Genomic DNA, 144,179 nt, shown 5'->3' on the forward strand with positions numbered 1-144,179 from the left:
CATCTTTCCCAAAAAGACTCATGGCTGTATTAGATCAAAAGGCTGCTTCTACCAAATACTGAGCAAATGGTCTGAATACTGAAGACCATGTGTATATATATAGTCTTTTACATTTTTACAATTTTCGTTAGTTTAAGTATGGTAGCAACACCACCAAAACAAAAGGCTACTGCTTTCAATACATGACCAAAAAAAAAAAAAATGCTTATTCGGTCTCTCCTGCTGAGAATTCAATAAATGGCCCTGAAAAGTATGTGTACTGACTAAAAGAGGAAAAAACATATTTATGGAATATAAAAAAATTAAAAGAAGGAAATTGCACTCAAAATTAATAGCCTACTTCTTAATTGTCATATTCCTCCAGAATAAATAATAATAAATTAAAGTTTTGTAAAAAGTTTTATTCCCGTACTCAAAAAGACAAGGCACACTTTGCAAATGCAAGTCAAACTTTATTTTGGTTAGAGGGGAATGTTTGTGCAACACGTTCCTGAAAAAATGTGTATCTGGAATGACAGTTTTCGGTTACACATAACAGGTGCGCACTGCTACCATTCAAGTGACATTTTGTTCTTTGGTGGAGCAAGATGAGACACACTCAACTCCTCCTAACATACACTCCTGTAGTCCAAAACTGCCATTGTGTTGTTTTGGGAAAGGGGGGGGTGGTGACGGGGGCAGGAGTGCATGTGCTCCAAAAGACAAAGAACTTTCCAGAGCATTCCTTTGAATGTTTCAAGGACACTAGGGAGTTCAGCAGCGTAGCTCTCGCCACCTAAACTAGTGATTCAGCAGCAACTATTCACATCCGAACAGATCTTGCACCTGCAGCAGCACACAATGTTCATTTCTTTCTGAACGATATCAGTAGTTTTTAAAGTAGCTCGGTCCCCCATTCGTGAGCAGTGCACTACGTCTATAGAATGTGCACTAGCGCTGGTCCATTTTCCATCCCAACGGTCACATACACACAGTCCACATCAGCCCAGAGGAGGCACTTCACATAGAGATAACTATTAAAAGAGTAACCTGACATTGTACTCTTGAGCTGTAACAAGGCATGAAATGAGGATTGAAAGAAATACAGGATGCTTTACAGGCATATGTAATAACTTATTATGTCTGCCGATACTCAACCTATTAACAATATTGCATTGCAAAAAAAGGCATAATATAAATTAGATCTTAACTCTATCCTCACAACATTTATAAGAAATATTTTTTTTGTGGGCAGAATAAAATAGCAGCTTCATGGGCAACATATTCTAACATGAAAGATTAAACTAGACCTGCGGTTATCGAAAAACATTGGCCTGGACGCAAAGCGTTTCCAGCGTCTGCGTTCGCCCATGACAGGAAACAGATTTCGGACTCAAACAGGTTTTGCTGCAATGGTAAACAGAGTGAAGTTTAGGAAACATAACGTTACATGACATGGTGTGAATGCAACAACTGTTACAGCCCAATACTACACATACATAGCTAAATACAAAAACAAACAAAAAACCTCTTCCTTTCGGGAGTTAGCTCCCCCGATTTAAGGTTTTGCAAAAAGAAAATTTAGCTAAATATCATTAATTTATATTCTACGCCATGCCTATTGTCAAGGACAGTTCAAGGATCAAATATTTAAGGCTTTTGAGGGGCAAACAGGGAGGTTATGATACTGGGTGTCACGGCTCCACCCATTCACTCATCTGCAGTTGCTCCACTCGTTACACCAAAGTCTGACAATACCCATGCTCCACTGCCAGATGGCCTGCCCTGATAAAGGTGGAGAGACTTGGACATAAAAGTCAAGGGAGAATATGAGAAGAGGCACAGGTAGACCTGAGAAAGAGAGGAACTCTCCATGGGAGTGAAACCGTGGAGCATCGAATGGATCAATTATCAGATTCACAGAACAACTCAACTTAAAACGCGTCTTTTACTTGGGTTGTTTCCCAGCAAATAGACCTAGACTGTCACCGGCGGTGCATTTCAGCTATTTCAGATAAGACCGACATGACACATCAAGTGCCTAAGGTGGGTGGAAAATGCAGTGGCAGGCTTCAGCTGACACAACAGCGTGTGACGGAGATGGAAATGATCCCGCCAGGGAAGAGCGGTATGGTGTTAATGATGGAGCAAAAGCAGGGAGCCAATCCGCCCCGACACACAGCATTCACACCGGCTAATCACACCTCTCAGTTACAGTAGCACAGCAGTGAAGCCACAGGCTAGCCTGCGGTGCTCATTTATATTGCGCTTACATCAACACACTTCCGTCACCCAATTACAGTCAAGGACGTCTTTCCTTTAAAGATGAACTAACGCACAAGCGGGTGATGAAACTCTTCCCAAAGGAAGCTTTGGGTCGGCTGCTAAACGTCGAAGTGTAGCGAGTCAAAGCCTGCTGTCACCATCTCTTTCCAATGAAATTCAAGTAGTAACAATTAAGTCGAGAGACAAAATAAAACCCTAAGCTTTGCAATTAGGGCACAGCACAAGTCCCGAAGCAATTTCAGTCTACAGCAGTCTCCATTTAAACTGAAATCTAATAAGATACTCAGGAAATAATTGAGGATAAAAAGGGTAGCGCATTAGCTGACACTTCAAGGGAAGGATTAACATTGTACACAATGTGGCTTGACTCAGCCCTAGTGTAGCATTTCCATCTAAGACTTTAACCTGATTCATGTTCAACAGTCTGAAAAAGAAACAGTCTTGTCATGTGTGCATATCCCAGTATCAGTTTGCACTTTCATATCGATTTAGGATTAGTTACAAAAGCACAATATGTAAACATTGAGAGGAACAAAAATAAAATCAACCTCTAAACATTGTACAAGCTGTTAGCTTAGATGGAACAGCCTCATGGCACCCCTTGAACGTCTTCAGTGAGTTAGTACTTCAAATCTCAAGTAGGCCTATACTACATACAAATGGCATTTGCTGAGAATTCCTTCTCAGCTTTTTAAATAATGGACATTTGCTAATCAAAAAGAAAGAGTGAATTAATACATGTATATTGTGTGGTACATTTTTCCATTTACATTACACAGACCAGATAGGAATGGGGAAAAAACAGTGCTGATGTCATAAAATGAAGCTAGGGCTGTTTTCTGGAAAGAAAAATATATATAATTAAAGTAAAATAAATAAATGCCTACATTTTTTCCCCCCAAAGGCTAATTATTTAAGAAATCTAAACTACTAAAATTAAAGAAACCAAAGTGGCACATGGGGGTTCAGATTTGTGATAGCCATGTACATAATCATACAGGAAACATTCAGTAGATCACTTGCGACAAAGAAATGGGAAGAGGGGGGATTTTTTCCTTGCGCCCCGACTAACACTAGCGTGAATGGGTCGCAGCTCATCTGTACCCTGGGTGGTGGATGTGCACATTTCTACTATCACCTGAATCTGTGGCCCTGCTGACTGAGGCTCTGTGCATCTTTGACATTGTGCCAGGATTCTGCGCTCGGAAGCAGGGTGCCTGGAAGTCGCCCCCCATGTACTCCATGGTCTGCATCAGGTTCGTCTGGCTCGAAATGGACGGCCCGGTCCTGTACTGTGCTCCAGGGGTGCAGTCTATGGAGGCCCCTGAGAGGCCTCCGTGGAACGGACCCACCAGGTCTTGAGACCCTGAGCTGTCACTGTTTGGTGTGGGCAGGATGCTGTTCCAGGGAGGCTGCATGTAGTGGCCGTTGCTGTAACCCATGGGCATCCCGTTGACCGGAGGAGATGGAGTTGGTTTATCGGTGGGGGGCTTTAAGTTGAAAGGTTGAGCCATGCACACCTCCTGCGGCGGGTAGGCCATGCTCTTGGTGAGGAACCCCGGCCCCATTAGGCCCTCTCTAGGGAGATTCTTGACCTGGTGAGCCGCTCCCTCCGGAAGGTGCTGAAGGTGTGCCAACTGGTGCTGGCCCCAAGGGCCCTGCTGACGTTGTTGCTGGGACTGCTGCTTCATGTCATTGTGGTAAAGGGGCATCCTGTTCATGGCAGCGATGTCGGGCAGTGACAGAGCAGGACCACCTTTGTCAGAGTTACCAAGGATGCAAGAAGGCGGAGGACCCACGACAGGATGGGTGCACACCCGAGAGCTTGCGTTAATGAGCTGGTTGCGGCTGATGGGACTGGGGTTGGCGATCTGCCCTTCACACACGGAGGTAGAGCCCATGCCAGCCCGAGCCTGGCAGAACTGGTTGATCTGATTGACGATGCTGCTCAAGTCGCTGGGCCGGTTCTGGTGCAGGCTGGCAGCCATGGACAGCGGGATGGTTGAGGTAGACACAGTCACATTGGGAGGGGCGTCAGCGTCAGGTAGCTTGCGTGCCATCTGCAAGCCAGCCAGGGGTGGCTGTAAGACCCCCGGGGCTGGTGGTCCGGCACAAGAGGCCTGTGGCATGGATTGGGATTGAGAGAAGCCCTGGGAGTGCTGCAGGTTTACCGACTGCGCCATATCAGGCAGATGCCGTAGTCCTTGCGGACCGGGCAACTGTGTCTGCTGCTGCATGAGAGTCTGTTGGTGGTTTAGGGCGTGGTGCGGTACTGGCGGTTGGTGAGCCTGGCTCTGATGTAAAGCCTCCTGATGAGCCAGGCTCTGCTGTGGTTGTAAACTAGTCTTCTGCTGCAGGGATTGTGAATGGGCCTGCAAGGCCTGAGAGTGAGCGAGACTCTTCTGGCCTAAAGGAGTCTGAACGTGTGGAACAGTGTGAGGAACATTTAAAGTGCTGGGACTGGCGTAAAGCCCACTGTGCGGGTTCATGATGAGCTTGGGGAGAAAACGGGCTCGGCCGCCTTCAATGTCCTTGAGGATCCCTTTGACGGGGACTTTGACGATGGCCAAGAGGCCCGTCCGGGTGTTGACCTGAGGTGGGTAGGGGCTGTAGCGCTGGCTGGAGGTGTCGAGACCGTTAACTGTGCGGCGAATATGCTTCCTCTGAGGTACTTTCACACTATTGGGGAAGATTTTTATAGTCAGTGGGTTATTGGCAACTTTCTTAGCATAGGCATCCAATTCCGCTGGGGTAGGATAGTGTGCTGATCTCATCCTCTGTGTAGTGTCCCCTGCAAGCAAGAGAAGGCCAAACACGAAGGTTAATGCAAGGAATTTGGCACTCGTTTGATAGCATATGACTGCTTAACAGGGCTTTGACGGAGCAGGGTCAAAGAGGCAGAGCATCTGTTTCACTAACAAAGGGACAAACTAGGTCAAACATGCATGCAGTCTAATCAGAACAAAGCTCATTTCAGTTAACGGCAGCTTACATTTCTGAAGTCCAGTGTTCATCTGCGTGTGCGAGAGAAGCTGGAGGGAGGGGTTTGATACTGGCAGACAGGCCAGCATGTCACAATGAGACTAATGCAACATTGGACTCTCACTCCACATCACACTGCAAAGGAAACAATCATGTCAGGAACAAAAAACGGATTCACATCAATTGTCTCTTAAAATATATGGAGTAAAAAAAGAAACATTGGCTATTTTCTCCTCCGAGGGCATTATTAAAGAGATCCAATTTTATGTGCCGATGTAGGTTTAATGGAACACGCTGTGCGATGGGACTTAATGAGAGTAATAAATTATAACAGTGGAAATTTTAATTAGTGGTGGTTTGGTGCAACACAGCAGAAGCAATAATCAAAAAGTCTTAAGATTAAAAGAGTCACAGAATGAAAATCAGCACACCGTGAATATCCCGGCACGCTAAGTGAGTAATATTGAGTAGTGTGTCAACAAATGACATGATTTACAGCCAGCCGCAAAAAAACGGCTATCACAGAAGTGTACAAAGGCCCTACCCTTGCTAATTCACCTGCACATCCATCAAACGCTGTAGCTATAGATCTCTGTAATTGCCTCATTGTAGCCATTTATTTAAATATCATGCATTCAAGCATGACCTTTTTAAATAGCTCTCTGAAACAGCTGGTGTCAGGGCCCACGGTGCACACCCTGCAGTTTGAGTGTCAGGAGTGCGATGCAAACGCATTTTCCCGTCTGCCTGGCAGGTGCCCAGGGGCACGGCAGGGGATGCGGCAACACGACCACAGGCCACATGCTCCCAGCTGATTCATCCAATCTGAGATGTGCAGGTGTCAAAAAGTGCAGTCGAGACAGAGCCTGACATGTTCCGAGCACCCAACCCCCAGCTAGTTTCATCAGGGAGCTGCTTTTAATTTTACAGTAAAGACTAACAATGCCTGAAGCAACCTGGATCTGTGAAGAATCAGAGATGCCCATGTACGTTCTATCATCCCCAATTTGTACTAATGGATGGGGGGAGTTGTTTATTTAGGTGGTGCTCTTCCAAAAAAAGGGGAAAAACACACACACACACACACACACACACACACACACACACACACAACAACCTTTGAACTCAGTTCAATATCTAGACAAACTCACAGTTCAGAGCACTAACAAGCAAATGCTGTATAGCCAAGCAGTATTTTTGGAGGACATTTAAGCTGACGCACATTTACAGTCTTAATTAAAAACAACAGACGCTCTGGATAAGCTGAGCTCCATTGTGAAACACCAATCACAGCTAGCCAAGCATAAAACCAAAGCACTTTCATATTAAAGTATAATTTGTGGATGTTATATCATTCCACTCTATAATAAACGAGAGAGACACCAAACTTTGCTTAGCTACAAGCTACATTCATTACAATCACCTCAGATCAACACAGACACACTTACACAATTTAGGGTCATTACAGCACACATCTGTCCTGTAGATAAGATGTATCCGGTTGATTTAAGGTTTGTCGTGGTCATCTAATGCCCAGCTAACTAGCAACCAATCTGAAGGGTGATCAGAGTGAGGTCTGAGCCTGTCTTCGTACCTCTGCCTCTACACTTGCTACTGCCACTAGCATATAGCCTGTGTCTTCTTTGTGCGAGCCACTGCCCGGCTTTCATCTCACAGCTTCTTAAAACCACATTAAAATGATCAGATGGGAGGTGTCGAAAAGCAAAACTTACTCTCTGGCTTCGGGATGAGACGTGCGATTGTTTAAAAGAGCATTTTGCTGGGTTATTCGGCACCTGTGCTCTTGCTTGTGTCGATAAAGCGCTTGTCTAGTCACTGCTGCTGCCCAGTGCCCACTGCAGCCTATATCCGCGCCTGCGCACTAAGCTTTTCCCACGTGTCTTCCTCGCTGGGTTCGAGAAAACGCGACGGTAACTTGGACTCAACGCGCCACCTACTGAATGGGAATTATTTATATTATATTATATTATATTATATTATATTATATTATATTATATTATATTATATTATATTATATTATATTATATTATATTATATTATATTATATTATATTATATTATATTATATTATATTATATTGTATTGTATATATTATATTATATTAATTATATTATATTATATTATATTATATTATATTATATTATATTATATTATATTATATTATATTATATTATATTATATTATATCACAGTCCTTCTGTAAATGTCAATCACTTGCCAAGTCTTCTTTCTGTCTTAATCGTACAATTCAGAAAGGCAAGTATGACTCTAAAATAAAAATGAATGGAGACAAGATTGGACTAAACATTTAGGAGCTAATAAAACATTATATGTCATATCTGCAATTCATAGAATGTATCCAGGTACTAGCTCCATATATAAAGCACGTAGGGCGTAGACACGAATACAAGTCAGCATTTACAGTAATCATGACAACATGGAGCCTGTGTGCCAAAACCCAGTGAGTTTTCTACCTAGAGCGCATTTTTGACCTCATAGGCGTATTCGTACGCTCAAAAGTGTCGTCTATATAGGGAGCTTGCTAGGTTTCGCACACAACCCCATTCAGTATCACGTCCCTCTCCTTTCCTTCCCTCCTTCCTTCCAGTGGTGGGCAGGGTCGCTTGTGTTGACAAACATTTATTCCTTCACTAGGGTGGGGATCTCTTAATTTTACGAGTCAAAGAGCTGCTTAAAAACGCCATTAAACATTTAGGAATACATACGAAAGGATTATTGATCGCTATTAAATGCAAGTATGGGTTGCTGCCTGACTGTTGGACCAAATGAAGCACTCGTTGTGTCAGGTATCGTGATAATATATGTTTACAATATCTTGTCATATTAAGACCTGATTATTTCCAGTTATTTAATTCATACTTGAACGAAGTGTTTATTATTTCAGTGTTTGCTTTCGCATGTATTATGAATTGTGTGGTAAATAATATAATCCAGTCGTGTATTAGCTAACTTAGCTGCAGCTACGTTAGCAGAGCTCTTCCGCATTTACACTAGTCATTCATTACTGTTTTAAACTATTTTTTTCGTTTTTGACTTCTCATATTTCCGAAACATAAATTTAAATGTATCCATTTATGAAAATCAGTGTTTACAAATAACGTTAAGTCCCCTTAGCATATTACAAGGTTTGCTAGGTGGATCCCGTTACACTCTTAATAGTGATTTAATATTTAACTCTGACATTCATTGATACTAATCATACCATGATCTCAATTTTCATAGAAACTGCACTTTAGTGCTTAATATTGAAATGTTTAATTAAATTTAATTAAAAACGACTATGTTGAATAATGGCAACTGTGTGATTTACACTAATGGTATCAGATGATAATACCACATGGTATTCACATGGCACTTCCAAGAATACAATGACCACCGTCCACTGTACTGTCCAATTCAAAGTATTAACGCTACCACAATAAGTTTTTGTATGTGAATATTTCGCCTTAAAGGGTTAGTTCACCCAAAAATTAATATTCTGTAATCATTTACTCGTCTTCATTTTTTACGTTCATCCTCGGAACACAAATGAAGAGGCTTCTAATGAAACCTGAGAGATTTCTGTCCCTCCATTGACAGAGCTACGCAACTACCATTTTGATGCATCAAAAAGTTCATAAAGAGATAGGAAAATTAATTCATATGAATTGAGTGGTTTAGACCAAATTTTCTGAAGAGTCTTGATCGCTTTATACACCGATCAGATTGAATTTAGGCTCTTGCGTTAAGCCTTGTTTTTACTCTTGCCTGGCTCCGCAGCATGAGCCTCTGCTGACTGCGCGCGCTCCTCCCCAAACAGACTAGGTGTTTATACTTTATGCTCGCCGTTGTGCTATTCTTTGAAACGACAGAGGGCGACTCTAAGTAACTGTTCTATAAACCATCAAGAACAAGCGTCGAGAAGTGGGCTAACTGTACACAGGTGATGATATTTATTTTAGTACACTTCAAAAACCACACTACAAAATAATCGTGTAAAACTCACACATATTTGCACATATAGCCTACAACTAAATTAACGATCTCTTAAATATTTCCTAATTTCACTAAACATTTTAGTTTCGTGAACTTTTTTTTGATTAAACATGGATCTTTATTTAAAAGGGCTTATTTCTGCTTTTGTAGGCTCATTTTGTAAATATGAGCACCTAATTTGTATGTGCAAACCATAGACTGTAAAAAATATGGACGTAGTGTCCGTGACGTCACCCATAGGATTCCAATAAGCCATTCTGAAGCGTAAAGTAGAGACGAGCTGGGCATTGCCATCTTGTGAGCAAGTCATCGCGTGTCACTCCCGGATAACAGAAAATGGGCGAAAAGGCGGGATGTGGGCGGAGCTTAGGTGACGCAATGACTAGAGACGGCAGATAAATGGCTATCCACCTGTAACCACGCCCTTAATTATGCAGAACTTTAAAGCTATAACGTAAATGAATGAGTTCACCGCCCTCACAGTTGTCATGAAAGGTCCCTTTCTTCGCATGTTTTCGAAGCTTTGATTATGTTTACAGTGTGCAATATGAGTTCATGTTTGGCGTGTAAAAAAACACAGTATTTTTCACACAATTTACTTATTTGTAGACCGCTGTTTTCTCTGTCCTAAAAACGGCCTGATGATTTCCTTGTTCTATGAAGTCCCTCCTTCAGAAATACGTAACGAGTTCTGATTGGGCCAGCGCTTCCCGTGTTGTGATTGGACAGCAGCTTAGCGCACTTTGCCCGGAAAGGTCCCGCCTCTGACCATAACGGGGAGATGCAAGCGCTGAATGCGCGCTCTTCTCCACGTGGGAGAGCAACAAGACCACGCCCCCTATTTTGCGTGTTCTTGTGGGCGGAGGGTTAGTCAACAAACGGTTCTAGTGACGTCATTCCTGCAGGAAGTGCAGAGGTGTAGTTCAAACCGGCCGTTCACTGTAGGCTTGGAAAGGGAACTTCTGTTAAATAAAATATCTCCCTTGGCATTGAACTTTGAGCTTTATAATTTTACAGGTATTATTTATGCTCTAACAGCAACATTACAGCAACATTACAAGAACTCACAAGAGTTCTTCATTCTTGTGTTATGTGTAGACGTAAAATTTGCCTCTTTCCCCGTTGTTTAATTCACGGGACCAGACACCAGTTGTTTTGTTTAGAGAATCTCTATTTAGTTAAAAAAAAAAAAATCAGACATAGTAGAGAATGACTGTTTCTGGAGAGATGTTATGCGCAGCTTCTCTGTCGTTCTCTATAGTCCAGTCCCTGTTCCTCTGGATAAAGGCATTGTGTTTTATGCACCCGGAAGAACATATGGTTTACATTAAAGTGGAATGTATAGCAAATTAAGTCAACATATGAACTCTCCCTGTCTCTGAATATGATACTTACACACATAGGTGCATGCAGTCTACAGTCTAACTCTCCCATGCCTTTTTTTAACACACATGTATTTGTGGGAAAAAATAAAAAATAAACTCTTCCTCCACTACTTTTTATTTTTTCTCTCCCTTTTCTGGTTTTTGCTACTCTAAAGCCCCTTTCACACTGCACGTTGGACCCGCAATATTCCCGGAACATTGCCGGGTTGCCTTCTGTGTGAAAGCAACCACGTCCCGGGATTGATTACCGAATTCGACCCGGGTCGCGGACCTAGTAATATTGCGGTATTCAACCCGGGACGAGCGCTGTGTGAACAAAAGCCGAAACTAATGCCGCATCGTGTACGTAGTTATCGTGCGACTCCTAGAGCTTGTTTTTTCAATAATACAACCCTGCAGTGCCAGAAGAGCTAGTCTGTGTTTTAAACGCAGAGAGTAAAACTAAAATTAAACAAGCAGAAATGTGCGCAAACTGGACACAAGTCGAGACCACGGAGCTCCTTACTATCCGCGCTGAAGCGGAGATCGCTCGCCATTATACGTCACATCAGGATGTCACGTATCAACTCGACCCGGGACCGTTAAGCGTTGTGTGTGAAAGCGCACATATTACGGTATTTCGCTGGCTGTGTGAATGGACCAAATCTAGCGGCCCGGGAACAAATGCCGGGTCGCATTATCCGTGTATTTGCCGGAATCGCAGTGTGAAAGGGGCTTTGGTAGTATACAAATCTTGCTATTTAGGGCACTTTTTGCGTTTCTTTGCCTCTTCTTGACAGATCGCTTCCTGTACTCGTCCTGAGTTGTTAAGTCGCTTTGGATAAAAGAGTCTGCTAAATGCATAAATGTAAATCACGTTCGAGCTTCAGCAAGAACCATTGAGGTTAATTCTAGTGTGTTACGGATCACGATTTGTGCTTCTGCGAGAAGTACATAAATAAGGTAATATTCAGCCTGAGTATTATGGTATGACCTTTTTGTAAAGGTGGACATCTTAGCATCTCCTAGTTCACTTTATGTTTGAATCACCATTAAAAGCAGTTCATTAGATCACATCCTTGTAATGTTTGATTATGTCTGTTGCGATTATCACTGCAATCACATGTTTTTCTCTCTCTATCTTCTAGGTGCCTGTTGTGGGTCAGATGCAAAGACGTATGTGGTGGGAGGCTGGGCGTGGGCATGGTGGCTTATAACAGACACTCAGAGGTAATAGCAGTCAAATAAATGAGGAACACAGGATCACATTTCACCGTGTGGTGCAGTAAATGCCGTCAAAGTTAGCCTTCACAGCACTCAAAGTTTGGTAATAAATGCAATGCCTGACCTTGGAAAACAAAAAGCCACACCTGGTCAGGAGTGTTTGTCAAACCAGTTTGGCTGTGCAATGTGCATGCTGTCTTAAGAGATCCCTTGAAATATTTGAACAGTGTTGTGCAAGTTACTTCCAAACTGTAATATATTATAGATTACTTATTACTGCTATTTAAAAGTAATTCTTTACATTACATTATTACTGTCTCAGAATTGTAATGCGTTACATTACTCCTGTATTACTTTTGAGTTACCCTCACCTAAATAACTACAGAAGTACTCTTAACATTCTAAGATGTAGGCTATACCAGAGAGCATTTTACATCCATTAGAAGGCGATAATGATGAACCATAATGACAGTGGGCTATCCAGGCTAAAAACAGAGAATTGGCTCAAGACAATACAAGAAATCATGACTGACAGAATCACAAACAATCCAATTCTGTTATAAGTATTGTAGAGGTAAAGTGATTATCTGGGAATAGCTTCTGTTCATAGACACAACAGAACTGTGTGTAAACTCTAAGTTATGACAATATGCGCATTTGTTCTTTTCTTATTGTTGCGACATCGATAGAATTTCGGTTTTAGACAGGTTGCATTTGACTGCATTTACATTTGACTATTAGCCTACGTTTTTGTCCTTATCTGTGATAAACTCTAAGCAATGCGCATCCATCTCGCGAATGTACAGTAGAGATGTGACGGTGGGGACATTTTCCCAACGGTTAATCAAAGTGTGATGTGACAACACCGGTAATAACAGGAACATGCGCTCTGCCGCTCAGGCATTAATAACGGGAGCGGATGCAAAGCGAGTGCTTTCAATGAATTCCTATGAAAGTTATGCTTTCATATGAACTGAAAACGCGCCAGTGCGCGCACACCGTGAATGACAGCTCGTCGGTAAATGCGTGCTCTGTGCGGCCAAGCAGATTTTAGTTTCGATTTAAAATTAGCCTATTATTCTTAATGAAAAACACAACACAATGAGAAACTCCCTTTATTAGGCGCTTTTACATTTCATTTTGAAACCTTTGAAACGCAAGCGTTACTGAAAATGTACCGAGTAAAATATTACTGAAAATTCATTAGTAATGCCTTCCACTACTGCGTTACATCAAAAAGTAATAAGTTACTGTAATGTATTACTTTTGTAATGCGTTACTCCCAACACTGTATTTGAATCATACATTTCTTCTGTCATTCAGATATTGACATGGTACTATTTCTGTTCACATCTTGAATTTCCATGATCAGCTGAATTAATTGATTTATGAGCTGGTCTAATGCTTTTTTATTGAGCGCAATGTTTGCTTCATTCTTTCACCTTGAACACCTCTCTCATAACATACAGTACTTCCTGTCAGCCTGTTGTCCTTGGCAATTTTGTCCCATTTTTGGAATTCTGTAATGCTAATAAGCATGGGAAAAACAGGTTTTTCTTGCCTTAGGCATGTAGTTTAGTTATACATGAAGGTAGAGTTTAACTTTTGGTATTTTTCCCCTTCAGAATTACACTAGAGATTATGACACTACAGCCTAAGTGTGAAGACGTGGAGACGGCGGAGGGAGTCGCCATAACAGTTACAGGAGTTGCCCAAGTAAACACACTCTCATGGACCACTCACAGCTCATTTAATGTTGTTTTATTATATGTATGATTAGATTTCTATCATTAGATGTGCACAAATGTTGGGGTGATCTGTCCTATTCCTGGAGGATCTACCTTGCAGGATTGGAACCCTGCAGCTAAACTCTGGAGGAAGATCTCTGGTATCTTCAGGCACAGGATTAAACACTAGTGTGTGTGTATAACAAACCCAGTATGATAATCGTATATTAAAGATTGAGTCACAAGACAAAAGGTCTTTTGCTTGAAAGTTACAGTTCCAAAGTTTGGAGTTAGTAAGAATTTTTTTAAAGAAATTAATATTTGAATTCAGCAAGGATGCATTAAGTTGATCAAAAGTGACCGTAAATACATTTATAAAGTTACAAAAGTTACAATTAATGCTGTTCTGTTGAACTTTTCTTTTCAACATTGATGAGAAATGTTTCTTGAGCAGCAAATCAGCATATTAGAATGATTTTCATAGGACACTGAAGACTGGAGTAATGATATTACATTGTACAGTGGTGGTCAGAATTATTGGCACCTCTGGTAATTATGATGGCTGTTAAAATTAATCTGCCTGGTTTATCCTTTTGATCATCATTCAAAAAATTCACAAAAATCGAATTTAAATAAATTAAATCTAATCATTGTAATATTAAAGGTTAACAACAGAGCCCAACTATTAGCCTTAATTCAGTTATATATTTTTAGATATAATAATCAACACTCATAAGCTTCACATAAGGCAGTTTTTGCATTAACTTCTAAATCGAATTATTATTTTTTATTTAGTTCAAATTGTAAGGCCGCCCAAATCGTCCCAATGAAGGCTAACGATCGGCGGGTGAAGTTCGCTGCGCGTTCGTCTTTTCAGCGGGGAAAAGGGGATTTTATTCCAATTCCTCGTTATCTGACTCCATTTAATGATAATTTAGAATTTAGGTTTGAATGCCAATTGGTTATTTGGTCATTCATTTTTAATAGTTTACGTACACATTTAATTATTCCGTTTAACCCTTTGTTGAAATTATACCCAACCTGAATAATTCCAGAGCAAGTCAGAATCCATCAAAGTGTAACAATTTATTTAACAGTCAGGTAAATGTATAAAGCCAATTACATAGTCAATTCAAAGGTAAACCATATAAAACATCAAATAGTCTGAAGTAAAGAATGAAATGTATACCTGACTTCTGAAAACTACATAATGCTGGCTATTTTGAGACATCCAGCATTACGGGCTGACCGGTTTAAAGTGTCAAGCCTTGAGCTCTTTGCAACATTTCCTTAAATACCCAGAACCAGATACATACCCATCACAATAGGAATTTGCATTGATCAAGTTCTATAGACTTGATTAGAAGAGAGGCCAAATGGCTGAAAGCCACACCCACCATACACCAAGGAAGGATATCTTTAAACCCTTAAAACATTGATTATCTTTTGGTTAACTTCTGTGGAGTTGAGATATTTGTACCAGTCGCACTGAGACATTTCAAATGATATCAAACACATATAATACTGCATTGTGAGGATTGACATTGTAACAAAGAGATTTCTGGTGCATTTCAGGTGATCTCAAGTTTGTGGGAGCAGTAGTTTGGGGGAAGTTTCATGTGAAAGGAAAGGCATGTAAATTAGAGTCATTCATAGATGATTCACTCAGTGTGATGTCGTCTCGGACAGAGACTCTAACTCTATGAATAAGCTCAGATGCTAATTTCCTTTATTTTCTCAGAGAGTCCTTGTTCTTCATTCAGACATTTCGGCATATACTAGTTTTTTCAGTCTTACAGTTCCACCTCTTGATCCCAATGGGTCAAACTCTGGTGGTCCTATGGGATCACTGTTAGACGTTGGTTAGACGTTGGTTCAATCCTTGAGATGACGAAATTGTCTTAGCAGCTGCAGAGCCCTTTGGAAGGTTCTTTGTTCACCTGCAGGACACCGTCTTACCAGGTGTGTGTAGCTTGAGTTTAAGCTGGTGGGTGAATGTGTTCCGGTGTTCTACCTGTGGTTCAGCACAGCATGTTCATAGAGTCAGTCTCGGACCTTGGTGAATGTTCAGTTAACGTGTCACTTCTTCATGGGGAAGCTTCTACTTCTGCACCTTCCCGATAATCTGACTCTCCTTGTGTAATCCTCACACCTCCAATGGTGTGGTTCACTGGGTAGATTTCAATGGGTGGAAGGCTTCTCCGTAGTTGACACCTGAAAAGAGTCTTAATGGCCACTTAACGACTGAACACTGATGAACTTAAAGCCATAGAGAAATGCATAAGAACATACAATGCAAGAAAACAAAAATAAAAAACAATGTGGGTTCACGTCAGCAGTGCGATTGGTACACCTTCTCTCAAGTGTTTTTTAAGGTCATAATTGGTGGGGTGGTATTTAATCACCTAATTCTTCACTATCACTGTGATAAAGTGACAGCGGAATTTAAGTATTCTTGGTCTGGATTACCTAAGGAAATGTAGCAAAAAGTCAGTGCAGTTTATATATTTAAATAGATGATATGCATATAATAATAACATCATCAATAATATTCAATATTCAATCACAATTATGAAGATATACATATATATATAATAACCACTGTGTTTGTTCAGGAATCTTCCAATGCAATTAAGGCAGATCTAAATATGTTTAGTCATACAATAATGGAGATTGTGTATTCCTTGTCACAGTGTGTGTGTGTGTGTGTGCGTGAGTGTGTGTGTGTGTGTGTGTGTGTGTGTGTGTGTGTGTGTGTGCGTGTGCGTGTGCGTGTGAGTGTGTGTGTGTGAGAGAGAGACTTTGAGAGACTGTGAGAGAGTGAGTGTGTGTGTGTCTGTGTGTGTGTGTGTGTGTGTGTGTGTGTGTCTTCGTTAGATTGTCATCATGTGACCAACTCTGCTGTCCTGTGTGTTTGAAGCTATTTGGATCTGTTGGTGTGAAAAGATGGACAATAGATCTTTAGTGAAGTAACACTTTTGGACTCTATGCCATCTATGATGTGTAGTGTACAACCTGGACAGATTTGATCTGTTTCAGGTGATATGAGGGTGTAGTGAAGGAGGTGTGTGTTCTGTGTTCTGTGTTTGTTTTTGGGAGATGGGTGGAGTCTTATCAATAACAATCTGTGTTGCAAAATTTAGTTCCAGTGCTACACTGGTAGGTCATTTTGTGAAGTGTGAATGACCCCATTAAGTGTTTTCGCACCCATCTCCATCATTCCAGGTTGTTCTGACAATTCCATTGTTTTGGCTCTGATGGGGGTGTTAGCCCCATCTTGGTGTCCATCCTACAAGGAATTGCAGTTGTAAACCTGAGACAAAAATAATGCAGAGAATCACAGTTAATTCTGACATTATCAACAGCTTCACAGTCAGGTTTGGACTTATTTGAATGGCACTATTATGTCTGTTGCAATTTTCATCCTGGCTGTCACATGAAACAGAGTTTCATCGGCCAGGTCTGAATTGTTGCTGTTGTTTTAGTACAGTGTGTGACACCTTAAAACTGTTCTTACAGTCGAGCCTTCACAGTCTGCTGTGAGCATTAGAGACCCCAGTTTTGCTGGAGAATTTTTCTGGATTCATCAGAGCTTTTATCGCTCATACTGTCATGAATTCCGATGGGTTGGTTCCCATGGCTTTATTTCCAGTTGCTCTCTTTACAGTCAGATCTGTGGGCAGAAATTGATTCACCTGTTTTGGTGTTGTCTGTTTTGAATTTTGTTTTATGGTGTCGCACACACATTTGATTATTTGAGGTCTCTGTGACCTGTAAAAAAAAATTGAGGTACTTCTGTGGTGAAGGGTGAATTGGTTTGCTATTATCAGTGCCACACATATAGCTGTGTTCTTGTAAAGGCAAAAGATAACAGCACAACCCCTCCCTTTTGGCACTGGGAATTGAACCAATGCAACACAAGATTAAAATCGAATACATTTCTTTATGCATTACCTCAATATTTTATCTGACTCAATAATGTAAACGTTTTAATTATTTCTAATACTTTATAAATATGAATAAATGTCTGATTATTCTGCTTAACTCTTTACTTTATTGAAATCATTCATTAGGTTCTTAGAGTCACAGGGTCTTCGCACTTTCCAGTATGCGGGCCCATAATCACAAACTTATCAGTCTTGGTCAAGTAGACAGAGGTTAAATCTTTTACATTGAGTTATAGTCAGTAAACCAAGATTCCGATAACATGAGTATTCACAAACTCGTCAGTCTTGGTCGTCAGTAGAGGCCATACGACTGATATCTTGGACGCCCGTGCTACACGTTGATCATTCCAAGATATTTTTGTTCAGTCCCCTTGGATTTGAATTCTCGTAATTAATGCAAACTGCTTTCAATCAGAGGCCCATGACCATCACCACAGATTCAAGTGACCAACTTACTATCTCTAATGGTGACTTTCTATAATCATGCCGTGGTTTTCCACGTCTACGTAATTTAGAGCAATATTACAACAATCAGGAATTAGGGTTGCCCTATTTAGATTGGTCTAACAATTTGTTATTGTTCTAAACGGAAGACGTCTTTAGTCTTTCAACCCGCAGTCCAAGTCTACGTATCTGAACGCCAATGTGTTAGTCGGAGCTCTAAAACATCAGCCTGGTGTGCTTTTATACTCCACCGAAAAACTGTGTTCTAGTCCGTGTTACTAACCTGAGCGTAGTCTTGTGGTGTCATGGATGTACATGATCCACTGAGTTATTAACACAACATACGTTATAGCATTTTCATGGTTAATGCAATTGAATAACACTGTAGCCACATGGCAATCCTATGCTCCACCTGGGAGACAAACAAATTCAACAAAGAACCACATTTATTCAGTTTTTCTCAAGATACATGGTCTAGAATGCATATAGCATCTACAACCTTTATCCTAAGTGTTTCATACACTTACAGTAAAGCAATCTTGTGTTTTAAAGAATAAACTTAAATAGCCTAGGTGTTTTTATTAACACAAACAACTATCGTGTGTTCAATGCGCACGTGTTTAGTACAATTACAAATTTGAAAATGCATACGAACTAATACCAAGCGTTAGGCGGAACTCTAAAATCTCAGTTGGCGTGCCTCAAAGCTCCACCCAAAAACTGAACTCCAGTCCGTTACTAACCTGACAGATTTGCGGTAACAATACATCCTAATGCACTAAAATCAATAATTTCAGAGTAAATCAAAATTAAATCGAACGCAACAACATATTTATCAAAATGTCTTAAAGATAATGATTTTGATTCGGCCCTGCAGTCACAGCTGGCTGGCATGTACATTGCTGGCACAACAACAGTCAGGCTTAGGCCAATGAGCGACTCTGTTGGTGTTAACATCCAATGAACTAGCTGTACATGCTGAGTGCAGTCAAATTCCTGCTCGAATTCTGTTTTGAGTGAGGTTTTGGGTTTTATTTTCATGCCAATACATTTGAATATGAAAGACTGGTTCAAGACTGATGCAAGCACATTCGTTGTATCTCTTTTTAGATTTCAAATGCCTATTTGCTTGATTTAGTCTATTTACAGACTAATCTGCTTGGCAGCACAGTGGCAATTTTAACTGAATTTTCAAAATGTGATAGATTTAGGTGTTACTTATTTGGCTAAACGCTCCCATTGAACATAGAGAGAAAGTCTTTGTTCTCCGAGTGGGCGTGGTACGCCCCGTGGGCTCGCTGAGCCACTCAGAAACATCATGAGGTTTCTTAACAAAAATACAGTAACAACATCACTATCATTCTGCGTATCAATCTTAGATTTGAATCGTACCACCTCTTAATCATTTGTAGCCACGAGTAATTTAGCTGTGTAGCAATAATAGCTGTAGCCAATTTTGATCAAACAAAAAGTTCTCTTCATTTTTACATGTTGCATATGCATCAGCCTGTTTTTCCCAACTTTGTTTTTCATAAACAAATGCATCAACGTGCGTATCTATCAAATTACAAATGCCTTCCAATTGTTTGCAAACTTAGATTTTTAATTCTATTGTTTGCTCGTTCTCATCGTGTGTTGCTAGTTTGTTGCAGCTAATAAAACAACGGAGAAAGCATTTAGCTGATTTTAAAAACGCTCTAATTTACAAATGTTTATCGAGTCTCAGGAAATAGTTTGGAAGATGTTTTTCCAATTTAGGTTTAGTTGTTGTAGGTCTACGCCGACAAAGAAATATTTTAAAATCCATAACACGAGTTTCAATTCCTCTACTGCGCTGTCGCTATCATGTCCCTGATATGTGATTGTATCTAAATTCTTAAACCCCACCGGATTGCGGTTCCGGTCTAACATTGGGTATTCCGACCCATTCTATTAATGTGTCTATATGGGATGCGTCTGTTTTTCCCTAAACATTTCTAAAAGGGCAAAAAGAATTTTACTTACCAGAACAGCTGAAGAAAGAGAAGCTCAAACCTCTTGTTGATTTTAAAATCGAATACTTCGCTGAAAAGACGTTGCTCGTAAGAGAGTTGCAACATCACGGAGGCTGGTCACCATTTTGTAAGGCCGCCCAAATCGTCCCAATGGAGGCTAACGATCGGCGGGTGAAGTTCGCTGCGCGTTCGTCTTTTCAGCGGGGAAAAGGGGATTTTATTCCAATTCCTCGTTATCTGACTCCATTTAATGATAATTTAGAATTTGGGTTAGAATGCCAATTGGTTATTTGGTCATTCATTTTTTAATAGTTTAAGTACACATTTAATTATTCCGTTTAACCCTTCGTTGAAATTATACCCAACCTGAATAATTCCAGAGCAAGTCAGAATCAATAAAAGTGTAACAATTTATTTTAACAGTCAGGTAAATGTATAAAGCCAATTACATAGTCAATTCAAAGGTAATCCATATATAACATCAAATAGTCTGAAGTAAAGAATGAAATGTATACCTGACTTCTGAAAACTACATAATGCTGGCTATCTTGTGACATCCAGCATTACGGGCTGACCGGTTTAAAGTGTCAAGCCTTGAGCTCTTTGCAACATTTCCTTAAATACCCAGAACCAGATACATACCCATCACAATAGGAATTTGCATTGATCAAGTTCTATAGACTTGATTAGAAGAGAGGCCAAATGGCTGAAAGCCACACCCACCATACACCAAGGAAGGATATCTTTAAACCCTTAAAACATTGATTATCTTTTGGTTAACTTCTGTGGAGTTGAGATATTTGTACCAGTCGCACTGAGACATTTCAAATGATATCAAACACATATAATACTGCATTGTGAGGATTGACATTGTAACAAAGAGATTTCTGGTGCATTTCAGGTGATCTCAAGTTTGTGGGAGCAGTAGTTTGGGGGAAGTTTCATGTGAAAGGAAAGGCATGTAAATTAGAGTCATTCATAGATGATTCACTCAGTGTGATGTCGTCTCGGACAGAGGCTCTAACTCTATGAATAAGCTCAGATGCTAATTTCCTTTATTTTCTCAGAGAGTCCTTGTTCTTCATTCAGACATTTCGGCATATACTAGTTTTTTCAGTCTTACAAAATCATGACATATTTATTTAAACATACATTAAATAAACAAGACGTCGCTAACAGGTTAAGTAGAATATAATGAACATGTAGGCTAGTGCATATATTCATTTAGTGAAAGAGTTTGTTTCTCTAGTGAACTCACAGCTATGGACACTGAGTGACTTGCCTGAGGTAAATTTGATGCTACGGGAAGCTGTTTTGTCTTTCTGCGGTTTAAACAATGATTGAGTGATTAAACGACATATTATACATTTCAGTAATTTTGTAATGTATCCTCAACATACCTTAAGAGATAATAATTCATGTTTTTTCTTTAGGAAGAGATTATCGCGTTCACTCACGCGCCGCTGTTTAAACTGTGATCAGTCACATCACATTAAAGAGCGTCAAAACGGCATTTATGGTTTGAATTTTGTGATAAAGTAGACTGAATACCTAATATGTTCACGTGGGAACTCGGATTGAAGCATGTTGCGTGCTTAAAACAAGACGACTTTTAACTGGTAAAGATTGGATTCGTACCCATGTGCACCAAACCAAAAAGCCCTGTACCAAAACAGTTCGGTACAAAATACAAATAGCACGAATATATGTACCGTTAAACCCAAGCGGCAACCTCCCCCAGTTTCTGTTGATGCAAATACGGAAGTGACTTAAACTGCAATTCCTCGACTGGCCAGTAGAGGCAGGCTCCAGAAGGGAGCAGAATCTCATTGAGCCCCATGTTAAAATGCCCAACTTTACAGCAGAAAAAAAACATATTTACAGCCTGGTACATATTGTGGTTTTGGTCTATATGGCTAATTTTGCCCTTTATGACAACTTTGAGGGAGGGTGAATTTTTTTTATAACTCATTCGTTTACATTATCTAAAGCCTTAGAGTTCTGCATAATTAAGGGCGTGGCCACTTTGAGTGAGAGTTGGAGAGCCGTTTATTTGCTGTCTGTTAGTCAGGATGGCAATGGCCAGCTCGTCTCTACTTTACGCTTCAGAACTGCTCTTCAGAATCCTATGGGTGACGTCATTGATACTATGTCCATATTTTTTTACAGTCTATGGTTACACACCTATTGGCACCCCTATACTTTTTATAATATATAATATATTAAAAGTAAAAGTATATTCTCATTAATATTTAGTATACCAGGGTGACTAGGAACATGGAATTGACTAGCTATGACATCTTGACTTACAGGAGAATAAATTATGAGGAAAGAAAGGCCTAATTCCCTTAATCCTTCATCACAATGATTAAAACTAAATAATATAGTTCTAATGTGCATCAAAGGATTGTTGAGAGTCACAAAAAACGAAAGTGGCTGTTGGAAAATAGACGACACATTGAAAATCCCCATTTCCACCATCAGGGCAATAATTAAGAAGTTACAATCAACTAAAGGTGTTACAAATCAGAGGATGCGTGTCTATATCGTCCTAATGCAGGGAGAGGAGGAGAGATTGAGCGGACAAAGACTCTCCAAGGATCACAGATGGAGAATTGCAGAGATTAGTTGAGTCTTGTGGTCTGAAAGCCTAAAAAAAAGTAAAAAATAAAACAAGCCCTATAAATGATGTTTGGGAGGGTTTCAAGAAAAATCCTCCTCACTCACCCAAATACAAACTCCAGCAGATTCAGTTGTCAGATCCGACTGGAAATTCAAAATGGACCTGGTTCTGTGGTCAGATGAAACTATAAAAAGAGCTTTTTGTCAGCTAACACACCTGATGGGTTTGGTGAAAATAGTGATAAAAAGTACCCCACGTCCACGGTTAAATATACCGCTGGGTCTTTAATGTTGTGATCTTGAACCTATTTTTTTTTGCTGGATGTCCTGGGGCCTGTACCATGAAGCTGGTTTAGCTGGCTAGCCTGATTTGTTTAAGCTTAGTTTGTGCCAATCCTGGGTTTTAGGTACCATTAAAGGGGTTTGGCTTTTAGCTGTGTTCATCGCCATAGTAACTTATGCTCTACGGCTAACCTGCTCCAGGGCAGGTTATGTTCTGGATTAGAGATCTCAAACTGAAATTGGGCCAATCAGCTGTGAGTAAAGTGACACACCTCTGATGCAAAGTCACTCCCCCTGTTTCTGCTCCAAATTAAAGGTCAATACATAGCAAATGTTTTTTAAAGACTAAAGCGTCTGGCTTTTTTAACAATGTTTATTTATAAAAAAAATAAAAATAATTTTGAATGATTTAGATGATTTATGTAATTATTATACCCTTAATCAATTACACATGTATCATTTTAGTTAATCAATCATCAATAGGCACTTTGTTAAAAGTAATATAAATAGCCTAAATAGTCATATAAATAAGCTTTAAAACCAATAAATAAAACTATTTAAAAAAAGAAGCTTACTGAGCTTAAATGTTCAATTTTCTGTATTTCAAGTAAACTAACTTCATAACTTGTACTTGCATTAACGTATACTATTTTTCTTTAAGTTGTCCTCTTTCATAGACAGCTTTTCTTCTTGCTGTGTATTTTTTTTTTATTCTTAATATTTTTCAATTATATGATATTCTGCAGAAGAGAGAAATTAATCTCACTGCTTGTCTCGCGAGAAGTGAGATTAATTCCACAGCGAATTAAATCTCAGTTCCACAGCGTGTGATTGGCTGTTCACTATTGATGTCACAGCTAAACTCCTTAACTCAGGATCAAAGCCTTAGTTGACAGAGCAAGCTGATGATCAGCGTCATGGGACCAACAAATCCTTAATACAATGGTTTGGTTTTGTCAACTCAAAACTAATCCTATAACCCTGAGTTTATTAAACTGCCATCATGGTACAGGCCCCTGGACATCTTGTTCAGGTTTATTGTATCATGGATTCTAGCAAACACAACAGATAAAAAAAATCTAAACCTGACGTCCTCTGCTAGAATTCTTATAATGGGCTTGATCTTCAATCAGGACAATAATTCAAAACAAACACACAAATGTGTCACTGAGCACAAAATGAAGCTTCTGCCATGACCATCACAATTTCCTGATCTGAACCATATAGACAATTTGTTTTTGAATGATACATCAAAAGAATAAAGAATGCAGATTTAGTTTTACAGCCATCTTTGATCATATTTACCATTCTGACCACAACTGTAAAATATATTAAAATTGGGGAAAAAAGAGTGCAAAAAAAGCTAAATTAATTTTACTGTTGCCTTGTGTTTTTGTTAGATCAAGGTTATGACTGACAAAGACTTGCTGGCTGTTGCCTGTGAGCAGTTTCTGGGAAAGTCTGTCATGGAAATCAAGGCAGTGGTCCTGCAAACCCTGGAAGGACATTTGCGGTCAATCTTAGGTTAATTGGTTACCCACAATTATAATAACCTCATTAAAAAACACTTTCATATGCGAGTCTATGAGGCTAATGTTTTGTTGCTTTTATAACGACAGGCACTTTAACAGTGGAGCAGATCTACCAGGACAGAGATCAGTTTGCTCAGCTGGTAAGGGAAGTGGCAGCTCCTGATGTGGGCCGGATGGGCATTGAGATCCTCAGCTTCACCATAAAAGTAAGTTATTATAGGTGTTTCTTAATGTAAAGTCATACTCAAGTGGCCCACTTCCATGATAGACCTCAAGACCAGTACACATGTAGTATAAATATCAAACTGGCAGACGTAAGCTTTATTTTAGTATTATTTATACTGTTATGGTTTGAGGGGCTGTTTGAATGACATCGGTTTCAGCTTAAAATGGAAAACTTATGCTATTTTAATATACTTTTAGGCTGTTGTTTAAAATTATAATCAGAATAAGAAACATTAAAACAATTAATACAAATAAAATATTACCACTTGTCTTTTCTAACAGGATGTCTATGATAAGCTGGACTACTTGAGCTCTCTCGGAAAAACGCAGACAGCGGCTGTACAAAGGGACGCTGACATCGGAGTGGCCGAGGCAGAGAGGGATGCTGGGATTAAAGTACGAGATTTCTGGCTTCATTTTCTGTATCGCTAATGCATTATCCATTAGATGAGTAGCATTCATTAGCTTCTGTTTTCTTCCTCTTCCCTAATCAGGAAGCTGAGTGCAAGAAAGAAATGATGGATGTGAAGTTCTTGGCGGACACTAAAATGGCCGACTCCAAGCGAGAGCTGGAGCTGCAGAAAGCTGCTTTCAATCAAGAAGTGAACACCAAGGTTTGATCGAATTTCATTTGAATCCAGGGCCATCATCTTAAATCTTAGTCATCTAGTTAGCCCCTCGGATGTGGGCTTGTACATTCATATTTATCAGTCTCAGATAAATTTGATATGCATTTCTCCTTCACACAGAAAGCTGAGTCTCAGCTGGCCTACGAACTACAGGCAGCTAAAGAGCAGCAGAAGATCAGATTGGAGGAGATCGAAATCGAGGTGGTTCAGAGGAAAAAACAGATCACCATTGAGGAGAAAGAGATTGAGAGGACAGAGAAGGAGCTAACCGCTACGGTCAAGCGTCCTGCTGAAGCAGAGGCTTACAAGATGCAGCAGCTGGCTGAAGGACAGAAGTGAGTGTGATCTAAATACATAAATAATGTTAATAATATAATACATGAATACATATAAATAAATGTTTAATAATATAATATTAAAGGATATACAAATAATAATATAGAAAGAAATCTGAAAAATATATAATTAATAACATTTTAAAATATAAAGTATATAGAATAAACCTAAATTAAAATATATATATATATATTTTTTAATAAATGATTTTCATGTTGTATTAAGGTACAGCCACATTTTCCGTTTGCTCAGCAAAAGTTAGAAAATAGTCATTTTAAAATCTACACAAGTAAAGTTCCAGACACAGATTTTGTTAGTCACATGAATATGCTGTGTTGACCACCAGAAAGCTGCTTGGTTGCTCTTTGGTCATTTTTGACAGAATTTTCCAAATGTGATATTAATATTATTTTTTATTTTATTTTACTTTACCACGTTTCGTATCATAAGTAAAGGTTTTGGCACTTGCTATGTGAACACGCACACACTAGGGCTGGGAGATATATTGAATATTAGCTATAATATTGCAATCATTTTGAAGACGATCGATGTATATTGAATATTTCAAATTCCAGTATACTTTCAGATAGTGCAGAGGTCTGCTTCCACTGTTCACTAAACATTGGAATCAGGAGAGTTAAATACACGCAGCGCATGCATAACAAAGTAAGAAACGTAGGGCAGGACGTGCTCGCGCTGCCGGACTCTGACCTGAAGCGCTTGTGCACGCCTTGCAGACAACATGCGATCGCGAATTGGTGGATTATTGGGTTTGGGTTTAAATGGTCAAAACCTTTTAAAAATGCATGTCCTGGCGAATATTCAGTCAAACACAGGCGGGGATGTCTTTAGTGAACATATACAGATGAGGTCACTGGATTCTATGCAGGTCTCAAGCCAGACCTAATATTCTGTGTGATTATTAATGTTAATCAAACAACAATGAAAAAAATAGAAACCCACCCCATAGTTGGCTAAATAACTTTAATATATATATTAAGAATCAATGTATAGTTTGTTAATTCATAGAGTGAAGACTTAGCAATTTTATTTTATTATTATTTAATATCTTTCTTGACTTGCTACTGTTAAATAGACGTAGAGCTGAAAAATAAAGCACTGTTTTTGTCATATTGTTTAATTAGCATGTTTTGCTTTTTTTTTTTTTTTAAACAAAGATAAAATTTAATTTCTTTTGTAATTATAAAAGTAAATTTAAAATGACTCGTAACATGAAATAAGATTTTGGTCATCCCAACCTGTTCACTAAATGTAAACATTTTGTATTTAATTTAATCTAAATGTGCAATTTTGGTCCGCTAATGTGACCGCAAACAGTAAAGAGAAAAACTAATGAGAAACACCAATGAGGTGGAGAGGACAGTACAAAAAACCTGGGACATGATCATGAAAATTTGGCTGGGTATGTACTTAAATAAATATACTCTTTTATCATTTGATTTTGGGGTGAAATTTGACCTAATTGTTTTGTAACCATGATTAAGTGCCTTGCTAGTTCATGGATCATCCTCTGTGGGATTTGTGGGTCCACTAGGCTAAACCATCTGGTCTACTCTTTTTCTTTTCGAAGCAAAATGTTTCACAGATGTTGCATCAAACCCAAACAGGATATATGATTAATCTTGTATCCATTATTTATTTGATGCCCTGATTTGTGACACTCACTGAAATTAATTTTGCTATATTTGTGACACTGAACAGGTTAAAGAAAGTGCTGACTGCTCAGGCTGAGGCTGAGAAGATTCGGAAGATCGGAGAGGCGGAGGCCCTTTCTATCTCGTTTGTGGGGAAGGCCGAGGCCGAGAGAATGAGGCTGAAGGCAGAGGCCTACCAGCAGTACGGAGACGCCGCCAAGACCGCACTCGTCCTAGAAGCACTGCCCAAGGTGAGTGAATGTATTTGGATTACCTTCATAGAGATCCCCAGTGCCTTTGGACAAGATCCCTATTGGTATTGAAGGCCTTGATTTTTATATTTAGATTTTCTAACTTTGATTTTCTAATATTCAACCCCCACAGATCGCAGAAAAGGTGTCTGCTCCTCTGGCAAAGACCAATGAGATTGTTATTCTGACTGGGGACGGCAGCCGTGTGACTGGGGAGGTGAACCGTCTCCTTGCAGAGCTGCCCGTGTCTGTAAATGCACTAACGGGTGTGGACCTGTCCAAGGTGAGCATGGGGGTTCAATCAAATCCTAAAATTAGCTATCGATTTAAAACACAATCGTAACCAGGTAAATCAGATGTTTAGAGACAAATTTGTCTTAATGCATTTTTTGGCCAAGTGTTTTATGGTGTTAGATGGCAGTTCATTCAAAATGTACATTAAAGTGCACAGTAAAAAAATATTAATTAATCAATAATTTCCTATGAATTGGAAAATAACCCACAAACAATAAAATAAAATAAAAACGAAATAAGCAAAATTTTCTGTAATTAATTGTGATTAAAACATTTGAGTTTTTAATTAATTGTAATAATTTCAGTTACTCTCCAAATTAATGTAGAAAAAACTTAAAGACAGTATATTTTAAATATTTGTTGTAATGGGATCTTTTTATTACTGATACTGATATCTCTATGAAACTGATATTTTTAAACATTAATGATTGACTTCAACATCACCGTATACTTTAAAGCGATATCAATTTCTACATTTATTATGCTTTGAAAAAAACTACTTTTAAATTGAGCAAGAGCAAGCGCAAATGCTGGCAGCGGCAGGTCGCAGCGCCACTTCCGGTGGCATCGGCAGCTGCCATGGACTTCTTCTGGCAGATGCCAGAGTTTGTGGCGCCACTTCCGGTGGCATCGGCAGCTGTCACGGACTTCTTCTGGCAGATGCCAGAGTTTGTGGCAGCGGTCACGGACTTCTTCTGGCAGATGCCAGAGTTTGTGGCAGCGGTCACGGACTTCTTCTGGCAGATGCCTGTATTGCCAGAATATAATGGTTGCCACGGTCTTTCTCGGAGATTGTCGCTGTTTGTCAGCTGTTAAATGGCAATAGTAATTCGCACGGGCGCAAAACACAGTTAATTATTGCTTGTATATCACTATATTAGCCGTTTATTGTGGCGCCACTTCCGGTGGCATCGGCAGCTGTCACGAACTCATAAAGCACATAATCGTCTATGCACATAATGCCTTGTTATGAGTGACCATATTCTACATCTTAACCTATACCTGAACAGTAATTAAAAGTTTGAGGCAAAAGTCAATAGTGAGAATTAGACCCACAACAGTGATACACATACACAGGCCTATATTAAAAAAATTATATATATATATATATATATATATATATATATATATATATATATATATGTTTGGGGTCAGTAACAATTTTTTATGTTTTAAAAGAAGTATCTTCCAGTCACCAAGCCTGCAATTATTTAATTAAAAAATACAAACAAAAACAGTAACATTGTGAAATATTATTCCAATTTAAAACAGCAGTTTTCTGTCAATATACAGTAAAGTGCTATCTGAAGTGTCACATGATCCTTCAGAAATCAAATAAGTCTAATCAAGTTAGTGTTTTTATGCATTTTTAATTTTGTTCCAGATTAATAACAAAAGGCAGAAAAAATACAAACAATATGTACTGTTCTTTTTAACGTTTCCAGCGGGTGTCGCTGTTGGCGCATTGATGTTTTAACTCTAGAATTATGCCATATATATAGCATAATTCTAGAGTTAAAACAGCAATAGACACTTTTATTGAAACATTTAAGTCACAATAGTATTCATAAATTAACTTTGTCCAACAGCGACACCCCCTGGAAAGAACAGTACATATTGTTTGTAATTTTTCTGCCTTTTGTTATTAATCTGGAATAAATGTAAAAATACATAAAAACACTAACTTGATTAGACTTATTTGATTTCTGAAGGATCATGTGACACTGAAGACTGAAGTAATGATGCTAAAAAATTGAGCTTTGATCACGGGAATAAATTACAATTTACTGTATATTGACATAGAAAAAAGCTGTTTTAAATTGGAAATATATTTCACAATGTTACTGTTTTTGTTTGTATTTTTAATTAAATAAATGCAGGCTTGGTGACTGGAAGATACTTCTTTTAAAACATTAAACATTCTTAATGACCCCAAACTTTTGAACGGATACACACATATATATATATATATATATATATATATATATATATATATATATATATATATATATATATATATATATATATATATATATATAAAATTTAATATAGGCCTGTGTATGTGTATCACTGTTGTGGGTCTAATTCTCACTATTGACTTTTGCCTCAAACTTTTAATTACTGTTCAGGTATAGGTTAAGATGTAGAATATGGTCACTCATAACAAGGCATTATGTGCATAGACGATTATGTGCTATATGAGTTCGTGACAGCTGCCGATGCCACCGGAAGTGGCGCCACAATAAACGGCTAATATAGTGATATACACGCAAATAATTAACTGTGTTTTGCGCTCATGCGAATTACTATTGCCATTTAACAGCTGACAAACAGCGACAATCTCCGAGAAAGACCGTGGCAACCATTATATATTCTGGCAATACAGGCATCTGCCAGAAGAAGTCCGTGACCGCTGCCACAAACTCTGGCATCTGCCAGAAGAAGTCCGTGGCAGCTGCCGATGCCACCGGAAGTGGCGCCACAAACTCTGGCATCTGCCAGAAGAAGTCCATGGCAGCTGCCGATGCCACCGGAAGTGGCGCTGCGACCTGCCGCTGCCAGAGGGAGCGCCAGGCCCTGCTGTTTAAATTTAAGTTAACAAAAAACAAACTTTGAACTTCATATGCTTTACAGTCTTCTCTGCAAAGAGTATAAATGAAATAAAGATTAACTCTTTCCCTGCCAGCGATTTAAAAAAAAAGTTGCCAGCCACCGCAGGGTTTTTGACCATTTTCACCTAAATTTAATAGCCCATAGAATATTTTGTTTTATAAATATCTGAGCATGCAATATATCAAAAAGAGCATACCCTCTTTTAAAAAATAAAAAATAAATCAAGTTTTATTCTAGCTTCTTGCATTAATTTTTTATCAACACCTGAATATGGGTAAGTTTCATTAAAAAAAATAACATTTTGAACAAAAAGCTGAGAATCACATTTTTGTGAATTGTATCCAGATCAGATTCAGAGCGATGATCAAACACAGATGGAGGAGATGGAGTCCATCAACACCCCTAATGCTTCAGTCCTGTAGCTAGTCCTGGGTCCACATTTCATTCAGTAACATTAGATAGTTTTGATTCATATGCCGTTTAATGTTAATGATCACGTTATTTTACTTATGCATCTGTTTACATACGATTGCTTGTTTTACTGCGTCTTCCTCGCATGTGTTTTGATCAGGAGATTCAGTACTCATTCAGAAGCTGTGTAATAGCGCCTCCTAGCGTCTGACAGTGAAAACTATTTTTGGCCTGGAAGTGTTTTCTCAAATAATGGAAAATTCTGTGTTTGGCGGGGAAAGAGTTAATCCTTATTAAAGCTACCATTTTCTCTGTTACCATTGGACAACACAGCAACTGGTTTATTACGCTGCTGTGACTTTAAGATCTGCCGCACGTGACGCAGGTCTGATGCGCTGTTATGCGTTTTATTTTCTCACAACTCTTTACGTTTTTTAACTTACTGCTCTTATGAGAATACTCAACAAAATAGTAAACTTGGCATAATTCTGTGTGGTATTGTTCAAGCAGGAAAGAGAACTCGATTGTGGCATCGATTCCACATTAAGCCCTCTTTTTGCACTTAAACAGACAAAAACACAAAAGTATGCTAAATGATAACTAATATGCCAAAATAACAATATATTTTGCACTTAGAAAACAGAAAAAAATGCAGTTCCATTTAGGGTTGGGTATCGAACTCTGTACTTTTAGAGGAACATTCCACCGTTTTTATAAATCGGTCTTATTCAACTTCTTTCCTACATTTATATGTGGGCAAATGCATTTTTGTCTTAGTGCATGCATTGTTTTAGTTTGGCAGGGTTTTAGTATGCTAGCTTAGCATAATGAATGGAATCATATGTTGCCAGCTAGCATGTCCTGAGTAAAAGTGATCCAAAAAAAATAACCCCACTTAATTATTTCTTGTAACCTTCGTATTCACAACAAAAGAATCCAAAACTTGTTCACAACACTTTTTTTGTTTGACAAAAAAAAGTTTAATTTAATTAAAAGATAAATTAATGTTTTATGTCTTCATTTGATTACCAGAAAATACACAACACAGAATTTGTGGGAAATCTTTTCAAAGATATTTAATTAGAATGAAAAAGTAATAATATGGTTGTTTTTATGAATTAATTTAGTAGCTAGTAGCCTACTATGTACTGGTAAATATTACAGTGAACAAACATCACAGACAATGGCAGACCAAGGCAGCCCTGGTATAATGGCAATAACACTTCTATAAATGACTTGCAGTGTCTTTACAGTAATTGATGTATCCATAAAGTTAAGGTACCGTTGGGTACCGGTACCGGATTTTAGGTACTGGTACTGGTTAAAATGTGAATTCCCAAACCTAGTTCCATTCTCCACCATATAGAGCTTAATATTAAATATATGAATTAAATTATATTAAATCTTTATTAAATCATTTTCTTCTTCTACAGATCCCTCTGTTGCAGAAGATGACAGGTGCTCAAGCATGAAGTCAAATCAGTTTCATCTCCTCCATGATATGTTGTATGCACTCACAGAAACTGCCTTTAGAAGACTTGGGAAATCTTTTCTTTTTTTTTCTTTTTTGAATAAAAAACAAAACAAAAACAAACAAGTAGATATTTGATACCTCTGGTGCCTTAACGTTTCATAGGACCAGAATATCTGCATGCACTGCTGCTCCCGCATTCCACGATTCACTTGATTCTTCAATCACTTGCCTTTGTGGTGCATCCGCTGGATTCATTGTAATGTCAGATACCATTAGAACAATCAACATTGTTTTTTGTTTTGTTAAAACATTTTTTTTTTTTTTTTACTTTGTAGTGACATTATACAGATTTTAACCGAACACGTTTTTTATTTACAATTTTATAACTTCATCTCTACACTACACAGACACTTTAACACTTGATGGTGAGTCAGCTTTAGATTACTATATAATCTTTTTATCCATCCAAAGTCTACCACTAACTTTTCATTCATTTTAGGTCACATTTCTAGCTGAAAAGAGGCATTGTTACCTTACAGATCCTGCCATGATTTATAACATTCAGGAAGATTGCCATTTGATGTGGAGTAGCAAGTAGCATTTAGTATACTGAGCTCTCGGGCAATAGCATTGCCTTACGGGTAAATAACTGTCATCTTAGGTAGAAACAAGCCAAGTGCTCCTCTTGATTTTAAATCTTGCAGACACATAAATAGACATGGCCTTTATAAACCGATCCATCTTTTGAATTATCATATAGGATAACTGAGCTCATCAATAGTTCAGAATACACTTTAGTACTATTTTTGCCTGTACATCTTTATGATATATGATTGTATGTGCTTTTTTGTTTTTTTTGTTTAATTTATATTTTTGACTTCTTGGACAGTTTTGTTTTTAAACATACTTAATGTTATGTTATGTTAAATGTTGGATATAAAGACGTTTATTATTTCTTGTTAGCAAACTCTGATAAATGTTCAGATATCCAGTCAATCCAATGCTGTGGATATAGTTTCATGAGAACAGAGTCGAGACATGTTTTAAATGGTTTTGTATAGTTGTATTACAGCCATGCCTAACAAAATCTTTCTAATTATTAACACTATTTACACTAGACACTGTTATATCTATCATTAAATGAACTGTAATCACCCTTTATGGACGATATTTTGTTCTGTAGTAGTTTGTGTTCTCCTTTGTCACTGTGAAAGTTGCATTACCTCGTTTTCCTCATTTAGCTCAGAGCGAGTGGCGGTTTGCAGTTCATTTTTGTACTGTTTAATAGTGCTGTGAAGGGACAAGTCACTTTTCTTTGTCATACCAATGAATTCCAAATGATAAAGGCAAGATATCGCACTCCTCGTTATAATACTAAAATAGTGATGGTTATGTTTTGCTTACAGTCCTTTTTGTTCCAAATTAAATCTTTATAATAACTGATTTATTGTTTGTTTATTGTATTAACATGAAAAATATGCCCGTAACATTTTTGTATTCTCATAGACACAGATTCATTCCTTTTTTGTGCGTGTGTGTGTATTTGAAACACTCAGCTTATTAGTTTTACGATGAATTACGAACTATTAAAGCCATGTCAGGTTTAGTCATTTAGCATTAGCGCGTCATAGACTGTTTATGTGCTTTGTATGGCATTGATGAAGAAATGTATGGTACTTCTGTGTATTGGACAAACATTATAGGAATCCTAACTGTATGCCGGGATGAAGCCCAAATGTGCTTTTGCTTTAGTTGGTCAAATGAAACTCGAACTAACTCCAAATATGCCATTGACAATATGGGGAGAATTTGGTAGTTTTTATACGTACTCTTTACACAGATTTAACTCTGCATGTTTGTGGCGCATGTATTTCCAAACATAATAAATGGTATGTGAACCTGTCTCTGTCCATGCTTTTTTATTCAATTATGTAATATTTTGCTTTGCCAAAATGAGAATTGGCCTGAAGTGTGCAGGCACACGGCATCTTTTGTTACAAAACACTGACACCGTGTGGTTAAGATGTGCAATACAATACACCGTGTGGTTAATCTTATAAAAGACTAATCAGCCACCTTGGGTTAGTTCAACCAAAGTTTTAAATTCTGTCATTAATAACTCACCCTAATGTCGTTCCAAACCCGTAAGACATCTTCAGAGCACAAATGAAGAGATTTTTGATAATATAAATAATAATAAAGACATTGCTAAAATAGTCCATGTGACTATAGTGGTTCAACCTTAATGTTATGAAGCGACAAGAATACATTTTGTGTAAATAAATAAATAAACAAATAGTTTATTTATTCAAAGTCTTTACTAATGATGTCAAACTAAGAGAAGAAATTGTTGAATAAAGTTGTCTTTTTTTGGCACAAAAATGATTAATGTCACTTCATAACATTAAGGTTAAACCTTTGAAGTCACATGGACTATATTATCAATGTCTTTACTACCTTTCTGGACCTTGAAAGTTGCAATGACGTTGTTGCCTGAATGGCTGGTTCAGAAACCTCCCAATTTCATCAAAAATATAATTTGTGCTCCGAAGATGAACGAAGACTCACGGGGTGAAAAAGAAACTTAATGAAACTCACATGAGGGCGGGATCATCATATATTAAACAGCATATAAGTTGCCTAACCGTTGAAATGTTGAGAGAATCTACTCCATATGTTTTTGATCATCATCCTGAATCAGATTTAGATGTAGCCTGCATCCAAAATCCCATACTCTCAAGTAGGTACTTATTTTGAATAAGTTACTACTTCATGACTGCTAAAAAAAGTATGTTCTATATGCAGGAGACATTTTTCAAGTGGGGGGTTTGGGATTTCCAAATATCAGACCACCACTTCAGGCTCACTGTTGTTAGAACCCCTTTACCTTAAACTTGCCTGATGCTAACAACAACAACAACAACAAGAAATATATTTTTTTTTCTCGATAACTATTTAGATGATAAATTAGATTTTAAGTAGATGATATTTGGAGTGTTTTCTGTTTTATATTGAGCTGGTACCATTGCAGGTTAAGGACTGCTGACTCCTAAAGTTTATGATATTCTTCATATGCTGTGTGGTGGTCAGTTCACAGCAGTGACAAATTTTTTGCCGTAGCCTATGTTTCAAGTGTTTTTTATTTATTTTTTATTTTTTAACTTTTTATGTAGGCTAGTACATTTTTACCTTCATATAGATCTTTTTAAACCTAATTCTTTGCATGCTTCATCTTTTGTGTCAATTTCATAATTTTATCAAATTTAATTATTATAGTAAGACACAATAGTACTGTTAAGTATCATTTAACAATATTCATCTTTGCAATGGAGAGAAAACAGAAGCTGCATCTTAAGTGACATTTAGATAATTTATGACCGCAGAGGTGACAAATTAATAACCTGCAGTTGCAAATGCAGAAATAGTTTTTATTTTTTACACAACTTTGTACATAGTTTTTTTAAATTATCATTTAAACGTGAATTTAAAACCGCCCGTGGGTGGCAGCAAGTCACCGTTAATGAGTGAGTCATTTATTCAACTGATTCATTCAAACGACTCATTTATTCAGGAACAAAGCATTTGACTATCTCAATCTATCTTAGTCGCCGAATCATTGATTCAATTGATTAGTTCAAAAAGAGGGTTCATTCAGTAAGGAAACACAGAAGCCATGCTTTGTTTTGAACTATTTTCGGCGAAATAGAGTCATTTATTAACTTATTGCTTAGTAGCCGAAACTTGTATAAAATCAGTATTTTGACATTTGTTATGCTGCTGCTGGAGAAAAACTGCACTCATCTTGTGATATATTAAATTATATAATAAAGTAGCCTAAATCACGCAGTGAAAGGGTGCACTCAAATGCTCACCCACACCAATCTACAAGACTAGAGCTATGCAAGCATTCTCTGAGGGATTACCATAGTATGGCAAGCCGTTCAGGAAATAATACATGTGTATTGTGTGAATATGGATTGGTTAACTGGTTGAATGTATGGTTTAATTGCAAACACATTGGTTTATAATACATTGGTTTAACCAGACATATATTGGTTTAGATACATTGGTCTGATCAAGTGTACATGGGTTTGCTCCCTTATACGCTGTTTTTTTCAAGTAAACATTGGTCTCTTTAAATATGCATTGGTTCCCTCAACTATATATTGGTTTAGATACATCAGTTTGTTCAACTATACATTGGTTTGTTCAACTATATATTGGTTTGTTCAACTATATATTGGTTTCTTCAGCTATATATTGGTTTAGATACATCGGTTTGTTCAACTATATATTGGTTTGTTCAGCTATATATTGGTTTAGATGCATTGGTTTGTTCAGCTATATATTGGTTTGTTCAGCTATATATTGGTTTAGATACATCGGTTTGTTCAACTATATATTGGTTTCTTCAGCTATATATTGGTTTAGATGCATTGGTTTGTTCAACTATATATTGGTTTGTTCAGCTATATATTGGTTTAGATACATCGGTTTGTTCAACTATATATTGGTTTGTTCAGCTATATATTGGTTTAGATACATCGGTTTGTTCAACTATATATTGGTTTGTTCAACTATACATTGGTTTCTTCAGCTATATATTGGTTTAGATACATCGGTTTGTTCAGCTATATATTGGTTTCTTCAGCTATATATTGGTTTAGATGCATTGGTTTGTTCAACTATATATTGGTTTGTTCAGCTATATATTGGTTTAGATACATCGGTTTGTTCAACTATATATTGGTTTGTTCAGCTATATATTGGTTTAGATACATCGGTTTGTTCAGCTATATATTGGTTTGTTCAGCTATATATTGGTTTAGATACATCGGTTTGTTCAACTATATATTGGTTTGTTCAGCTATATATTGGTTTAGATACATCGGTTTGTTCAACTATATATTGGTTTCTTCAGCTATATATTGGTTTAGATGCATTGGTTTGTTCAGCTATATATTGGTTTAGATACATCGGTTTGTTCAACTATATATTGGTTTGTTCAGCTATATATTGGTTTAGATACATCGGTTTGTTCAACTATATGTTCAACAGCCTTAGTCCTAATGGGTTGTAGCTATCTTAGCTATCAAAATCCAGTGTTCGGCACTTTGCGGACATGAGTTGTTGTTGTAGATGTCTGTCTTTATTAAAAAAAAAAAAAAAAAAAAAAAATTGTTGTGTATTGTGCTAATTAATTGAGATTTCTTACAGCTCTTACAGGTTTTTGGCCTTGTCTGTTCCGTTGCTTCTATTACTCTCCCCTTTTTTGTAAGTCGCTTTGGATAAAAGCGTCTGCTAAATGATTAAATGTAAATGTAAATATATTGGTTTCTTCAGCTATATATTGGTTTGTTCAACTATATATTGGTTTGTTCAGCTATATATTGGTTTAGATACATCAGTTTGTTCAACTAGATATTGGTTTGTTCAACTATATATTGGTTTGTTCAACTATATATTGGTTTGTTCAGCTATATATTGGTTTAGATACATCGGTTTGTTCAACTATATATTGGTTTAGATACATCGGTTTGTTCAACTATATATTGGTTTGTTCAACTATACATTGGTTTGTTCAGCTATATATTGGTTTAGATACATTGGTTTGTTCAACTATATATTGGTTTCTTCAGCTATATATATTGGTTTGTTCAACTATATATTGGTTTGTTCAGCTATATATTGGTTTAGATACATCGGTTTGTTCAACTAGATATTGGTTTGTTAAACTATACATTGGTTTCTTCAGCTATATATTGGTTTAGATGCATTGGTTTGTTCAGCTATATATTGGTTTAGATACATCGGTTTGTTCAACTATATATTGGTTTCTTCAGCTATATATATTGGTTTGTTCAACTATATATTGGTTTGTTCAGCTATATATTGGTTTAGATACATCGGTTTGTTCAACTAGATATTGGTTTGTTCAACTATACATTGGTTTGTTCAACTATATATTGGTTTGTTCAGCTATATATTGGTTTGTTCAACTATATATTGGTTTCTTCAGCTATATATTGGTTTAGATACATCGGTTTGTTCAGCTATATATTGGTTTCTTCAGCTATATATTGGTTTAGATGCATTGGTTTGTTCAGCTGTATATTGGTTTGTTCAGCTATATATTGGTTTAGATACATCGGTTTGTTCAACTATATATTGGTTTGTTCAGCTATATATTGGTTTAGATACATTGGTTTGTTCAGCTATATATTGGTTTGTTCAACTATATATTGGTTTGTTCAGCTATATATTGGTTTAGATACATCGGTTTGTTCAACTATATATTGGTTTGTTAAACTATACATTGGTTTCTTCAGCTATATATTGGTTTAGATACATCGGTTTGTTCAGCTATATATTGGTTTCTTCAGCTATATATTGGTTTAGATGCATTGGTTTGTTCAACTATATATTGGTTTGTTCAGCTATATATTGGTTTAGATACATTGGTTTGTTCAACTATATATTGGTTTCTTCAGCTATATATTGGTTTAGATGCATTGGTTTGTTCAGCTATATATTGGTTTAGATACATCGGTTTGTTCAACTATATATTGGTTTGTTCAGCTATATATTGGTTTAGATACATCGGTTTGTTCAACTATATGTTCAACAGCCTTAGTCCTAATGGGTTGTAGCTATCTTAGCTATCAAAATCCAGTGTTCGGCACTTTGCGGACGTGAGTTTTTGTTGTAGATGTCTGTCTTTATTAAAAATAAAAAATAAAAAAAATAAATAAATAAATTGTTGTTTATTGTGCTAATTAATTGAGATTTCTTACAGCTCTTACAGGTTTTTGGCCTTGTCTGTTCCGTTGCTTCTATTACTCTCCCCTTTTTTGTAAGTCGCTTTGGATAAAAGCGTCTGCTAAATGATTAAATGTAAATGTAAATATATTGGTTTCTTCAGCTATATATTGGTTTGTTCAACTATATATTGGTTTGTTCAGCTATATATTGGTTTAGATATATCGGTTTGTTCAACTAGATATTGGTTTGTTCAACTATACATTGGTTTGTTCAACTATATATTGGTTTCTTCAGCTATATATTGGTTTGTTCAACTATATATTGGTTTCTTCAGCTATATATTGGTTTAGATACATCGGTTTGTTCAGCTATATATTGGTTTCTTCAGCTATATATTGGTTTAGATGCATTGGTTTGTTCAGCTATATATTGGTTTGTTCAGCTATATATTGGTTTAGATACATCGGTTTGTTCAACTATATATTGGTTTGTTCAGCTATATATTGGTTTCTTCAGCTATATATTGGTTTAGATACATTGGTTTGTTCAACTATATATTGGTTTGTTCAACATTGGTTTGTTCAACTATACATCGGTTTGTTCAACTATACATTGGTTTGTTCAACTATATATTGGTTTGTTCAGCTATATATTGGTTTAGATGCATTGGTTTGTTCAGCTATATATTGGTTTCTTCAGCTATATATCGGTTTAGATGCATTGGTTTGTTCATTTACATTTTACATTTACATTTATGCATTTAGCAGACGCTTTTATCCAAAGCGACTTACAACTCAGGAGAACAGGAAGCGATTCGTCAAGAAGAGGCAACGAAACACAAAAAGTGCCCTAAATACCAAGATTTGTACACTGCTCAGAGTAGCAAAGACTAGAAAAGGAAAGAAGAAAGGAGAAATAGAGGGGGAAAGAGTTTTTTTTATGTAAGATTAAGTGCTCATGGAAGAGATGAGTTTTTACCTGTTTTTTGAATGAAGCAAGTGATTCTGTTGTGCATATGGAGGACGGAAGATCGTTCCACCAACCAGGAACAATGAAAGAAAAAGTTCTAGAGAGGGATTTCATGCCTCTCTGTGATGGTACCACAAGCCTTCGCTCATTAGCTGAGCGAAGGCTTCTGGTGGGGGTGTAGACTCGTAGGAGTGAGTCGAAGTATGCGGGTGCTGCGCTTGTGGAAGATCCATAAGCAAGAGTCAGGGCTTTGAATTTGATCTGGGCAGCGAGTGGTAGCCAATGCAGAGAGATGAATAGAGGTGTGACATGAGCCCTTTTGGGCTCATTGAATACAAGACGTGCTGCAGCGTTCTGGATCATTTGCAGCGTTTTGATTGCACAAGATGGAAGTCCAGCCAGAAGCGCATTGCAATAGTCAAGTCTAGAAATGACCAGGGCTTGGACAAGAAGCTGTGTTTGCATGCTCCGTAAGGAACGGTCTGATTTTCCTGATGTTGTGCAATGCAAACCTGCATGACCGAGCCGTCTTCGAGATGTTGTCTTTGAAGGACAGCTGGTCATCAAAGATTACTCCAAGATTTTTGACCGACCCTGAAGGAGTAATCAAAGATGAACCTAGCTGGATGGTAAATTCATGTTGTATGGTGGGGTTAGCAGGGAAAACAAGCAGCTCAGTCTTTGCTAGATTGAGCTGCAGGTGATGTTTTTTCATCCATGCCGAGATGTCCGCCAGACAGCTTGAGATTCGTGCAGCTACTGTGGGATCATCTGGTTGAAATGAGAGGTAGAGCTGTGTGTCATCAGCATAGCAATGATATGAGAGACCATGTGCCTGAATGATGGCTCCCAATGAAGTGGTGTAAATGGAGAAGAGGAGAGGTCCAAGCACTGAGCCCTGAGGAACCCCCGTGGTCAGTTGATGTGTTTTGGATACCTCTCCTCTCCAGGCAACCTTAAAAGACCTACCTGTGAGATAGGACTCAAACCAGTGGAGTGGAGTCCCTGTGATGCCCAGAGATGAGAGGGTGGACAGAAGAATCTGATGATTCACAGTGTCAAAGGCAGCAGACAGATCAAGGAGGATGAGGACTGATGATTTGGATGCAGCTTTAGCCAGACGCAGGGCTTCAGTAACTGACAATAATGCCGTCTCAGTTGAGTGGCCCTTTTTGAAGCCTGACTGGTTTACGTCCAGTTGATTAGTCTGTGAGAGGAAAGATGAGACCTGGTTGAAAACAACTCTTTCAAGTGTTTTTGCAATGAATGGTAGGAGAGAAACAGGTCTGTAGTTCTCTACAAGTGATGTGTCTAATGTGGGTTTTTTAAGCAGTGGGGTTACCCGAGCCTGCTTGAATGTGGTGGGGAAGATGCCGGTGGAGATAGATGTGTTGATGATGTGTGTGAGTGCTGGTAAGAGTGTAGGGGAGATGGCTTGTAGGAGATGTGAGGGGATGGGATCTAGAGGGCAGGTAGTGGGATGGCTGGAGAGGAGAAGCTTAGATACTTCGTCCTCAGTGAGTGTAGAGAAGGAGGAGAGAAGATGTTTGGCTGTGGATGTGGCTGATTCAAAAGTGTGTGTGTGTGGAGGTGTGAACTGACTGCTGATGAGTGTGGTTTTGTTTGTGAAAAAATTGGCAAGATCGTCTGCAGAAAGAGAGGTGGTGGGAGGTGGTGGAGGGGGACAGAGGAGAGAGGTGAAAGTTCTGAAAAGTGTGCGTGAGTCTGAGGTGCTGTTGATTTTGTTGTGAAAATATGAGGATTTAGCTGTATGGACGTCCTGTGAGAAGGAAATGAGCAGAGATTGGTACTTACTCAGGTCAGATGTTTCGTTTGATTTGTGCCATTTTCTCTCTGCTGCCCTAAGTTTGGTCCGGTGTTCACGAAGAACATCAGATAACCAAGGGTTAGAGGGAGTAGCGCGAGCTGGCCTAGAAGACAGAGGGCAGATAGTATCTAGACAAGCGGTTAAAGTGGAACATAAAGTGTCTGTTGCAGTGTTGACATCCATAGAGGAGAATTGTGTGGGTGACGGAAGAGAGGATGGCACAACGGAGGAGAGGTGAGAGGGAGAAAGAGAATGCAGGTTTCGTCTGAAACTAACTGGTAGAGGAGGTGGAAGCATATGAGTAGTGAGATGTAGATTAAATGTGATGAAGTAATGATCAGAGAAGTGTAAGGGTTTGACCAAAGTGTTTTCTGTAGTGCAGTTGCGTATGTAGATGAGGTCAAGTTGTTTGCCAGATTTGTGTGTGTGTGAGGTAGTAAGAGGTTTGAGATCGAATGAGGATAGGAGGGAGTGAAAATCTGTCCAGGTGGTTTGTCCAGGTGGATGTTGAAATCACCAAGGATTACAAGTGGGCTGCCATCCTCAGGGAATGAGGATAGCAGCACATCTAGTTTCTCAACAAAGGTGCCCAAGTGACCTGGAGGGCGGTAAATGACTACAAGATGGATTTTAGCAGGAGCTGTAACTGTAATAGCATGGTATTCAAATGAGTTGTTATTACAGAGAGAGGTGTGGGTTGAGTATTTCCAATTGTTTGTGATAAGGAAACCTGTGCCTCCACCTCTGCCAGTGTGGCGAGGGGTGTGTGAGAAGGAGAAATTGTTAGAGAGAGCAGCAGGAGTTGCTGAGTCTTCTGGACGGATCCAGGTCTCAGTCAAGGCCAAGATATTCAGATTGGAATGAGTGGCGAAGGCTGGAATGAAGTCAGCTTTGTTTACAGCTGACTGACAATTCCATAGACCCAGAGAAAAGGAGGGACGGATATTAGTAAAGGAAGGAATAAGACGCAGATTAGCAGTGTTGCGCTGTCGTCTGCGTCTGATAGTGGAGCGAGGGGTAGAAATAGTGGGTATGTATTGAAAGCACATTGTGAGAAAAGAGAGAAGAAGAAAGAGGATAGAGAAATAAATAAATACTTAAGTGCGTTCTCTGTGTTCGTTCTACGGTGGAGTCGATCGTAGGTCGAGTCGAAAAAGATGTCTTTACACTTGTCGGTCTTCACACGAGGCGGCTGAACACGAGGGCTGAACGCTCCCGCTGACGCTACCGCGACAGCGCTGACACGCTTATTAAATACACACTGATCACTACTCGAGTGAGAGCAGGTGTGGACGCTTTTATAATTATCCCAAAGATTAATCAACGCAACGGTCTGCCAACGACTCAAATCGAAACCAAACTATCACTCACTACCTGTGCTAAAAGCCAACAATTATTATTTAATAACGGCTGGCGATTGCGTACAGCGAGCTTCAAACTGCCCTGGTTAAAGTGCAATTTGTGAGTAGCTCCCGGAACAAAGTTATGAATAAAAAGAATAAGTGCAGAAACGAAATGTATCTTCCTTCTAGTAATTAATACACCAAGCAATACAGCAAATACAGAGTACAAATACAGATTTTTTTTTTACTCATGTGAAATTGTGGGGGTATTTCATAGGGTGAGTTAGTTGTACAAGTCAGACAAGAAGAAGTAGGTGTTTAATAAAAACATTTTTGATCAGGCATGTTGATTTTTATTATAATTAACGTGTTTGTTTATTCTGACAGTTTCTTTTAAATTATATGAACATAGTGTGCTGGTTTTGTCTTCATAAAATATGATAAATGAATTATCTGTTAAAAATGTATACAAAATATAAGCAATACAATAGACAATTGGGGGAATTATAATAAATGTGATTTTTAAGCCATTGAGGAAATTATGACAAATTATATTTTTTACAAGCAAATAGGATGAACACAAAACGAGAAATTAGGAATATAAAGAGGTCATATGTCATGCCAGGCCTGCAGGCAAGTCAAGACACGTATAAAAAAAATACTTTCGATCATACTGATGATCAAAAAATAAATAATTTATCATACAAACCTGATTCCAAAAAAGTTGGGACACTGTACAAATTGTAAATAAAACAAAATGCAATGATGTGGAAGTTTCAAATTTCAATATTTTATTCAGAATACAACATAGATGACATATCAAATGTTTAAACTGGGAAAATTTAGAATTTTAAGGGAAAAATAAGTTGATTTTAAATTTCATGGCATTAACAGATCTCAAAAAAGTTTGGCCAAGGCCACGTTCACCACTGTGTGTCATCCCCTCTTCTTTTTATATCAGTCTGCAAACGTCTGGGCACTGAGGAGACGAGCTGCTCAAGTTTAGGAATAGGAATGTTATCCCATTTTTGTCTAAAACAGGCTTCTAGTTGCTCAACTGTCTTAGCTCTTCTTTGTCGCATCTTCCTCTTTATGATGCGGCAAATGTTTTCTATGGGTGAAAGATCTGGACTGGCCGGGTCGCGGGGGCAACAGTTTAAGCAGAGATGCCCAGACTTCCTTTTCTCTGGCCACTTCCTCCAGCTCCTCCTGTGGTACCCAGAGGCATTCCCAGGCCAGCCCCGAGACATAATCCCTCCAGCGTGTCCTGGGTCTTCCCCCACGGTGGGACGTGCCCGGAACACCTCTCGGGAAGGCGTCCAGGAGGCATCCGAAATAAATGCCCGAGCCACCTCTCGATGTGAAGGAACAACGGCTCTACTCTGAGCTCCACCCGAGTGACCGAGCTTTTCACCCGATCTCTAAGGGAGCGCCCGGCCATCCTGCGGAGAAAGCTCATTTCAGCCGCCTGTATCCGGGATCTTGTCCTTTCAGTCATGACCCGCAGCTCATGACCATAGGTGAGAGTAGGAATGTAGATTGACCGGTAAATCAAGAGCTTCGCCTTACGGCTCAGCTCCTTCTTCACCACGACAGATCGGAACATCGCCCGCATTACTGCAGATGCTGCATCGATCCGTCTGTCAATCTCCCGTTCTATCCTTCCCTCACTCGTGAAAAAGACCCCAAGATACTTAAACTCCTCCACTTGAGGCAAGAACTCTCCCCCAACCTGAAGTGAAGCGAAGTTGCCTGTGACTGAATGAATGAAGATCAACGACACAAACACAATCGCCTTTTGAGTTTCACCCTGAAGTGTTCATGATTTGAGCTGAAGAAGTTAAATGAAGCCTTCACGTCAGATTTTAGTGGCGATTTAAATGATACTGAAGTGTAATCTTGTCACAAGAGTTTTAACGATTGTCTTTCTCCATTCCAGTAGATTCCAGTTGTGCTCGTTTGCATTTGTGTGAAACAATAGTTTGAGGGTTACAGCACTAGATTGCCGTTGATCATGACTTCTCCTAAATTAACTTTGATCAGCTGAATAAAGAGAGTTGATCTGTCATCATGAGGGTGCGGCAAATCAATGTCAATGTTGTTTCAACCGCTTCCATCATTAATTGCAACTAGTAGAGCGTGGCGCTAGCAAAGCACGTTTATTTCCTGAATTAATTAATTTGCTCCACTTTAGTTTAATCTTGGGTTAGGGTGTTTAATGAATTGTAAGAATACACTCTCTAAAAGAACAAATGTTGCAGTGTCTTTAATAGATTTGTCAAAGTCCTAAAGCTTGATATGTTCAGTGTCATTACACATAAAAATGTTAATATAATTGCAAAAGTAATAACTTGCAGCTCCATAAAATGGCTGGAATATCAGTCATTGCCTTGATCACTCTGAGGATCATATGGACCGGTTACTGCAATCATCTGTCTGTGATGTGTGTGGATTGTAATCTTTGTCTCATTGTACACACTTCATCATTTAGTGTTGTTTTGTTCCTTTAGTGATTCTGCTCTTCTCATAAACCTTCAGCTCTTCTCGGAAATGTTGAAAATACATTGGAATGGTTTCATTTTTAGGTAAGATGGACACTCCTGGAAACAGTATGTTGTAGATCTGGTTGTGTCAGATGTCAAATGTGTTTTTACTTTTTGTTTTATTCCTGAATGAATCCTGCAGTCAAACCCAGAAGAGGACTAGTACAGCCGGATCAATGTCAAACCTGCTGAACCGGGACTACGTTTACATCAAATACGTGGTTGACAAATCACATGGGGTCAGGATGATCTGGTGATCATATTTTAACATGCTTTCTACTTTTTACTAGGCATAACATTATTCCTAATATTGTGTTGGTCAATTTGGAGGCCGAGTCAACGCCTCAAACTGGTCGTTGTGCTCCTCAAACCATTCCTGAAGCATTTGTGCTTTGTGTCAGGAGCATTATCCTGCTGGAAGAGCCACAGCCACCAGAATACCGTTTCCATCAAAGGCTGAACATGGTCTCAGCAATGCTTAGGTAGGTGGAGCGTGTCAAAGTAACATCCACATGGATGGAGGACCCAAGGTTTCCCAGCAGAACATTGGCCAAAGCATCACACTGCCTCCGGTGGGTCGCCTTCTTCCCATAGTGCATCCTGGGGCCATGTGTTCCTCAGGTAAGGGCTATGCCGCCCCATACGCAACAGACTGAGCTGCTCTGTGTATTCTGACAGCTTTCTATCAGAACCAGCATTAACTTCTGGAGCAGTTTGAGCTCCAGTAGCTCGTCTGTTTGATCGGACCCCACTTGCCCATTTCTCCTGCTTCTAACACATCGACTCTGAGGACAAAATGTTCACTTGCTGCCTAATATATCCCACCCACTAACAGGAGCCGTGATGAAGAGATCATCAGTGATATTCACTTCACCTGTCAGTGGTCATAATGTTATGCCTGATTGGTGTATATTTGCTTGTCTGTCTGTGATTGATCTTGATTTCACTTTGCTGTAGTTTGGGACAAATCTGAATAGGGATGAATTCAAGGATGTGCTGTTATATCATTGAGCACCTGTCGGCTGCTGCATTTAGTTCATATTTATTACATATTCTCTGTTATTTATGAAACAGGAAAAGTGTTAAAGTTTTTTAAACATTATAATCTTAATGCTGCAGTTCTTCACCTCAAATGTAAAATAACCTGATGAGAAGAAGGAGTGAATGGGCATGACTGAAGCCAAATGTAGGAAGTGTCATGAAAATCCCAAAGTTCTCTGAGTCTGAGCTCCTGTGGCTGAAATACTCATCAATGATGATGGTTCAGATGAGTTCACTGAGATCGCCACAGGACACTCACTGACATCGGCTGATACTCAAAACATCCCTCAGATATCACAGATATAATGCCATTAACCTGAAAGACTTTACCAAATCTATTAGTCCTTCCACACAATCATTCCTTCTATCAACAGTAACTTGTAAATGCTGTCTGAGGCTGAGATACTGGCTAGATGATCTACAGGAGGCGGTGGGGAATTTGGGGGAACACTTATTTAAGAATAAGAACACAATGCCTAAGAGAACTTTTTTTTTTTTTCACTGCCATTTTACGGTTGAGTAAAGTAGAACCAAACGCAGTGTCAGTACGCCCTGTCCGCCGGTACTATTGTCCAGTCCTCCTCTCCTGCCGGGGCGGGGTTCTTTTTCGTGAAGAAGAGGGACGGCTCGCTGCGTCCCTGCATTGATTATCGAGGGCTGAACGACATCACCATTAAGAACCGGTATCCTTTACCGCTGATGTCGTCAGCCTTTGAGATCTTGCAGGGCGCGAAGATCTTCACGAAACAGGACCTCCGCAATGCATATCATTTAGTGCGCATAAAGGAGGGAGACGAGTGGAAGACGGCGTTCAATACCCCTCTAGGCCACTTTGAATATCGCGTCCTTCCTTTCGGGCTGGTAAATGCTCCCGCAGTTTTTCAGGCGCTAGTAGATGACGTGTTGAGAGATGTACTAAATGTCTTCGTCTTTGTGTACTTAGACGATATCCTCATTTTCTCGTCCTCGCTCCAGGAGCATATCCAACACGTGCGATGCGTGTTACAGCGTCTTTTAGAGAATCGCCTGTTTGTCAAGGCTGAGAAATGCGAATTTCATTCTGAGTCTGTAACGTTTCTTGGTTCACAGGCTGTCATCGATTGGCCCATTCCCGATTCCCGTACAGCTCTTCAGCGTTTCCTGGGATTTGCGAATTTTTATCGACGGCTTATCCGTAACTTCAGTCAGATTGCAGCTCCCCTAACCGCCCTCACCTCTGTCAAAACGCGTTTTCTCTGGTCCGACTCTGCTCAGCACTCATTCGAACATCTGAAGAGCTTATTCTCCTCTGCACCTATCTTAATTACACCTGATCCTCAGAGACAGTTCATTGAGGAGGTTGACGCTTCGGATGTGGGAGTGGGAGCGGTTTTGTCGCAACGGTCGTCTATTGATAACCAGATCCATCCGTGCGCTTTCTACTCTCACAGGCTTTCACCCGCGGAACGTAATTATGATGTGGGAGACCGTGAACTCTTGGCCATTCGGCTAGCTCTCGGTGAGTGGCGTCATTGGCTGGAGGGGGCGGCCGTTCCGTTTATCGTCTGGACCGACCACAGAAACCTGGAGTATATTCGTTCTGCGAAGAGGTTAAATTCACGCCAAGCCCGGTGGTCGCTTTTTTTTGGACGGTTTGACTTCACCGTTTCTTTTAGACCAGGCTATAAGAACCTTAAGCCTGATGCGCTTTCTCGTCAGTTCGGCTCCTCGGGGGAGGGTTCCACCACCGAGTCCATTTTGCCCAAGGGCTGTGTGGTTGGGGCGCTCACCTGGGGGGTTGAGCGGTCAGTTAAGAGAGCGCTCACCCGCGTTGCGATTCTTCGTGGTTGTCCGGAGGGTAGATTGTTCGATCCGAGGTCTGTTCGATCTGCTGTTCTCCGCTGGGGTCATGTCTCCAGGTTTGCCGCTCACCCTGGGGTGAGTGGTACCTTGGCCACTGTTTCCCAGCGGTTTTGGTGGCCGTCTATGACTCGCTGGGTATGCGCCCAGGCTAAGTCCGGTAATTCTCCTCCTGCGGGTTTGCTCCAACCTCTCGCTTTTCCTTCTCGTCCTTGGTCCCATATTGCCCTGGATTTCGTTTCGGGACTTCCCCCGTTCTGTGGTAATACGGCGATCCTTACGGTTGATGATCGTTTTTCGAAGGCGGCTCACTTTATTCCCCTCCCTAAGCTACCTTCTGCAAAGGAGACTGCGCAGCTGGTTGTTGACAATGTCTTTAGGATTCACGGGCTTCCCTCCAATGTCGTTTCTGATAGGGTGCCTCAATTTGTCTCGCATTTTTGGAGGGAGTTCTGCCGACAGGTCAGGATTTCATCCACAGACAAATGGCCAGGCCGAACGGGATAACCATGATCTCGGACGATTACTTCGCTGTCTGGCCAGCCGCAATCCGTCGTCTTGGAGTGAGCAGCTTACGTGGGCAGAATACGCGCACAATGCGTTACCGTCGTCTTCTACCAGGCTGTCTCCGTTTTTCTGTTTTCTGGGGTATCAGCCGCCTCTGTTCTCTTCTCAGGAACCTGACGCGGCTGTCCCTTCGGTCCAGTCTTTTATCCAGCGCTGTCGCCGTACCTGGAAGAAGGTGCGTGAAGCTCTTTGTCGTACCAGAGAACGTATCCGCCGCGCTGCCGACCGTCGCCGCTCGCGAGCTCCTAGGTACGTTTGCGGTCAAAGGGTGTGGCTTTCAACTCGTAACCTGCCTCTTTCCTCGGCTTCTCGGAAATTGGCACCTCGTTTTATCGGTCTCTTTCTAATTGTTAAGATCCTCAGTCCGGTGGCGGTGCGCCTTCGTTTATCTCATCCCGTTTTTCACGATGTCCTGGACCGCTCGCTCATCGAGGACTTCCTTCGCTCTCGTCAGTCCCCTTCCTTGGGAGCGCCTGGGGGCGCTCGTTAGGGAGGGGGTACTGTCATGAGTTAGGTTTGGCTTCTCTCTCAGCTGTGTGCTATCACAATCAGCGCGCTCTCTGATTGAGAGCGCACCTGTTCCTTTTTGCATGCTTCTCTCTGGCTATTTAGTGACTCGTGTTTGTGGCTTCTTTGCCAGATTATTATTGAATGCATCTCGATCTAGTGCTGATCTCTCGTTTGTCCTGTCTAGTCTGGTCGGTTTGTCCAGTGTCTGTTCGTGTTGGTCTCACCTGTGTCTCTGTCCAGTCTCCTGCTGTACGTGAGTACTGTCTGGACGCTCTCTGTGGTGCTGAATGCTGTGGTTTCGCTTGCCACGGAACTCCCGCTACGAGCTCAAGACTTCGGCCCGTTTCTAAGGACCGTATTCCTTTGTTTGTTCCTGTTATGCTCCAGATCTGCATCACCCGTGCTGTGATCGGCTATCTGCCTAAGTTCCTTTAGTGACTTAATAAACATTTCTGTTCTGCACCTTTGCATTTGGGTCCTTTCTACAATCTCTGACAGTTCAAGGCAGTGTATTCTTATTCTTAAATCATTATTTCCAAACTGTTTCCCCAAACTCCCGTCCGCCTGCTGTAGATCATCTAGCCAGTCTGATGACGGTCACAGCTCAGAAATCTCACTGACCCTTCTCTCTTTATTGAGATTTACAGATACACATCAATCTGTAATTAGTCCTTTATTCTTTAACACCATAGCATTTTTGCAGATGATTTTGATGATGATTTTGTCAATATGCTAATATTTATGCTTCATTACATATAATGTAAATATTTTTAAGATTTTACTTTATAATCAAAATCATAAACCTGTATCTCAATATACGAGTATCTTTGATATTTCACTCCATAAAGGGAAACTCATGACCGCTGCTGTTTGACGTCCCTTATGGAAATCAGTATTAAAAATGAATTAGCGGATCATTTATTCTTTCATGGAGCAGCCGTGAAACATTTCCAGAGTTTGATTCTTAATAAAGCAGCTCTGAACTTTATTTAGCCTGAGTTAAACTTTACTCAATTCATTTGCATTTTATCCTCCTGTATACTTTTGGCAAGTTTGTAAGACAATGCAATGCTTATTTTTAATAAACATCTGATTTTTCTAGCATCATTCAGAATTGTGTGCAACATTTTATTGACAAATTTCATAACTTCCTTTTTTAAATCCTAAAGAAAAGCCCTGACACTCACTATGACTGAATGAATGAAGATCAACGACACAAACACAATCGCCTTTTGAGTTTCACCCTGAAGTGTTCATGATTTGAGCTGAAGAAGTTAAATGAAGCCTTCACGTCAGATTTTAGTGGCGATTTAAATGATACTGAAGTGTAATCTTGTCACAAAAGTTTTAACGATTGTCTTTCTCCATTCCAGTAGATTCCAGTTGTTCTCGTTTGCATTTGTGTGAAACAATAGTTTGAGGGTTACAGCACTAGATTGCCGTTGATCATGACTTCTCCTAAATGAACTTTGATCAGCTGAATAAAGAGAGTTGATCTGTCATCACGAGGGTGCGGCAAATAAATGTCAATGTTGCTTCAACCGCTTCCATCATTAATTATGTTCACCAGAACTGTTTATTTAGATCCAGAGAAATGAGTTGACTGTAGAAAGCATTTTTGTCGTCTTCTGTCTGAATGAAATTGATCAGAGTCTTTTAAACTCTTGTGCCTATTCTCTGCTCTTGCTTCATGTACTGCTGTAGTTTATATCATAAACTTGGCATTTATGATTATTGTAGACTCGTGAGGTTCCTCACTGATGATAAAAGCATCTGCTAAATGAATGGATGTACGTGTTTGTTTCTGTGATCATATCGAGGGTGGTCAAGCGTTCCAGTAACTCAGTCACTCGAGTCCTCGGCTGTTAGCGTTAGCAGGCTGGAAACTTCATCACTTTGGCTTTCATGGACTGAAGGATCGCAACTCATAGTGTGGCCGTGATTCTGTAACCTTTAACCTTTAGGTAGTATTGTACAAACTTTATCATTTACTGCGGGTTTGTTGTTTAAGGTTCATTTTCGGGACGACTGTGAAACTGCTCAGCTGAAAAATATCTTTACTGGTGTTTCATGTACACGTTTATTTCCTGAATGAATTAATTTGCTCCACTTTAGTTTAATCTTGGGTTAGGGTGTTTCATGAAATGTAAGAATACACTCTCTAAAAGGACAAATGTTGCAGTGTCTTTAATAGATTTGTCAAAGTCCTAAAGCTTGATATGTTCAGTGTCATTACACATAAAAATGTTAATATAATTGAACTGTACTCTGAACTGTACAACTGTACACTGAACATATCGAGGACTCGAGTGACTGAGTTACTGGAACGCTTGACCACCCTCGATATGATCACAGAAACAAACACGTACATCCATTCATTTAGCAGATGCTTTAATCATCAGTGAGGAACCTCACGAGTCTACAATAATCATAAATGCCAAGTTTATGATATAAACTACAGCAGTACATGAAGCAAGAGCAGAGAATAGGCACAAGAGTTTAAAAGACTCTGATTAATTTCATTCAGACAGAAGACGACAAAAATGCTTTCTACAGTCAACTCATTTCTCTGGATCTAAATAAACAGTTCTGGTGAACATAATTAATGATGGAAGCGGTTGAAGCAACATTGACATTGATTTGCCGCACCCTCATGATGACAGATCAACTCTCTTTATTCAGCTTATCAAAGTTCATTTAGGAGAAGTCATGATCAACGGCAATCTAGTGCTGTAACCCTCAAATTATTGTTTCACACAAATGCAAACGAGAACAACTGGAATCTACTGGAATGGAGAAAGACAATCGTTAAAACTTTTGTGACAAGATTACACTTCAGTATCATTTAAATCGCCACTAAAATCTGACGTGAAGGCTTCATTTAACTTCAGCTCAAATCATGAACACTTCAGGGTGAAACTCAAAAGGCGATTGTGTTTGTGTCGTTGATCTTCATTCATTCAGTCATAGTGAGTGTCAGGGCTTTTCTTCAGGGCAACTTCGCTTCACTTCAGGTTGGGGGAGAGTTCTTGCCTCAAGTGGAGGAGTTTAAGTATCTTGGGGTCTTTTTCACGAGTGAGGGAAGGATAGAACGGGAGATTGACAGACGGATCGGTGCAGCATCTGCAGTAATGCGGGCGATGTTCCGATCTGTCGTGGTGAAGAAGGAGCTGAGCCGTAAGGCGAAGCTCTTGATTTACCGGTCAATCTACATTCCTACTCTCACCTATGGTCATGAGCTGCGGGTCATGACTGAAAGGACAAGATCCCGGATACAGGCGGCTGAAATGAGCTTTCTCCGCAGGATGGCCGGGTGCTCCCTTAGAGATCGGGTGAGAAGCTCGGTCACTCTGGTGGAGCTCAGAGTAGAGCCGTTGTTCCTTCACATCGAGAGGTGGCTCGGGCATTTATTTCGGATGCCTCCTGGACGCCTTCCCGAGAGGTGTTCCGGGCACGTCCCACCGTGGGGGAAGACCCAGGACACGCTGGAGGGATTATGTCTCGGGGCTGGCCTGGGAATGCCTCTGGGTACCACAGGAGGAGCTGGAGGAAGTGGCCAGAGAGAAGGAAGTCTGGGCGTCTCTGCTTAAACTGTTGCCCCCACGACCCGGCCAGTCCAGATCTTTCACCCATAGAAAACATTTGCCGCATCATAAAGAGGAAGATGCGACAAAGAAGAGCTAAGACAGTTGAGCAACTAGAAGCCTGTTTTAGACAAGAATGGGATAACATTCCTATTCCTAAACTTGAGCAGCTCGTCTCCTCAGTGCCCAGACGTTTGCAGACTGATATAAAAAGAAGAGGGGATGACACACAGTGGTGAACGTGGCCTTGGCCAAACTTTTTTGAGATCTGTTAATGCCATGAAATTTAAAATCAACTTATTTTTCCCTTAAAATTCTAAATTTTCCCAGTTTAAACATTTGATATGTCATCTATGTTGTATTCTGAATAAAATATTGAAATTTGAAACTTCCACATCATTGCATTTTGTTTTATTTACAATTTGTACAGTGTCCCAACTTTTTTGGAATCATTTGTATGATAAATTATTTATTTTTTGATCATCAGTATGATCGAAAGTATTTTTTTTATACGTGTCTTGACTTGCCTGCAGGCCTGGTATGACATATGACCTCTTTATATTCCTCATTTCTCGTTTTGTGTTCATCCTATTTGCTTGTAAAAAATATAATTTGTCATAATTTCCTCAATGGCTTAAAAATCACATTTATTATAATTCCCCCAATTGTCTATTGTATTGCTTATATTTTGTATACATTTTTAACAGATAATTCATTTATCATATTTTATGAAGACAAAACCAGCACACTATGTTCATATCATTTAAAAGAAACTGTCAGAATAAACAAACACGTTAATTATAATAAAAATCAACATGCCTGATCAAAAATGTTTTTATTAAACACCTACTTCTTCTTGTCTGACTTGTACAACTAACTCACCCTATGAAATACCCCCACAATTTCACATGAGTAAAAAAAAAATCTGTATTTGTACTCTGTATTTGCTGTATTGCTTGGTGTATTAATTACTAGAAGGAAGATACATTTCGTTTCTGCACTTATTCTTTTTATTCATAACTTTGTTCCGGGAGCTACTCACAAATTGCACTTTAACCAGGGCAGTTTGAAGCGCGCTGTACGCAATCGCCAGCCGTTATTAAATAATAATTGTTGGCTTTTAGCACAGGTAGTGAGTGATAGTTTGGTTTCGATTTGAGTCGTTGGCAGACCGTTGCGTTGATTAATCTTTGGGATAATTATAAAAGCGTCCACACCTGCTCTCACTCAAGTAGTGATCAGTGTGTATTTAATAAGCGTGTCAGCGCTGTCGCGGTAGCGTAAGCGGGAGCGTTCAGCCCTCGTGTTCAGCCGCCTCGTGTGAAGACCGACAAGTGTAAAGACATCTTTTTCGACTCGACCTACGATCGACTCCACCGTAGAACGAACACCGAGAACGCACTTAAGTATTTATTTATTTCTCTATCCTCTTTCTCCTTCTCTCTTTTCTCACAATGTGCTTTCAATACATACCCACTATTTCTACCCCTCGCTCCACTATCAGACGCAGACGGCAGCGCAACACTGCTAATCTGTGTCTTATTCCTTCCTTTACTAATATCCGTCCCTCCTTTTCTCTGGGTCTATGGAATTGTCAGTCAGCTGTAAACAAAGCTGACTTCATTCCAGCCTTCGCCACTATTTCCAATCTGAATATCTTGGCCTTGACTGAGACCTGGATCCGTCCAGAAGACTCAGCAACTCCTGCTGCTCTCTCTAACAATTTCTCCTTCTCACACACCCCTCGCCACACTGGCAGAGGTGGAGGCACAGGTTTCCTTATCACAAACAATTGGAAATACTCAACCCACACCTCTCTCTGTAATAACAACTCATTTGAATAACATGCTATTACAGTTACAGCTCCTGCTAAAATCCATCTTGTAGTCATTTACCGCCCTCCAGGTCACTTGGGCACCTTTGTTGAGGAACTAGATGTGCTGCTATCCTCATTCCCTGAGGATGGCAGCCCACTTGTAATCCTTGGTGATTTCAACATCCACCTGGACAAACCGTATGCTACAGATTTTCACTCCCTCCTATCCTCATTCGATCTCAAACCTCTTACTACCTCACACACACACAAATCTGGCAACCAACTTGACCTCATCTACATACGCAACTGCACTACAGAAAACACTTTGGTCAAACCCTTACACTTCTCTGATCATTACTTCATCACATTTAATCTACATCTCACTACTCATATGCTTCCACCTCCTCTACCAGTTAGTTTCAGACGAAACCTGCGTTCTCTTTCTCCCTCTCACCTCTCCTCCGTTGTGTCATCCTCTCTTCCGTCACCCACACAATTCTCCTCTATGGATGTCAACACTGCAACAGACACTTTATGTTCCACTTTAACCGCTTGTCTAGATACTATCTGCCCTCTGTCTTCTAGGCCAGCTCGCGCTACTCCCTCTAACCCTTGGTTATCTGATGTTCTTCGTGAACACCGGACCAAACTTAGGGCAGCAGAGAGAAAATGGCGCAAATCAAACGAAACATCTGACCTGAGTAAGTACCAATCTCTGCTCATTTCCTTCTCACAGGACGTCCATACAGCTAAATCCTCATATTTTCACAACAAAATCAACAGCACCTCAGACTCACGCACACTTTTCAGAACTTTCACCTCTCTCCTCTGTCCCCCTCCACCACCTCCAACCACCTCTCTTTCTGCAGACGATCTTGCCAATTTTTTCACAAACAAAACCACACTCATCAGCAGTCAGTTCACACCTCCACACACACACACTTTTGAATCAGCCACATCCACAGCCAAACATCTTCTCTCCTCCTTCTCTACACTCACTGAGGACGAAGTATCTAAGCTTCTCCTCTCCAGCCATCCCACTACCTGCCCTCTAGATCCCATCCCCTCACATCTCCTACAAGCCATCTCCCCTACACTCTTACCAGCACTCACACACATCATCAACACATCTATCTCCACCGGCATCGTCCCCACCACATTCAAGCAGGCTCGGGTAACCCCACTGCTTAAAAAACCCACATTAGACACATCACTTGTAGAGAACTACAGACCTGTTTCTCTCCTACCATTCATTGCCAAAACACTTGAAAGAGTAGTTTTCAACCAGGTCTCATCTTTCCTCTCACAGATTAATCAACTGGACGTAAACCAGTCAGGCTTCAAAAAGGGCCACTCAACTGAGACGGCATTATTGTCAGTTACTGAAGCCCTGCGGCTGGCTAAAGCTGCATCCAAATCATCAGCCCTCATCCTCCTTGATCTGTCTGCTGCCTTTGACACTGTGAATCATCAGATTCTTCTGTCCACCCTCTCATCTCTGGGCATCACAGGGACTCCACTCCACTGGTTTGAGTCCTATCTCACAGGTAGGTCTTTTAAGGTTGCCTGGAGAGGAGAGGTATCCAAAACACATCAACTGACCACAGGGGGTTCCTCAGGGCTCAGTGCTTGGACCTCTCCTCTTCTCCATTTACACCACTTCATTGGGAGCCATCATTCAGGCACATGGTCTCTCATATCATTGCTATGCTGATGACACACAGCTCTACCTCTCATTTCAACCAGATGATCCCACAGTAGCTGCACGAATCTCAAGCTGTCTGGCGGACATCTCGGCATGGATGAAAAAACATCACCTGCAGCTCAATCTAGCAAAGACTGAGCTGCTTGTTTTCCCTGCTAACCCCACCATACAACATGATTTTACCATCCAGCTAGGTTCATCTTTGATTCCTCCTTCAGGGGCGGTCAGAAATCTTGGAGTAATCTTTGATGACCAGCTGTCCTTCAAAGACCACATCTCGAAGACGGCTCGGTCATGCAGGTTTGCATTGCACAACATCAGGAAAATCAGACCGTTCCTTACAGAGCATGCAAACACAGCTTCTTGTCCAAGCCCTGGTCATTTCTAGACTTGACTATTGCAATGCGCTTCTGGCTGGACTTCCATCTTGTGCAATCAAAACGCTGCAAATGATCCAGAACGCTGCAGCACGTCTTGTATTCAATGAGCCCAAAAGGGCTCATGTCACACCTCTATTCATCTCTCTGCATTGGCTACCACTCGCTGCCCGGATCAAATTCAAAGCCCTGACTCTTGCTTATGGATCTTCCACAAGCGCAGCACCCGCATACTTCGACTAATTCCTACGAGTCTACACCCCCACCAGAAGCCTTCGCTCAGCTAATAAGCGAAGGCTTGTGGTACCATCACAGAGAGGCATGAAATCCCTCTCTAGAACTTTTTCTTTCATTGTTCCTGGTTGGTGGAACGATCTTCCGTCCTCCATATGCACAACAGAATCACTCGCTTCATTCAAAAGACAGGTAAAAACTCATCTCTTCCATGAGCACTTAATCTTACATAAAAAAAATAAAATAAAAAACTCTTTCCCCCTCTATTTCTCCTTTCTTCTTTCCTTTTCTGGTCTTTGCTACTCTGAGCAGTGTACAAATCTTGGTATTTAGGGCACTTTTTGTGTTTCGTTGCCTCTTCTTGACGGATCGCTTCCTGTTCTCCTGAGTTGTAAGTCGCTTTGGATAAAAGCGTCTGCTAAATGCATAAATGTAAATGTAAAATGTAAATGAACAAACCAATGCATCTAAACCGATATATAGCTGAAGAAACCAATATATAGCTGAACAAACCAATGCATCTAAACCAATATATAGCTGAAGAAACCAATATATAGTTGAACAAACCGATGTATCTAAACCAATATATAGCTGAACAAACCAATATATAGCTGAACAAACCAATATATAGCTGAACAAACCAATATATAGCTGAACAAACCAATGCATCTAAACTGATATATAGCTGAAGAAACCAATATATAGCTGAACAAACCAATGCATCTAAACCAATATATAGCTGAAGAAACCAATATATAGTTGAACAAACCGATGTATCTAAACCAATATATAGCTGAACAAACCAATATATAGTTGAACAAACCAATATATAGTTGAACAAACCAATGTATAGTTGAACAAACCGATGTATAGTTGAACAAACCAATGTATAGTTGAACAAACCAATATATAGTTGAACAAACCGATGTATCTAAACCAATATATAGCTGAACAAACCAATATATAGCTGAACAAACCAATGCATCTAAACCAATATATAGCTGAACAAACCAATATATAGTTGAACAAACCAATATATAGCTGAACAAACCAATATATAGTTGAACAAACCAATGTATAGTTGAACAAACCAATATATAGTTGAACAAACCGATGTATCTAAACCCAATATATAGCTGAACAAACCAATATATAGTTGAACAAACCAATATATAGTTGAACAAACCAATGTATCTAAACCAATATATAGCTGAACAAACCAATATATAGTTGAACAAACCGATGTATCTAAACCAATATATAGCTGAACAAACCAATATATAGTTGAACAAACCGATGTATCTAAACCAATATATAGCTGAACAAACCAATATATAGTTGAACAAACCAATGTATAGTTGAACAAACCAATGTATAGTTGAACAAACCAATGTACAGTTGAACAAACCAATATATAGCTGAACAAACCAATGTATAGTTGAACAAACCAATATATAGCTGAACAAACCAATATATAGCTGAACAAACCAATATATAGCTAAACAAACCAATGTATCTAAACCAATATATAGCTGAACAAACCAATATATAGTTGAACAAATCGATGTATCTAAACCAATATATAGCTGAACAAACCAATATATAGTTGAACAAACCGATGTATCTAAACCAATATATAGCTGAACAAACCAATGCATCTAAACCAGTATATAGCTGAAGAAACCAATGTATAGTTGAACAAACCGATGTATCTAAACCAATATATAGCTGAACAAACCAATATATAGTTGAACAAACCAATGCATCTAAACCAATATATAGCTGAACAAACCGATGTATCTAAACCAATATATAGCTGAAGAAACCAATATATAGTTGAACAAACCAATATATAGCTGAACAAACCAATATATAGCTGAACAAACCAATATATAGCTGAACAAACCGATGTATCTAAACCAATATATAGCTGAACAAACCAATATATAGCTGAACAAACCAATGCATCTAAACCAATATATAGTTGAACAAACCGATGTATCTAAACCAATATATAGCTGAACAAACCAATATATAGCTGAACAAACCAATTCATCTAAACTGATATATAGCTGAAGAAACCAATATATAGCTGAACAAACCAATATATAGTTGAACAAACCGATGTATCTAAACCAATATATAGCTGAACAAACCAATATATAGTTGAACAAACCGATGTATCTAAACCAATATATAGCTGAACAAACCAATATATAGTTGAACAAACCGATGTATCTAAACCAATATATAGCTGAACAAACCAATGCATCTAAACCAGTATATAGCTGAAGAAACCAATGTATAGTTGAACAAACCGATGTATCTAAACCAATATATAGCTGAAGAAACCAATATATAGTTGAACAAACCAATGCATCTAAACCAATATATAGCTGAAGAAACCAATATATAGCTGAACAAACCGATGTATCTAAACCAATATATAGCTGAAGAAACCAATGTATAGTTGAAAAAACCAATATATAGTTGAACAAACCGATGTATCTAAACCAATGTATAGTTGAACAAACCAATGTATAGTTGAACAAACCAATATATAGTTGAACAAACCGATGTATCTAAACCAATATATAGCTGAACAAACCAATATATAGCTGAACAAACCAATGCATCTAAACCAATATATAGCTGAACAAACCAATATATAGTTGAACAAACCAATATATAGCTGAACAAACCAATATATAGTTGAACAAACCAATGTATAGTTGAACAAACCAATATATAGTTGAACAAACCGATGTATCTAAACCCAATATATAGCTGAACAAACCAATATATAGTTGAACAAACCAATATATAGTTGAACAAACCAATGTATCTAAACCAATATATAGCTGAACAAACCAATATATAGTTGAACAAACCGATGTATCTAAACCAATATATAGCTGAACAAACCAATATATAGTTGAACAAACCGATGTATCTAAACCAATATATAGCTGAACAAACCAATATATAGTTGAACAAACCAATGTATAGTTGAACAAACCAATGTATAGTTGAACAAACCAATGTACAGTTGAACAAACCAATATATAGCTGAACAAACCAATGTATAGTTGAACAAACCAATATATAGCTGAACAAACCAATATATAGCTGAACAAACCAATATATAGCTAAACAAACCGATGTATCTAAACCAATATATAGCTGAACAAACCAATATATAGTTGAACAAACCGATGTATCTAAACCAATATATAGCTGAACAAACCAATATATAGTTGAACAAACCGATGTATCTAAACCAATATATAGCTGAACAAACCAATATATAGTTGAACAAACCGATGTATCTAAACCAATATATAGCTGAACAAACCAATGTATAGTTGAACAAACCAATGTATAGTTGAACAAACCAATATATAGCTGAACAAACCAATGTATAGTTGAACAAACCAATATATAGCTGAACAAACCAATGTATAGTTGAACAAACCAATATATAGTTGAACAAACCAATATAGAGCTGAACAAACCGATGTATCTAAACCAATATATAGCTGAAGAAACCAATATATAGCTGAACAAACCGATGTATCTAAACCAATATATAGCTGAACAAACCAATATATAGTTGAACAAACCAATATATAGCTGAAGAAACCAATATATAGTTGAACAAACCGATGTATCTAAACTAGGCATGTGCCGATATCAATTTTTCATGTTGCGATTAATTGATGGAAGTTTTATCACGATATACGATATTATCACGATATTGAAATAAGTTGCAAAAAAAGTGTTGCCATAGCATAACAGCTTTAAGAACTATTTTTGTAAGAACAAAAATAACTGAATGTTTAAATACAATAATGCACCAAACATATATACAGATCTGGAAAAAAATTAAGAGACCCCTCATTGAGAAATCAATGTTAAGTGGTCTCTTGATTTTTTTCAGAGCTGTAAAAGTACAATTTTCAAACAGATTAAAGTGCAAAAAAATTAGGCTATAAAGAACAACAGGTAGGCTTACAAATTACAATAAGGTCTCATTATTTAATGCATTAACTAAGATTGAGCAATAGCTACATTTGATACAGAAAATAATGTTTTTGTTAATGTTAGTTAAGAAATACTGATCATTGTTAGTTTTATCTGAGGTCCATTAACAAAGTTATTTTGATTTTGATTTTAATGTTATTAAACAGTAACTAAGAAATTAACATAGAATGATTCATTCTTTATAAGTATTTTGCATAGTCAGTTTGGTGAAAAATGAATTAACATGTTCACTAATGAAGTCCTATGTCTCAAAGTTTTACTGAACAATAACAAATAATAAGAACAGTTCTAATCATTAGAGCATGTTGTAGTCCAGATTAAAACATAAAAATGTTTAAGTTTGAAAATAAATAGCCTATTAAGTCTTTAAGTATTAAGTATTAGGTGCTGTGATGAACAACATTGAGATTACAAAAACGAATGGCTGTTTTAAAAACTACACGCGTTTTTGTTTGTTTGCTGGTTTCCGGGGTAACAGCCGCATTCTGCAGTTCATCAGCGCCCTCTGCTGTCACTGAGCGGCACTTCAGCAGCGCGTCTCCTTCACCGGTTCAGTCATGTGCAAACGCACGTTGGGCTTGTTTATATCTGAGCTCGTGGTCCTTTGACGCAGAATACAGCGGTGTTGAGCATTTATACGGTTGATGGGCAAAGTATTCTTGAGTGCATTATAAAAAAAAATTATAAATTGTTAATAATATATTATTTACGATATTTTAAAGTGCCCACGATAACAATATCGTGCATATTCATTATCGTGATAAATCGCATTATCGAAAATCGGCACATGTCTAATCTAAACCAATATATAGCTGAACAAACCAATATATAGTTGAACAAACCGATGTATCTAAACCAATATATAGCTGCACAAACCAATATATAGTTGAACAAACCGATGTATCTAAACCAATATATAGCTGAAGAAACCAATATATAGTTGAACAAACCGATGTATCTAAACCAATATATAGCTGAACAAACCAATATATAGTTGAACAAACCAATATATAGCTGAACAAACCAATGCATCTAAACCAATATATAGCTGAAGAAACCAATATATAGTTGAACAAACCGATGTATCTAAACCAATATATAGCTAAACAAACCAATGTATAGTTGAACAAACCAATGTATAGTTGAACAAACCAATGTATAGTTGAACAAACCAATATATAGCTGAACAAACCGATGTATCTAAACCAATATATAGCTGAAGAAACCAATATATAGTTGAACAAACCAATATATAGCTAGAGAAACCAATGTATAGTTGAACAAACCAATATATAGTTGAACAAACCAATATATAGTTGAACAAACTAATATATAGCTGAACAAACCAATATATAGCTGAACAAACCGATGTATCTAAACCAATATATAGCTGAAGAAACCAATATATAGTTGAACAAACCGATGTATCTAAACCAATATATAGCTGAACAAACCAATATATAGTTGAACAAACCGATGTATCTAAACCAATATATAGCTGAACAAACCAATGTATAGTTGAACAAACCAATATATAGTTGAACAAACCGATGTATCTAAACCAATATATAGCTGAAGAAACCAATATATAGTTGAACAAACCAATATATAGCTGAACAAACCGATGTATCTAAACCAATATATAGCTGAACAAACCAATATATAGCTGAACAAACCAATATATAGTTGAACAAACCAATATATAGTTGAACAAACCAATATATAGTTGAACAAACCAATGTATCTAAACCAATATATAGTTGAGGGAACCAATGCATTTTTAAAGAGACCAATGTTTACTTGAAAAAACCAGCGTATAAGGGAGCAAACCCATGTACACTTGATCAGACCAATGTATCTAAACCAATATATGTCTGGTTAAACCAATGTATTATAAACCAATGTGTTTGCAATTAAACCATACATTCAACCAGTTAACCAATCCATATTCACACAATACACATGTATTATTTCCTGAACGGCTTGCCATACGTTAGCTCAGAGTGGTATACACCCATAATGTCAGATCGCACATCGTTAAAACAATTGCGATATTTTCGCAGACTATAATTCCGCACAACTCTAGTGTATTGCTTGAATTACTTACAATGAATGTGATGTTTGCTGTTTGGAAGTTTTAGTTGGCGAATAGTGCAGGCAGGGCGCGTTATCCGTTGTCATTAGCTTCACCTCCATTCATAATCCTCTCCCGTGGCTTCATGGGATAGTAAAGTGTCCATCGTCGACTATGCACAAGAATCTCGCCCAACAAAGTAGGTCTTCCAGGGACATTTTGCTTATTCTTTTATGAGGCTACTGTGAATTCAGACATACTTTGTCACATACTGTTTTTTCCCCTCGTTATATGGAAGCATTGATTTAATTCAGATACAGCCATGGTCGTAGACAAAATTTAATTTGTTTAAAATGTAGCATTTTTAATGAAACTTACCCACATGTAGCTGCTGATAAAAAAGGAAGCATAAAGTTATAAAGAAATGTCAACATAAAAGTTAAAAGTACAGTTGAAGGTAGGCCTAGTATAAAAAAAAAATACGTAAGAACAGTAAAGTGAAAAAAAATAATAATAATAACAGTATTATATATAGATAGATAGATTTTTATAGCCTTTAGTTGCAGTACAAACAGAAAACATAGTTGTAAACTAGTTGTGCACTTAAAGTTTACGACTGTTACATATAAAGTATACTTTTATACACTAAAAAGGGGGCCCATTTAGTCCCAACTTGTATTTGACAACGGTACACTTACAGTATAGGCCTACTGTATAGTATAGTATACTTTAATATTAGTATACTTATTAAATAAAAACTATATTTTTTGTAAGGGTGCTCTTACCCAGCTGTATATGCGAGGCCCTGTCCCAAATGTCCTTTCAATGGCTGCCGCACATCTAGTGCTTCTCCTGATGGGATGATAACATAACGTATTTTTTACATAAATTCAGTAAAATAGGAAAATATGTTTTCAGTGGTGTACAAAGACCTTACATAATGAACTGTTATGGTTTTTATTACCTTAGAATGAGCCATTTCTATCTACATACACCATGAGTCCCCTTACAGTGAAGTCACCATTTTGCGCCACAAAAATCCATTCATCAATATTTAAAGCATTAACATCATAAAAAAAATAAAAAAAGCATAGTCCCATTTTAATGTTCCCATTCATCATCATTACACATTGATGCTTTAATATAAAGGATTTAAAACAAATACACTGTAAAAAAAAAAAAAAATGTTGGTTTAACTTAAAATAGTAAGTAACCTGGCTGCCTTAAAATGTCAAATTTATTGAAATAAAAAAATTTGAGTTGATACAATGAAGGAAATTTGTTTAATAAATAGAAACTCAAAATATTATTGTATCTGAACCACATTAAAAAAAAGGATAAATCATGAAAATAGCACTTTTTGGCATGTTTCACTGCGTCATCAAAAATAAAACACACACAATTACCCAATATGCTTACATAATCTTTTAATAATCTTTTAATAAAGGTTTTCGAATCTCAAAAAATGTTCATTGTATTAACTCAAATTTTTAATTTCAATGAACTCAAGATTTTAAGGCAACCAGGTAACTTATTTCTAAATAATTTAAGTGACCATTCTGTTTTTTGCTCTAATGTCTTGAGAAAATAAATAATATATGCTATATTGCCAAAAATTTTGGGACGTCTGCCTTTATAATGAACTTTAATGACATCCCATTCTTAATCCGTACAGGTTTAATATGGAGTTATTAAAGCCACCCTTTGCAGCTATACCAGCTTCAACTCTTTTGGGAAGGCCAAGGTTTAGGAGGGTGTTTATGGGAATTTTTGACTTTTTTTGGACGAGAAGGCCTGGCTCGCCGTCTCCTCTCTAATTCATCCCAAAGGTGTTCTGTCTGGTTGAGGTCAGGACCTGCATGCCAGTCTGTCACATGCCTGTCCTGTCTTGTGTGCACATGTGGGTTTTGTTATGTTGAGCATGTGCTCCTGTCATTGACTGATCCCTCCCCCTTGTTATCTGATTAGTGTTTGATTTATCCCACCTGTTCCCTCTTGATTTCTTGCCTTTATAAGCTCCTTGTGTTTGTCAGTCTTGGTCGGATTGTTGTATAGAGGGAATGCACGTGACGTCATTGTCAGCTGGAGTGACTGTGATTATGCCCCAATGAGTGGCAGAAAGACTGAGAGGCAGCATTGGTTTACAGCGAGAATGTCAAGTTCCTCCACACCAAATTCACTCATCCATGTCTTAATGGACTTGCACAATGTTCCACAAAGTTGGGAATATGAAATTGTCTTGGTATAAGAAGCATTAAGAGTTCATTTCACTGGAACTAAGGAGCTGAGCCCAAACCCTGAAAAACAACCCCACACTTGGTGATGTAAGGCTTGGATGCAGCTGCTCGACCATGGAAACTCATTCCATGAAGCTCTCTACGCACTGTTCTTAAGCTAATTTGAAGGCCACACAAAGTTTGGAGGTCTGCAGCTATTGACTCGGTGTAGAAGTCGCTAACTTTCTGCAGTGCGCCTCAGCATGTGCTGACCCCACTCTGTTGCTGTTCTATGATTTGGAAGGGTGTCCCAATACTTTTGGCAATATAGTGTATCTTGGCCTGTTTTCAGATGGGGTTTGAGGCACTTTGAGTGCTAGGAGATCAGCTTAAACAGCAAAGACCAGGTTTTAAAAATAAAATCTTCCCTTTTTTCCCCCCTGACATCCTATTTGAGGGTGTGTCACAAATATCATGACTTAATGTGTGATTTTTACAAGGCACACCAAAACTGAGTGACATTACCAGAATGTACTCAGGTTTGTTTTTTTTAAGCCTATAAAGCCTACTGTCATAGCCTGTCGTATTTGATATGCAAATATCTAAGGCCTGTAAATGATCAACAATATGATGAAAAACCTGAACACAATCTATATATCTCCTATTGTGTGATTGATAGCCAATTCATATTTTTTTTATCAGGTAAAAGGCATTTCACATAATATTCAGCTTCACATACCTATGCGACAGAACAAATTAAGTGCAAAACAATCATCATTATGAGAATATTAGGAGCATTTCAACAATCTAGTCATTTCTGCTGTCTTTACTGGTGAAGACATTCAGTGCACATTAAATATTCTGCGTAATTAAGCCTAAATGCTTAGATGTCAGCTCTTTCTTCTAATCCTCTCAATATTTAATCTGCCAGCAAGTGTGAGGACTCCACAGCCCACCAGCAGAAGCCGTTCTCACCACATTAATCCAGTTTTTTTTTTTTTTTACTCCTTGAACACACGTTCTCAAGGCATGGCATTAACAGCCTTTGAGAGAAGACGAGAACTTCATGCTTCTTTGTTCAGTGCTGTAAAAAGCAGTGCTCTGTCTCTTTGATGGCTGTGTGGAAGTGTCAGAGTCTTGACTCATGGAGATGGGTGAGTGAGAAGTCCTGAGGATAAAGACTCGCTGTAATTACTGTGCTCTGTCTCAGCGCCGCCGGCACCTCAAAGCTCTCCCAACAGCTAGTGTGTGCTATAGGGGGACAATTATCTAGTGCAACTGCAATCATTATCCTCTCATGCACTCTAAACCAACATCTGATGCTAAGTGTGTGAAACACCTTAAGGGCATGTAAAGAAAAACATTGTATTAGTCATTGTTTTATTGGCTTTTTATTTTTAATTTAATTATTAAAAAAATAAAAATTCTAATATTTATTTAGCCTGACAAGCCAGACCCACATCAAGATGTTTGGTCTGGAAACTCACCATTGACAGAGCTCAGTCCGAGCGGCGAGATAAAGGTTGTCTTTCAAACTCCCTCTGCACGCGATAGGATAGCGCTACAACCAACCAGAGCAACGAAGGTGACGCAGAGCTCGTTGATAGATTAAACATTCGCCGTATACGGTCTGCAAAATTCAGAACACATCTTTCCTTCTTAAGAATGACTTCAGTGTCGTTCTTTGTTCTTTTCTCAGAGAAAAGCTTAACTCCAAGTCTTCCAGACTCGCGGTCAAAGCTAATTCGAAAGACCACCGTTCGCCAGTTTCTGTGTTTACCAGAAGCACGCGAGCGCAACTCGCCATCATTATGTTAAGCCCCACCCACCGACTCTATACACGATGTGATTGGCCCGACCAGAGTTTGGCGTTTACAGCTCAGAAGTGTATTGAGAGTTGCTAGACGAAGCTCGCGGCAGATTAGATTTGCTGCCGCTAGGGTGCGTCTAGATTTCTAGGCTAGTATTTATTAGTTATTTCCTAAATAATTATACATATATATATTTGAATATTTATAATTTATTTGAATATTCAACTGCGGTTGATTTCATTTTCTGGTTGTATCTGTTGCTGGAGCGGTTGAGAAGGGTGTGCTCTGCGCTGTCATTATACAGTACGAGACCAGCCTCTAGAGGCGAAATACAAACCATCACACCTTGTGGAGCTTGTTTTAACAGGTGAGGTTGCGTGCTGCCGGGAGCAGGACGCTTCAAAAACGGATTTAAAACATAGACAATGAAACGGTAACAGTACGTGTTTTCATATTATTATAAAGTAATTAATTTGTTTAGCAGATGCTCCATTATTGTACAATAGCAGTACGTTTGCCATCGAGGCTGAGTCGGACACTAACATTATTAGCCTACCTCAAATGGTTAAAATAATGTTCGCAAAGTTCCATTTGTTCGCTTTTATGCATTTATCAAGCAACATTTATATTTAATGTAGTATTTTTGCAGTAAAATATCCAAAAACCACTAGGCCGGTGTTATATATTTTGTTCAGTTGAGTACAATAACCCAAATGTTTCCAACTATTTTGTAAATTGTGAGAACATTGCTATTTTAACTAAGGACAGGGACGTTTCAGCATAGCGTTTGAGGGAGTCGCCTATCAAACGCATCATATCTGTGCTACCCTCGGTTTCGGGTTTTATTTGGCCGGAGCGCTTTACTCTTAGCAGTGTGAACAAGTGAACGCAAGAGTAACGTCATAACATTATAACATCATTTTCAACACACTTAAATGATTCTAATATGACAAACAGCTGCATTACCTCATAATCATAATCGGGAGAGTGGATTAGTGCGGGCGCCCGGCGACTGTGTCCCGTCCCGTCATAATAAAAGTCCCGGTGTTCGAGGCAGGTATTTGTTTAAGAATCGCTCCAGCGCCCGTGCTCAGCTCCACGACGCTCAGCTCCACGACACTCAGCCCTGCTCTGCTTCACTACAGTAACGGTAATAACCGCATCCATGATCGTGATTTCTGCCCGAGTCCTATTTTCTCTGAAGACCACATGTCCCAAGCTGCTGCGCTCAAACTTTGCGTCATCAAACTACGCCTTTGTTTTGAATAGGCGCCCTCCAGTGGACGGAAAGTTGCATAGTGCACCTTTAAAACTTGTGACATGAGACAGCAAACTTTATTATGATGCAGCCGACAGAAGCGTAAACAAATTAGAAATGCATTTGGTTTTAGGTTGCTATTGATTGTCATTGTAATACACATTTTGATTAGATAATCATTAAGTGTTCTAAATATAAGCAAATAAAGTATACATACAATAAACATACACCGATCAGGCATAACATTATAACAGGTGAAGTAAATGACACTGATTATCTCTTCATCACGGCACCTGCTAGCGGGTGATATTAGGCAGCAAATTAACATTTTGTCCTCAAAGTTGATGTTAGAAGCAGAAAAAATGGGCAAGCGTAAGGATTTAAACGAGTTTGGGACTGGGTCAGAACATCTCCAAAACTGCAGCTCTTGTGTGGTGTTCCCGGTCTGCAGTGATCAGTATCTATCAAAAGTAGTCCAAGGAAGGAACAGTGGTGAACCGGCGACAGGGTCATGGACAGGGTCATGGGCGGCCAAGGCTCATTGATGCACATGTGGAGCGAAGGCTGGCCTGTGTGTTCTGATCAAACAGACGAGCTACTGTAGCTTAAATTACTTAAGAAGTTAATATACTGGTTATGTTAGAAAGGTGTCGGAATACACAGTGTATCAGTTTTTTTGCATATGGGGCTGCATAGCCGCAGACCAGTCAGGATGCTCATGTTGACCCCCGTCTAGTTGGCACGTGAGCATCAGAACTGGACCACGGAGCAATGGAAGAAGGTGGCCTAGTCTGATGAATCACATTTTCTTTTACATCCTGGATGGCCAGTTGTGTGTGCATTGTTTACCTGGGGAACACATGGCACCATGATGCACTATGGGAAGAAGGCAAGCAGGCAGTGTGATGCTTTGGGCAATGTTCTGCTGGGAAACCCTGGGTCCTGCCATCCATGTGGATATTACTTTGACACACACTGTCACATATGATCCACTGGAGGTGTGGTTTAGAACCCAAGTGCAGTTGGTTTATAAAAAACAAAACAAAACAAAAAACATAAAACAAAGTCTTGGCTTGGCAAAAAACAAATGGCAAACATAGACACATGGCAAACATGAGGGCTAAATGCACATGGACTAATGACTGGACAATGGACACCTGTGAACCATGATCAACCAATAAACCAATGACAACAAGACACAATAACTCATGGCAGGAACATATGAGGCCATGGATTAATGACATGACCAGGAAGTGCATGACAACACAAAGCATAACTGTGAACAAAGCAACCTAAGAAACATGACAGTGAACATGAAAACTCAAAAACATGAACACCCTGTGACATGTACAACCTGCATTGATGCAGACCATGAACACCCTTTCATAGAAATGGTATTCCCTGGTGGCTGTGACCTCTTTCAGCAGAATAATGTGCCCTGCCACAAAGCAGAAATGGTTCAGGAATGGTTTGAGGAGCACAATAATTCAACAATCCGACAGGTCAGGGCCTTTTTGGCAGTAAAAGGGGGACTGCATTGGTATGTGTTTCATACTACATTACCCATAAGGCTTTGGGGGTTGCATATTGAACAGGAAGCAGGGATATCAGAGAATAAAATATGATGGAGTGTTACACGTGTGTGCGGAATGAGCTGTTGCTCTGAATAAATACTAAGAACATATACCGTGTGCGAGAGTATATGTTATGCCTGATCTGTGAATGCGTCTAATTTCAATGCCATGGCTTTTCTGTCGATATTTAAAGATGGTCATCGTTAAGCATGACTGTTTATAATTATAGCTATGAAGTGGTAACACTTAACAATATGAGTCTACTTGTAACATTAACTGAGGTAATAAAATTTTGTTCATTGTTAATTTTTTTAACATTTACATGACATTTTAACATTTTACGTCATATCCTTTCATGCCGTGGGGGAAATCAAGCTTTTCCAACGAACACATGTATAACCTTGTTATACGGGCTATCTTTACTTATTGTAATGATTCGACTGATTTTTGCTTGGTGCAATACCGCAAAGTTGCTGTGTACCGTTCTGCACCTCTAATAAAAAAAAAAAACAGATCTGAAGTTTTATTCTGATGAATAAACAGACGGCTGTTCGTCAATTCTGAAAGCCACTGCAAATTGCAATACGTCCACTACAATTAAACATTTGCACTACATGATGCTGGCATTTTTGTAAAGATTAAAAATATTTCATTAAATGCAATGGAAAAAGTTTATTTAACAAAACTGCCACTTGTCATGGAACTCGACCAGCGTCAAAAATGCACTCAATTTATCAAGGCAGTTATTCATGGTGAGCTATTAAATAGTCACTGAAAGGATGAGATTATTAATGTACAAAACATTCAAAAGTCTATGGGAAGGGCTGAGCTCATGTTTGACACAGTACATGTACGACACTTCATTATACATTTTTTGCTTTTCAGTTGTTCTTTTGTTATCTACTTATTTATATTCTTATTTATATCTTTACTGTTTTTTTGTCAATAATATCTTTATGTATTATTGTATTTTTGCACGGTGTCCTTCAGTGCTGAGAAAGGCGCCTTTAAATAAAATGTATTATTATTATTATTATTATTATTTTCTCTTCAAAATGCATGCTGCTGCTGCATATTACACTAAATAATAGCCCACTTCATAAATCACCTTTTGAGGAAGATGGTTGCTGTAAAAAAACAAATTTCTGTAAAAAAACAGCTGGCAGTCTGATTCCTGGCAGTCCGGCAACCATTGATTTTTGCCAGATTTTGTGTTTTGTGCCTGGCTTTGGGCCTTGCGAGCTCTGGCGAATTGCATTCATTTATTATTGTGCATCTATTAGGATTATGTTCTGTTACATGATTGGTGTTTTAGAGAATTTTATCATAATTAAAGCAGTCAAATGGCCATGATCACGATTGATCACTGATGCTTTGTGGACGCACAATCCAGCCAGCCGCTGCAGAGCTGCTGATATAACTGTTCTCTATCACCCAGGAAATACATTATTTTATTATTATTAATATAATCATATGAGTCTATTATTTTATTTGATCAACGTTTTAGTTTTTTTTTATCCCAATTAAAGCAGCCAAATGGCCTTGATCATGGTTGCTTACTGATGCTTTGTGGACCATCAGCTCTCTCTGTCTTTTTTGTTCATTTTTCCCTTTCTTTATCAAGGTACTTTCTTCTTCTCTCTGGGTCAGCATCACAACAATTCCTATATCTCAAAAAAAAATATTCTAAACAAATCAAACCGTTCTCTTACATTTTTCCCTTTAATTGGTCCAGTTAATTTGCCTAGTCTTATTCATTTACATTGTTAGGGCTGTATTTTTTCAAGCTGTCAATGAAATCCATATCAATCTTTTATTACATATGAAAAAGGTTTGAAAAGGCATAAAATTATCATCATCACCATCAAAACACCAGCGATATTGGCAAAAAGGTTCACATCCACTCATGTACAGAATCTACTGTTATGATATGTGTATTATAACTGTTGCAATATGTGAAAAAAAAAATCTAAATGTGGCAAAAACTGCACATATCCTCCCTGTCATGAACCATGTCCACTGTCATGGAAGGCTTGGTGACAGGGTGACAATGAACACATGGTAGGGTGTCCCTGCAGTTAGCAAAGTGATTCACTGTTGAAGCTGATTGTGCACCGTTTAAAATATATTAATTTGTGAAAAGTTTTTATATTACTTAACATTTTACAGTGACAGGGCGGACATGTTAAGCTTGGCAACATGCAGCTACAAAACACAATATGATGAAAATTAGGAAATATAAGCGTAGATTATTACTGTGTGTCCAATAGAGATTATCCACTGAAGAAAGACAAAATGGGGGAGGGGACGTCACTGAGTTCGTTTCTTAAAGAGGCGTTTAATATGTCATTTAATCACTTTTTACACTCACTGAAGTCAGCTGAGCAGCGTGTAGGACATCTCGAAATCACAAACATCCAAATACAATGGTATGAATTGAGAAAAACACATTTCAAGAGACCTATCATTGTATGTGTGAAAATGTTTGACCATTTATGATAAAACCTCAGAATTTCATTATTTTGCATCATGTTCATGATGACTGAGCAATTCTGATGAGGACACAAAAGGCACTTTGTAGCGATATTGACCCAAATATTACACAAAATAATAACCCACTTCATAAATCACTCATCTTTTGATGAAGAGGGTGCTACAAAAAAGCAACAACAAAAAAAGTCACTACTGTCAGTAATTTGAATAATATTGACACTGACATGTCAACTCCAAATTTGCATTGTATAATGTAAATGCTGAACTCATTCGTGTATGGCTGTACTAACAAGAAAAATAAATAAACAGATAAAGTGACATGCACGCAAGATGACTTGACTAGACTAAACTTTATATAATTCTGTGTCATTGATGCTAGAAAGCTCATCATAACTGGATTTTAGGCTTTTGACAAATGTTCATTAAAGTGGTAGTGCGGTAATTTAACGTTTGACATTCCATGTTTACCCCAAACAATAAACAAACGCTATTAAATTTGCATTGCACACAGCATTTTCAGAAAAAAATCAATTTCACAACAAAAGACAAGATTTATAATAATTTTAAACCGTAAAATATATGCATACTTTAAATCCTTTAAGTTTAGGAACACAAAACGTCTAGTTGTCATACACCTATTTAGGAGAGCAGACGAGCAGCATGCATTTTGAAAAGAAAATGACACCTCTGGTCATTGCTTTGAGTTGTTTGTTCAATCATAGATACTGTCCGAACAATCTGACCCAATATGGCTCAGTTTTTCTGAGCTCTTGCTCTGTCGAGCGGCAGAAGTGATTCTACATATAGGCTATTAACACCATGTATTTCCAGTGTGGGGGAATGGACTGTTTCCCCCACTCCGACTCCATTCCCATTTTATTGTTTTTTATATATATAAAAGATACTGTTCATTTTTATGGTACAGTAATGTTTTTTTGTTGTTGTTGTCATTTTTGTAATAAAATCCAGCTCTTAGTTTATGTGTTATGTTTGTTTTCATTCAGTATCTACTTTAAAAACTATCAGTTGATTAATTGGTTATCAGCCAGCGTGGGACATTATCGGTAAAATTCACTATCAGTCAACCTGAGGCATTATTATTTCCTAAAGTGGCAACCACTTGGACAGTGAGAAGAAAGCTCAGGAGCAGATACGACAATTCAATTGCAATTCCAAAACATACCAATTGGTTATCAAATTGTACTATCCCTCAGTTACTTCTAGGATTTTTCCTTTGGGGGTTAAAGGCACCCCATCAATTTTACAAATCCATGAATAAGCACTGTGGTGAGGTTGGCGAGCAAGAGACGTGGGAGGAGCGAGCGAAACTTTGAGAATGAGTGCCACCTGCGAGGCACACCACCAATCTTGAGTCCTCTCATGAGGGAGCTCTGAGGCATACTGAACTACGTTACAAGCACAAACCGCTAGAAATGTAAATTTTTCTGGTTCTGTCTTTCTTTGTAACCAGTCAAATTGCTGTTTAACTTTCCAATCAGAATCAAAACCCTAGGTAACCATTTTCTTAATAAGCTTTGCAAATTTCTTTGAAGTCAGGGCTTCAGAGCTGAGCTGCTTACAGCATTTGCTCTCTTCTGTCTCAATACTTTTATCAGGACTGATCAAGTTACTCAATTTTTCAGCAATATCTTCGTCAGTTAATCCTCACCTGAAATTATAACAGAAAGAGATGGAGGGCCCAAGGGCCCAGGTTCATCATGCGAAAGCCATCACTCCATGCTGTCAGACCTCGCCTCTGCAGGTAGGTGTCTGAGGACGTCAGGTATGTTGCAGACCCACTGTCTGATCTCAAACCCTCCAGATGCTTGTCACGGTCGGGAACACACAAAGGAAATGGTGCAAGGACTCAAGTGCAGAAATAAAATATTTATTAAAATATTTATAAAATATTTAATAAAATATTTATAAATATACTTTACAGAAACAGAAAACAAAACCCACGAGGGGGCAAAATACATAATCAAAAAGATGAACTGAAGACATACCATACAGGGAACCTGGAGACATAGACAAGACAAGGATACGACGCACACTGACAAACACAAGGAGCTTATAAGGGGAAGAAATCAAGAGGGAATAGGTGGGAGAAATCAAACACTAATCAGATAACAAGGAGGGAGGGATCAGACGATTACATGAGCACATGCTCAGAATGACAAAACCCACATGTGCACACAAGACAGGACAGACATGTGACAATGCTAGCACTTCCCTGAGCCGATCCACCAGCTCCTTGGCTTCATCTGCGCTGTGTACACTCTGAAGGCAGTTATCCACATAAAAACAGCCCTCCACTGAATTCCTGGCTCCTTCTCCTGGCTCGCAATGATCTCTCGCATGCATTTGGAGAGTGAAAATGGCGCAACACGGTGAGCACCATTTGAGTGCCAAATGGCAGGACCAGCCACTCAAAGTCATCAGGGGAGTTGTCACGTTTCATGTCCCTCCAGATGAACCAGAGGAGTGGCCTGTCTTCTGGTAAGAGCTGAACCTGGTGGAACATGCTTCTGATGTCACTACTGACTGCAATCGCATGTTCCCTGAAGCGAAGTACAACTCCCAGAAGAGAGGTGTAACATCTGAAACAAATCAGAAACGTAATGCTTTATGCTTAGTAATGAATCTTCCCCCAAAAGAGTAGGAAAAATCTCAGTTACCATCAGATAAGACTTTGTTTGTGGCTTGAAAGAATGTGAAAACAAGGGCCATAGGAAGACCAAGCTCTTAAACAGACGTGTAACTTCTCTACTGTTGTGTCTCCTATCAAATGAATGATCGTTTTACGACTTACCCTTTCATGTAGGCTAATGTCACTTCCTCATAAGAGGCAGTGTGTGTTTGCTGTATTAAAGGTCCTGTTCTTCGCAATTCCATCTTTCAAACTTTAGTTAGTGTGTAATGTTGCTGTTAGAGCATAAATAATACCTGTAAAATTATAAAGCTCAAAGTTCAATGCCAAGCGAGATATTTTATTTAACAGAAGTTCCCTTTCCAAGCCTACAGTGAACGGCCGGTTTGGACTACACCTCTGCACTTCCTGCAGGAATGACGTCACTAGAACCGTTTGTTGACTAACCCTCCGCCCACAAGAACACGCAAAATAGGGGGAGTGGTCTTGTTGCTCTCCCACGTGGAGAAGAGCGCGCATTCAGCGCTTGCATCTCCCCGTTATGGTCAGAGACGGGACCTTTCTGGGCAAAGTGCGCTAAGCTGCTGTCCAATCACAACACGGGAAGTGCTGGCCCAATCAGAACTCGTTACGTATTTCTGAAGGAGGGACTTCATAGAACAATGAAATCATCAGGCCGTTTTTAGGACAGAAAACAACGGTGTACAGATAAGTAAATAGTGTGAAAAATACTGTTTTTTTACACGCGAAACATGAACTCGTGTTATATTGCACACTGTAAACATAATCAAAGCTTTGAAAACACGCGAAGAACGGGACTTTTAAATTAAGTATAAATGGGCACAAACCCAGTTTAATCATGCTTGAAATAAAGAGACATAAAATCTCCAACAGAGGAATTTCCCGCTTGGAAATCCCAACAACCTCTTTGGTCAAGTCGACCCTAGGGTGTGTGACTTACCCGAGACCTTAAAGAGAGAGACGCACTGATCTGCCTTTCTCTCCCTTGACAGACATGTCACTTATCGCCTGCTCCCTGTACTCGCCTCGTCTTGGCCTCTAGGAGCTCCACCATATCAGCTTCCAGAGCTTCTCCACATTCTGCATCAGCTCCGTTGTCTGGGAAGAGATGCTAGCAAAGAGACACTGCTGGGTATATGGTCCCCACTGGGTAAGGTGTGCAGGTCCTTGAAGCATCCATCCTATTCTATTGTCCGCCGGACCTCCAGGGGGGCCCATTCTCACTGGCTCAATAAGGGTAAAGTAGATGGGTGTTGTCAGGCACAAGTGGCTTAACGTGATCAAATGACTCAAGGGGGAGATCTGCCAGGTGCTTGTACTTTCTCTCTTTAAGATGGTGATGGGGTAGGAGTGGTCTGCTAGACCAAAGTGTTGAGAGGTGAAAGCCTCTATTATCTGGAATGCTCTCTTGGGATTGGTAGGGGATGAGATGCTGAAGGAGACAGCAGATCTGGACTTCCTGCCAAAGTTGTGCGCAGTGCAAGGTCTTCAGGTTTTTTATGCAGGCCCGGCTTGTCAACCGCCCTAGGTTGACATGAGATTGGGCCGATGGTCTGTCCAGGTAGAGAATGGGATGGGGTATATGACCATCCTAGGCTTGTGTCGTTAAAGCTCTTCTCAGAGCTTGGGGTATAATCATCATGTGCATTGTATGACCTACTCCACTTGACACGAGGCTGAGGACCACAAAATCTAGCGAAGGGCTACCTGAGATGTTTGGGCTAGTTTAGATTGCAGTGAACCAGGTGTGTGAACCTATGAACCAGAACACCACAGAGTGAAGGGTCAATTTAACTGATTTATTATCTCTGGTATTCATATATCAACATCAGAGGGTGTTTTATCAGAGTCAACCTTTACATGGACATTAGCAAGTCACCTTTCATGATGATCAAGAACTGCAATGCCAAATGAGTGTGACAGCGATAGAGATGATTATCAAAACCAAACCAATGTTTTAGTTTTTGGCACAGAATCCAAAGCACGAGCTGTAGGCTCTGCCCTATTTTGAAAAGTGTCAGCTCATTTGCATTTAAAGATAAATGCACAAAAGCAGCATGTTTTTTTCCCCTTCCACTCAAAAATGGGCATTTAAAACATGTTACAATAAATGATCTGTGGGGTATTTTGAGCTGAAAATGCACAGACTAATTCTGGGGACACCTGAGACTTATATTAGATTTTGTAAAAAGGGGCATAGGTCCCCTTTAAATCAATCAAACACAACACCAGAGATGCCTAACCACCCACACATCCTTTTCGAGGATGGAATAACATACGATACAGAGTCAAAAGCAGCACCAATGTCTAACAAAAATAAAATGCTGCTGAAGGTAATTTGCTGTCTCAGTGCTGTTCTGATCTAAATCCAGACTGAAATGGTTTTAATAGATTATTTGTGGACAGATATTTCTGTAACTGACCAACAACAACCCATTCGAGGACCTTAAAGTGATAATTCACACAAAAATGAAAACTGTGAACTGAACATGTTGTTCACAACCTGTATACATTTCTTTGTTTTGCTGAACACAAATTGTCACAATGGAACTTGGTATACTGAAACATTTGAACAAAATTCAAACAGTAAAAAATTAAACATAAAACAATGGAAAAGGTAACATACAGAAATACCTAATTGCTTAAGTTAAAAAATATTGTTATAAAATTAATTAATGTTCATTTTAATAATTAATACATTTTTAATATTCAACACATCAATAAATATTTTATGTAATTATATGTGTCACCCATTCCCATTATAAAACAAATATGAAAAACCTAAAAAAAAAAGGTTCTTTTTCGATAACCATGACTAACAAAGTCCTCCGCTATTTCCAGTTAAGTCTTAAACCACAAAGGACTTGAGAGAAGAGAATTGCAGTGCTGTTGCTCATTTTCACGTAAAGCCTTGGGGTGTAACATTAATTTGGTGACTAACAGATCCAACCAATGCCTTTATTGAATTTAAGTCTTGATAGCCCTTCTAAAAAGGCAATTTAAGAGTTTTAACCACTTAGCTGCATCATGCTTTAAGAGGAAAAGAGAACTGATGAAATTATTGATCTATTACTAACTTCAGAGAAGCACATGAGTCACACATAGTGCCGGGATTAGAATTCAGCGCTGGCACAACATGACTGCTACTGACAGCATGAGAACAATCAACCTGACAGCAAGCTGCTGTGAATGGAGAACTACGTCGATCTTACAGATAGTGACAGACCTGATGCAGACAAAATGCATTAAAGCAGAGAGGAGCAATTCATTGACTGATAGACAACTACTCTGTAAGTGTTTGTAACTTTTCTCATTTGATTGTTTGTTCATTTGTTGTTGAATAAGTGTGTCTGTGTAGTGCAGTGGTGTGTATTACTAGTTTTGGTGTTTGTGGGAGTTATTATTTGTTGAGTTAGCATTTGTTTAGTCATTGCCACGTTGGGAGTGAGTTTGTTGGGGGCGTGGCCAGCGAGGTATTAAAAGCCTCGTGTGTTTAACATTTGGCTAGAGAGGAGCAATTAATTGACTGATAGACAACTACTCTGTAAGTGTTTGTAACTTTTCTCATTTGATTGTTTGTTCATTTGTTGTTGGATAAGTGTGTCTGTGTAGTGCAGTGGTGTGTATTACTAGTTTTGGTGTGTGTGGGAGTTAGCATTTGTTGAGTTAGCATTTGTTTGGTCATTGCCACGTTGGGAGTGAGTTTGTTGGGGGTGAGTTTTGTTGGATCTCAGGAAGTGCTCTCCAGTGGTTTAGGTCTTACCTCTCTGGTAGGTCCTACAGGGTGTCATGGAGAGGTGTAGTGTCTAAGTCACATCATCTAGCTACTGGGGTTCCTCAGGGCTCAGTCCTTGGACCACTTCTCTTCTCCATCTACATGTCATCATTAGGTTCTGTCATTCAGAAACACGGCTTCTCCTATCACTGCTATGCTGATGACACTCAACTCTACTTCTCATTTCAACCAGATGATCCTACAGTCAGTGTTCGTATCGCTGCCTGTCTGACAGACATTTCTGACTGGATGAAAGAGCATCATCTTAAACTCAATCTTGCAAAGACAGAATTACTTGTTTTCTCAACCAACCCAGCCCTTCATCAAAATTTCTCCATTCAGCTTGGTTCATCGACCATATCTCCATCAAGGACAGCCAGAAACCTTGGAGTTTTGATTGATGACCAGTTAAACTTCACTGACCACATTACTGCAACAGCCCGGTCCTGCAGATTTGCTTTATACAACATTAGAAAGATTAGACCCTTCCTATCAGAACAGGCTGCACAACTCCTGGTTCAAGCTCTTGTTCTCTCCAGACTGGACTATTGTAATGCTCTTCTGGCTGGGCTTCCAGCATGCACTATCAAATCCTTGCAGCTGATCCAGAATGCAGCGGCGAGAGTGGTCTTTAATGAGCCAAAGAGAGCGCATGTTACGCCTCTCTTCATCAAACTGCACTGGTTGCCAATGGCTGCTCGCATCAAATTCAAGGCACTAGTTCTTGCCTACAAAACAACCACTGGCTCTGCACCAATATACCTAAACTCACTTGTTCAGACTTACACACCCTCCAGAAGCTTGCGTTCTGCGAGCGAGCGGCGCCTCGTGGTTCCATCCCAAAGAGGCATGAAATCGCTCTCACGGACATTTTCCTGGACCGTTCCCACCTGGTGGAATGACCTGCCGATCTCAATTCGTGCTGCCGAGTCTGTAGCCATTTTTAAAAAACATCTTAAGACACATCTTTTCCAATTGCACTTGACCAATACAGAATAGCACTTACTGATCACCACAGCAACGACCAAAAAGCGCACACTCCTGGATCATATCTACGTCTCTCATCCGGATTTGTGCTTTCAGGCGGGTATGTTACATAGTTATCATAACTATCAAAATCCAGTGTACTGTATTTTGCGTACGTGAGTTTTTGTTGTAGATGGCTATTGCTGCGCGTTTAGCTAGAATGCCATACAAAACCAACCCATTGGGCCACTGAATCTGCATTAACGACAACAGCTGGGGCAACAGCCTTAGTCCTAATGGGTTGTTATCATAGCTATCAAAATCCAGTGTTCGGCATTTTGCGTACGTGAGTTTTTGTTGTAGATGTCTATTTAAAAAAAAAAAAAAAAAAATGGTGTACTGTGCTAATTAATTGAGATTTCTTACAGCTCTTACAGGTTGTTGGCCTTGTCTGTTTCGTTGCTTCTATTACTCTCCCCTTTTTTGTAAGTCGCTTTGGATAAAAGCGTCTGCTAAATGATTAAATGTAAATGTAAATGTAAAGCTTCAAACAGAATTAGTGCTGCGACCACTGCAGAAAGGGCGAGGTGGTATGCTGGAGTCCTGTTGAATACTACATTGGAGTCTGATCCAGCAGAACCAGTGTCATTAACCTTTTGCTCAACTGACAACTCACAGTAATACCCTCCTGGGTGCTACTTCCCTCATACAAGGTACATTACATTTTAGTGAATTTCTTTGACAACATACATGTCACAGTTTTAAATCTGCAAAGAGCACATTCAGGGCTTTTCATACCATTTGTTTTAATGTTTCACCAGGACAACAACCTCTCCTTGGTCTTTAAAAATGACCGAATTATCTAATTTAGCACTCTTATGAAAATATGACAATATTTTTGAATTATAATTTAAACCTGACCAATTTTCAATTAATTATTTGTTAAATCAACATCTCAGGAAAATGTTATGTAATATGACTTGCTGTTACAAAAGAGAGCATTGATTTGATACATGTCCTCAATAGCAGACACCAGGACTTAAATCATGTTCAAGGCATTTTGGGAGACACAAGTGAATATATAGGGAAATAAATTACATATCAATGTTCCCATAAAATATTACATATTATTATGAAAATGTTGCCAACAATTACTCCCATTTTTCCATAACATGTTGCTCCAAGAACACATTAATATGCAAATTAGATACAGTGAATAGATACACTATATTGGCAAATGTTTTGGGATGCCTGCCTTTACATGCACAGGAACTTTAATGACATCCCATTCTTCATCCATAGGGTTTAATATAGCCAGCCTTTGCACCTATAACAGATTAAACTCTTCGGGAAAGGCTTTCCACAAGGTATGTTTATGGGAATTTTTGACCATTCTTCTAGAAGCGCATTTGTGAGGTCAGGTGCTGATGTTGGACGAGAAGGCCTGGCTCGCAGTCTCCGCTTTTATTCATCCCAAAGGTGTTCTATTGGGTTGAGGTCAGGACTCTGTGCAGGCCAGTCAAGTTCCTCCACACCAGACTCGCTCATCCATGTCTTTATAATCCTTGATTTGTGCACTGGTGTCCAGTCATTTTGGAACAGGAAGGGGCCATCCCCAAACTGTTCCCACAAAGTTGGGAGCATGAAATTGCCCAAAATGTATTGGTATGCGGAAGCATTTAGAGTTTATTTCACTGGAACTAAGGAAAAAACCCTGAAAAACAAGCCCACACCATAATCCCCCCTCCACCAAACTAAAGGCCTGGGTATACTTGGTGCATTTGCATTGCACTTGGTGATGTAAGGCTTGGATGCAGCTGCTCGACCATGGAAACTCATTCAATGAAGCTCTCCACGCACTATTCACTGAGTTAATCTGAAGGCCACACAAAGTTTAGAGGTCTGTATTGACTCTGCAGAAAGTTGGTGACCTCTGCACACTGTGCACCTCAGCATGTGCTGACCCCACTCAGTAATTTTACATGGCCTACCACTTCGTGGCTGAGTTGCTGATGTTCCTAATTGCTTCCAATTTGTTATAATACTACTAACAGTTGACTGTGGAATATTTAGTAGAGAGGAAATTTCACTAATGGACTTGGTGGCAATGAGTTTTAATTTTATAGACCTGTGGCCATGGAAGCAACATGCAATTGAATGATTTGAAGGGGTGTCTTGGTATTTTTTGCAATATAGTGTACATTGCATTGAACGGGAAAACCCATATTTTACCCACATATTGCATAAAGTAAAATAGTATATCAATTCATTCCGGTATATCCTGTAGGAGAATCATCAAAAAAAGAAAGGAAAAAACATTAAAAAAAAAACCATTGTTATTATTATTATTATTATTGATTCTGCCTATACCTCTTATTTCATTTCATCAAGCAGGTGTACAACAAACAACTCCAGATAGACAACAACAACAAAGAAGTAATACAATCAATTAACATGAACAGGTGTGAGATCACTTGAAAGCGAGAAAGATAATTATTTACTGCCATAATTTATGGCCAGTAAAACTAAAAGCCCTTCCTCCCATAGTAGAGTGTTTAAACTTGGGTACAACAAGCAGATTTTCATTGCAGGATCTGAGGGTCAGTAACATATTGTTGAACTTACTCAGCAAGATATTGTGGTGCAGGGCCATGACTGGCTTTGTAGACTAAAACTAACAGTTTAAACTGGATGCGGCTGGCCACAGGAAGCCAGTGAAGTTGGTTGAGGATGGGAGTGATGTGGACAGATTTTATTAAGTGTTAGGGCTTGGAAAGCAGAGTTTTGCACCATTTGGAGGCGATGTTTAGCCTTAGTAAGATGGTGCATAGGGCATTACAGTAGTCTAATTTCAAGGTTATGAAAGCGTGAATGACAGTTTGAGCATAGTTAGGGTGCTTTCACATCTCTAGTTCGGTTCATTTGGTCCGAACCAAGGGCAAACAATAATACATTGTTGCATTTTTCAGCTTTTTTGGTTCCTTTTCACACCACACTGATTGCTTTGGTCCGAACCAGTTGAAACGAACCAAAACGCAGGCACGTGACAACATCCACATCACTCATTGGCCATGGCGTATTTCTTAAACTGCTTTTCTAATGGTCAGAATTTACGTGTGGGAAAATGCCAACAGAAGAGGCAAAGCCAGCAAACTATAATAACACTATGGAGAGACGACCGCGCGGGCCAGTTTTGTCCCTGGCCATAATTTACTACACGGTGTGTATTTACCACAGTATGCAAACAAAACATTTCTATAATGAAGCGCGGATGCGACATGAAAACAACATTCTAATGCACTGCAGACGGCGACCGCGCATCGCTCGTCACTTCAAGAGGAGGCGTGCATTAATTATTAACTCTTGACATGCTCATCTTCCGAAAATATTGCCAACGATCTATCAGGTAATAATATCATGCACACAATGTCAGCGCAGCTACGGCAGCTGGTTCAGTCCAAAAATGATCAGTACTTTTGCAGTTGGTTCTGTTGGAGGTCGGATCACGTTCTCACCACAAACAAACCGCTCCAGAGTTCGTTTGAAATCGTACCGAGACCACCTCCTCAAGGAGGTCTCGGTACGCTTGTTTGGTCCGCTTTTGGTGCGCACCCGAGTGCGATTGCTGCTTTCAGACCTGACCAAACGAACCGCACCAAAGAGGGAAACGAACTCTAGTACGATTCAACCGAACTAAATGAGGCAGGTGTGAAAGCACCCTTAAAGTTGAGGGATCGGCAGATATACGAACAATATTTCGCAAGTGGAAAAAGCTTGACTTAACTGTCTTTTTCCTGTGTCTTAGGAGGATACAATACATAACAGCAAAACACATCTTCTGTGAATAATAAAAAAGATTATAATACTTTCGACAATTACATAAGATTTCACAGAGCAACATAATAGACTAATACCTTGAGTATTACGACAAGCAAACTAAATTTGCTGGAAATTTAAGGAGTAAAGTCAACAAATGGTTGAGGGAGCTGCATGCTTGGCATACTAAATTAGATGCACAGCTATTGAAGCTGAGACTCTGACAGCATAATACTGAACATATTTAGGCTGTTGTGACAGACAACCTGGCAAAGTCAGACAGACCGGAACAAACTTTAGACACAAACATGATAGCCTAGGACATAAGAGTAAATGTGATGGTGTGAAAATGCACTGAAATATTTGCTTTTGTTATTTTGTATAACACATCATTGAACACAGAAGAATGGTGAGTGGAAATCTCAACTAGGTCTCAACCAGAACTCTCTTTTAAAGATGTATTTTTTCCACAAACTCTGTGTTCTCATCTTTTCTCTATCAACCCATCTGCTGCTTTCTGTTATCACTTTCCTCCGTAAACTTCATCACCTACTTTAACAAGAAAGTAGCAGCAATCAGCAACTCATTCTCACAAGCCATTGCCCAATTTCACATATTTGCTGCTGACCTCTTTTGAGACGGTTCTAGATGAGGAAAAACTCACTATGTACAAATGAACACCTGCCCTCTTAGTCCAACCCCCTTCCCTCTCCTTCAAGAGCTCTATTTTGATGGAGCCATTTCATCATTCAGATCCACAGCGCAGCACATGACTGTTACACCCCACAAATAGTCCACAAGTCTGTTCAATGTGAATCATCCAACCTGATCTCCTGAGAAAAAGGTGGCGATTACGTATGAATTCATACAATGTGAATTGTACAAAAATGTATGATTATTAGAAAAAGGTAAGCATGAAGGTCCTCCCCTAAACAAACCCATCACTTGGGTGTAAGAAGACTGTTCAAAGACGAAGCTAAAATTGAGATTGTAGTACGAATTCATATGTAAAATAATTACAAATGGCCATGAGATTGTGTTCAATCAACTGTTCTAAAATATATTTTGTCTTGTCTACTATATTTTGTGCATGACTACATTGCTGACTATAGGGCTGTGCAATATATTGAAATGATCGAAATATCGCAAATGTACATATCGCAATATGCATATCGCAATGGCTCGCAATATCTGAATGATTTTAATAGGGGTGTGCATTGGCACTGCCTTCACGATTACGATTCACCAGGTAACGATTCGATTCAATTCGATTCTACGATGCATTGTAATGCATCAAAATTCTGCTGCACACAAAGCAAATTTTTCATCAGTCATAAGGCAATACAAGCAGATATTAAACAACAGATTGTATTGGCTGCTATGTGTCTCCTGTATCTTTGACATAAAAGTTATTAAATAAAATAAAATGTAATTAAATAAAATTAAATAAAATGCAATTAACCCTTAAATGCATGACTGTTTCACCAAACATTCTTACATATTCAGGTCGTTAGCGACCCAGATCTATTTAACATGGATAGACCTCTACCTGTCGTGATAATATATAAAACTCCTGATTTTAGAGTAACAGCTACAGAAGAATAAAATAAAACCTATTTCGTTACCTTTTGGAGCTTGGAAGGATTCAGTTTGAGCAGATGTTTAATACCATCATCATATGACCTCGTTAGAGCTCGTTAACCAGTATATTCAGCATCTGCCTCATATTCGCGATCTCCAGCATATTCTCCAAACTCATTTTCAATGTCTTCAAAATCAATATTTTGATCACTGACAGCTTCTTGACCACATCTATCATCAAGAGACAGTGACACTAACATATGATTGTGTTTAGTACTTGCTTTCTGAAGTAAATCACTAACCCATTTCAAGTTTTGCGGATTATAATTATCGTTTCGTTTTCTGTCAAAGGTAACTATGAGTGAAACGTCACTTCATCATTGGGTATCAGACATTGCCACCTTGTGGAATAAAGGTTAATTGCGCCCGGAACCGGAAGTATTTGAAACTTCACAACTTTATCGTCCGCCAGAAAATAAACAGTGACATAATCGATTATGGCACTTTGCCGCATCGATGCTGAATCGTTCATGCCCCGCATCGCGATGCATCGCCGAATCGATTATTGTTGACACCCCTAGATTTTAATAGGCTACTTCAACATTGTGAAAAGTGTACGTTTTAGGTCACTAATTGGACAGAGAATAGACTGGGCACATTATTGTTACTTATGTGACTTGCTTGACGTTAAAAAGAGTTATTAAAAGCAATAATTTGCGAAATACAATAAGCAGTCTCGCGCTGTTTGACACACACACCGAAACGTGAACAATGTGTGACACAAATGTTGGCTAAAACACAGCTGGTCCCTTTCAGAAGTTATAGCGATGCTTCCTTTTCCCAGAAAGAATATGAAACACAAAGGGTTTCATTCTCAGTATTTAAATCATTTTTAAAATATAATTGAAATAGATTTTACACACTAATTGCAATATCGTTTCGCATATCGAATATCACATTATTTAACAAGATATCGTATATCGCATTTTTCTTCAATATCACACAGCCCTATTGCTGACAATACACACAGAATGTGTTTCATGTGCTCCTTTTAAATTGTGCTTCAACATTAGTTACTTTAGAGGCAGAAAAATAACCACATGCTGGGAAAAGATACTTCCATTTTATATATTTGTTCTCTCTTGTTAGTCAAATCATACCAATGGTTCCCTCCATTCCTTCGTTCCACAATTTAACTACAATTATGAAAAAAATTTGTGGTCACAATGTTTTGGTTTTTTTCCACGTCATGTGCTGGGTTCCATAGAAAGACAAGCGTTTTTTTCTTTTGGAAAGTGCACTGAGAAATTATTGACAATAAGACCATAAATGTGTGCAAATAAAATAAATACAGTCAGTTTTGACTAAAGCTATATTTGGCTTGAGTCGGTTCATTTGAACATAAAACCCAATATTCTGCCAATCACAAACTGACCCAATCAAACTGAGTCAGAGGATGATGTTGTTATGGGTGTGGCTCTCTGAATTATATTTAGAGCACTTTTTAATGCATTGGGTTCCTCCCATCCTTGCTTTCATCTTTGTACTCAGTATCCAACCTCATTATGCCACTTCCTGTTTATCAAGTAATCAAGAACAAGAATGTAAATCCTTTAGAAGAACCACAGGTCACACAATGCAGTTGTGTGAAGACCCACCATGCGGAGAGGGAAAAATGTGAGTGTAGCGAGATCTACCGCTATGCGGCCAGGCACATCAATTCCTTGGGCTATATGGGTGACCTATTTCCTCCTTAACTCGTGGAATTTAAAGGTGCAACAGAGAGGAAAGCCACTGAACAACCCCTACAACTATTAATAATGCACATCGAAGATGACAGCTTCAAATAAACCTTCAAAATACACTTCACCTATATATGATAGATGGGTTATAAGAATGTATTCCTGGTTACTATAAGTTTAATTTCAGTGCTACTGTGAAAGTATCTTGTTAAATGCTGTGAGTGAGTGAGCTGCAAAATGGATATCGAAGGCACTCAGATATGATGCTTCTGGACGTTTCCTTTAAGACGTCGAAATGCCACTTCTAAGACCCATCTCCTCTGAAAATGAAATAATCCCCTACTGTGCTGTGAATACAGCTTGCTTGCCTAAGCATGTTCTAAAAGAATAGTTTATCCAAAAATTAAAAATCTATCATCATGCTTGCTGGCAAATCTTGCAAGAGAAATTAATAACCAGTTCTAATAAATAAGTCCAAAATGAATGACTTGCTAATCAAATTAAGCATCAGCAATACATTTACTCAGACTCAGAGCTCTACATTTTTCTCAGTTCTGAACCCCCGGCAGGTTGTTTGTAACGGAGGCCAACTAGCGAGAGCTGTGCGGAGCGGGGCGAGTAGGCTTAAATTGGTGCCGTGACCCGGATGGGAGGGAGGTTTAGGGGGTGAGTGTAACGGAGGCCAGATACTGAGAGGTAAAAAAAAGCTTGGAGCAGGCCGAGTAGGACCAGAGGGGACAGTGCATGTACAACAGTGCATGCGCAAGAAAGACTTAAAGGACAACTCGGGTGAAAAATGAACCTAGGGGTAATTAACACATGGTTACCAAGTAGATCGTTCTCTGGGATACGTTTTCATGGAAATTGAATGTAAAGATTTTTATCTCTAAAAACAGATTAGTTTATAATTAGAGGTGGGCATAGATTAATTTTTTGAATCTAGATTAATTTTAAAATGAATGTTGATTAATCTAGATTAAAAGGGCTCATCTGAATTCTGCCGAAGGCTTTCAGAATGTGTGTGCTACCCTCTCACATACGTTACGCTAGGGGTGTAACGGTACAGATTGCTCACGGTTCGGTTTGTATAACGGTTTTAGCTTCATGGTTTCGGTATGGTTCTGAATTTACTATGTTCAGGGGAAAAAGGACTACTGTCAAATAAAAATGAAGAAAATAAGAACAAATAACTTAAATACAAGCAGCACGCAAATAAATACTATTGAGCGAATATACTTATAAAATAAACAATGCTTTTCAGGTTTTTCAGGTAGGTCTAACATTAGTTTTTAGGTAGAAAAATTGAATAGAGTAATCAAATGTAAAATAATTGCATATTTCACTGTTTAAATTAAAGATTAATCCTTATTAAATTTACACAAGCTATTCAATCAAGAGCAGTGAGCGATGTCCTTATCTTTTGTTTGACAGACAGCAGTAAAGGCTACTACCCCTTTAAGACCTAATACAGGGATATGCGTCTTCTTTCTCGACTGTATAAAGTTCCCTTAAGGTGTATTCAGATTATGTCTGCTTGGATACTCATCAAGATGGACATGTTGACATTATGTCTTGTGTGAGTTTGTCCGTTCAAGTGCAAGACTTGAAAGATAACTCAATATTTGCGCGCTGTGAGACGTGTGCGCTCTTTGGGATGAGTGCACAGAGACCTTCTCACTCGCGTCTTCTTAGCCATCTGTTATTTACCCATTGGTTATTTTTTTACTGGAGTTTTAAGAGACAGAAGACTTAAAACAATTGTACTGTACTTCTCGGTTGAGTATACTCTGAAAGCTGTGCGGACACGACTGTGTATAAGACACACCAGGATGCAGAAAATGAATTATACCCAGGCCTTTAGGTTTAGGTTTAGCAGCTTCAACAAAGGGGAGACTAATTTTGGCCGGCAGTCCAAATTAGGCACAGCACCTGTTCTGTTTGTGCTTACACAAACCTGTTCATATGCGGATTTCATGCACAAATTTGTGCGCATGCACATTTAGTGAATGAGACCCATTGTTTTAAATTTCACTTTCAGGCTGTTCAAAATATCCAAAAACCACAGTGTTACACTGTAAACTCTAATTACTTACTAAAAAAATATTGTTGCATCACTAGGAAGAGAATTAAAATAATATTTGCCCAACCAAAGGGAACACTGATCACCATAATGGTGGTGTTTTTGCTTGACAAAATGGCACTCAAATCAATCAATTAATCTCAATTTGGGTTTTCTGAGAGGGTATTTGAATATTACTGTTTGAATCACTGTTGGATTTTACAGTGTCTAAATGTTGTTGGCTTGTTACTTACATTATCCCAGATGTTTACAAGAATGTTTAAATCCAGAGAAATAAGCAAGTTTAACCAATCGCCTATCATTGACATCATACTTGCCTTACCCTCTATTTTATTTTGTAGAAACCATAAAAACACCAAAGATGCTTTAATATTAAATATGTTTTACTAGAAAAGAGAACAAATGTTTGGATAAAAATGAATTCATCCCGAGTCCGTCCGGGGAATTCTTTTATACCTGGTGTGAGGTAAAGACAACATCTCCCAAGATTCTGCCCTCAATGGTTTGAATAGGGAAACTCTAGATGTTCCCATAGGATATAGCCATTCATGCAAGATACATTCATATATACATTTATGCACGAAGACCAAAGACTCTCAGTGATCAAAGGAGGTTCTCCATTTCCTTCCAGTGTGCCAATTCAACTCAAATAGTGGCTCAAACAGTCTATCTTAATTTTACATTGCGGTATATATTATTTCTTACAATTCTATAAACTGACTCAAAACACGTCATATAACTACTAGACAAGAAACGTTACGCGGCGCACGCGTAGGCTAAGCAGCTCTATTTCCACGAAGCTCCACAAGCCTCATCCACTCCGTGTTTTCCATCAGTCTCATCCGAGGCGCTATCCAGCATTATGTGGACAAAACGATTTAACAGGGCGCATCAACTGCTGAAAACAGTGTAGATGGAACGAGATGCGGACAGCTCCTGGATCATCGTTGCGCGGAAGGGCTATCACATAACGGCGGGATATAAAATAGAGCTTATTATAAGCACTGCGCTTGATGTGGAGGAATCCGGCTGGAGATGATGTTGCGTCTGCGGGGTCTCGTAGCTGAAGTGAAGGGATCTTACGTCTGTTTATCCAGGGCAAGCACACAGGTTAAGCCTGACCTCTCGACACATCTTTTGACATTATTCCCAGCAAAGAACAGCTGTGTTTGTCATTGAAGACTTCGTGAATCTGACAGATGTCTTGAGTGACTGCAGTTTAGGACCTTTGCTGTGACTCTTTTAAGTATGTAAATATTTCCCACGTGGATTTTATTCTTAAAAACGCGTGAATACGGATGAAAGCGCACAGGCGGACTCCACTATGTTCAAGTGCAGGATGCATTTTACTAATCCGAAATGGTAAGTTATAGCTAATTGTACATTTCTTAAATTAACTATAAGCATCACAAGAACACATTTTACACAAGACACATTTGCTCTTGGTCAGATAAAGCAGTTGGGTAGCTATGACGGAGATTCATATAGTCTGATTTACAGAAGCCTGTTGTGTCTAAAAACGTAGTGAGCTGCCTATCTAGAACATATTTGGGGTGTTACGAAAAGAGGGCATACATGCATTTAAACAGAGGAAATTATTGTTAAATAATGTTAAGAAATAAAATATGAAATTATGAATAGGCTACAGAAACATAAAATTAAGTAGCTAGAGAATTGTGAGTCTAAAAGATTAGTTTAATGTACGTTGAGCCGGTCAATCATTAGGCTATCACTCTGAAATGGATTTTGTGGCAATGATCAGCGAACTGTACATTATCACGCTTGTACAGTGTAATAAACAGGCTTAACTGTTATGGACAATGGAAATATTGACTTGGTTTAAATTATTTTATGACACGTTGTATAGTCCCTTTTATTGTGTAGAAAGCTATCAATTAAGCAAGAAACGGGAATAATGTGCTATTAAAATATTATTGTATATTATTATTATTAATATTAATAGGCTATCTGTTATATAAAAAAGTAGGCATTCCAAACTTCCTCCCTCTTATCGATCTACCTTACCAGTTCGTAGTTCTGGAGACCATGAGTCCATCATGTATCAAAAGTGTTATGCTCCCTATAAAATTATACTGAAGTCCTTTGAGGCCATATTAACATAACCGTTTCAAGTCGAAAGATGAAGTCAATTAAAGGTGCTGCATGTAGGGTTTTCACTTTACTAAAGCATAAAAATATTCCAGTGGTCTGTACCAATACCATCAAAATTGTACAGTTTTCAGTATCAATATCGGTACCACAACAAATTTAAAATTTTTAAAAATTATTTGAAATAATTTTTTTAACTATTTTTTTAATTCAATTAATTTAATGAGTTTATTATTTATGATGACAATCATAAGTAAATAATACATATAAACATTTAAAGGTGACATACTGTAACATTGTTTATATAAAAGAAACCCTTTAGGCACACCTAATAAGAATTATTATTAGTAGTAGAATTATTATTACATAGAGACTTAGATAAATAAACTAGCCTACAACAGTAGCCTAATATTTCTGTCAATTTATTCAAGTTAAACCAAAATTTTATTTTGACAGGTTGCAGTGAAGACCTTTGAGTTTCTGTGTGTTCATGATGATATGACAGTTTTCTCAAATTAAACAGTAAATGGCTTTTTTATATTATGTGTTCATGTCCTCATATAGTGACATGGCAGAGGCTAAAAAAAACAGCAAGTGAGCTTGCTTTTCTTAAATATTATTCTTACTATTTTTAAAATATATACATGTATGCGTGTACATTCAAATATACATTATACACAGCACACACAAACTTTTATTTTGGATGTGATTAATCACAATTAATCATTTAACATCCCTAGACTGATCGCAGCTGCGGGTACCGAATATACTCGGTACTACAGAAACGCTGGTATCACATTTTTTAAATTTCAGTACCGACTTGTGTCAGTGCACGGCAGTGACGGTACTTGTGACATCCCCAGTCTGTATGATACCACAAGCTGCCAGTTTACCCAATAGCATTTCAACACCACAGGTTACCAGTTACCAGAAAACACAGTGTATTGCAGCAGCCATAAGCCAGCAAGCAAACTGGGTCAGAGATTGCTGATTCTACCCGACCTAAAAAGCCTCGACATCCATTTAAAAATCTCTATGAACGAGAACATATCAACTTATCAACTTACAGTGTGGCTTTCATGTCATTGTTGCGTGTCTTTAAGCTGGCAACCTGCGTGAGCGTCGAGTCTGAGGAGGAGGGGACAGGGGCGGGGAAACAATGATCTCTAATATTTTGAATTTGGACTGCATTATCTATTTCGACCACTAGCTGTCATTACTACATACCGCACCTTTAATTATTTTAACTGCCGTTCATGACCACAGAGAAACGGCGGAGTAATATGACTCACATAAAAGTAGCCCCGGCATATATAATATGATTTACTTTGTGTAACACTATTTTTACTGACGCTTAACGTCGTGCCTAACAACACCTTTGACCCGTGACTTATTTACGATACAGCACAGCATTTCTTACCTTATAGCTTTTATAAAATGGTTACCACAAAATACAAATATTAAAGCCAAAACATTTTGAGAAACTTGAGAACAAGTAACAACTAACAAATTATTTGACTAGCGCTGTCAGTGTCAGGGCATGGGAAAACCCTTTAACTGTTAAAAGAAAAAGATATTGCAGCGGACATTCAAACTGATTTTTTATGAACAAAGCACTGACCTGAGGGAAAATGATGCAGGTAATACTAGGGATGTAACCAACACAGGCTGAAATGGCCAAATTGTCCCCCTTAATGTTTGATATTTCTTAAAGGTCCCGTTCTTCGCGATTCCATCTTTCAAACTTTAGTTAGTGTGTAATGTTGCTGTTAGAGCATAAATAATACCTGTAAAATTATAAAGCTCAAAGTTCAATGCCAAGCGAGATATTTTATTTAACAGAAGTTCCCTTTCAAAGCCAACAGCGAACAGCCGGTTTGGACTACAGCAGGAAGTGCAGGGATGTAATGACATCACTAGAACCGTTTGTTGACTAACCCTCCGCCCACAAGAACACGCAAAAAAGGTTTGTGGTCTTGCTGCTCTCCCACGTGGAGAAGAGCGCGCATTCAGCGCTTTCATCTCCCTATTACGCTAAGAGGCGGGACCTTTCTGGGCAAAGTGCGCTAAGCTGCTGTCCAATCACAACACGGGAAGCGCTGGCCCAATCAGAATTCTTTACGTATTTCTGAAGGAGGGACTTCATAGAACAAGGAAATCATCAGGCCGTTTTTAGGACAGAGGAAACAGCGCTGTACAGATAAGTAAATTGTGTGAAAAATACTGTTTTTTTACACGCGAAACATGAACTCATGTTATATTGCACACTGTAAACATAATCAAAGCTTCGAAAACACGCGAAGAACGGGACCTTTAAGGTAAAATGTAGCTCTTTACATTTTTTATTATATTTTGATCTGCCTCAGCGGTCTAACAATCAAATGACCAATCGGATCAAAGAAGGCAGGGCTTAACATTCACTGAAGATAAGTGTAAATTTCAACGCAAGTTACGCAACGCTTTTAGATTTTACAGCAAAAGAGTGTGTGTTGTCAGATATAAGCTAAACAGTTAATATTTGACAACTGTTTTACAATGGATATGTTTAACTACGTGTGCATATTTGAAATATTATTTGCAGAGTTTAAATGTATTAGTTTACAACTTTAGGCTATAAATTAGACCTATCTGTTCTTATTTTTCTTTATTCCCTTAAATCTAAATAAAAAGACCCCTCCCCCCCATCGCAAAAAACAATCTTTGGTCCCCTCGAAAGTTCCAGACATGGTTACGGCCTTGGGTAATACATTCGTTCTCTCTCACACAATACTCTTCTACATAACATAGCTACTGCGTCTATCAATAAACATATCAGAAAAGATCAGTTCAGTGAACATCACAAGTTAATTTTGTGTATGAAATGTCTTTCAAGATGCGATTCGCTGGATTCCGAACACCAAAATCTTTCATGGCCTTTGTGATGAGAAGATGGAAAATCTTACTGGTGCTGAATGTGTTTACGGTGGCTGGCTTCATCACTTTTTGGGGCAAATGCAATTTACGCACAACCAAAGCTGTAGGTCAACAGGCGGCTGCCGATGCGAGAGGACAGACGCATCTGAATGGATCTGCTCAGGAGATAAGCATCAGTCATGATGTGCTCTTGAAAAGACTGGGATCACTGGAAGATGTGGTGTACAGACAACTGAATGGTATCTCCTTTATCACTAACAGCTCCACAAAGTAGCTACATACTGTAATAATACGTAAAGCCTGACCATAGTATTATTCACTAAAATGCCTTTTTACAGGACAAGAAACCATTTGAATAATTGAGTCATTTATGTTGAATAGGTCTGTCCAATTCTCTTGGACTCATCGAAGGTTTTGGAGGCCGAGGTAGAGGAGGTATACCGGCCACACTTACAACGGGAGAAGAAAAGGAAGCCAAATACCTGAGGGAGAAATATGGCTACAATGCATTTCTGAGTGACAAAATCTCTCTGGATAGATCTATTCCAGATTATCGGCCCAGCAAGTTAGTACCAGTGACCTTATTTTATCATTTTTTACAGTTACTTTTGATGTAATATGGAATGAGTTAACTATGTTGCATACTTTTTTCATATTTGTCTTTAACAAAAAAAAATCATTGTTATACTTTATCTAGATAGAATGTCAAGAAACATTTGCATATGACATTTTCCATATACCAAGACTGGAGAAGAAAGTAACATTTACGGTTTTGAAGTTAATAAGCTTCATATTGAGCCTCACTAGGATATATAATTATTAAGGTGAAAATACAAATAAGCAAAGCAAGCTTTCCTTCTTCTAGGAAATGAAAGGGTTAAAGGTGTGTACCAAAGCTTCAATGATGTGATTTATGATGTGATGTCCATGTTTGTGTTTTTATAGATGCAAAAAGGCATTTTATTCCCATGACCTGCCACAGATTTCCATCATCTTCATCTTTGTAAATGAGGCATTGTCCGTCATTCTGCGTTCGGTCCATTCAGCTGTCAACCACACACCGGCTCATCTTCTAAAAGAGATCATTTTGGTGGACGACAACAGTGATGACGGTGAGAAATAAGATAATGTTGGCTTTAATCAGCAGGGTACAAAAACATATTTGGTGGTTATTCACATGGTTTTCTCTGGTGAACCATAAAATGGTTTGAAAAAATCAAGTCCTGCTGGAAGGTTTGTATTTACCAATAGTAAAGTCGTAATTACAATGTCAATTGTCTTCAAATCACCTTGATTTTGACAAGATGTACCTTTTCTTTAAAAAAACACAAGGTTTTTTAATCTCTATACTTCAACAAGGATGAATAATGAATGTGCATCAAGTGTGTTTTTTTAATTCTATTTCGAACGATGTAAACCTAATTGTTATAAATTCTATCATAATTGTACAATACTATCTAATAGTAATTTTAATACCAATTTACTGTCAACTACAGATGCTGTAAACCAGGGCCGTTATCACCAGAGACATTGAGGGGGACGAATCCCCCTAAATAATTATAATGGCCAAATTGTGCCCCCCGATATTTGATATTCTTGATGCTGCTCTGCTGTACTTCATTACACACCGCTATGTTTGTTGCTTGGATGACGAAAGTAAAATGTTAAATTTTTTAGGTTTGGTCTGCCTCAGCAATCTAACTGTCACTGTCAGAATGAGTGAGATGGCCAATAAAATCAAAGAAGGCGGGGCTTACTGTCCAACGTGACACTTCAGTTATGGCAGTGAAAGAGTGCGACATAAGATGTATTTCCTGCAGTTTTAGCGATCAACAGTAATATCAAGTGATGCAAATTGACATTTTTTATGAAATGTCTGAAAATTTCTGAAATTTTATGAAAAAACTGATTTTGGTGTGACAAAACGTTTTGCAATTTTACATATTAGGCAGAAGAAAATAAGAGTGAATGTACAATTGTAAAATAGGGCTGTCACTTTTTATTCGATATTGGAATATGCATTCGAACATGATGTGAAATATCCGTACTCTAACTATAAATAAACTATCCGGTTTTTAAAGTGCCATGTAGCGCAATTTTTTACAGTGTGGTGCGTTTACATGGAGCACTGTAATCGTTTAAAAGTCCAATCTGAATGAAAATGCTCCATATAAACACCTCAGTCGTAATAAAAATGCCCAAACTGAATGAAATTGTAATCGTTTTGAGATGGATGGGATGGGGGGGCGTAGATATTCGAATATATTTGAATACATTGATTGATATTTGATATCCGTTCGAATTAGATTCTTTTTAAAAATGACAGTAATGTAAAAAAATAAAATACAAAATACTACAATAGAACTGACACTTTTACTGTTCTAATATTTTTCTATATTTCCTTAAATCCCATTTCATTCTTTAATAATTTAATTCCTTTAAATAAACCAATAAGACCAAACACCCTCCACCCCCACAGACACAAAAAAAACTTTGGTCCCCTAATGTCTAAGACTTGGTTATGGCCTTGCTGTAAACATTGTTTTCCACTTATAATTACGACATTGTAGTGGCATTCATGTGCATGAATAAATACAATCTTTCCAACAGGAATTGATCGTATATGTCTGGGTTCTTTTGCCTTGGACCAGTAAGAAACCACCAAATACTCAACTCCAGCCTCCTAGCAACTATAGTGATGAACTAAAAACCCATCTTAGAAACCACATAGCAAATAGAAAACGCATAAATATAGTTTCTTAAACAATTCTCACAGGGTTTAATCCATTGTGCTGTATTGTCAACACTGATAAACCGGAGTATTTTGCCAAGCACCCTTTGCTCACGTTGCACATGGCTATGCTTGTCTATTGTAGCAAAGTGTGTGCTCAGGCCTTCCCAGAGAGACAGTTCAATTTCCATCACATTGTTGGCATGAGCCGGTGGCGGAGGGCCAACCGTCCATCAGCGCAGGGGGAAAAGCCTGTATTTGCTGAAATGAGGGGGCAGGCGAGCAGCACACCCATTTCTGTCCTCATAATGTCAGTGATTCACGGTTTGTCACTCGGAATGCAGATGACAGTGTTTAACGTGGGGAAAGGGAGCACTTTCTATGAACGTGTTTTCCAGGGGGATGGTGTGGATCCCGGTAGCACACATCAAAGGCATGGAAGAGTTTTGGCGTAGGAGACACATTCCCTCTGGTGCAGTTTAAACAGAGCGACGAGTACTCACGCACCATGTAACGAGATTTCTCCCTCTTTACCATTTATGTGTGTGTGTTTATGCATGACAGTGCAACTGAAAGAGCCACTGGAGGAGTATGTCAACAAGCGCTACCCGGGTCTTATCAAAATAGTGCGCAATCAGAAGAGAGAAGGCCTCATCCGTGCTCGCATCGAGGGCTGGAAAGTGGCCACTGGGGAGGTGACTGGCTTCTTTGATGCCCATGTTGAGTTTACGCCAGCATGGTGAGAATATAGCACTCGCTACACGATGCTCTTGGTTTTATAGATGGTCTCACTCTTACCTTGACTCCGCAGGCCTTGTTTACAGTTGGTATTAACATCCGTCTTGGGTGATCTAAACAGAAGCTTTCAGCCGAGACAGATGACAGCTGTTTAAAACCAATAGTAACATGCATCTCAAATATGTCTCTTGGTACTTCTCGTGATTGGATTTCAAGTGGAGGGTAAACGCATAGCCAAAAAATCAGGGTTTCTCTTAAAGCCACAGTTTGTTTAAATGCTAGAGGTCACTTATTCAAAATAAAGGTGATTGATGCAGTGAGTGGGCATGGAATCATGGGAGTTGTAGTCTTGACTCTGCACCTCCACAGCTGATGAAAAGTAATCTGACGGAGTGAAATCATGTTCATGAACAGTGATGCCAGTAACTTAGTTACTTAGTAACACGTTATTATTATCTGACTACTTTTTTTCCAGTAATGAGTAATCTAACACATTACTATTTCCAAACCAGTAATCAGATTAAAGTAACTTATCTTAGTCACTGTGAGTTACTATTTTAGTCATTTTCCTTAGTAAAAAAATTAAAAATATATTTTTGCTTTCTTCTTGCATTTCGGGGAGAGTATTTTTTTAGGAAATATTATTTAATTATTTGAACTTAAAATGTCAGGAGATACATTGTTGACATTACTGTTAAAAATGCACTTCCAAAAAAGTGAGTGTTGTCATTTCTATGTTGAGGCGATGGGGGTGTTGTCGGCAACTGCTGGATATAACTAATAAAGTAACTTGTAATCTTACTTAGTTACTTTTACAATCTAGTTATCTTTAAAGTAACTAAGTTACTTTTTAAAGGAGTAATCAGATTACTTTTTCAAAGTAACTATGGCAACACTGTTCATGAATGAGTGAATGTATTAAAGTTTTATTAACGTTACGGAGGTATGAAGCAGGACGCTGTGAGAGCCCTTGAGAGCGAATGATTATGAGAGAGACCTGCACGAAACACCGGTCTCTGAGCTTTTATGCTTTTTATTACGCTCTTCGCAGTGCCGCTTGACATGGTTAAAACAATTATACATTTGAGTGTGTTTAATACTATAATTTTACCCTGCGGGCTCACTCTGTGGCTGGTATGAGAGACTTGTTGCAATAATCTAGATCTATATTGAAATATAATTTCCCAAACAGGATGACGAAATGAAACGCAATTAATTTTATTGTTTTTTCTGAGGCATGGTAAAAACATTACTCGCGGTGAATCAAGAAAACAAGTGATTCAAACCATAAGACTAACCGTGTTGCGCTGTATAACAATGATTTGTTTTCTGTTGATAAATTAATATTCAAACAGTTGCTCACCTGTCTAATAAAATACATCTAATATTTTATTAGCGTCTTTAATGTTTCCGTAAAATCAAGGGTAGCACAGATGTGACTTAATTGACTTGCGGCGCAAGGACATGGTTAAAATAGCTGATTTCTCGGATTTAAACATTGTTGGAAACGTTTGAGATAATTTATTATACAATTTTAGACAGTTTAACAAAATCCAACACAATTATTTTCTTTCAAAGCCTCATGTAACCCCTCCAGTCCTAGTGGGACACGAAACCACACAGGGGCAAGCTAATAAGGACACTAAAGACCGCAGTCTCTAGTGTCAGTCGTTAGCAATTAAACCAACTTAAAATGGTTTGCTGGCTTTAACTGGATTAAACTGGTTATAGCTAGTTTAAGATGGTCTCACATCCTGGCCAAGCTGGTCTTCAGAAGTTCTAGCTGGACTCCCAGCCTTGCAAACCTGGTGTATAACTGGTTTAGGACCATCTAAAAGAGTTCCAGTACAGTTTAAAACCAGCCTGAGAACAACCAAGACCAGCATCTTAAGACCATACCACCTTGAGCTGATTTAAAAAAATATATATATATATATATATATAAATCATGCTTTTTTGACAACTTAAAATGGGTTTTCTGTAATCAGATCATTTAGTGCCATGGCCCCGTTCACACTTGTATTAAGTGCTGTGAGCTCTAGTTCAGAATTAAACAGATTTTAATACTATGTGTAAACAGGGTTCATGTGCCCTCATCTAATTGCTGAAGTGAGGTGAGAAACACACACACACACACACACACACACACACACACACACACACACACACACACACACACACACACACACACACACACACACACACACACACACACACACACACACACACACACACACACACACACACACACACACACACACACACACACACACACACACACACAAGCCAGGATTAGATTTAGCTCCACAGCACAGCTGAAGAAGTGTTATTAGCACTGTGCTATACAGCTTTGCTTTAATGATCTACCCTCTACATCCCCTTGTCAGGGCTGAACCAGTTCTGTCTAGAATCAAGGAGAACCACAAGAGGATCATCCTGCCATCCATAGATAACATTAAAGACGAGACGTTTGAGCTGGAACGTTATGAGAACTCCGGCCACGGCTATAACTGGGAGCTCTGGTGTATGTACATTAGCCCACCCAAACAGTGGTGGGATGAAGGGGACACTTCTGCACCGATCAGGTATGACTTTTCACAATCTGAACACAATCCTGGGTTTTTAATGAGGTAAGCATTGTTTAGATTGTGACTAATTTGCTGTTGCATAACAACTGAGCATGATATTCCAGCACAGTATTTCATCCACAGTTCAAAGCAGAGATAAAATAAACTAATTCACATATCCCATATAAACCAAAAATCTGTTTTAAATTAAGCAAAAATGAAAAAAAATAAAAATAATAATAATGTTAAAAATATAGCTTCAACATAAAAAAAACATAAAAATAAAATACATTTTATTTTACACTCATGCTTTCAATTTCATAATATTTTAAATTATTTATAATTATTTTCTTCATTAACCCTAACCCTTTTTTCGTTGACCATTTTCATTTTAGCATTCCTCTACCACCCCATCTCCTCACTTGATTCTAACAAACTCTTATTAGATGTTAACACAAGCTATTATAAACTTCAGTCTAGTTCTGGAGTATCTCTATCACGGGGGTACTCTGGGTTCAGGCCAAATTCCGAGCCCGGAGCCCTCCCCCGGACAGCACGCCAAATATGAATAATCAAATAATGTTTACTCTATTTAATTTGATGTAAGTGTGAACTCATGAATTCAGTAAATCAGAGAAAGGGCATAATTGAAACAAAATGAAAAATCTGTATTTTTAGGACACCCGCAATGATAGGCTGCTCTTTTGTGGTAAACCGGGAATACTTTGGGGAGTTGGGCCTACTGGATGCTGGGATGGACGTGTATGGAGGCGAAAATATAGAGCTGGGAATCAGGGTTAGTATGCCACCCACATCCCTCCGCTAAAGTAGAGCATTCATAACTTAGCCTCCCTACGCTCAGTCCACAGAACCTTCATTTAAAATGTATTTTAGCTTTTTTTGCTTTTAAAATTATGCCAGAACTGAAATTTTATAGGTGTGTGTATATTTTCAAATCCCAGGTTTGGCTGTGTGGGGGCAGCATGGAAGTTCTGCCCTGTTCCAGAGTGGCCCATATTGCAAGAACAAAAAAGCCCTACCACAGTAACATTGCCTTTCACACTAGACGCAATGCTCTCCGAGTGGCAGAAGTATGGATGGACCAATACAAATCTAATGTCTATTTGGCATGGAACCTCCCAATGAAGGTAAACACTTAATATATTTTCAGTATTATAATAGGTTATCAGTATTCTGTACAAAAAGGCTTTTACGTTTTTATCTCTACAGAACCATGGCATTGACTTTGGAGACGTATCCCAGAGACTAGCGCTCAGGAAAAGACTTCAGTGCAAAAGCTTTGAGTGGTACCTCGACAATATTTATCCAGAGATGAGGAGATACAACAACACTCTCTTTTATGGAGAAGTAAGTGTCCCATAAAATATTTCCTCAAGCAGATTTCGCCACAGTTCAGTTTGGTGTTGGTTGATTCACCGCGTTGACCAACTGAAAGCTGCTTAGCTTGAAAGTGACTTCTGTGTAAAATGTGCTTTTTAAACATCGATACACTATAGGCAATACAAAATGTTCAGCGCTCCTCTTGTCCATCTCTCACTCATAGCAGACGAACGGTAGAGGGGAGCGGTTACGCATTTTAAACCGCAAGCCGTCAAACTGACATCTGAGAAGGAACACCGTTTCCAGACCGGAAGTGACTTTTCAGATTTTGATTAAAGATTACTACGGCAAACAAATTTTTTCTGTGTATTAACTTGCACGGATTAACTGTTCACCATAAGACCTGTAATATTTGCTAACCAAGTAAATAAGATCGATTTTGATTTCATGCAGACTTTAACACTGGGTCACAGTTGGCACTTGAAAGCTTTATTGGAAGAACATTCTTAGCTTACTTATTGTTGAATGTTATTTCACCCAAAAATCCTTTACTCACCCTCATGTTCCTTTAAACCTGTATGACTTTCTTCAATGAAACAAAAACTGATTTTGAAGAATATCCTCAGCACACTTTTTCATACATGAAAGTGAATGGGGACTGGGGCTTTCAAGCTAAAAAAAAAGTGACAAATCACTTTAAAATTGTGCTATTGTACTGTATTCCAAGTCCTAGTCCAAATGGTTGCATAGTGTCAGGAGCAAACAAAATTAAAAACATTATTTGGCCAATCATCTTATTATCAAAAATATTTTTAACTCAAGAGATGTCGACACATTGTGACACCAAACTGCAAATATTGACTTGAATTTCAGTCTGTTCTTACCGCAAAGCTATTGTATGGCATCAGAAGCTTTGGAATATAGTGTTTAAGTGGTGCTTTATGTTGCCTTTTTTGTTATTTTTGGAGTTTGACCCCACCAGACATTCACCATTCACATCCATTGTATAAAAATAAAAAAAACATTGTGAACATTCTTTAAAATATCTCTGTTTGTGTTTCAAGGAAGAAATAAAGTGATATGGTATCAGGGTGAGTAAGGGTGTATTCACACCTGTAGTTTGGTTCCTCCGTCAAACACACAAACAAAGATCCACCACAAGGAGACGCAGTTCTGATGCCTGTACCGAACTGTGATGGGCAACATTGCGACTATGACGAGAAAAAAACTGTTAACTTGAGCATTCGGCCCTTTTTAGGGTCCCATCTTGTGACAACATGTCCCTTTTTTTGGTTCATTTACATGTCTTTGGTTCATGTTGGTTCATATTTAATTCAAACCATACCAGGGTTTGTTTGGAAGCGGGCCGAGACATCTTTTCAGGAGTCTCTGTCCGCTTGTTTGGTGTGCGCCATGGTTCGAATTGCAGCATTTACATTTATCCAATTGAACCGCACTTAAAGAGTAATCGCACCAGAGTATGTTTTAAGCGAACCAAAAATGGCAAGTGTGAACACACCCTAAAAGACTTTTGTGTAAACTATCATAGTTAACAAACAAAAAGCGGGCCAAACTATCAACTGCTTCATCTTTTTACTGTGTTCTAGATTCGCAATACCAATGTGACCCATCTGTGTGTGGACCAGGGCATAAAGGAAAACCACACGGCAACTCTGCATCCCTGCCATGGCTGGGGCCCTCAGGTAGAGCCGCACTCCTCACAGCTATACATCTCCACAGACCTGACCTCCACTAAACCCCTACTCATTCGCAACACAGGAAATAGGTTACGTCTAGAGGGAGTTTCTTCATGACACAGTTCTCTGCTTTCTGTTTATCAGTGGCAGCTAAGCAATGCGATGACGAGAAATAAGAATTCCACCTGGAAACCAGAACTTCCAGATCTAGTCATAAGCAGTTTTCTTATCGGCTTTGGAACCTGACCCAGCCAATAAAAAAAAATAATTGTCAATAATATGGAAAAAGCCATAACTGCCAAAATCTATCTGGCAAACATCATCAGTTTAGGGTGCCAAAATGCCCCTGAATGACTCAGTGACCTAGTAACCAAATCGCTGAATTAAATAAATTCACATTACCCCCTTTGTGGTCTCTTTTGTAGTTGGGTCGCTACACTAAGGAGGGTTATCTTTTCCTGGGTCCCCTGGGAAGCACTGGCGAAGATACTCGGTGTGTGGTCGATGATAAAATCAGCAACTACCCACAGCTCCTGAACTGCGAGAAAGTCTCTAGCGTACAGCAGAAAACTTGGCGCTTTGCACAGGTGAAAGGGTCATGTTTTATATAGAGCACTTGGTAAAAAATGCCTTTTGCCTTTGGTCAGTAAAATGATTCTCTTTATTTTTGTTCCCTGAAGAATGAATCAATCATCAACCAAGCTACAGGGCGCTGTCTCGAGATTGTTCCAGCTAACGTATACTTCGGCTACGCTCTGATCCTGCGTTCCTGCACTGGCCAGAAGTGGAACATCAAGAATTTGATGAAACAGGACTAAGGGCAGTGAGCCCATGCCCTTAGAAAGTTGTGAATCTCAATGGCCCTCATCAAGTGCTTGGGAACTCAAGCCGAAGGGGTGCAGATCTTGTACGTGTTTTAGTTTTTTAGTCTTACCACATTCCACGTTACAAAAAGATTAAAAGATACTTGAAGCACCGTTCAGGTTCCTCGGATTTGCTCCTTCTGGAGAAACTCTAGACATCCTTTCAAAAAGGACAGTTCTCTAAAGGGAACATTGGATTCCATAAGTTCTTGCAAGAACTCTAAAGAACATCAACAGTTCCTAAAGTAACCTCAATGCAGTTAAATGATTTTGAGGCACTTGATGTTGAAGTTCCTTAAGTTTGCAATAGGATACTTGAGGTTCAACCAAGTGACTCAAATTGTGAGTGCTGAAACCAAATTGAAGATTGAACGTTGCAAATGATTGACTGCTGTATTGCAAGTACTCTATACAACATTATATGCATCATTTAAGTCTACTCTTAAATTAAATACATGAACATTTAGTTTGCATTCTGGAAAACAAGTTCAAGATACCTTTATTTAGACTTCATTTTTAGTATTATTGAGTCGTACTGTCTATTTCTTCTTCCATTCTCTTGTTTTTAGGTTCCCACTGTCAGCAGTTATAAATCCCAGTCCATTTTCTGTTTTAATAAGCTGTCTGCCCTGGAAATATGTTATTTATTGCATATTTTTTATACAGTAGCCCTTCATGAGAATGGCATTATGTGCACAGTTTAACAGTAACTATGGTAACTGAGCTCTATCTTCTACTGAATGGATCCTGTAGTAGTCATACTGTTATTTTGAACCTCACTCTAAAGCAACAAGGCCAGTATGTAGGCGAAGGGAATATGGGAAAATGATCGTCAGGAATTGTCGTCACGTGAAATGAGTCATAAACTGTACATGTAACTACAGTTTCTTCAGATGTTGTTGCACTCATACGTCTTCCATTTTGAATAGGACTGATTTGAATAAAATGGTGAACTGCAGAGTTGTAGAGCTCAATGTCTAAAAGCGAAGTTTAATGCCCTATATAAGTACCACACTGGCTACTTTACCTGAAGAACTGTTGGCAGCAACGCAGCGGTATATCTAAAGATCAAAGTTTACCTCCAGAAAAACATTGTAGGGTGACATTTGAAGATTTGTAGCAAACACTACAATGCTCCGGTAACAGGAGGTTGTTCTGTTACTCTGGTCTGATGTGTCAAAAAGCACCAGCTGAGCTTCCTCACGCAACAATCCTTCCTTCAGCAAATGTAAGGCTGTTCTAACTTAAAAGAACATCAACTGTGCATACTAATCGACCCTCTGAGCGCCTCCCACCACTGAGCCAAACCTCTCCTGCTGTGATGCTTCAGGCTTTCTGTGACTGACAACTCCCAGTCATGTGAGCTGCGCCACATGTTTGAGGGCTGATAAATATTCAACCACTGTTTATTATGCATTTACAACTCGAATTAGGGAAAATATTCTTTTTCATCTTTCCACATTAAACAACTCTGGCAGCTGTATAGACAGCTCTGCTGTATATCGGTTCATGGATTTCTTTGTTGTAGAGGCTTGTTTCTTTTTATGGTAAGCTGTGAAGCAATGAGTAATTGTAACGCTTCACAGCTCTCAAATACACATAATGACTTTGGAGTTCATAGCACAAGAGTAAATAATTATAAAAAGATGATACGCCTCCATAGTTCATCACGGTTGATCGTCATTCATTACTGGCTCATTAACTTAGTGATTCACTCTCAGAGCAGAGCGAAATGGCTTATGTTTGTGAGTAAGTGTGCTATGGCTTCATAGTTTGGCAAAAAAACAAACAAAAACAATTCATCATCATTTGTCATTGTGTCTGTATCTCAGTGAAAGTATATTCCGTGATCAAATTTGATTTGACGATCGTGTTCCAAGGGGCGGTTGCACACCTAATGACAAGGTATCACTGATGGTATCTGATCAGGTATAACTGATTTCCATATTTTGTCTATAAAGACTCTGAGATTTGTGGCTTATAATTTCAGGTATTTCACAACAACTTTGAGTTTTTAATCATCGTTACACTACTTCACACTAGTGAAATAATGCTAAAGTGTATTGTGAGCTGGTACCTCCAGTAAGCGGAAGCACAACAGTAGGCCTACAAATAATAAAATGTAGGTCACATTTTATTATTATTATGTAAAACTATGAATGTTAAACTAAATGCAACCCTCTACAATGAAAGTAATCATTCGCATATGTGACTCTTCTAGGCGACTAAATAATATCACTAGCCACATTAGATTTTACTCACCTATGTGTGTGTGTGTGTGTGTGTGTGTGTGTGTGTGTGTGTGTGTGTGTGTGTGTGTGTGACTGTTTATGTGATTTATGAGGACACAAATTTGTATAACTAGCCTACATGGGTATTACAGCATAAACATGGTTTATGAGGAAATTTTAAATGTCCTCATATTTCAAATTGCTTTAAAAACACACTAAACAATGTTTTTTTTTTTTTTTAAATGTTAAATATGCAGAATATTTCCTGTGATAGTTAGGTTTAGGGGCAGGGGAAATGTAGGGGGATAGAATACGGCCTGTACAGTATAGAATCCATTACACCTATGGAGTCCCTGTAACCACATGACATATACCAACGTGTGTGTGTGTGTGTGTGTGTGTGTGTGTGTGTGTAAGGCTAATAAGTAAGTTTAGCATATAGGCTACTATTTCAATTTAGCTCAATGAAAGCGAAGTATACCTTTCAGACGTACCGTGAACTCTAGTGAGAAGATACACAACTCACTGCCCAACATGACATCGCTGTTTCTCCCAAGTTGTGCCGCACAAGTCCTGAAAAGTGAGGTCAAAAACGTTTAAATCCATCTCTCTTTGAATTTGCAGTTACTGGCGGAATTGCTTTACTTGTGCCTCGGCACGGCGGCACAGCGCGGAGGAATTTAGCAATACGAGAAAGGCACAACAAAGAAAACACTGTAACTGTATAAAATAAGCGACCAGGTGTGCTACTGTTACATAGCCTAATGAACTATTGAATGTCTTACCTGTCCAGGTGAAAAAAACCTTCAAAACATGGAGTTCATCACGCCACCTTTAAAGCCCTTTTATCCTTGTTTTCGCATTGGCCGGTTGAAGTCTCTTTTTTTCTGTAGCCACTCTTAAGTCCGAAGACTTTTTATAACGGGCGAATCTCTTATTCGTCGTTTACTTATATCAAGTGAAGTAAGAACAGATCTCCACCTCCAACATCCTCACACACAACATAGCCTACTAACCGGGACACCTTCTTTATGTGTAGCCTACCTCTGTAGATGTGAGTCATGTAACGCAATGACACCAAGCTATGCTTGAATTTACCGCGGAAATCCACCAGTAGCCTACCACTGGAATTAAAAACATTATTACAAGCTTATTGTTGTGAATCGAATCGAATCGAGCTCGGGTAAGCAGATAGTTTTGAACACTGGCTGGTTATGTACTTCTGCCATGGCTTCCTTTGAAACCATTTTCATTGGTGGAGCAAAAACCAACAATTGTAAAGTAATTGGCAATATTGGGTATTAAAAAATAAGGTAATCAGTATTAACTAACAATATTGATTTTGCTAAAATGCTTAAGAGTCAATGATTGGATCATTATTGCAGTGATTATTATGTTTCTAGCACATTATATGTTTGGCATCAGTTCTTCTAACCCTAATTGATGGATAGGGCAACCTGATCTCACAGAAATTCATATGTATTTAATGAGATGGCTAATTTGTATGAATTCATACAACCTCACTTGTACGAATTCATAAGATTTTCATACGAATGACCTACCCTGCCCCTAAACCTAAACCGAGTGAGGTCGTACAAATTGGTACGATTTAGCCACCTCATGAAATACATAAGAATTGGTCATTAGATAGCGTTGGAATGTGTAGCTTTTAAAGTAATTGGTAAAATTGAAGAATTGTAAGGTAATCAGTATTATCTAACCTGGAACAGTAGGCCTATTGATTTTGCTAAAATACTTATGTCTGTCTATTCAAATCATGCACTCATAATTAAGTGTACCATTTGTTTGATGCTACATGGTGAAATTAATACAGCCTGATCAATAGCACGTTAACAGTGCAATAACTTGTTTATTTTTTTAGGAAACGTTGTGAATCAGTGAAGATGCCACAAATATTACAAAAATGTTTTTTATTGCATAAACTCTATGCATTTGTCCTGTACATATTTGATTATGTATATTAAAATCTATGGGTTGCTTGCAACAAGCTAGTCTCAAACTACATAGCTAAATATTCTGCATGCAAAGTGTACAGATCTATCATTAAGTGAATATGGCTATATACATTTTTCTTTTTTTCTTTTTCTTTTTACAATTAAATGTGCCACATTATCACCCTTGTTTTCCAAACTCTAAAATACAACCCACTTTAAATACATAACTCATTTATATTTTCAGTCGAATTACTTGGGATATTTTGTTCACAACATTATTGTCCTCATTTATTAAAAAGGCCATTTCACAATATTTTCTTTAACCTAAATAAAATAATGATTAATATTAACAGTTTAGGTACAACATTCCTAAATTCCTAAAACCCCAACCCAGTCCGCCACCTCCAAAATATAATTAATGTATAATTTTTACATTCACCACATAATTGTGGAGATCAAAATAATCAAACACATAGTATATATTATTTTATCAACCCATCCAGATCTTTAGTTGAATGCTACACGCTAATGTTACATTCTGGATCAGACAAAGACAGTATGAGGACAAACACAATGAATTCATCAGTTCAAACATTAACCACCAGGTGTCGCCATTGTACCAAAATTCAATGTCCACTTGCATTTGAGTGAAGAAGAAAAAAGGGTTGGACTAACATTATACCTTTATAATTTCAGTGTATGCAGCTTTATTCTGTTCAGTACACCTGTGCAGACAAATATGGCTTTAGTCCGAACGGAGAGCTGGCAGACATGTATTGTTTTCAGCCGGGCCCTCAGATAGGGCCGACAAGATCTGTGTGGAATGTACTATTTTAAACCATCATGCACAAACAGAAAACACACACATGTAAAGCTCTATTTACAGAGTTCTGCTCATTCACATGCATACTAAAGCAGAAGCAGACCTCAGGAAACATGGTGGAGAACATATACCAGTGTGTTTTCTACAGGTGTCCAGAGGAAGTTGACATTCATGAAACAGAAAGAAAAGAACTGCATCAGGCACAGAGTTTTAGCCATCACACCTATGCGTAAGATACAGTCGTCTTCCATTTACATTCTTCTTCTTTTTACAATCCCTTTTTGAAGACTTGAAGCATCTTCATTACATTTCTGTGGCTGTACATCTCTCGAAACATCAACGATGCAATGCTACCGTGGCTTTAATGCAGACACAGAGACGGAGAGGCAATATGAACATGTACATAGACATAACTTAGCTCATGGTAAAGTGAAGGATGTCTTCAGTGCAGCTCAAAAAAGGACGGGCCAAATAAAAAGAAAGCAAATTAAAGATTTTTCTGATGCCTCTAGTGAAACAACCCAAGCTTATCCACTGCATTAGATAAGTCTGAGAGCCATCCTAAACCTTTCAGAAATCCAGAAAATGTGCATCTCAACAAGTTTAACCTTTGAAACCGCAATAACTGACCATCAAGTACCATTAAGCCACATTAAGTGCCTTGAAGTACTACGAACCCCAAGATTAGGTTGAGAACCTGCTGACATTTTCTGACACAATTTTGGCAGTAGAATTTAACTGTAATTTAAATGCATCTTCTTTTAACCCATTTTAGCAGTATTTGTGCTGTTTTCTACATATATATATAACGTGGCCATGAATTAAGAATTTCTGCTATTGATTTAGTAAATCATGGCCATGAATTAAGAAATAATTCCCACAACTTAAGTCATTCCCTGCACTCCATAAAAATAGGGCATAATGTACTTTTTTTTTACATATTTTTTTAAAGGTATTTTATCTGTATTTTGAACTTCATTGTTTTAGGTTTAATGGAAATGTCTGTAAAATTACTGGATAATGTCCAGGTAATAAGCTGCCAGTAGCTTTATTTTTTACAGTGTGATTTTATTAAATTGTTGAACTAATTCATACCATTATTTGGTTTAACTACAAAAGGGACAACATGCCCCCGATTTAGTAAAATGAGGGAACAAATCAATTTTAAAAGTAATAATTTACTCCAAACGATGGAACAAATTAGTAAAACATGCTGACATATTATTAAGTCATAGGAATCAATTCGTTAAATTCGTAACCACCACAATATTACCTGCATGTCATGTGTGGGGCTCCAATAAAGTAAATTAAATTAAAACTGAAACTAAGGAAAAGTGCAAGGTGTAAAATTTCATAGTTGTGTAAGAATGTGTAACAATTGTTAATATAATATACACTCCTCAGACAAAAAAAGGTCACTGTTTGGATCTAAATTGGCAAATGATTACGAGTCAATGATTGGATAATTATTGCAGGGATTATTATTTTTCTAGCATGATATTAGCCTGACAAGCCAGACCCACATCAAGATGTTTGGTCTGGAAACTCACCATTGACAGGGTTCAATCCGAGGGGCGGAATAAACGGATGTCTTTCAAACTCCCTCTGCACGCGATATAGGATAGCGTACAACCAACCAGAGCTAGTTGAAAGATTAAACTTTCGGTGTATCCAGTCTGCAAAACTCCGAACACATCTTCCCTTCTTAAGAATGATAAGAAGGGTAAAGCTGATTCGAAAGACTGCCGTTCGCCAGTTTCTGTGTTCACTAGAAGCACGCAAACGCAACTCGGCCGTCGTCATTATGTTAAGCCCCACCCACCGACTCTATACACGATGTGATTGGCCCCACCAGAGTTTGGCGTTTACAGCTCAAAAGTGTATTGAGAGTTGCTAGACGACACTCGCGGGCAGATTAGATTTGCTGCTGCTAGGGTGCATTTAGATTTCTAGGCTAGCATGATATATGTTTGGCATCAGATCTTCTAACCCTAATTGATGGATTGTACAACCTCACTCATACGAATTCATATGATTTTTGCTAAATCGTACATATTTTACGAGTTGCCCAATTTGTATGACCTAACCATGCCCCTAAACCTAAACCGAGTGAGTTCATACAAATTCGTACAAATTAGCCACCTCATAAAATAAATAAGAATTGGTCGTTAGATAGCGTTGGAATGTGTAACTTTTCATCTTGACATTGTCAATACTGTCAATGAAATATAGCCATGATGTGTCTTCCTACATGGTTGTTTAAGAAATGAAAAGCTACACACAGAGTCAATAATGGTTAGAATAACTGATGCCAAACATATGCTAGAAACACAATAATCACTGCAATAATGGTCCAATCATTGACTCTTAAAGGACAACTCCGGCGAATTTTTAACTTTATCTTGATCGTTATACCTTTGTGAGTACAGTCTATAGAAAAAAAACCTAACCGGTTTGGTGCTTGCAACGCGGAGTTATTACAGTTAATGCCCAGAGCCCCCACTCAGCTAAAACTGCAGCTTTGGGGGCATAAACGTAAAGGGTGTCTTTGTGCCTCTTAACAGACACAAAATGCAATTAAAATGTCTGTTCAACATGAACAGGGCCCTTACATGACAACGAGATGTGTTTAGCCACTTAGCCATTGTTTAAATTCATCTAAACAGTGTGTTAGAAGGCTAGCTGTATCTCGCGTACGGCCCATACAAGGACCTTCCGCTCTAGTAACATCAAGCCGACCCATACTCGAAAAAAACTCTCTGAAACTTGTGAGAAACCGGAAGGAGTATTTTTGACACAGAAATACTCCATCAAACATCCAACATTAGTTTTTGAAACTTTGTTTATGTTTAGGATGGGAATCCAAGTCTTTAACAGTGTAAAAAGCTCAGTATCCATGAAACAGCATTCCCCCCCCCCCCCCCCCCCTTTAAGCCGTGTGTGCCCAAAAATGGAAGGATAAATAAAGTTTACATTACCTCCACAGTGGTTGCACCCGTCTTTAACCAGAGAATGGCATTTTTCTTCAACCGGCCCGGCTGTGTTGTGTCTGTGTAAGTTAGTCAAGTGTTAGCTGCAAATTTTCACAATTCAGAAAGGCACAAACGCAAACCATTTCTTCTTCACTCGTGAGCCCGATCGGATCATCACTCTAGTGATGTCTGGCCATGAATGAATTGTTCTTTTTAACCGGTTCTTTTTAACCGGTTCTTTTTAGTGAACCGGGCGAACCAGTTCACCAAATCGTTCCAAACGGTTTGTGTCTCAAATCATCGCTGATCACACAAGTTACTTTAGTTACTCACTTTCTGACATGAGTGACAGTCCTTCCGAATAGAAATAAACTAATGTCTTGAATTATATGTTGTAACTCCAACCGTTCACTGAACTGAGTCATGTTTTGCTGAGAGATTTGATGAACTGAACCGCTGATACTGAGCATGTGCGAGTAACTGAACGAGCAGCGGCCCTCGGATCAGCAGGACAGAATCGAAAACTGTTTCTCTCGGACACGTTCAATACTGAGGACCGACGAGCCGATGAGCAGATCCTCTTCATAAACACGACGCTCTTCCCCACTGGACTATTTTTCCAGCTACAACGGAGTTGCATGGGACTCCAGCGCGAGACACAGCTAGCCGGCTAAAACAGGTGAATTTAAACAATGGCTAAGTGGCTAAACACATCTCGTTGTCATGTAAGGGCCCTGTTCATGTTGAACAGACATTTTAATTGCATTTTGTGTGTGTTAAGAGGCACAAAGACACCCTTTACGTTTATGCCCCCAAAGCTGCCGTTTTAGTTGAGTGGGGGCTCTGGGCATTAACGGTAATAACTCCGCGTTGCAAGCACCAATCCGGTTCAGATTTTTTTCTATAGACTGTACTCACAAAGGTATAACGATCAAGATAAACTTAAAAATTCGCCGGAGTTGTCCTTTAAGCATTTGACAAATTAAATCCAAACAGCTACTTTTTTGGGGGGCTGGGCAGTGAATATTCTTTAACCTATATACATCTTCATATTTTATGCAATTTTGCTAATAATATTTAGATTTTTTTTTTGTTTTTACTAGAAAATAAAGTAAAATACTCTTTATTTTTAGCAATTCCATTAATGCATTTGGTAGACTCTTATCCAAAGCAACCCACAATGCATTCAAGACTTAAGACTCAGGAATCAAACCTGTTTCTAATGTTATGCTCTACTACTGTGTACAAAACAACTGTTGGAAAACATGGAAATGGTGGGGAATGTGTAGAACTTCTGAATGGCGGAAATTCTGTGGAAATCTGTGCAACTTTCTGTGGTGCTTCAATATTTGGCGTTGGCGTGCTCATTACAAACCACTTCAGAAAAAGCATTAGACATGGTAAGATCGCACAATCAAATAGCAGAACATATTGGAAATGATCAAAACTATGAGTCAGGCTCATGGATTTTTGGAGCTGACGACTATGAATTTAATTATGGACTACAACGAGCGCTCCTTCCTCAGCCTCCCACCATCCCCTAAGCCAGAAAAGAACTCTGGCAAGAGCAGACATAAATAGTCTCCGGAGTGGATGCTGTAACTCTCTCTCCACAAAGGTGTAATGAGTTGCCAATTACTTTTGCCTTCCTACATCGACAGCAGGCCCGAACCCAGCAGAAGCTCATCAGCGAATCCCGGCTGAAATATCTGGCAAGGAGTCGGCGATTCAGGAGAGGTGCTTATGAACTCCTGCGTGTTATTGCATTAGGGAACAGAGGTGGCGCGAAAAGCAGAAAGTCAGCCCTTTAAAGTCCCTGCCTGAGAGATGAGGCCCCGTGTACCATGCTGGGCTTGGCTCGCCGTATGCTTCCTGTGTCACTTGGTCCGCGTGGAAAAGTAACAGGAGAATACAAATAAAAAAAGATTAAAAAGCTCCTCTTTTCAGTAGTGAGGTGTTTGGTTTTGTTTCTCGAGTGTTTATTTGTTAGTTTCAACAACTTCATCGACAGACATGCACATGCAGGCTCGGCCCCGCTCACAGTGGTGTCGCTACTCCATGCCGTTGCGCAGCATCTGATTGGCCGCGATGAGCATGACGCTGATGATGAAGGCCATGGCGAAAGCGCATATCAGGCTCTTGCGCACACACGTCTGTCGATTCTTCTTTTTGGGATGAACTGCAATGACACAAAAACAAACGATTTAGTCTTGGGATCCTCATGAAAACAACACAAACAGCTAGCAATTAGCATATTTGCTAATCTGAATGCATTTTCTACTTGAGCCTGAATGCGTAGGTGTCGATTTGCATTCTAGCCGACCGCCTTTCATCTGCCAATCTGACCCGTCTAAAAAAAGCAGCGTTTTCTGTGCCGCTGCATGGTGGAGACGCTTCGCTGGGGCTTGAGCTTCACCTGAGCACATGTGGCTGCTCGACTCACAAGCGTGGGGGGACAGTGGGGTTTGGGCTGAGAATAGAGACAGTTATTAGGTGCTTCTGGAACACACAGCGAGACAGATTGTGTGCCAGCCTCAGCCCGTGATATCGTTATCCACTCCAGTCCTCCTTCCGGCACAGAGCGCTATAGTCAGCAAGTCCCGCCCCCTGCGGCCAGTCCCTGGCCTGGTTACGGCAGAGCAGAGGCATGATAATGAGCAAACGCAGGTACTCTTCAGCCTGAGTGTGTTTTGCTAAAGAGAACTTTCTAAATGGCAGCAGATAAAAGACAAGATAAAATGTCTCGCAGCATGCTCAGCATGTTTTGAACTTCAAAAAGTCTCGACAGTACTGCAACCCCCTTGTGAAAAAGTGTGCTTAATTGTGTTGAATGTTACTCTTGTTGATAGCCTAAACTTGACATTAACTGTATCTATATATTATACTGTATACCTCAAATATGATTATTATGCTTATTATGTTTGGCAACAGTTCTTCTAACCCTAATTGATGGAGTGTGTAGCTTTTCATTTTTTAATCATGTAGGAAGACACATCATGGCCATATTCCAGGGTGACAAAGTCAAGATTCATCAGGCTCAAATTGTCAAAGAATAGTTAGGAATAGCATGAAGAATCATGAATAATTCAATTCATTGAAAGTCTTTGGGATGTGCTGGAGGAGACTTTACAGAGTGCTGGACTCTTGCCTTGTCAAAGATCTCGACCAAAAATTAATGAAGCTCTTGATGGTAATAAATGTTGTAATGTTATTACCATCAAGAGCTTTATACATTTTTGGTCAGGATCTTGTGTTGACAAGTCAAGAGTCAAAAGTCCCAAAGACTTTCAATGAATTTAAGGTCTGGAAATTAAGATTTATGTGTGAAAAGGATTCTTCACGCTCTCTCCTAACCATTCTTTTACAATGTGAACCTGATGAATCTCACCATTAACTGGGTTTCCATCCAAATGTAAAGCAAATATTTTTGCACAAAACACACAACAACAACACAAATGCGAATAAGGTGTTTCCATCAAGTTGTTAGAGCGAATGATGGTGTTATTGGTATGACCTAGTAACCAAGAGAAAATAAAGCAAAGCACGCATAGAAAATGGAGACAGGACAACAATTAGTTATGAATGGGCACTATATACATTTACTAGAAGTGCAGCTTGCAATCGTCAAATGAAATGCGATGCACAGAAGAAGAATTACAGAATGCAGCAAGGGCATTACGACGGCCTCAAGACAATGTCAGCAGGATTCCTGCAAGGTCGTATTGACCAGACATTTTACTCACAACCTTTAATCACAACATTTCAGAATGTCAGAGGTCACGTTTTTAAATGTTATGCAACATTATTGACACCATTGGCAGAATTTATTTGGCAAATGATTTCCATCTCCCATTATTTGCATTCAGTCAAGCAATTCAAGAAAAAGTGATTTCTATCACTGGTTTCTGATGCAAACTTCAAAATGCACATAAAAACATAATGATGTAAACAACAGTGTTGGGTAAGTTACTTAAAAAAAGTAATTAATTACTAGTTACTAATTACATCTTCAATATTGTAATTAGATTACTGTACAAATTACTCTCTCCAAAAAGTATTTAATTACTTATTACTAATTACTTTTTAATTACTTTCTAAATCCTATATCAACCTCAAGTTAAGCAATTCAAGGATTGACATGAAACTTTTAAATCATTTAAATACATAATATAAAACTACATAATTTACTCTTATTAACTGACCAAAGTATTAAAAATGTGAGACAGAGACATAAAAACATATATTTTAAAGTTAGACTTTAAATGTTGATGTTAATTCAGCTATTGAATTATGTATAATTATATTTAGTATTTAGTTTAATTACATCAGAAGTAACTGTAATTAAATTACAGAAAAAATAAGAGTAATCCCTTACTTTACTTTTTCAAGGGAAAAGTAATTAAATTACAGTAACTAATTACTTAGTAACTAGTTACACCCAACACTGGTAAACAACTACTGTCATCCTGGAATATGGCCATGATGTGTCTTCCTACATGGTTTAAGAAATGAAAAGCTACACAGTCAATCAGTTGGGTTTAGAAGAACTATTGTCAAACATATAACAAGCTAGAAACATAATTATCACTGCAATAATGATCCACTCATAGACTCTTAAGCATTTGCATATTTAAATCCAAACAGTTTCATTTTTGGCTGGGCATCGTATATTTAAACAAATTACATAAAGAAAAATTCAAAAGGGATGATGACATTAAAATATAATTTAGTCTTATTAATTATTTTCAGTCAATTCAGAAGTAAAATATATTTATTGTTTATTAATATTATAATTTATAATTAATAAAAACAATAGGCATATTTATTACATTACTAAGATGTACTTAAATCCTACTTAAGTGGGTCAAGTGGGGCACTCTAAAGCTCAGCTATAACTGCATTTAAAGGGGCCATCAGATGGCCATTTTACACAAGTATAGGTATAATTCTTTAGTGCCTTCATGTAAACTCTGTAACACACTTTAGTTAAAATTCCTCAATGTTTGTGTAAAACAACACCCTTTTTACCTCCTCAAAAACAGCTCTGTTCACAGCGACCCATTGTGTTGCATGTCTCTTTAAATGATGATAAGCCACTGCTCACCACACCATTCCCTCAAGTAGGCTACTCTTTTTAAAAGTAACAGTTCCTGTTTTTCTCAATGGCAGTTGTTTAGCTAGTTCGAATATTTTTTGTGTTAAAGAGACTGTTGACAACACCTTAGCTTGGCCCAGGTGCCTCCATGAATGATTCATAAAGACACAAAGGTGTGGATGAACGTTGCTTTAGCGCTGTGGACATCTGTTACTGCTGGTAGGACACAGGCTTGCAGCATTGGCATAGGGGATGTGTTTGACCCCTGCAATGGTAACACTGTGCTAACGTGGTCCATATGGCAACATACTGAACATTCATACACTGGAATCATAACACTTATAAGCAGTGTTTGGAGAAAGTTTCTTTTAAATGTAATGCATTATATCATGTTACTCTCCCTAAAAAGGTAACTAATTGAATTATTTACTTACTTTTTAATGGAAATGTGTTGTGCTACTACAAAAGCTCTATTTTTGGCCAATGTAAAAACCCTTTCACTCAAAAAATGAAATGACACAGGAGAAGTAGGTTTATACTTCAGCAATAAAAATTAATACTTAAAGGTATAGTTCACCAAAAAAAAGAAAATTCTGTCAATCATTTACTCACCCTCAAGTTGTTCCAACCCTGTATGAGTTTTGTTCTTCTGCTGAACACAAAAGAAGATTGAAGAATATGGCTAACCAAAAAGTTGCTGATCCACATTGGTGGTCATAGTATGGGGGAAAAATGCTATGGAAGTCAATGGGACTCATCAACTGCTATTTTGTGGGTGAACTATCCCTTTAAATCACACAATGCAATGTGCTCAACTTGACCTTCCATTTACAGAGATTATGACGGCACCACTTTCTGAATTAAACATACACAATCTGGCATTCAATTCTTTCTAATGTTAGCTGTTGCAAAACTATGGAAGCCCGTTTCCGCCACTAAATAAAAAAAATAAAAAGAGTAATTGTGACATTTTTTATCTCAGAATTCTGACCTTTTTTTTTTTTTTGCACAATTGCCAGTTGTAAAGCCTGTAATTCTGAGAAATAAACTCACACATCGTGTGATATAAAGTCAGAATTCCATACAAAATATATACAAATTTGTTGTATTTTATATAATTCAAAGTTAATTCTATAAAGATTTATAAAGATGAATTATATGGCAGAAACTGTAAGAGAAAGATGTTAATTCTATTCACAATTCAGCGATCAGCTTTTATACATTTTCTTGAAACATACTTATTATTGTTTTGTTTAACATACATACAAGATGTTACAGAGGCCAGCTAGTAGTCACTGTGCGAGTAAACCTCACTCCTCTGACCTGAACACATGCTCTAGCGACTGACACTAGAGGTCGCAGCCTTTAACCTCCTTTAGAGCGTCCGCCTCTAATGCCGGCGGTCCCGGGTTTGAGCCTCCAAATAGCTGATACTTACTTCTAAGAAAAGAGATTTCATTTTTCATTTTATATTGACACCTACTGGTGTGGATGCATGAAGTTTTTGTTTATTTATACTGATGCATATCAGTTTTATATTCATATACTATCCGTCCCAAATAGTATTCAAAATTCAAATTAGTCCGTCCTAAATCATAGAACTATAAACATGAATAAAAAGTGTTAACAGTTAAGAGAGGTTTAGATAAAGGGGTTTGAATGATTAATATTCAGTATCTAACTTGCCAAAAAAAAAATTTATTCAATGTTATCCACATATTATTTCATCTGCAACAGCATTGAGAACCTTTGTAATGATACGTTTGGCCATTAACTTTTATACGCATCATCATTTTCAAATTGCAAATGGAGAGTCTCTGCATGAAATACCCACGACTGGCAGATCAATGCGCTACTAAAACTCTCTCTGATATGGTAGGAAATTAAATTAAACTGAATGTGGAAGGTTTGAACTGTGACAAGTTGATAGGTGATAGAATGCATGTGGCATGCAACATATCATTGCCAAGATTTAAATATTTGTTCCCAAAACTTATTCATTAATTCCTAATTTAATGTAAATCATAACACTATTGTACTAGCTTGATCCCTTAATTGTTGCTATGATTTCATTCAATTGAAAAGAGGGAATTAATTAGTACAATGTTTCCAAAACGAGGGAGAAAATGAATAAGTTGTACCCACGATTTAACAAAAAGATGACTGAATTCCCACAAATGAATATGTTGTGTGACTTAATTCTTAATTCTTGGCCACAATATCTTTTATCATCACATCATGCGCAGAGCTCTATACAAGAGAGAGCTGGTCATATGATCTTAACATGGAGGCCACCATTTAAACATGTTGAAAGTACTCACTTCATTCACTAGGTTTCAAATCTTTTTAAGTGGGAAAAAAAACATTTTTAAAATGGCGCTCTAAATGTTCAATAGGCTTAATATAGTACATCTGCATCATAATTCCAAAACTAATTTTCACAAGTTTCATAAGCTGATTATAGTTTGTTTTCGGGAGATCTCATAATGCAGTGTAGCATATGCGACAGTGAGCTCTTGTGAACCTGTGTGACGACACCCACTCATGAATCTGGAAATAAGCTGCCTACTCAAAAACCAAACTAGCATATTCAGTTCACTCCTCTGATTTTAATAACCAACAAATAAGCTTCTAAAAATCGCACCTCATGTCAATAGGCTGAGAATATCACATCTACTGTAAAAGAGCATTAACCCTGTGTATTACGATGAGGAACATTGTGTTATTCATCACAGGATGTGATGAGGTGCAGTATTATGAAACAGCATTAACATCAGCCCATATTAGTTTGACAGAACAAACAGACTACAGCAAACAATCCTAATGAGCTCAATATAGGCACTTACACATCATTACACGCACTGTTTTTAAAGTTAGATAGGAGCTTGAAGGGTGTTCAGAATTATTTTATAGCTTTTATATCCAAAGTAGAAAATAGCCCACATTTTTTGTTTTTTTACATTCATTAATTTAATGCCTTAATTTTTTTGTTGTGTATTATGTGCTTTTCTATTTATTATACTTACTTTTATGTCATTTTTCCTCTTTACATACACAGGTTATTTTGAGGAAACACCTGTTGTTTACTCAATTATTAAAATTATTGACTAAAATCATGAATATTTCGGAATACCCTTTACTGTTATTTTATTATCTTTATATTAGTGGTTCAATGGATCACAAAACCAACAGTTCGGATCATATTACAGTTTTTGATGAACACATCAGATAATCTTTTGAATTAGCTCATTTATTTATTATTACTATTATAATTCCATTCCATTTATTACTTGCAACACTTTAGCACATTACCAAAAATTCTTTTAAACTAAAGTTCAAACATTATTAAAGTCGGTAAAAAATAATAATAAGAGCAAATACACAAATGACAAGCATAAATAAAATACAATATAACAAAGTTACAAATAAATGTAAGGTTTAACTGTAGTCTATTCAAGTACAGACATGTATTAATTAGGCCTACATGTAAAATATTGTTTTGTTGTTTGATTAACATTAGAGGGATAGTTCACCCAAAAATGCAAATTACTGCAGGAAAAACAAAACAATGGGCATGAATTAGAAGTCTAAAATGAGAATTTTTGAAGAGAACTGTCAGATGATTTGGATATAAGAGAAGAAGAGCTTGAGTTTATTTCCCAGCCCTTGAGAGGCATCAAAGCTTACGCTACTCCAACGTCCTATCATGCGTCGCGTCAGAGGTAAGTCTTCTGGCATAAGTCGACTTGCCTCCTTCTTCCGGAAGCTAACTATTTTAGTTTATAAAGTTTTAAACATGGATATTTTTCTTATAAAAACCCATCACTTTGCTTTAGAAGGCCTTTATTAACCCCCTGGAGTTGTTACTGCCATGGTGGATGGATGCACTTTTTTGGACCTCAAAATCAGAGGCTATACTGTCACTTTAAGACCTAATGCACGGATCCAATATAATGATACATTACGATTTCTTTCTCAACTTTCGACTAATGATGCTTGATTCAACTTCCCGCGCCCTTCGCAGATATCAACAGTGCAACTAGGTTGCCAGGTCGAGTTCACAAATGGTTTAAAATTTGTGTGATGTGTCAATTGTATGAGTGCGCGTTTCATACAAGATCTGGCAACTGAACAACCTTGGAATAACATATTGATGTGATTTCTCAAAGAACGAGGTTTGGGCCATACAAATTACGGGAGATTCCCAGGAGAAATTACAAAACGGGAGGGGGGCGGCGAGATGGGTGTGAAATACAGCAAAAACGGGACTGTTGAGAGGTATGTTCTAAACTGGAGCGCGCCTCTCTGTGTGTGTTGCTGTGCGCACAGATAACAGTGTGAGTACAAAATTGCGAAACTAAATTTGCGAAGCACATGGGACCTGGTCCATATAGATCACGGATCAACTACGATCCATTTAACTACTTTATATCATAATTTAGTTTGTAAGGTCTCAACATTTTTAAGGTTTGAATATTTTAGAATTGCTGTAGTGTGACTGGACAGTCAAGGAGATTATTTAGGCCCAATTAATATTAATGAGGTCAGTCTTCCGTACAGTGACATCACAACATGACCCATTCTTCAGGATAATTCACCCTTTGCAGTTTGATCGACAGGCCATCTGACCAATCACAATCCGCCATCTGCCGAATCCACCATTTTTGTAAGACAAAGCAGTAGACATGTGCCGATTTTCGATAATGCGATTTATCACAATAATGAATATGCACGATATTGTTATCGTGGGCACTTTAAAATATCGTAAATAATAATTTATTAACAATTAATCATTTTTTTATAATGCACTCAATAATACTTTGCCAATCAACCGTATAAATGCTCAACAACGCTGTATTCTGCGTCAAAGTGTAAATGAGAAGCACATGAACGCGTGAAGGAGACGCGCTGCTGAAGTGCTGCTCAGTGACAGCAGAGGGCGCTGATGAACTGCAGAATGCGGCTGTTACCCCGGAAACCCCGCAAACAAAAGAAACCGTGTGTAGTTTTTAAAGGGGGGGGTGAAATGCTGTTTCATGCATACTGAGCTTTTTACACTGTTAAAGACTTGGATTCCCATCCTAAACATAGACAAAGTTTCAAAAACTAATGTTGGACGTTTGATAAAAATACTCCTTCCGGTTTCTCACAAGTTTCGGAGAGTTTTTTTCGAGTATGGGTCGACTTGACGTTAATAGAGTGGAAGGTCCTTGTATGGGCCGTACGGGCTCTTCTCCCGGTAGGGTGGGCACGCGTGACTAGAGCGAGAGAGGAAATGCACGCCCGTAAACACTCTCTCAGGTGCAGATCCAGTCGTCCGTGAACACTTATGTCGGTTATAGTCCGCGCCGCGCTCCACTTTATTCCTATGGGTGACATCGAGCGACTTCAACGCTTCAGCACAGCATTCCGGGAAGGCAGCGCTGCATTTGAACCGATTTGAACGCAGAAATGACGGGAAGCTTCACAACATCGCTTCAGTCACGTCACAAAGTGGATTTACACGCCACTGCTGTCACAGGACTTCACCAAATCATACCAAAGAAGTGTGTTTTTGACGGAGCGGTCCCAGCGATAAAGGTTCGGTCCTGCTTTGGAAGCAGCCGGTGAGTAAAACTGCTTCAAATTTCTGTGCTGTTGGTTATCGTCGCGTGAGTAAACATCAGTAAACGATACGATCGGGTGCTTCTTCATTCAAATGCGCTAACGGTTACTCCATTGTTGTTCTATGTATAACGTTACACTAGTCTGACGTGCAAAACCGTTTTGCTTGCTACTGCTAAGGTCTAGTCGCATACAATAGTCCATAAACCGAATCATGTCCTCATAAACTGCGAGTAAAGACACACAAATGTTGACAGGCCACTAAATACAGTACATACCACAGAGACGTACGTCCTGATGTTGCTTTTTCTCCTGTTCAATTTATTTCTGCCTCAGATTTGATTCTGGATCATTATCTGTATTAGCTGAGATAGCCATGGGTTTCTCCACGTCATTCTTTAGCTCCGCCCACACGATACGCCTCCAGGCGCTCGTTTTTTTCCGGAAAGACTCGGTACAGCCTATATTTCTTTTATAAATATAATAAAACTAAAGACTTTTCGGAGATATGAAGGATGCAATACTACTCTATAGGTACTCAAGATTGACATGAGATTGACTGAAACTGAGTGTTTCACCCCCCCTTTAAAACAGCCATTTGTTTTTTTGTAATCTCAATGTTGTTCATCACAGCACCAAATACTTAATAATTAAATACTTAATAGGCTATTTATTTTCAAACTTAAACATTTTTATGTTTTAATCTGGACGACAACATGCCCTAATGATTAGAACTGTTCTAATTATTTGTTATTGTTGAGTAAAACTTTGAGACATAGGACTTCATTAGTTAACATGTTAATTCATTATTACCAAACTGACAATGAAAAATACTTATAAAGAATGAATCATTCTAAGTAATGTTAATTTCTTAGTTACTGTTTAATAACTAACAAAAACTAACAATGATCAGTAGCCTATTTCTTAACTAACATTAACAAAAACATTATACTTTCTGTTCCAAATGTAGCTATTGCTCAATCTTAATTTATGCATTAAATAATGAGACCTTATTGTAATTTGTAAGCCTACCTGTTGTTCTTTATAGCCTAATTCTTTTGCAGTTTAATCTGTTTGAAAATTGTACTTTTACAGCTCTGGTAAAAATCAAGAGACCACTTAACATTGATTTCTCGTTGATTTTAAGTGTTAAGTGGTCTCTTAATTTTTTTTCCAGAGCTGTATATATTTTTGGTGCATTATTGTATTGAAATATTCAGTTATTTTGTATGTTATTACAAAAATAGTTCTTAAAGCTGTTATGCTATGGCAACACTTTTTTTTTTTTGCAACTTAATTCAATATCGTGATAACATCGTATATCGTGATAAAACTCCAGCAATTAATCGCAACATGAAAAATTGATATCGGCACATGCCTAGTGAGTTTGTAGACGGTGGACTTGAACTTGAAAAACGGTGTACTAACATCTTTCCACAGTTAAAACATTATTCCTTCTGAAGTTCATTCATGTCTATTTGATAAGACTACTCCTTAATTAACTAAAGGGAAGAGATGATCGGTTCACGAGAATCTTTAACTGAGGTGCTACAGCACCCTGTTTACATTTCTTTAAAAAATGACAAAATTGTAGGTTTGAGACATCATTTCATATTAAAAGTAACCCGCTCCGTCCAGTCTGTCAGTGTGTTGTCAGTATCCTCTTTGCTCTGCCATGTTTTCCACTGTGTGAGAACGTGTGTGTGGTGTGAGTGTGGCTTGACGGACATAGCAACAGTAACTAAAGGGGGTGGATCTTTGCGAACGGTCACACTGCATTGACAGATGCCGACCAACGGCAACAGACATGCTTATCGTGTTTTGTCAGATGCACTTGTTTTCACCAACTGAACATGTTCAATCTGCATTTGTTGGGTTGTGGAATGTTTAAGATGTGACATACTGTCATCTGGTGAATGTCCACGTTGGTTGGCCCCTGACGGTGCAGTGTGAATCGGCCTTAAAACATACACACACACACACACACACACACACACACACAAACACGTTTGTTTTTGTGACATATGGGGACATTCCATTGGTTTAATGGTTTTTATACCGTACAAACCGTATTTTCTATCCCCTTACACTGCCCCTGCCCCTAAACCTACCCATCACAGGAAACATTCTGCATTTTTACTTTAAAAAAAAAAAAAACTCATCCTGTATGATTTATAAGCATTTTGAAAAGTGGGGACATGGCCAATGTCCTCATATTTCACCCTCTCCTTGTAATATCTGTGTCATACCCATGTCATTATACACGTGTGTCCTCGTATGTCACAAAAACAAGCCCACACACACACACACACACACACGGCAGCCATGTTTACACTCACCTCCCTCAAACTCTGTTTGACAGTTCCCCGAGTTCTCATTCAAGCTCTCTTCCTCATTGATGATAATGTTCTCGATGTCCTTCATCGTCAGGTGGTCCCGGAAGGCATGGAAAAGAATATGTTTCAGCTCTTCCAGTGTTATCCGCTGCATGTCAAACTACAAAGACAAATAACACAGGAGTAGAGTTACTCACCCAAACTCAAGCTCTTCAAAAACTCAGAGATCTTTGCGTTGTATGTTTTTTAGAGATCTTTTATGCATTTTTGCTTAAGGGATAGTTCACATTTGACTATTCAAATATAATTTATTCAGCTTTAAATGCGCCATTAAAACAGCACAGGAAAAAATTTGCATAGTCTTTGTAATTGAGGAGAAAAAAAGCATTGATCAGTCTGAACACTTTCGCATGGCACTCGATACAGGGACATAACGCAATTAACTGCAAGAAATTCAAAGGACTTCTCAGGAAAACTGTCATAGGGACTGTAACTCAGGTTCAGTATTGAAAGTAGATTTTTATTACTCGTATCCAGAGGCCGTTTATGAGCTCTATCCCTTTAATTACGCAGGCAACATTAGCCCAGCAGATCGATTTTTCAGGAGGATGTAAATGAAACGGTGGCGCAGCAGCTTAATGCCTTATTTGCAAAGCTGTCAGGTTAGAGAACAAACAGTCATTAGGAACGCTGGGAGAACCGCTATACAGTCGGCTACATGTTAATACACCACTAAATCATTCAGCCTTCCCTAACAAAACAGTACAGTGATGCTAATACCGAGGTTATCTGGTTGACATACTGTATACGATGATATATTCACGATACAAATATGGTAAACGTCCAAAAAACATGGTACTACATGTTAAAATAAATAGTTTAAATCGAACTGCACTTTTTATTAAAACATTCATAAGCACAGTGATACAATACAGAATGGAAACCTCTAACTTTGCGACAGGAAGCTCACAGTGCAGTTCTGTGGCTCTGGAGAAAGGCGCTTGACAGGCCATTGCAGCTGATGAGGAGAGACAGCAGGATATTACAATAGCTGGCAAGCTAATAAATCTGACAAGCCATTAAGTATTACAGCCTCACTATGCTATGCTCACCTCCACAGTAACTTGTCATTTCACTCCACTTCAGCAAGTCAGAAAGAATGAGAGCAAAATACTGCTTTGTAATACTGCATGCAAACTCCAGAATAGGCCTATAAATCAGTTTATATTTGTGTTTGTTTGTAAACCTGAGAAGGCCCAGGCTGAAACTATTGTAATATTATGCCTTATGTCAGAGTGAATATTGCATAATCAGTTTTGCTCACCAGCCACTGTGGCTAGTGGGTTTCCAAAGTTATTAGCCACTCAGCATTTTCACTGGCCACAATTTGGTTTGGAAATTACATTTTATATGATTAAAGTTGACTTTGGCATGCTTAAATTACTTGATTTTGAGTCATTTTACGTTCAAACATTAAAATGCAGAGTGACCACCCAAATCAAGACTACATTTAGCTGGGATGAGCAGGTGGGCAAGGGGTGGGCAATATGAGAAATTTAATGTGATATGAGTTATTTTTCTCTTAGGCTATATATAAGAACAAAGAAGCAAATTAGCAAATTACAAAAACAATAGTATTTTTTTTTTTTCAGATACAGTAGGTTTAATATGTATACATTTATTTATGGTTGCTTGATTAACATTAATGACAGACAGAAATAAGACTTATGATTGATTATAGCTATGGGTAAATAACTTGAACAAATTGTGCTGCAAACCAGTGTTTTGTTTTGTTTTTCTTTCTTTTTTTCTTTTCTTTTTACAATTGCGAAGACACATTTACACATTGCTCACTAGCCTACTTATAAGTTTCACTTTTTCAAAATCTTTACACAGTGAGCACACTGTGCACCATTTATTATTGTTTTGCAGCCTCAAGCAATATATGGCTTTCTTCTTTCAGATGAATACAATCACAGTTATTTATAATGGCAGTGAATGACAGCCCAAAATTTGAATCCCAAAAAAGTGGGTCCATCTTTTATAAAAGTAATCCATATGGCTCCGGGGGGTTAATAAAGGCCCTCTAAAGAGAATCAAAAGGTTTTTCTTAGAAAAATGTCCATATTTAACACGTTATATAAATATCTAGCTTCCGGCAGACCGCCTTCTATATTAAACTTACAGAAAAAGCATAACTTACACCAGACGTAGCGTAAGTGTTTTGAACGGCCAGAGGCGTTATAAAGTTTTAAATGTGGATAATGTTTTATGGACATTTTTCTTACACAAACCCATTGATTTACTTCAAAAGAACTTTATTAACCACCCGGAGCCGTATGGATTACTTTTATAATGGATGGATGCACTATTTTGGGCTTCAAATTTTGTGATGCCATGAGCTGCCATTATAACGCTTGAATTATAACCAGGACATTTTTGTAATATAACGTCTGAAAGAAGAATGCCATATACATCTAGGATTGCTTAAGGGTGAGTAAATTGTGGGATAATTTTCAAATTTGGGTAAATTATTCCTTTATGTTCAAATAATCATAATCATAATACAAAATTGAATAACAGCAAATTGCTTCATTCCTACAGTGATACCGTATTGAAATATATTCCAAATCTAAAAAATAAAATAAAAGGACCCACTTTATATTAGGTGGCCTTAAGTACAATGTACTAACATTGTAATTAATCATTTGATACAATGCACTTAGTGTACATACATGTTTTTACATTGTACTTACATTTTAAAAATGCCTGCATGTTATTACGTCTGTAATTAATTTCTGTAGTTACATTTGTAATTACACAGTTGTCACTTCTCTTACACCTAACCCTACCCTTAAACTTACCCATCCCACCACACCTGTCCCTAGTACTTAAGGCCACCTAATATAAAGTGGGGCCAAATAAAAAAATGAAATACTTTTACAATTAGATGTAGCTGAACAGGTATTAGTCTTAAGGTGTTAGTCAAATTCATTACCATATAAAAAAGGGGAAAACTTAGGAATCATTTTGTACTGCATTATAAACATGGACTGTGTAACAAATACTGCAGTGAATTCTACACAGTAAAACTGACATTCTTGTTTTAAAGACACTTTACAAAAGAAACCATTGTATAATGGGGCCTGTTGTTAGTGTTTTTAGGTCATTGAGTGACAAAGTGTTTTTTTGGTGAAAACCTTTGCCAGTGTTATGACTATTGACAATAACTTGATTGTGAAATGTTTTGGTAGTTTTAGTGCATTTTGAATGTGAAATTAACTACTGTGCCAAGATGAAAGTTAGTTAGGAGAACTGTGTGAAGAGTTTAGAAAAAGTTGCCTAAGTATTGCAGAATTTCTGAATATTGGCATCTGCATTTTCTAAAGGAAATCTCAAATGCCCTGTGAAAATATAAAACAAACTGTGCAGGGTGAGTTTTATGCATACACTACATATATTACTTTAAATTTTAATAATAAGCATGCAAAGCTTGAATTCCTGATTTTATAAAATGGGATTGAATGGGAAAGTCATTTAGGGACATTCATGAAAACCAGCCCTTTAGAATCTAGACAGTAAAGCTGGGGTGTCTCTAGGCTTAGCAAAGAGAAAGAGTGGGCACTAACTGCATTGATGTAACCTTCGGACAACCCACAGCCACAGAGACAGAGTCGCCTGAGGGCACCAGATCCATCTGTTTTCATTGGAGGCCATGAGAGTGGGCAGCCGAGCAGCTCGTTAAGAGCCCTTGTGCTAGATAACAAATCCCATTTTCTTTTCTTTCGAACACTCTTTCTTGGCTGTGAGTATTTATGTATCAGTAATGGTGGCCAGAATTACCTTCAAGGTTGACTCGCTGTCATGAAGTCAGGAGTATTCTTTTTCTGGATGGTATGTGTGTGTGTATGCATGTGTGTGTGTGTGTGTGTGTGTGTGTGTGTGTCTGGGCATGTTTTTGTGACATATGAGGACACACAATGACATGACACAGGTATTACAAGGAGAGGGTGAAATATGAGGACATTACCCATATCCTTACTTTTCAAAATGCTTATAAATCATACAGGATGAGTTTTTTTAGAAAGTAAAAATGCAGAATGTTTCCTGTGATGGGTAGGTTTAGGGGCAGGGGCAGTGTTACGGGATAGAAAATACGGTTTGTACAGTATAAAAACCATTATGCCTATGGAATGTCCCCATATGTCACAAAAACAAATATGCATGTGTGTGTGTGTGTGCATGTGTGTGTGTGTGTGTGTGTGTGTGTGTGTGTGTGTGTGTGTGTGTGTGTGTGTGTGCGTGCGTGTGTAATTTCCAGACAGGCTGATACCAATGACCTATATAGGTCACCTGAGATCTTTGTTTTAAAGACGGAAAAGACACCTGCAGGTATCTAGACGGACGGACGGACGGACGGACACCTGCAGGTATCTAGACGGACGGACGGACGGACGGACGGACGGACACCTGCAGGTATCTAGACGGACAGATAGATAGATAGATAGATGGCAAATGAGGGTGATGTGTCCTGAGGTGGGACAGGGTGTCTGCCTAAATCAAGTTGTCCCTATATACCAAGAACAAAAGTATCGACAGCCTCTGTTTGCCCCACACATCAGGCCGCTTAACAGCAATTAGTAGCACATTAATGGAATCTCCCCTGCTGCTGCTGTAAACTGACAGCTGTGGGCATCGATCCTGTGCTCCAGCTCCACTAGAACACCACATACTGAAGACTCTCCGGACAAAATGAAGCAAATAAGAGTGTATGAACTTGTGCGAAAGGCAGTATGCCGAGAGATAAAAGAGATGTGAATGAAAGACAGTTATATTGTATTCCAATGTTTGACTTGTTTGATGGTTCAGTAAGGTGATATTGACTTTGATAACATTAAAGTAAAACATTAAAGTGTGTGTGTGTGTGTGTGTGTGTGTGTGTGTGTGTGTGTGTGTGTGTGTGTGTGTGTGTGTGTGTGTGTGTGTGTGTGTGTGTGTGTGTGTAATATCAGGACACAAAAGTGTATAATGACATGGGTATGACATAGGTATTACAAGGAGAGAGTGAAATATGAGGAAATTACCCATGTCCCCACTTTTAAAAAGGCTTATAAATAATCATACAGGATGTTTTTTTTGAGAAAGTACAAAAAATTAAAAAACTTTAAGGAAGTTGTGTGTTTGTGTGTGTGTAGTCTTGATTTCTGCTATGTAAAAAGTAATGTGAAAAAAGGGCAGCCTTTAGAATTTCATGGGTTTACGTATCAGAACATACAAATATTCTGGTCAGTAGCAGAAGAGCAACAACAAATTACATATCACACTGGGTCATTATTTATTTAACAAAACTAAAGCCAAAATGGAATGGAGGTTTTGGTCCATATTAACACTGTTGCTGCATATTTGCCAGCTGCATATCCATGATGCAAATCTCCCATTCCAGCACATCCCAAAGGTTCTTCACTGGATTGAGATCTTGTGACTGAGGCCGTTTGAGTATAGTGAACTCACTGTCATGTCAGCGCTTTTTCTGGGTCCTTAAAGCGCTTCACATGGAAGGAGGAATCTCCTCAACTACCATCAATGTGCAGCTGATTGGTGGAGAGAAGTGACGAAGCCAATCAGGATAGGGGGATGATTAAGAGGCCAACTGGTACAAAGAGGCCAAAGAAAATATCCCCCACACCATTAACTTGAACCATGCAGGATGGATCCATGCTTTTAAATTCTTACCCTAGCATCTAAACGTCGCAGCAGAAATCGAGACCCAGCAACGTTTTTCCTATCTTCTAATGGTTCTGTTTTCTATTTTGGTGAGATTGTGTGAATTCTAGCCTCAGTTTCTGTTCTTAGCTCATTTGCTTCAAGACTCAACGTGTTGAGCATTCAGAGATGCTCTTCTGCAGACCTTGGTTGTGGTTATTTGAGTTACTGTTGCCTTTCTATCAGCTCGAACCAGTCTGGCCATTCTCCTCTGATCTCTAGCTTTAAGACATTTTCGCCCACAAAACTGCTGCACACTGGATATTTTCTTCTTTTTTTTGGACCATCTTTTGTAAGCCATAGAGATGGTTGTGTGCATGCAAATCCCAGCAGATCAGTGGTTTCTGAAATACTAGTCAGTCTGGAACCAACAACCATGCCAAGTCACTTAAATCACCTTTCTTTCCCGTTCTGATGCTTAGATTGAACTTCAGCAGATGATTGAACTGAATGAACTAAGCGGCCAGTGATTGTATATACATACACACACATATAGGCTATATATTAAACTAGTCTGTAAATTCTTCAGTAATACTCTATTTTATAGCTGTACCACAGCCATCTACATTTGGACTCACTGCTCAGCACTGTGACCTTGTCTGACTGCTCAGCCATTTAATTTCCACACATCCTCAAGTCCCACTTCAGAGAATGTCAATAAAATATTATGACAATCGTGTTCTTATGCCAGAGGGAATTTTTGATCATATAATGAAGAGCAGTAGACTTTCTGTCCAGCCTATTACCTGGTTTCTATCCGCCTCACTGAGATGGTCAAAGTTTCAGCTCTGGCACCGCACACACTTGTTCATGAAACCCACACGATGGCTGTCTTCTTTGAGACACGATGACAGGAATGAAGAAAATTACGCTTCATCATTCTTGGTATGGACAAATGCGTGTACTCATTGCATCAGTGCACAGGACTACATGGCTATCTTTAGACTTTCTTTGCATATTCAATGTTTTTATCCTTATTTGAAAGTCAATGGGAGATCTAAAGCAACATTTGGAAACATGATGCGCCAACACAAAAAGCCTGTTGTCGACTGGTGGGTGGGTAAAATTATGTGACCCCATCGACGTCTACACTTGCCTATGGCAGCCATTAGTTATGACCGTACTCAGAATCCCTACTTTAGCTGGAAGCCCTGGTTCTGCCGTTGCACACAGCGCAGAATTGACTGGACAGATGGTTTGTGTCGATGGTGGAAAAGTTGACAAATGTCACATTTAAAGTCTCCAGATGTATTAATCAAGGTTTTAAGCATATCCTCTAGCTTTTTTCTTGGCCATCAGACCTTTTCCCAGTCAGATATCCAGTCTTCTGAACAGAATGCATATGATTGTGACCTTGTGTGGTATTATTATCTAAAATGAGGTTTCTATAGCGTTCATATAATGCCTCCCACAAAGTAACATACAATGGAGTAATTGAATCATCATCTTCTCATTCGGTTTCATTATGTCTGCTGTCAGTGAGACCATAATGAGAAGAAAAGCTTTATGTCAGAAAAGCAACAAAAAAGCCACTTATAAAGCATATCAAGGCTCTAAACTGCTGTTTCTTTGTGCTGTGCAACTATTCAGATGGTTATTATGAGCCCTACAAGGGCTTTCAAAATGGCAACCTACATAAAAGTAAAATCATAAATGAGATCTCTTTAATATCTCAATTGCTCTGTATCTCTGAATCTCAATTGACTGTATTTTAATGTTGTTGTTTTTTAATCCTTTCCCCAACTAAGAGGCTAAGAGAGAGTTAGAGAGCCTTTAAAGGACTGCAGGGGCTTAGCAGGTTATTTCTATAGAAGTGGTTTTATATACCTTAACCAATCCAAAGAACCGTTGAAGAACCACACTGGGCTTAAAAGGTTCATTGTGATGCTATATAGTACCTCAACCAAAATAACCGCTGAAGAATATATTTTTTTTTTGTCTGTGTATGAAAACAGTATGTAACTGTCACTTCTCTTGCTTTCCAACTGAATCTTTCAGTGGAGAATTACAAACGAATCTAGGTCTCAGCACGTCTCTCCAGCAGCAGAGAAGCATTTGTCAGAGCGGCAGAATCATCCCATTTCCATATCTGAAATTAAAAAATGGGCTCCGCAGAAACACCAGTGTTCCTTTGAAACACTGCTTTAATATGCACACACTGCTACATGCTGCCTGTAAAATACATTTTACTAATACAATACACAAATTTAATCACCTCTTGTGTACCGAACAGCATAAACAGCACTTAAAAAAATAAAACAAACAAACCAAAGGACATGCCCTGACGAAAAAGTAGATACTTAATTTAATTTTATGAAGTATACTTAAAAATATACTTGAACTTTAGTTAGTATGCTAATATCCATGTAGTATATAAGTGTACTATTTTAATACTGCTAAAAGGGCAAATTTGAAGTGCAATAGTTCACAAATATATTTCTCATTTGTACTGCATCTGTCCTACAAGTGAACTTAAAAGTATACTAGTTTACTATTTTAATACTGGTAGCATGTGTTTTCAGTTCATGAAAAGTACACGTTGAAGTGTATACTCTCAGTAAACTATTCGTTTAGTAGATTTATACTACTAAAGTTTTCCCCTATAATTTTCTTTAAGTGAACATAACATCATACTTATAGTTTACTATTTATATATTATTTTTTAAGTATATACTATGTTGCTATTTAGGCATTAATTGTATACTATACTCAATCCAATTAAACTTTTTTTTTCAATATTGTAAAATATTAACATTTAAAATAACTGTTTTCCTTTTTAATATATTTAATATGTAAGTTATGTCTTCAGTGTCACATGATCCTTCAGATATCAAATGCTGATTTGCTGCTCAAAAACATTTATTATTTTCATGAATCTTATTATCATTATCAATATTATGTTGAAAACAGTTTTACTGCTTTATATTTTTGGAAGAATCTGTGATAAAAAAAAATCAGGATTCATTGATGAAGAGTTCTAATAAACAGTTTTTATTTAAAATTTACAGTTATTTTTATTTTTATTTTTTACAATTTACATCATAATTTACAGTTACTTTTGATATTTTAATGCAGCCTTTCCGAATTTAACAAAAATTCTCCATTTTCCGTTTTTCACAAACCTAAAACTTACTAACTCAATGATTCACAATCACTGACAGCTCTCTGGAACAAAAGATTTTCGGTGAATGATCACTTAAATATCAGTCTGTTCATATGGACCACTTTTAATGGTTCTCACTGGTAATATTCATCTCACATTCTCCCTTTGTGTCCCAAGGAATAAAGAATGTCATACAGATTTAGAATGACACCAGGGTGCGAAAATTATGACACAATTTTCAGCTTTCAATGAATGTCATAAACTCTTTACCAGATCATCACAAAAGTGCTGGAACGTTATTCATATATTGGCGATAAAATAACTCGATCTACTAAATGACCCGAAAAATACCTACATTTTCCTTACTTCTCTGGCACACTGTTCCCAGCATTCAACATGCCCAGTTGACTTTGTCAAGCTTGCAGAGAATACTAAAATGTTCAAATAGGAACATTCACCAACTTAAGGAGATAATTGTCTCTAATAATAACCAATTAAAATTGTGATTATTTCCGCCATGCACTCTGTCCTGCTGGGGAAGGCAGTGTGTAGGTCTGTGTTTGTGCGTACCTGATTTTGTGTGTGTGTGTGTGTGTGTGTGTGTGTGTGTGTGTGAGAGAGAGAGAGAGAGAGAGAGAGAGAGAGAGAGAGAGAGAGGGAGAGAGAGAGGGGGGGGGGGTGCAGTGCTGTAATTTTCTCTGTGTATGTGAGTGACAGCTGCCGCACTGGGGTTGTGGAAACAGGCAGAGGTAGGAGAGGTTTGCTGATTGCAGAAGGAACAGCTCTCAGCCCATTCTCAACACTTGGCTCTATTTCAGAGAACGAAGGAATGAAAAAGAAAATAATGAAGTGGTGACGTGGATGTATTTGAAATAAGGAGAGCAAAAGTGCACCACAAGAAAGAGATAATGAGGCATAGAAAGCCTCTATTGTGATTTTTTCATTTTTCGATATCCAATATGGAATTTAGAATCAGAGTGTAATACATAATTAGACATTTCTGAGCTGAATGCATTAAAGGTGCTGTATGTAAGAATGACAGCTAGTGGATGAAATGGGTACTGCAGTCCAAAATCAAAATATTGTTTGCCGCGGCCCCTCCTCCTCAGACTCGGTGCTTACGTGGGTTTCCAGCAAGCAGCAACCTCGTCCAGTTTCTCTTGAAGCCAGTATGGAAGTGACTTAAACTGCAATTCATCGACTGGCCACTAGAGACAGGCTCCAAAAAGGAAAAAGAATCTCATTGAGCCCCATGGGAAAATGCCCAACTTTACAGCAGAAAAAACTGTTTACAAACCTGGTACAAATTGTGTATTAACCTAATGAACTCATAAGTTTTAATTATTAAGCCTTATTTTAATTATAAAAGTTCTGCATAATTAAGGGCGTGGCCACTTTGAGTTAAAGGTGGATTGCTGCTGCTGGCGTATGTCTGTCTGTTAGTCATTACGTCACCTCAGCTCCATCCACGTCCTATCTCTTTGCCCAATTTCTGTTATCCGGGAGTGACGCGTGGTGTCACTGCCAAGATGGCAACAGCCGACTTTAGGCTTTAAAAACACTCTTCAGAAACTTATGGGAGACTTCGCAGACACTTTTTCCATATATTTTTTTACAGTCTATGTTTCCAGTTTGAGGACACATCACAGGAACGTGTGAACTTGACAATGAAAGGTGAGGAGACACACACTAAGTGGATGAGTTGATTTATTAAGATTTTTTATTAATAAATACTTATTATTGATTTTTTAAGTCGGGTAGAATCTGCGACCTCTGACCCACTTTTCCTATTTTCTGTTATCTGGGCGTGACATGCGATGACGTACTATAAAGATGGCAATGGCCAGCTCGATACTTCAAAACTGCTCTTCAGAATCTTATGGGTGTTCAGGAGATTGTCTTGACCAGGACCACACCCCTAAATGCATTGAAGCAACTGCCATGTGATTGGTTGATTAGATAATTGATCGACGCGTCATCCTCAATAAACCTGTCTCTTGCGTGATACCCAGAAATTTCGAATATTCTGATCTAATATGATTTCTGACCTGTAAGGTTGCCAGAATAATAATCATACACTGTTTGTAAATAGGCCAGAGGAGAACTGGCACCCCGACTGAGTCTGGTTTCTCGCAAGGTTTATTTTTCTCCATCATTACCTGGTGGAGTTTTGGTTCCTTGCCACTGTCACCTTTGGCTTGGCTTGCTCAGTTGGGGACACTAAAATTATGATCTAAGTTATTCAACTAAATATACAAATAAAATGTATTTATCGGTTCTTATTTAATTCTATAAACTATAATACTGATCTGCCAACATTGTCGCTAGTATATGATAAATTAAAATAAGCGTATAACATCACTGTTTTCTTCAGAACGGCTGTACAGCCAAATCAAATTTGGTTACAATATTGTCCTGTTTAACACTGTGAAGCTGCTTTAAAACAATCGCCATTGTAAAAGCGCTATGAAGTTCATTGATAGATAGATAGATAGACTGATTGATTGATTGATTGATTGATTGATTGATTGGTTGATTGGTTGATTGGTTGATTGGTTGATTGATTGATTGATTGATTGATTGATTGATTGATTGATTGAATGAGTTGTTGTGAAGCCACTCCTTTGTTATTTTAGCTGTGTGCTTAGGGTCATTGTCTTGTTGTAAGGTGAACCTTCAGCCCAGTCTGAGGTCTTGAGCACTCTGGAGAAGGTTTTCGTACAGGTTATCCCTGTACTTGGTCACATTCATCTTTCCTTCGATTGCAACCAGTTGTCCTGTCCCTGCAGCTGAAAAACACCCTCACAGCATGAAGCTGCCACCACCATGCTTCACTATTGGGACTATATTGGACAGGTAATGAGCAGTGCCTGGTTTTCTCCACACATACCACGTAGAATTAAGGGCAAAAAGTTATATCTTCATTAGACCAGAGAAAAATGTATTTCTCAACATCTTGGAGTCCTTCAGGTGTTTTTTTTTTAGCAAACTTTCATGTGTCTTGGACTGAGGAGAGGCTTCCTTTGGGCCACTCTGCCATAAAGCCCCGACTGGTGGAGAGCTGCAGTGATGGTTGACTTTCTACAACTTTCTCCCATCTCCCGACTGCATCTCTGGAGCTCAGCTACATTGATCTTTGGGTTCTTCTTTACCTCTCTCACCAAGGCTCTTCTCCCCCGATAGCTCAGTTTGGCCGGACGGCCAGCTCTAAAAAGGGTTATGGTTTCCCAAACGTCTTCCATTTAAAGATAAGGCGGTGCTCACTCACTTTAAGTGCAGCAGAAATGTTCGTGTAACTTTGGCCAGATCTGTGCCTTGCCACAATTCTGTCTCTGAGGTCCTCAGGCAGTTCCTTTGACCTCATGTTTCTCATTTGCTCTGACATGCACTGAGCTATAAGGTCTTATATAGACAGGTGTGTGGCTTTCCTAATCAAGTCCAATCAGTATAATCAAATAGATGGACTTAAATGAACCATCTCAAGGATGATCAGAAGAAATGGACAGTATAAATTTAAAAGAGTTAAATATATGAGTGCCACAGCAAAGGGTCTGAATACTTAGGACCATGTGATCTTTCTGTTTTTCTTTATTAATAAATCTGCAAAAATGTCAACAATTCTGTGTTTTTCTGTCAATATGGGCTGCTGTGTGTATATTAATGAGAAAAAAAAATAACTTAAATGATTTTAGCAAATGGCTGCCATATAACAAAGAGTGGAAAATTGAAGGACGAATACTTTCAGTACCCACTGTATATGTGTGTGAACTACCCCTTGAAAATATGTAGTATGGATTGGTCCATATCGTTTATCTCTACCTCCGTCCCTCCAGAGAAAGACAAATGGATAATAGCGGTACTACAAAAAGCACTTTGTGACAAGCTCATGAAGTGAGCCAAACAAAACTGTTACATAATAATTAATGATCCGCTCCTATGGTTTTTAGGGTAAGATTTGAGTTACAGTTCAAAAAGAACAATGTGGGCTTTGATTCCAGGTCACTTCTCCCCATTGAGAAAGAAGAATAGAACCTTTTACACTCCACTTTCAATGCACTTTTTCTATAATCAACCCTTTCAGACATTACGCAGATGATATCATTTTTCATAAATTGTAGCCGGTGAATTACATCATCTCATGGAGAGTTGAAAGACTGCAAAAGCTTGTCACTGCTGACATTTTACATTCATAAGTGGGGCATGTTAGACACAAGATTATTCCTAAGACCTTTCTTTCTGCAGGTAGGCAGTTCAGAAGCACAATTACCCCTTGTGAGGTCGGTAAGAAGCAGAGGGCGGCAAGTCTTGGTGCATGAGTCACTGGAGGCCATTGTCATGTTTCAAAATTATAACTTATAACCAATTCTTATACAGTGCAAACCTGCATTATCACTATTTAAAAGTCAACAAGAAATCAATATTGACCCCGTTTAAAACACCCGTTTTTTTTCTTTGCCATCAATAAATTGCATTGGTATTTTATATTGCAATAATATTTCATTGTATTACAGTTTTACTGTATTTCTTGATCAAACAAATACAGCATTGGTAAGCTGAAGAGACTTCTTTCAAAAACACATGCAAAAACCTCAAATTTTGTATGGTGTTCTAATATATGTTAATCTCCAAATGAAAACATAATACGGCCCAAAGAATATACAGGAAGAGGCACCATATCAGTATGTACCCTGTCTTGCTTTACTGTCACAGCTTAAGTTGTTCTTAAAGACTGTCACAACAGGAATATGATGTTGAGCATCATGAAGGTAGAAAAGCTCCATCTGTGCAGTACCTTTGAGTTTGCTGCCTTTGTTCACAGCGATACACCGGTGGAACAGACCTTTTAAGGGTTTGTTTAGTTAGCCAAAAGCAAATAGTATAAGAGGCGGTTATCTCTCAGTATTTTGTAGTGTATAGTGCAGCACTCAGGCTATGGTAATCTTTTTTTCTTTTACTTAATGGTGGGGTCAAACTGAGTCTTTCTGCAAGCTACACTTGACTGTTATCAAAGTCAGCACTTGACAGCCAAGTATGGGTCTGAATAAGAGCTGAAAGCTACAGGCAGTCAACTTTTCAACTCCATTTAAAGGCACATATGTAAGATTTTTGGATTAAAAATATTCAAAAAACACTAAAACAATTTTATATATTTTGTTGACTTTTGTACATGCATTATCCTAAAAATTTCCAATGTTTAAATACAGAAAAATCAGCTATTTTAACCAGTGTACATGTGCCTTTCAATGGCATCATATCCGCTACCCTTGATTTCCATTTTACTTCCGTAGAAACCATGGAAACACCAAAGACGCTTTAATATATTATCGGTGGGTTGCACCAACAAGGATTAAATTAAACTCAGTTTAGAGCTAATCTAGGAGTTGTTGATCTATGCTTTATTTTAAATTGAGTTAATTTTAACCACTTAATTTTAAAACCAGATTAACAAATCTGGGATTAGAATTTAACTGCGATTAAAACCTCCATTTACGATTAATTTTCGCAGCCATGATGGATTCGCCATTGATAGCAACAATACTAATACTATACTAATACTAATTTCCTTTTATACTGACCACCAGAAACTCTCTCTGACAAGTGGGAAAGGAAATAAACTTGTAAAATGTCAGCTGTCTTTAAAAAGCGCTACGTAGAGAGACCGCTACTGATCAAGCAGGCAATCAAAACACTCCACGCGAATACGGGCGCTCACCTCATAATCACAGCTGCCGACCGTTAAATGCTAAATATAATCCTCTCTTCTTTTCTTTGTCCGACACCGAGGTGCACCGAGATGAGTGACGGATCTGCATCCCGAACTCGACAGCAGGCGTAAACTCACGGGCTGCCAACCCTCACTCTTACGGCTCAATTAGATTTCTTTTTTTGGGGGGCAGTGGCTCAGTGGTTCATGTAGGTTGCCTACAAACCGGAAGGTTGGTGGTTCAATCCCTGGTTCCACCTGACCAAGTGTCGAAGTGTCCATGAGCAAGACACCTAACGCCAGCTGCTCCCGATGAGCTGGATGGCACCTTACATGCTGACATCGCCGTCGGTGTATGATTGGGTGAATGTGAGGCAAAAATGTAAAGCGCTTTGGATGGCCATAGGGTCTGTTAAAAGCGCTATATAAATGCAGTCCATTTACCATTTTTTTTACTTTAATAGTAATAAACACTTCTCTGAGACCTGACAACACAGTTGTCACATCATCTACATAGTTTAGTTGTAGGTGCACTTTATTTTTTTAAACCTCCTCGCATGTAAATTTAAAATTAATCCGTAAGTGAGATTTAAATCTGAGTTTAAAGTTATGGAGCAACAGGATTAAAGTTAATCTATTTTAATTATTTCCAGGATCCAGGATCAAAATGATGGCTTAAATGTAAACCTGCTTATTTTTTAACAAAGTTTAAAGTTTGGTGCAACAGGATTATAATATAAACCTTGATTTAATCTAGATTTAAGATTAATCCTTGTTGGTGCAACTAGACAGCAAATCTATGTGTTTTATTAGACAGGTGAGTGTGGCAAGCAGCGGGGCGAGGGACCGCGAGAGCGGGCCAGTGACGAGTGGTAATGAGTGCCAGCTGCGCGACACACCGCTCTCGTCTCGCGGCCGAGTGACGGGAGCATAAAAGGAGGAGCAAAGGCAGCGAAAGACGAGAGAGGACCAGGCCTGGATTTTACGTTGAGTTTTGTTTATGTTTTGTTATGTGTGTGTGGGCAGTCGTCCGTGAGGGGCTGCCCGCGTTTTATTATGTGTGTGTGTGTGGGCAGTCGTCCGTGAGGGGCTGCCCGCGGTTTATTTCGTTTTGTTTATTTCCACGGTTCCCGCCTCCTTCCTTCCCATCTACGAACCCGTTACAGTGAGCAACTGCTTGGATACTTTTAATCATAAAATAAACAACAAAACAGCCAACTGTAGCCTATAAACATAATAAACATAATATATTAGCTCACATATGAACATTTTTAAGGCCGATTTCCATCGGCTTTGCAGGAGAAGACGACAACTCCCATGATTCCAAGCTAATTCACAGCATCATCAAGCTACGTCCTTGTTTTGAAAATGCCCTCTAGCGGCAAAACTTACATGTTTTGCCTTTAAGTCACTGTACTGCAAAATCTCAAAACAGTTGATTTTGTATTGACAAAATCCAACAACAGATATTCCATGGTTCGCCTTAACAATACAGACTATATTGTATGAAACAACAGAAAGGTAATTTCTGATATGCAGTACATTTTCAATGCCTTTTCGTATTCATATAGTTATTATATATCATATACAAACTTTTGGAAATCAAAGATGGAAAGGCATTAGTTCGTTTTCTCATCACAATATCACTAACTGAGTAAAAATAGCAAACTAGCCCCTTAAAATAATTGTACAAATTTTGGTTTAAGTTTGTGTGATTTTATGTGATTTTTGCCATGTGTCATGCACTGGAAATTTATGACAAATTATTTGTCAAAATATTTTTAAAGTGTATTAAAAAAAAAAAAAAATTCCAGCCCTTCGTGAGATGGAAATAATAATGAATGAAATCATAAAATGGCAAAATGAAAATAAATACTTTAATGTTAAATTATTAAATTACTGTTAAATTATTATAATATTAGAATAAAATCCTTACTACTTCAAATAAATATTTAGGTCAAATAGGATGTCTAAAAAAAACAAAAGCATTGTCCAACATTTTTTTCTTGAAACAAAAGCTATAGTTTCAGCATCATGATTATGAATCATTATGGAAGGAAAACAGTATAAAAAACAGTATTTGTCTGATGAATTATCTTCAAGTCAGTAAACTAACTCACACAATGACTATTAGGCACCTTATTCATTTCCATGCCACTGTGTAAATAATCAAGCTATAATAAATAAAGTTTGTGGCTCAGGTAGACCAGAGCAGATTCAAATCTGATATATACCCTTTTGGATAAATACTTGACATTTGCGATTTACGGTGTAGTCACTTCAAACTCATTCATCATAATAAAGTTCTAATGAATATCTGTTTCCTGTACCCTGCACTTACTGGGGTGGCAGTGAAAAGAGTGGGCTTAAACACCCAGAAGAGTTCTCCAGTCACTACTAAAACAAATCAATGTGCTTTGTGCATTATTCATTTTCTTTAATTGGTTAAGGGAACAAAAGAAAGAGAAAAAAAACAGTTAACACTCATTGGGAAAAAATATGAAGAATTAATGGCTGTTCATTTATGAAAATCAATCAAAGAGCCTCAGAAATCTCTGGTGTTATAATGGAACAGCAGGTCTTTGAGTTATTTGACGTTTATTCGAGATGTGAGGAGCATGTTGCAAATGTGCTGAGCTTGACTTCAGCTGATGGCCTGATGGCCTACTTGTGTAACTTTACAAGAGGAGTCTGTGTACAAGCACAAAACAATTACATTGGCAAATTAACAAGTTCACACACTGCCAAGTCCAGCGCAACAAGATCAGCACTTTCCGATGGGACAAGAGAGTCAAAATGCACTAAGAAGGCACATTTACAGTGGCTGCCTTCAAAGTTAAAGGGGTCCAATTATGCCCTTTTATGAAGTCTTGATTTTGTTTTTGGGGTGTATAAGATGCTTTCATGCTTGTGCTGTGATTGGTTATCTGGCTCGGTGTGTTGTGATTGGCACCACTTAGCGCATGTTTGGTTAAGGTCACGCGGCTAACCATAACCGCAAGTTTCATCTGCTCAAGTGTAAATATTAAGGACGGCATTAATTTCAAACCAATTAAGGCCTGATTCAGACTTAAGAATGTTAAAGGGGTGGTTGCAAAGTTTTAAGCTTTAGTTAGTGTGTAATGTTGCTGCTTGAGCATAAACAGTATCTGCAAAGTTACAGCGCTGAAAGTTCAATGCAAAGAGAGATATTGTCTTTTAAATTTATGGCAGTTTATTGCCTACAAAAACGGCCGGTTTGGACTACAACCCGGTTTGGGTTTCTGGACAACCTGTGCTTGGCACTTCAGCCGATAAAAATACAGGAAACTACATTTGGCCATCTAACCAATCTAAGACCATTGCGTTTTTCAGAGGGATGGGCTTCATAGAAGCAGGAAGCAAGTCGTTCAAAAGGACAGTGGAGACAGCGGTGTGGAATAAAGGAAAAATAAGAAAAATATGCCGTTTAAAAAAAATAAGTATTAAGACATGTTATACTGCGCTCCATAAACACAACTAAGCCTAGAAAAAAAACACGGAACCCCCCCTTTAACAAACAAGGGGATCGTCCATAACAGATTCCATGCACAGACTTTACAAGCATGGATTTCACAGTATGCTTCAGAGTGGTATGTGTCAAAATACCACATGACATTTGTTGGAAAACTATGGTAATGCAAACAGTAATCAATCACAAAACCATGGTTAATTTTCCTAAGGAGCAGTGAACAGACTTACAAAAGCGAGAACACCTGGCCATCCATATGATGTAAAAGGAAACGTGATTCATCAGACCAGGCATTCTTCAATTGCTCTGTGGTTCAGTCCTGATGCTCACTTGCCCACTGTTGGCACTTTCGATGGTGGACAGGGGTCAGCGTGGGCACCCTGACTGGCAACAAATAGCGATGCACTGTGTATTCTGACACCTTTTAATCAGAACCATCATTAACTTGTGCAATTTGAGCTACAGTAGCTCGTCTGTTTGATTGGATCACATGGGCCAGCCTTCGCTCCCCACGTGCATCAATAAGCCTTGGCCACCCATGACCCTGTTGCCAGTTCACCACGGTTCCTTCCTTGGAGTACCTTTGATAGACACTGACCACTGCAGACTGGGAAACAAGAGCTGTAGTTTTGGAGATGC

At 38.5% G+C, this 144,179-nt stretch overlaps 4 protein-coding genes and 1 long non-coding RNA gene across 8 annotated transcripts in view; 2 read left to right on the forward strand and 3 right to left on the reverse strand.

Annotated features, from left to right (window-relative positions):
- Nucleotides 1-431: 431 nt before the first annotated feature.
- On the reverse strand, nucleotides 432-69,795 carry fam222bb (family with sequence similarity 222 member Bb). 3 transcript variants are annotated; one of them, XM_067451098.1, is made up of 3 exons: nucleotides 69,657-69,795; nucleotides 5,258-5,382; nucleotides 432-5,056 (listed from the first exon to the last, which is right to left on the reverse strand). In XM_067451098.1, the coding sequence occupies exons 2-3, from the start codon at nucleotides 5,334-5,336 to the stop codon at nucleotides 3,360-3,362; spliced, it is 1,776 nt and encodes a 591-aa protein (XP_067307199.1). In that variant the 5' UTR covers nucleotides 5,337-5,382; nucleotides 69,657-69,795; the 3' UTR covers nucleotides 432-3,359. The 3 variants fall into 3 exon arrangements, with proteins under 3 accessions (XP_067307199.1, XP_067307200.1, XP_067307198.1); XM_067451099.1 differs by lacking the exon at nucleotides 69,657-69,795 and adding an exon at nucleotides 63,556-63,698; XM_067451097.1 differs by lacking the exon at nucleotides 69,657-69,795 and adding an exon at nucleotides 6,981-7,169.
- flot2b (flotillin 2b) lies at nucleotides 7,856-34,188 on the forward strand. The gene is made up of 11 exons (XM_067451096.1): nucleotides 7,856-8,073; nucleotides 11,775-11,856; nucleotides 13,476-13,566; nucleotides 24,267-24,390; nucleotides 24,486-24,604; nucleotides 24,906-25,019; nucleotides 25,118-25,237; nucleotides 25,373-25,587; nucleotides 27,311-27,494; nucleotides 27,628-27,777; nucleotides 32,246-34,188. The coding sequence occupies exons 1-11, from the start codon at nucleotides 8,025-8,027 to the stop codon at nucleotides 32,282-32,284; spliced, it is 1,287 nt and encodes a 428-aa protein (XP_067307197.1). The 5' UTR covers nucleotides 7,856-8,024; the 3' UTR covers nucleotides 32,285-34,188.
- A 5,085-nt stretch (nucleotides 69,796-74,880) lies between the features above and the next one.
- On the reverse strand, nucleotides 74,881-109,285 carry LOC137084708 (uncharacterized). Its single transcript, XR_010906783.1, has 3 exons — nucleotides 107,481-109,285; nucleotides 107,177-107,268; nucleotides 74,881-75,474 (listed from the first exon to the last, which is right to left on the reverse strand). It is a non-coding gene; the product is annotated as an uncharacterized lncRNA (long non-coding RNA).
- Nucleotides 90,320-105,422, forward strand: galnt17 (polypeptide N-acetylgalactosaminyltransferase 17). The gene is made up of 12 exons (XM_067451100.1): nucleotides 90,320-90,867; nucleotides 94,487-94,766; nucleotides 94,909-95,092; nucleotides 95,473-95,639; nucleotides 97,823-97,997; nucleotides 100,384-100,581; nucleotides 101,242-101,359; nucleotides 101,526-101,711; nucleotides 101,794-101,931; nucleotides 103,512-103,607; nucleotides 104,027-104,188; nucleotides 104,282-105,422. The coding sequence occupies exons 1-12, from the start codon at nucleotides 90,865-90,867 to the stop codon at nucleotides 104,417-104,419; spliced, it is 1,845 nt and encodes a 614-aa protein (XP_067307201.1). The 5' UTR covers nucleotides 90,320-90,864; the 3' UTR covers nucleotides 104,420-105,422.
- Nucleotides 109,286-113,403: 4,118 nt separating the features above from the next.
- The window catches only part of caln1 (calneuron 1), a 68,450-nt gene continuing 37,674 nt past the window's right edge, over nucleotides 113,404-144,179 (reverse strand). For both annotated transcript variants that reach the window (XM_067451118.1, XM_067451117.1), the window contains exons 5-6: nucleotides 125,484-125,640; nucleotides 113,404-114,624 (exon numbers count right to left, since the gene is read on the reverse strand). In XM_067451118.1, the coding sequence (XP_067307219.1) occupies nucleotides 114,497-114,624; nucleotides 125,484-125,640 (285 nt within the window). In that variant the 3' untranslated portion in view covers nucleotides 113,404-114,496. The remainder of the gene's footprint in view (nucleotides 114,625-125,483; nucleotides 125,641-144,179) is intronic.

Source organism: Pseudorasbora parva, chromosome 8 (genome assembly GCF_024679245.1).
Source record: "Pseudorasbora parva isolate DD20220531a chromosome 8, ASM2467924v1, whole genome shotgun sequence".
NCBI lineage: Eukaryota > Metazoa > Chordata > Actinopteri > Cypriniformes > Gobionidae > Pseudorasbora > Pseudorasbora parva.

What these genes read in the sequence shown, in the direction of transcription:
- flot2b (XM_067451096.1), top strand. Translation starts at nt 8,025, where the DNA reads ATGGGTTGCTGCCTGACTGTTGGACCAAATGAAGCACTCGTTGTGTCA. An exon ending in ACATTTGCGGTCAATCTTAG is followed by an intron (nt 24,391 to 24,485) that starts GTTAATTGGTTA and finishes TTATAACGACAG; the next exon opens with GCACTTTAACAGTGGAGCAG. An exon ending in TCCTCAGCTTCACCATAAAA is followed by an intron (nt 24,605 to 24,905) that starts GTAAGTTATTAT and finishes CTTTTCTAACAG; the next exon opens with GATGTCTATGATAAGCTGGA.
- fam222bb (XM_067451098.1), bottom strand. Translation starts at nt 5,336, where the DNA reads ATGCTGGCCTGTCTGCCAGTATCAAACCCCTCCCTCCAGCTTCTCTCG. An exon ending in GAACACTGGACTTCAGAAAT is followed by an intron (nt 5,057 to 5,257) that starts GTAAGCTGCCGT and finishes TCTTGCTTGCAG; the next exon opens with GGGACACTACACAGAGGATG.
- galnt17 (XM_067451100.1), top strand. An exon ending in ATATAGAGCTGGGAATCAGG is followed by an intron (nt 101,360 to 101,525) that starts GTTAGTATGCCA and finishes TTCAAATCCCAG; the next exon opens with GTTTGGCTGTGTGGGGGCAG. An exon ending in ACACTCTCTTTTATGGAGAA is followed by an intron (nt 101,932 to 103,511) that starts GTAAGTGTCCCA and finishes ACTGTGTTCTAG; the next exon opens with ATTCGCAATACCAATGTGAC.